The sequence below is a fragment of the Thamnophis elegans genome, chromosome 2 (assembly GCF_009769535.1).
Source record: "Thamnophis elegans isolate rThaEle1 chromosome 2, rThaEle1.pri, whole genome shotgun sequence".
Lineage (NCBI taxonomy): Eukaryota > Metazoa > Chordata > Lepidosauria > Squamata > Colubridae > Thamnophis > Thamnophis elegans.
The window spans coordinates 173,283,483-173,413,629 of NC_045542.1; the positions used below are offsets into that span (position 1 = coordinate 173,283,483).

Genomic DNA, 130,147 nt, shown 5'->3' on the forward strand with positions numbered 1-130,147 from the left:
GAGCAAAATGGACATCGCCATTGGATTTGGAGCCCATCAGTATGGTTAGGAGGGAGCACGACTTTTTAACCAGACTTATGTATATTTCCTAGTAAAATACATGGGGAATGCCATTGGGGAAAATTCCACTTAGGGTTAGGGTTAGCTCTCCATGAATTCGCAGAGCAAAATGGACATCGCCATTGGATTTGGAGCCCATCAGTATGGTTAGGAGGGAGCACGACTTTTTAACCAGACTTATGTATATTTCCTAGTAAAATACATGGGGAATGCCATTGGGGAAAATTCCACTTAGGGTTAGGGTTAGCTCTCCATGAATTCGCAGAGCAAAATGGACATCGCCATTGGATTTGGAGCCCATCAGTATGGTTAGGAGGGAGCACGACTTTTTAACCAGACTTATGTATATTTCCTAGTAAAATACATGGGGAATGCCATTGGGGAAAATTCCACTTAGGGTTAGGGTTAGCTCTCCATGAATTCGCAGAGCAAAATGGACATCGCCATTGGATTTGGAGCCCATCAGTATGGTTAGGAGGGAGCACGACTTTTTAACCAGACTTATGTATATTTCCTAGTAAAATACATGGGGAATGCCATTGGGGAAAATTCCACTTAGGGTTAGGGTTAGCTCTCCATGAATTCGCAGAGCAAAATGGACATCGCCATTGGATTTGGAGCCCATCAGTATGGTTAGGAGGGAGCACGACTTTTTAACCAGACTTATGTATATTTCCTAGTAAAATACATGGGGAATGCCATTGGGGAAAATTCCACTTAGGGTTAGGGTTAGCTCTCCATGAATTCGCAGAGCAAAATGGACATCGCCATTGGATTTGGAGCCCATCAGTATGGTTAGGAGGGAGCACGACTTTTTAACCAGACTTATGTATATTTCCTAGTAAAATACATGGGGAATGCCATTGGGGAAAATTCCACTTAGGGTTAGGGTTAGCTCTCCATGAATTCGCAGAGCAAAATGGACATCGCCATTGGATTTGGAGCCCATCAGTATGGTTAGGAGGGAGCACGACTTTTTAACCAGACTTATGTATATTTCCTAGTAAAATACATGGGAATGCCATTGGGGAAAATTCCACTTAGGGTTAGGGTTAGCTCTCCATGAATTCGCAGAGCAAAATGGACATCGCCATTGGATTTGGAGCCCATCAGTATGGTTAGGAGGGAGCACGACTTTTTAACCAGACTTATGTATATTTCCTAGTAAAATACATGGGGAATGCCATTGGGGAAAATTCCACTTAGGGTTAGGGTTAGCTCTCCATGAATTCGCAGAGCAAAATGGACATCGCCATTGGATTTGGAGCCCATCAGTATGGTTAGGAGGGAGCACGACTTTTTAACCAGACTTATGTATATTTCCTAGTAAAATACATGGGGAATGCCATTGGGGAAAATTCCACTTAGGGTTAGGGTTAGCTCTCCATGAATTCGCAGAGCAAAATGGACATCGCCATTGGATTTGGAGCCCATCAGTATGGTTAGGAGGGAGCACGACTTTTTAACCAGACTTATGTATATTTCCTAGTAAAATACATGGGGAATGCCATTGGGGAAAATTCCACTTAGGGTTAGGGTTAGCTCTCCATGAATTCGCAGAGCAAAATGGACATCGCCATTGGATTTGGAGCCCATCAGTATGGTTAGGAGGGAGCACGACTTTTTAACCAGACTTATGTATATTTCCTAGTAAAATACATGGGGAATGCCATTGGGGAAAATTCCACTTAGGGTTAGGGTTAGCTCTCCATGAATTCGCAGAGCAAAATGGACATCGCCATTGGATTTGGAGCCCATCAGTATGGTTAGGAGGGAGCACGACTTTTTAACCAGACTTATGTATATTTCCTAGTAAAATACATGGGGAATGCCATTGGGGAAAATTCCACTTAGGGTTAGGGTTAGCTCTCCATGAATTCGCAGAGCAAAATGGACATCGCCATTGGATTTGGAGCCCATCAGTATGGTTAGGAGGGAGCACGACTTTTTAACCAGACTTATGTATATTTCCTAGTAAAATACATGGGGAATGCCATTGGGGAAAATTCCACTTAGGGTTAGGGTTAGCTCTCCATGAATTCGCAGAGCAAAATGGACATCGCCATTGGATTTGGAGCCCATCAGTATGGTTAGGAGGGAGCACGACTTTTTAACCAGACTTATGTATATTTCCTAGTAAAATACATGGGGAATGCCATTGGGGAAAATTCCACTTAGGGTTAGGGTTAGCTCTCCATGAATTCGCAGAGCAAAATGGACATCGCCATTGGATTTGGAGCCCATCAGTATGGTTAGGAGGGAGCACGACTTTTTAACCAGACTTATGTATATTTCCTAGTAAAATACATGGGGAATGCCATTGGGGAAAATTCCACTTAGGGTTAGGGTTAGCTCTCCATGAATTCGCAGAGCAAAATGGACATCGCCATTGGATTTGGAGCCCATCAGTATGGTTAGGAGGGAGCACGACTTTTTAACCAGACTTATGTATATTTCCTAGTAAAATACATGGGGAATGCCATTGGGGAAAATTCCACTTAGGGTTAGGGTTAGCTCTCCATGAATTCGCAGAGCAAAATGGACATCGCCATTGGATTTGGAGCCCATCAGTATGGTTAGGAGGGAGCACGACTTTTTAACCAGACTTATGTATATTTCCTAGTAAAATACATGGGGAATGCCATTTGGGGAAAATTCCACTTAGGGTTAGGGTTAGCTCTCCATGAATTCGCAGAGCAAAATGGACATCGCCATTGGATTTGGAGCCCATCAGTATGGTTAGGAGGGAGCACGACTTTTTAACCAGACTTATGTATATTTCCTAGTAAAATACATGGGGAATGCCATTGGGGAAAATTCCACTTAGGGTTAGGGTTAGCTCTCCATGAATTCGCAGAGCAAAATGGACATCGCCATTGGATTTGGAGCCCATCAGTATGGTTAGGAGGGAGCACGACTTTTTAACCAGACTTATGTATATTTCCTAGTAAAATACATGGGGAATGCCATTGGGGAAAATTCCACTTAGGGTTAGGGTTAGCTCTCCATGAATTCGCAGAGCAAAATGGACATCGCCATTGGATTTGGAGCCCATCAGTATGGTTAGGAGGGAGCACGACTTTTTAACCAGACTTATGTATATTTCCTAGTAAAATACATGGGGAATGCATTTGGGAAAATTCCACTTAGGGTTAGGGTTAGCTCTCCATGAATTCGCAGAGCAAAATGGACATCGCCATTGGATTTGGAGCCCATCAGTATGGTTAGGAGGGAGCACGACTTTTTAACCAGACTTATGTATATTTCCTAGTAAAATACATGGGGAATGCCATTGGGGAAAATTCCACTTAGGGTTAGGGTTAGCTCTCCATGAATTCGCAGAGCAAAATGGACATCGCCATTGGATTTGGAGCCCATCAGTATGGTTAGGAGGGAGCACGACTTTTTAACCAGACTTATGTATATTTCCTAGTAAAATACATGGGGAATGCCATTGGGGAAAATTCCACTTAGGGTTAGGGTTAGCTCTCCATGAATTCGCAGAGCAAAATGGACATCGCCATTGGATTTGGAGCCCATCAGTATGGTTAGGAGGGAGCACGACTTTTTAACCAGACTTATGTATATTTCCTAGTAAAATACATGGGGAATGCCATTGGGGAAAATTCCACTTAGGGTTACGGTTAGCTCTCCATGAATTCGCAGAGCAAAATGGACATCGCCATTGGATTTGGAGCCCATCAGTATGGTTAGGAGGGAGCACGACTTTTTAGCCGGCCTTTTATACATTTCCTAGTAAAATACTTGGGAATAGCAGTAGACTTCAATAGCAGTAGACTTATATACCGCTGGTTAGGAGGGAACACAACTTTTTAAAACAGACTTATGTATATTTTCTAATAAAATACATGGGTAATGCCATTGGGGAAAATTCCATTTAGGGTTAGGGTTAGCTCTCCATGAATTCGCAGAGCAAAATGGACATCGCCATTGGATTTGGAGCCCATCAGTATGGTTAGGAGTGAGCACGACTTTTTAACCAGACTTATGTATATTTCCTAGTAAAATACATGGGAATGCCATTGGGGAAAATTCCACTTAGGGTTAGGGTTAGCTCTCCATGAATTCGCAGAGCAAAATGGACATCGCCATTGGATTTGGAGCCAATCAGTTTGGTTAGGAGGGAGCACGACTTTTTAACCAGACTTATGTATATTTCCTAGTAAAATACATGGGGAATGCCATTGGGGAAAATTCCACTTAGGGTTAGGGTTAGCTCTCCATGAATTCGCAGAGCAAAATGGACATCGCCATTGGATTTGGAGCCCATCAGTATGGTTAGGAGGGAGCACGACTTTTTAACCAGACTTATGTATATTTCCTAGTAAAATACATGGGGAATGCCATTGGGGAAAATTCCACTTAGGGTTAGGGTTAGCTCTCCATGAATTCGCAGAGCAAAATGGACATCGCCATTGGATTTGGAGCCCATCAGTATGGTTAGGAGGGAGCACGACTTTTTAACCAGACTTATGTATATTTCCTAGTAAAATACATGGGGAATGCCATTGGGGAAAATTCCACTTAGGGTTAGGGTTAGCTCTCCATGAATTCGCAGAGCAAAATGGACATCGCCATTGGATTTGGAGCCCATCAGTATGGTTAGGAGGGAGCACGACTTTTTAACCAGACTTATGTATATTTCCTAGTAAAATACATGGGGAATGCCATTGGGGAAAATTCCACTTAGGGTTAGGGTTAGCTCTCCATGAATTCGCAGAGCAAAATGGACATCGCCATTGGATTTGGAGCCCATCAGTATGGTTAGGAGGGAGCACGACTTTTTAACCAGACTTATGTATATTTCCTAGTAAAATACATGGGGAATGCCATTGGGGAAAATTCCACTTAGGGTTAGGGTTAGCTCTCCATGAATTCGCAGAGCAAAATGGACATCGCCATTGGATTTGGAGCCCATCAGTATGGTTAGGAGGGAGCACGACTTTTTAACCAGACTTATGTATATTTCCTAGTAAAATACATGGGGAATGCCATTGGGGAAAATTCCACTTAGGGTTAGGGTTAGCTCTCCATGAATTCGCAGAGCAAAATGGACATCGCCATTGGATTTGGAGCCCATCAGTATGGTTAGGAGGGAGCACGACTTTTTAACCAGACTTATGTATATTTCCTAGTAAAATACATGGGGAATGCCATTGGGGAAAATTCCACTTAGGGTTAGGGTTAGCTCTCCATGAATTCGCAGAGCAAAATGGACATCGCCATTGGATTTGGAGCCCATCAGTATGGTTAGGAGGGAGCACGACTTTTTAACCAGACTTATGTATATTTCCTAGTAAAATACATGGGGAATGCCATTGGGGAAAATTCCACTTAGGGTTAGGGTTAGCTCTCCATGAATTCGCAGAGCAAAATGGACATCGCCATTGGATTTGGAGCCCATCAGTATGGTTAGGAGGGAGCACGACTTTTTAACCAGACTTATGTATATTTCCTAGTAAAATACATGGGGAATGCCATTGGGGAAAATTCCACTTAGGGTTAGGGTTAGCTCTCCATGAATTCGCAGAGCAAAATGGACATCGCCATTGGATTTGGAGCCCATCAGTATGGTTAGGAGGGAGCACGACTTTTTAACCAGACTTATGTATATTTCCTAGTAAAATACATGGGGAATGCCATTGGGGAAAATTCCACTTAGGGTTAGGGTTAGCTCTCCATGAATTCGCAGAGCAAAATGGACATCGCCATTGGATTTGGAGCCCATCAGTATGGTTAGGAGGGAGCACGACCTTTTTAACCAGACTTATGTATATTTCCTAGTAAAATACATGGGGAATGCCATTGGGGAAAATTCCACTTAGGGTTAGGGTTAGCTCTCCATGAATTCGCAGAGCAAAATGGACATCGCCATTGGATTTGGAGCCCATCAGTATGGTTAGGAGGGAGCACGACTTTTTAACCAGACTTATGTATATTTCCTAGTAAAATACATGAGGAATGCATTGGGGAAAATTCCACTTAGGGTTAGGGTTAGCTCTCCATGAATTCGCAGAGCAAAATGGACATCGCCATTGGATTTGGAGCCCATCAGTATGGTTAGGAGGGAGCACGACTTTTTAACCAGACTTATGTATATTTCCTAGTAAAATACATGGGAATGCCTTTGGGGAAAATTCCACTTAGGGTTAGGGTTAGCTCTCCATGAATTCGCAGAGCAAAATGGACATCGCCATTGGATTTGGAGCCCATCAGTATGGTTAGGAGGGAGCACGACTTTTTAACCAGACTTATGTATATTTCCTAGTAAAATACATGGGGAATGCCTTTGGGGAAAATTCCACTTAGGGTTAGGGTTAGCTCTCCATGAATTCGCAGAGCAAAATGGACATCGCCATTGGATTTGGAGCCCATCAGTATGGTTAGGAGGGAGCACGACTTTTTAACCAGACTTATGTATATTTCCTAGTAAAATACATGGGAATGCCTTTGGGGAAAATTCCACTTAGGGTTAGGGTTAGCTCTCCATGAATTCGCAGAGCAAAATGGACATCGCCATTGGATTTGGAGCCCATCAGTATGGTTAGGAGGGAGCACGACTTTTTAACCAGACTTATGTATATTTCCTAGTAAAATACATGGGGAATGCCATTGGGGAAAATTCCACTTAGGGTTAGGGTTAGCTCTCCATGAATTCGCAGAGCAAAATGGACATCGCCATTGGATTTGGAGCCCATCAGTATGGTTAGGAGGGAGCACGACTTTTTAACCAGACTTATGTATATTTCCTAGTAAAATACATGGGGAATGCCATTGGGGAAAATTCCACTTAGGGTTAGGGTTAGCTCTCCATGAATTCGCAGAGCAAAATGGACATCGCCATTGGATTTGGAGCCCATCAGTATGGTTAGGAGGGAGCACGACTTTTTAACCAGACTTATGTATATTTCCTAGTAAAATACATGGGGAATGCCATTGGGGAAAATTCCACTTAGGGTTAGGGTTAGCTCTCCATGAATTCGCAGAGCAAAATGGACATCGCCATTGGATTTGGAGCCCATCAGTATGGTTAGGAGGGAGCACGACTTTTTAACCAGACTTATGTATATTTCCTAGTAAAATACATGGGGAATGCCATTGGGGAAAATTCCACTTAGGGTTAGGGTTAGCTCTCCATGAATTCGCAGAGCAAAATGGACATCGCCATTGGATTTGGAGCCCATCAGTATGGTTAGGAGGGAGCACGACTTTTTAACCAGACTTATGTATATTTCCTAGTAAAATACATGGGGAATGCCATTGGGGAAAATTCCACTTAGGGTTAGGGTTAGCTCTCCATGAATTCGCAGAGCAAAATGGACATCGCCATTGGATTTGGAGCCCATCAGTATGGTTAGGAGGGAGCACGACTTTTTAACCAGACTTATGTATATTTCCTAGTAAAATACATGGGGAATGCCATTGGGGAAAATTCCACTTAGGGTTAGGGTTAGCTCTCCATGAATTCGCAGAGCAAAATGGACATCGCCATTGGATTTGGAGCCCATCAGTATGGTTAGGAGGGAGCACGACTTTTTAACCAGACTTATGTATATTTCCTAGTAAAATACATGGGGAATGCCATTGGGGAAAATTCCACTTAGGGTTAGGGTTAGCTCTCCATGAATTCGCAGAGCAAAATGGACATCGCCATTGGATTTGGAGCCCATCAGTATGGTTAGGAGGGAGCACGACTTTTTAGCCGGCCTTATATATATTTCCTAGTAAAATACATGGGGAATGCCATTGGGGAAAATTCAACTTAGGGTTAGGGTTAGCTCTCCATGAATTCACAGAGCAAAATGGACATCGCCATTGGATTTGGAGCCCATCAGTATGGTTAGGAGGGAACATGACTTTTTAAACCAGACTTATGTATGTTTTCTAGTAAAATACATTCGTAATGCCATTGGGGAAAATTCAACTTAGGGTTAGGGTTAGCTCCCCATGAATTCACAGAGCAAAATGGACATCGCCATTGGATTTGGAGCCCATCAGTATGGTTAGGAGGGAGCACGACTTTTTAGCCGGCCTTATATACATTTCCTAGTAAAATACATGGGAATAGCAGTAAACTTCAATAGCAGTAGACTTATATACCGCTGGTTAGGAGGGAACACAGCTTTTTTAAACAGACTTATGTATATTTTCTAGTAAAATACATGGGAATGCCATTGGGGAAAATTCCACTTAGGGTTAGGGTTAGCTCTCCATGAATTCGCAGAGCAAAATGGACATCGCCATTGGATTTGGAGCCCATCAGTATGGTTAGGAGGGAGCACGACTTTTTAACCAGACTTATGTATATTTCCTAGTAAAATACATGGGGAATGCCATTGGGGAAAATTCCACTTAGGGTTAGGGTTAGCTCTCCATGAATTCGCAGAGCAAAACGGACATCGCCATTGGATTTGGAGCCCATCAGTATGGTTAGGAGGGAGCACGACTTTTTAACCAGACTTATGTATATTTCCTAGTAAAATACATGGGGAATGCCATTGGGGAAAATTCCACTTAGGGTTAGGGTTAGCTCTCCATGAATTCGCAGAGCAAAATGGACATCGCCATTGGATTTGGAGCCCATCAGTATGGTTAGGAGGGAGCACGACTTTTTAACCAGACTTATGTATATTTCCTAGTAAAATACATGGGGAATGCCATTGGGGAAAATTCCACTTAGGGTTAGGGTTAGCTCTCCATGAATTCGCAGAGCAAAATGGACATCGCCATTGGATTTGGAGCCCATCAGTATGGTTAGGAGGGAGCACGACTTTTTAACCAGACTTATGTATATTTCCTAGTAAAATACATGGGGAATGCCTTTGGGGAAAATTCCACTTAGGGTTAGGGTTAGCTCTCCATGAATTCGCAGAGCAAAATGGACATCGCCATTGGATTTGGAGCCCATCAGTATGGTTAGGAGGGAGCACGACTTTTTAACCAGACTTATGTATATTTCCTAGTAAAATACATGGGGAATGCCATTGGGGAAAATTCCACTTAGGGTTAGGGTTAGCTCTCCATGAATTCGCAGAGCAAAATGGACATCGCCATTGGATTTGGAGCCCATCAGTATGGTTAGGAGGGAGCACGACTTTTTAACCAGACTTATGTATATTTCCTAGTAAAATACATGGGGAATGCCATTGGGGAAAATTCCACTTAGGGTTAGGGTTAGCTCTCCATGAATTCGCAGAGCAAAATGGACATCGCCATTGGATTTGGAGCCCATCAGTATGGTTAGGAGGGAGCACGACTTTTTAGGGTTAGGGTTAGCTCTCCATGAATTCACAGAGCAAAATGGACATCGCCATTGGATTTGGAGCCCATCAGTATGGTTAGGAGGGAGCACGACTTTTTAGCCGGCCTTATATACATTTCCTAGTAAAATACATGGGGAATGCCATTGGGGAAAATTCCACTTAGGGTTAGTGTTAGCTCTCCATGAATTCGTAGAACAAAATGGACATCGCCATTGGATTTGGAGCCCATCAGTATGGTTAGGAGGGAGCACGACTTTTTAGCCGGTCTTATATACATTTTGTAGTAAAATAAATGGGGAATGCCATTGGGGAAAATTCCACTTAGGGTTAGGGTTAGCTCTCCATGAATTCGCAGAGCAAAATGGACATCGCCATTGGATTTGTAGCCCATCAGTATGGTTAGGAGGGAGCACGACTTTTTAGACTTATGTATATTTCCTAGTAAAATACATGGGGAATGCCTTTGGGGAAAATTCCACTTAGGGTTAGGGTTAGCTCTCCATGAATTCGCAGAGCAAAATGGACATCGCCATTGGATTTGGAGCCCATCAGTATGGTTAGGAGGGAGCACGACTTTTTAACCAGACTTATGTATATTTCCTAGTAAAATACATGGGGAATGCCATGGGGAAAATTCCACTTAGGGTTAGGGTTAGCTCTCCATGAATTCGCAGAGCAAAATGGACATCGCCATTGGATTTGGAGCCCATCAGTATGGTTAGGAGGGAGCACGACTTTTTAACCAGACTTATGTATATTTCCTAGTAAAATACATGGGGAATGCCTTTGGGAAAATTCCACTTAGGGTTAGGGTTAGCTCTCCATGAATTCGCAGAGCAAAATGGACATCGCCATTGGATTTGGAGCCCATCAGTATGGTTAGGAGGGAGCACGACTTTTTAACCAGACTTATGTATATTTCCTAGTAAAATACATGGGGAATGCCATTGGGGAAAATTCCACTTAGGGTTAGGGTTAGCTCTCCATGAATTCGCAGAGCAAAATGGACATCGCCATTGGATTTGGAGCCCATCAGTATGGTTAGGAGGGAGCACGACTTTTTAACCAGACTTATGTATATTTCCTAGTAAAATACATGGGGAATGCCATTGGGGAAAATTCCACTTAGGGTTAGGGTTAGCTCTCCATGAATTCGCAGAGCAAAATGGACATCGCCATTGGATTTGGAGCCCATCAGTATGGTTAGGAGGGAGCACGACTTTTTAACCAGACTTATGTATATTTCCTAGTAAAATACATGGGGAATGCCATTGGGGAAAATTCCACTTAGGGTTAGGGTTAGCTCTCCATGAATTCGCAGAGCAAAATGGACATCGCCATTGGATTTGGAGCCCATCAGTATGGTTAGGAGGGAGCACGACTTTTTAACCAGACTTATGTATATTTCCTAGTAAAATACATGGGGAATGCCATTGGGGAAAATTCCACTTAGGGTTAGGGTTAGCTCTCCATGAATTCGCAGAGCAAAATGGACATCGCCATTGGATTTGGAGCCCATCAGTATGGTTAGGAGGGAGCACGACTTTTTAACCAGACTTATGTATATTTCCTAGTAAAATACATGGGTAATGCCATTGGGGAAAATTCCACTTAGGGTTAGGGTTAGCTCTCCATGAATTCGCAGAGCAAAATGGACATCGCCATTGGATTTGGAGCCCATCAGTATGGTTAGGAGGGAGCACGACTTTTTAGCCAGACTTATATATATTTCCTAGTAAAATACATGGGTAATGCCATTGGGGAAAATTCCACTTAGGGTTAGGGTTAGCTCTCCATGAATTCGTAGAGCAAAATGGACATCGCCATTGGATTTGGAGCCCATCAGTATGGTTAGGAGGGAGCACGACTTTTTAACCAGACTTATGTATATTTCCTAGTAAAATACATGGGGAATGCCATTGGGGAAAATTCCACTTAGGGTTAGGGTTAGCTCTCCATGAATTCGCAGAGCAAAATGGACATCGCCATTGGATTTGGAGCCCATCAGTATGGTTAGGAGGGAGCACGACTTTTTAACCAGACTATGTATATTTCCTAGTAAAATACATGGGGAATGCCATTGGGGAAAATTCCACTTAGGGTTAGGGTTAGCTCTCCATGAATTCGCAGAGCAAAATGGACATCGCCATTGGATTTGGAGCCCATCAGTATGGTTAGGAGGGAGCACGACTTTTTAACCAGACTTATGTATATTTCCTAGTAAAATACATGGGAATGCCATTGGGGAAAATTCCACTTAGGGTTAGGGTTAGCTCTCCATGAATTCGCAGAGCAAAATGGACATCGCCATTGGATTTGGAGCCCATCAGTATGGTTAGGAGGGAGCACGACTTTTTAACCAGACTTATGTATATTTCCTAGTAAAATACATGGGGAATGCCATTGGGGAAAATTCCACTTAGGGTTAGGGTTAGCTCTCCATGAATTCGCAGAGCAAAATGGACATCGCCATTGGATTTGGAGCCCATCAGTATGGTTAGGAGGGAACATGACTTTTTAAACCAGACTTATCTATATTTTCTAGTAAAATACATGGGTAATGCCATTGGGGAAAATTCAACTTAGGGTTAGGGTTAGCTCCCCATGAATTCGCAGAGCAAAATGGACATCGCCATTGGATTTGGAGCCCATCAGTATGGTTAGGAGGGAGCACGACTTTTTAGCCGGCCTTATATACATTTCCTAGTAAAATACATGGGAATAGCAGTAGACTTCAATAGCAGTAGACTTATATACCGCTGGTTAGGAGGGAACACAGCTTTTTTAAACAGACTTATGTATATTTTCTAGTAAAATACATGGGAATGCCATTGGGGAAAATTCCACTTAGGGTTAGGGTTAGCTCTCCATGAATTCGCAGACAAAATGGACATCGCCATTGGATTTGGAGCCCATCTGTATGGTTAGGAGTGGGCACGACTTTTTAACCAGACTTTTGTATATTTCCTAGTAAAATAATGGGGAATGCCATTGGGGAAAATTCCACTTAGGGTTAGGGTTAGCTCTCCATGAATTCGCAGAGCAAAATGGACATCGCCATTGGATTTGGAGCCCATCAGTATGGTTAGGAGGGAGCACGACTTTTTAACCAGACTTATGTATATTTCCTAGTAAAATACATGGGGAATGCCATTGGGGAAAATTCCACTTAGGGTTAGGGTTAGCTCTCCATGAATTCGCAGAGCAAAATGGACATCGCCATTGGATTTGGAGCCCATCAGTATGGTTAGGAGGGAGCACGACTTTTTAACCAGACTTATGTATATTTCCTAGTAAAATACATGGGGAATGCCATTGGGGAAAATTCCACTTAGGGTTAGGGTTAGCTCTCCATGAATTCGCAGAGCAAAATGGACATCGCCATTGGATTTGGAGCCCATCAGTATGGTTAGGAGGGAGCACGACTTTTTAACCAGACTTATGTATATTTCCTAGTAAAATACATGGGGAATGCCATTGGGGAAAATTCCACTTAGGGTTAGGGTTAGCTCTCCATGAATTCGCAGAGCAAAATGGACATCGCCATTGGATTTGGAGCCCATCAGTATGGTTAGGAGGGAGCACGACTTTTTAACCAGACTTATGTATATTTCCTAGTAAAATACATGGGGAATGCCATTGGGGAAAATTCCACTTAGGGTTAGGGTTAGCTCTCCATGAATTCGCAGAGCAAAATGGACATCGCCATTGGATTTGGAGCCCATCAGTATGGTTAGGAGGGAGCACGACTTTTTAACCAGACTTATGTATATTTCCTAGTAAAATACATGGGGAATGCCATTGGGGAAAATTCCACTTAGGGTTAGGGTTAGCTCTCCATGAATTCGCAGAGCAAAATGGACATCGCCATTGGATTTGGAGCCCATCAGTATGGTTAGGAGGGAGCACGACTTTTTAACCAGACTTATGTATATTTCCTAGTAAAATACATGGGGAATGCCATTGGGGAAAATTCCACTTAGGGTTAGGGTTAGCTCTCCATGAATTCGCAGAGCAAAATGGACATCGCCATTGGATTTGGAGCCCATCAGTATGGTTAGGAGGGAGCACGACTTTTTAGCCGGCCTTATATACATTTCCTAGTAAAATACATGGGGAATGCCATTGGGGAAAATTCCACTTAGGGTTAGGGTTAGCTCTCCATGAATTCGCAGAGCAAAATGGACATCGCCATTGTATTTGGAGCCCATCAGTATGGTTAGGAGGGAGCACGACTTTTTAACCTGACTTATGTATATTTCCTAGTAAAATACATGGGGAATGCCATTGGGGAAAATTCCACTTAGGGTTAGGGTTAGCTCTCCATGAATTCGCAGAGCAAAATGGACATCGCCATTGGATTTGGAGCCCATCAGTATGGTTAGGAGGGAGCACGACTTTTTAACCAGACTTATGTATATTTCCTAGTAAAATACAGGGGTAATGCCATTGGGGAAAATTCCACTTAGGGTTAGGGTTAGCTCTCCATGAATTCGCAGAGCAAAATGGACATCGCCATTGGATTTGGAGCCCATCAGTATGGTTAGGAGGGAGCACGACTTTTTAACCAGACTTATGTATATTTCCTAGTAAAATACATGGGGAATGCCATTGGGGGAAAATTCCACTTAGGGTTAGGGTTAGCTCTCCATGAATTCGCAGAGCAAAATGGACATCGCCATTGGATTTGGAGCCCATCAGTATGGTTAGGAGGGAGCACGACTTTTTAACCAGACTTATGTATATTTCCTAGTAAAATACATGGGGAATGCCATTTGGGGAAAATTCCACTTAGGGTTAGGGTTAGCTCTCCATGAATTCGCAGAGCAAAATGGACATCGCCATTGGATTTGGAGCCCATCAGTATGGTTAGGAGGGAGCACGACTTTTTAACCAGACTTATGTATATTTCCTAGTAAAATACATGGGGAATGCCATTGGGGAAAATTCCACTTAGGGTTAGGGTTAGCTCTCCATGAATTCGCAGAGCAAAATGGACATCGCCATTGGATTTGGAGCCCATCAGTATGGTTAGGAGGGAGCACGACTTTTTAACCAGACTTATGTATATTTCCTAGTAAAATACATGGGGAATGCCATTGGGGAAAATTCCACTTAGGGTTAGGGTTAGCTCTCCATGAATTCGCAGAGCAAAATGGACATCGCCATTGGATTTGGAGCCCATCAGTATGGTTAGGAGGGAGCACGACTTTTTAACCAGACTTATGTATATTTCCTAGTAAAATACATGGGTAATGCCATTGGGGAAAATTCCACTTAGGGTTAGGGTTAGCTCTCCATGAATTCGCAGAGCAAAATGGACATCGCCATTGGATTTGGAGCCCATCAGTATGGTTAGGAGGGAGCACGACTTTTTAAGCCAGTCTTATGTATATTTCCTAGTAAAATACATGGGGAATGCCATTGGGGAAAATTCCACTTAGGGTTAGGGTTAGCTCTCCATGAATTCGCAGAGCAAAATGGACATCGCCATTGGATTTGGAGCCCATCAGTATGGTTAGGAGGGAGCACGACTTTTTAACCAGACTTATGTATATTTCCTAGTAAAATACATGGGGAATGCCATTGGGGAAAATTCCACTTAGGGTTAGGGTTAGCTCTCCATGAATTCGCAGAGCAAAATGGACATCGCCATTGGATTTGTAGCCCATCAGTATGGTTAGGAGGGAGCACGACTTTTTAGGGTTAGGGTTAGCTCTCCATGAATTCACAGAGCAAAATGGACATCGCCATTGGATTTGGAGCCCATCAGTATGGTTAGGAGGGAGCACGACTTTTTAGCCGGCCTTATATACATTTCGTAGTAAAATACATGGGGAATGCCATTGGGGAAAATTCCACTTAGGGTTAGGGTTAGCTCTCCATGAATTCGCAGAGCAAAATGGACATCGCCATTGGATTTGGAGCCCATCAGTATGGTTAGGAGGGAGCACGACTTTTTAGGGTTAGGGTTAGCTCTCCATGAATTCACAGAGCAAAATGGACATCGCCATTGGATTTGGAGCCCATCAGTATGGTTAGGAGGGAGCACGACTTTTTAGCCGGCCTTATATACATTTCCTAGTAAAATACATGGGGAATGCCATTGGGGAAAATTCCACTTAGGGTTAGGGTTAGCTCTCCATGAATTCGTAGAGCAAAATGGACATCGCCATTGGATTTGGAGCCCATCAGTATGGTTAGGAGGGAGCACGACTTTTTAACCAGACTTATGTATATTTCCTAGTAAAATACATGGGGAATGCCATTGGGGAAAATTCCACTTAGGGTTAGGGTTAGCTCTCCATGAATTCGCAGAGCAAAATGGACATCGCCATTGGATTTGGAGCCCATCAGTATGGTTAGGAGGGAGCACGACTTTTTAACCAGACTTATGTATATTTCCTAGTAAAATACATGGGGAATGCCATTGGGGAAAATTCCACTTAGGGTTAGGGTTAGCTCTCCATGAATTCGCAGAGCAAAATGGACATCGCCATTGGATTTGGAGCCCATCAGTATGGTTAGGAGGGAGCACGACTTTTTAACCAGACTTATGTATATTTCCTAGTAAAATACATGGGGAATGCCATTGGGGAAAATTCCACTTAGGGTTAGGTTTAGCTCTCCATGAATTTTCAGAGCAAAATGGACATCGCCATTGGATTTGGAGCCCATCAGTATGGTTAGGAGGGAGCACGACTTTTTAGCCGGTCTTATATACATTTTGTAGTAAAATAAATGGGGAATGCCATTGGGGAAAATTCCACTTAGGGTTACGGTTAGCTCTCCATGAATTCGCAGAGCAAAATGGACATCGCCATTGGATTTGGAGCCCATCAGTATGGTTAGGAGGGAGCACGACTTTTTAGGGTTAGGGTTAGCTCTACATGAATTCACAGAGCAAAATGGACATCGCCATTGGATTTGGAGCCCATCAGTATGGTTAGGAGGGAGCACGACTTTTTAGCCGGCCTTATATACATTTCCTAGTAAAATACATGGGGAATGCCATTGGTGAAAATTCCACTTAGGGTTAGGGTTAGCTCTCCATGAATTCGTAGAGCAAAATGGACATCGCCATTGGATTTGGAGCCCATCAGTATGGTTCCTCCGTGAGCTGCGCTGGCTACCTGTTGATCGTCGGGTGCACTTCAAGGTCCTACTTACCACCTATAAAGCGCTCCATGGTAGTGGATCTGGCTATCTGAGAGACCGCCTTCTGCCAATTACCTCCCTGCGTTCCATCAGATCGCACAGGGTAGGCCTCCTCCGAATTCCATCCGCTAGTCAGTGCCGACTGGCGACTACGCGGAGGAGAGCCTTCTCAGTTGCAGCTCCGACGCTATGGAACAACCTCCCCGTGGAGATCCGTACCCTCACCCCAGTCCAGGCCTTCCGCACAGCCCTCAAGATCTGGCTATCCCGTCAGGCCTGGGGATAGGATTTACTCTCACCCCGCCCGAATGTTGAGTGAATGTTGTGTTTTATGGTTAATTTTTTTTACTCACATTTTTCTTTTATGTCTTGTATTGCACTCCCTTCCCCCATTGTTGTAAGCCGCCCTGAGTCCCCTCAGGGAAAAGGGCGGCCTATAAATGTTCAATAAATCTACAAATCTACAAATCTTAGGTGGGTGCACGACTTTTTAACCAGACTTATGTATATTTCCTAGTAAAATACATGGGGAATGCCATTGGGGAAAAATCCACTTAGGGTTAGGGTTAGCTCTCCATGAATTCGCAGAGGAAAATGGACATCGCCATTGTATTTGGAGCCCATCAGTATGGTTAGGAGGGAGCACGACTTTTTAACCAGTCTTATGTATATTTCCTAGTAAAATACATGGGGAATGCCATTGGGGAAAATTCCACTTAGGGTTAGGGTTAGCTCTCCATTAATTCGCAGAGCAAAATGGACATTGCCATTGGATTTGGAGCCCATCAGTATGGTTAGGAGTGAGCACGACTTTTTAACCAGACCTGTGTATATTTCCTAGTAAAATACAGGGGTAATGCCATTGGGGAAAATTCCACTTAGGGTTAGGTTTAGCTCTCCATGAATTTTCAGAGCAAAATGGACATCGCCATTGGATTTGGAGCCCATCAGTATGGTTAGGAGGGAGCACGACTTTTTAGCCGGTCTTATATACATTTTGTAGTAAAATAAATGGGGAATGCCATTGGGGAAAATTCCACTTAGGGTTAGGGTTAGCTCTCCATGAATTCGCAGAGCAAAATGGACATCGCCATTGGATTTGGAGCCCATCAGTGTGGTTAGGAGGGAGCACGACTTTTTAGGGTTAGGGTTAGCTCTCCATGAATTCACAGAGCAAAATGGACATCGCCATTGGATTTGGAGCCCATCAGTATGGTTAGGAGGGAGCACGACTTTTTAGCCGGCCTTATATACATTTCCTAGTAAAATACATGGGGAATGCCATTGGGGAAAATTCCACTTAGGGTTAGGGTTAGCTCTCCATGAATTCGTAGAGCAAAATGGACATCGCCATTGGATTTGGAGCCCATCAGTATGGTTAGGAGGGAGCACGACTTTTTAGCCGGCCTTATATACATTTCCTAGTAAAATACATGGGGAATGCCATTGGGGAAAATTCCACTTAGGGTTAGGGTTAGCTCTCCATGAATTCGTAGAGCAAAATGGACATCGCCATTGGATTTGGAGCCCATCAGTATGGTTAGGAGTGAGCACGACTTTTTAAGCAGACTTATGAATATTTCCTAGTAAAATACATGGGGAATGCCATTGGGGAAAATTCCACTTAGGATTAGGGTTAGCTCTCCATGAATTCGCAGAGCAAAATGGACATCGCCATTGGATTTGGAGCCCATCAGTATGGTTAGGAGGGAGCACGACTTTTTAGCCGGCCTTATATACATTTCCTAGTAAAATACACGGGGAATGCCATTGGGGAAAATTCCACTTAGGGTTAGGGTTAGCTCTCCATGAATTCGCAGAGCAAAATGGACATCGCCATTGGATTTGGAGCCCATCAGTATGGTTAGGAGGGAGCAGGACTTTTTAGCCGGCCTTATATACATTTCCTAGTAAAATACATGTGTAATGCCATTGGGGAAAATTCCACTTAGGGTTAGGGTTAGCTCTCCATGAATTCGCAGAGCAAAATGGACATCGTCATTGGATTTGGAGCCCATCAGTATAAATAGGAGGGTGCACGACTTTTTAACCAGACTTATGTATATTTCCTAGTAAAATACATGGGTAATGCCATTGGGGAAAATTCCACTTAGGGTTAGGGTTAGCTCTCTATGAATTCGCAGAGCAAAATGGACATCGCCATTGGATTTGGAGCCCATCAGTATGGTTAGGAGGGAGCACGACTTTTTAGCCGGTCTTATATACATTTTGTAGTAAAATAAATGGGGAATGCCATTGGAGAAAATTCCACTTAGGGTTAGGGTTAGCTCTCCATGAATTTGCAGAGCAAAATGGACATCGCCATTGGATTTGGAGCCCATCAGTATGGTTAGGAGGGAGCACAACTTTTTAACCAGACTTATGTATATTTCCTAGTAAAATACATGGGGAATGCCATTGGGGAAAATTCCACTTAGGCTTAGGGTTAGCTCTCCATTAATTCGCAGAGCAAATTGGACATCGCCATTGGATTTGGAGCCCATCAGTATGGTTAGGAGTGAGCACGACTTTTTAGCCGGTCTTATATACATTTTGTAGTAAAATAAATGGGGAATGCCATTGGAGAAAATTCCACTTAGGGTTAGGGTTAGCTCTCCATGAATTTTCAGAGCAAAATGGACATCACCATTGGATTTGGAGCCCATCAGTATGGTTAGGAGGGAGCACAACTTTTTAACCAGACTTATGTATATTTCCTAGTAAAATACATGGGGAATGCCATTGGGGAAAATTCCACTTAGGCTTAGGGTTAGCTCTCCATTAATTCACAGAGCAAATTGGACATCGCCATTGGATTTGGAGCCCATCAGTATGGTTAGGAGTGAGCACGACTTTTTAACCAGACTTATGTATATTTCCTAGTAAAATACATGGGGAATGCCATTGGGGAAAATTCCACTTAGGGTTAGGGTTAGCTGTCCATGAATTCGCAGAGTAAAATGGACATCGCCATTGGATTTGGAGCCCATCAGTATGGTTAGGAGGGAGCACGACTTTTTAACCAGTTTTACCTCACATCTTAGCATCGCCCCCAGTTCTTCCTTCTGTTTGATAGTCATATTTATAGCTAATATTTTGGTTTTTCCTAGATTTATTTTAAATCCCGAGACTTGACCATATTGATTGATCGTGTTCAATAATACCCTACTAGATTCCTGTGGTTGTTCCAATATTATAACCAGATCATCCGCAAATGCACGGACTCTATATTCTTGCTGTCTAATTTTAATCCCTTTTAGACCGCCCAAGCCCCGTATCTTATTCAACAGTATTTCCAAAGTTATAATAAACAATAATGGGGACAGAGGACAGCCCTGTCTTGTACCTTTTTCAATTTGAAAGGAGTCTGTCAGACTTCCATTGACAATGATCTGGGCTGTTTGCTGCTGATATATTGCACCAATTGACCGTAAAAAGCCATCTCCTATCTGCATTTTTTGCAATGTCTTCAGCAGGAATTGCCAATTAACTCGATCAAAGGCTTTCTCCGCATCCAAAAATATGAATGCGGCCGGGATTTGATTGTTCTTTCCCAGGTATTCTAAAGCGTTAATAATTAATCTAACGTTGTTCTTCATTTGTCTGCCCTGTATAAAACCAGTTTGATCAGTATGTATCAATTGTTGAATTACCCCCATTAGCCTATTTGCTAATATTTTAGTAAAAATTTTATAATCTACATTGAGTAATGAAATAGGTCTATAATTTTTTGGTTGGGTAAGGTCTTGGTCTTCTTTGGGTATCAACGATATGAACGCAGTCTTCCACGAAGGGGGCACTTTCCCTCCCGATTGAATTTTATTGAATAGTTCTCTGAGGGGGTTCTACCATTTCTAACTGTAAATTTTTGTAATAAACAGCTGTTAAACCATCTGTGCCTGGTGCTTTCCCTAACTTTAATTGTTTAATTGCCTGCAAAATTTCCCCAGGGTTATAGGTTGATTCAGCTTATGCCTATGTTCTTCTCTAACTAGGGGGATTTTCTCTTTATCTAGGTATTTGTCTATATCTACGTCCTTAATTTTATCCCCTTTATACAACTCTGTAAAAAATTCCCGAAATACCTTTTGAATCTCTTCCTGTTGAAACACTTCCTTCCCTCTGTAACACAATTTGGATACATTTCGAGCTTTCCTTTTTTTTCTAATCTGATAAGCCAACCACCTACCGGGTTTATTTGCATTGCAGAAAGTATTATGTTTAGCATATAATAAACTGGTGGCTACCTGGTCAGAGATCAGCATATCAAACTGAGATTTTAATATAGCAATTGTTTCCCTAATCTTTGTATCTCCTGGATTCAATGTTAATTCTGACTCTTTCCCTTTAATTTCCTCTTCCAATTCTTTTCGTTTTTGCCCTTGTTTGTGTCTATGTATTTTGTTTATATTCATTAATACTCCTCTCATATACGCTTTGCTTGCATCCCATACATATTCCATAGATGTACCCTTATTCATATTGAGAACAAAATATTCCGATAGCAATTTTTTACAATCATTAACATACTTTTCATATCTAAATAAGTTTTCATTCAACCTCCAGGACCTTCTTGCCTGGGCTACCCTTCCCAATTCCATCCAGACTGGATTATGATCTGAAAGAACTCTCGCCATAATCTTTGTCTTCTTCACCCTGCAAAGTAAATCATTTGTAATTAGTATAAAATCAATCCTTGAAAGAGATTGATGTCTGTTGGAAAAAAAGGTAAAGTCATATTCTTCTGCATGCCTCTCGCGCCAAGCGTCTCGCAATTCAAAGTCGTCCAGCATGTCAAAAAGGGTTTGGGTAACTTAGCTCGAAATTTGGTGTTCGGGCGAGCTGTCTTCTTATCTCTTTTGGTGTCGATCACGCCATTCCAGTCACCCAATAATATACAGGACTCAAAGTCCCACTGTACTAATTTAGCATGGAGATTTCTATAAAATCCATCTTGTTGTTGATTAGGAGCATAAATTCCCAAAAGTAACGTCTTTTTCCCTTCTAAGATTAAATCTAACTATCAAACAGAAGGAAGAACTGGGGGCGATGCTAAGATGTGAGGTAGTTAAAAAAGTTAAATATCTTGGAGTAAATATTTTAATCTCAAATGGGAAATTATATAAGCATAATTATGAACCACTTTGGCATAGTATACAGTTGGAGTTGAAAAGGTGGGAAAAACTGCATTTGTCCTTGCTGGGTAGAATAGCGGCAGTAAAAATGAACATTTTACCAAAATTTTTATTTCTTTTTCAAATGTTACCAATACTTAAAAGAGATGCGAATCTTTTAGAATGGCAGAAGGGTATCAACAAATTTGTGTGGGCAGGAAAGAAGCCGAGGGTAAAGATGAAAATAATGCAAGATGCACGTGAAAGAGGAGGATTGAAATTACCTAACTTAAAATTATACTACGACGCAGTGGCATTATCTGCAATTAGTGACTGGATTCATCTAATGACAGAATTTTGAATATCGAGGGATATGACTTGTTATATGGTTGGCATGCTTACCTGTTATTTAACAAAAAAATGGATAAGAAATTTAAAAATCATATCTTAAGAAATGCTTTATTGCGGGTTTGGAAAAAATATCAACATAAATTAAATGATAAAGTGCCCATGTGGGCAATTCCTAGACATGCAATTGAAAATATGAATGTAGAACAAAAACACGATAGAACCACCTATAGACAACTTCTTATCTCAGAAAGAGGGGTGATGCAACTAAAATCTTTAGAGGTACTTAAAGAAGAGAAGGTAGTTCAAACGTGGTTTCAGTATGGTCAACTACAGGCTAGGTGGAAAACAGATCAAAAAATTGGCTTTGTAAAAGTTGAGGATAATTTGTTTAAACAAATAAGAGATCAAAGCTCAATGCATATAAAGAGGATATATAATGTACTAATACAGATGGATTCTGAAACGGAACTGATTAAGGATTGTATGATAAAATGGGCTCAGAATATCGAGGAACCAATAATGCTTGAAACATGGGAAAGAATCTGGGTAAGAAATGTGAAATTTACACAAGCACAAAACTTGAGAGAAAATTTTTATAAGATGTTTTATAGATGGCACCTAGATCCTAAAAAGCTTGCCTCTATGTATCCAAATGTTCAACCTAAATGTTGGAGATGTGGTTCTTGTGATGCTACATATTTTCATATATGTTGGACATGTCGTAATGTCAAGGCATTTTGGATAAAAATATGGTGGATCCTGCAAAACATCTTCAAAAGAAGGATAAAATTTACCCCCCAGTTGTTTTTACTGGGTATATGTATTGACTTTACAGCAGCAGAGACTAATTTGGTTCTGTATTTAATAACGGCAGCAAGACTCTTGGTGGCGCAGTATTGGAAGAAGAAAGATTTACCTACAATTCAAGAATGGACTTTGAAAGTTATGAACTTAGCCGAAATGGCCAAAATTTCAGCATATCTCAAAGAACATTCAAATGAGAGATATAAACGAGACTGGAAAAAATGGATTGATTACATAAAAAGTAAATATGGGACTAAGAAACTCCAGATAGCTTATGCTTAGTATCAGTAACAATTTAAATTGTTTAAAATTTGGGTAACAGTAAGAAGCTGAGTTCAATGTAGAGATATTTTAGACTGTGATTGTCCAAAAGTTATACCACGTATGGTCTTTGGGAAGTCGGGAGGAGGGAAGGGAGGTGGGGATTTAGGGGGAGGGGGGAGGGGGGAAATACAATATGTGTTAAATTCCATGATTGTATTTGTATACTGTGGCTTTTCAATGTTAGTGCAAAAATAGAACAAACCGAATATACTGGAAGGTAATAGAAATATACCGAAGGAAAGAGTCGAGTGAAAGAAGAAGGAGGGTGGAGAGGGTGAGAGAGAGGAGGAGAAGGGAGGGAGGGAATGGATTAGAGGGAGTGATAGGGTTAGGGTTAGAAAGAAGGGGAGGGGAAGTAGGTGTAGAGGGGTGTGTGAGAAGGAAGAATGAAAGTTGGAGGGGGTTGAAAGAGGGTGTATGGCGGGTCAAGGTGGTATATTGGGTTTGTATTGTAGAGGGCATTTTCTATATAAGTGAGGGCCGTGTTTATTACTCAATGTTATATGCCCTGATTAAGCACAGTGAATATGTGATTGTATAGAATGAAAACATAATAAAATATATATATTGGAACCGTAAAAACAGGAAAAAGAAGAATTAGGAGAAAGGGGGAGAAGAAAAATGATTAAAAGTGGGATTTTTGAGAGTCCAAGTGAAAATGGATAAACGAGGAAGAAAGAGAAAAAGAGTTGTATCAGTAGATTAAAGGAAATAGTAGTAGGATTGGTATTGTTATGCAACTAAGAAATAAAGTATAGTACATTGTTAATTGTAGAAAAAACTTGAAAGGAATGCTCTGTCAAAACGTAACTAGAGGATATATATTGTTTATAATAAAATAAACCAATAGAGAAATATGAAATGATAATTTGGTGCAATTTTTGAAGGGGCAATTGAAGATATTGTTTATGTACTAAGAAAAAAATGAGAATAAAAATGGAAACTAATGGAAGAAAATAATTTGACTGAAAGTGAAAACCAAGTGATGATGTAAAATGGATTAGGTAAATCAGAGGACAGAAAAGGGAAGATCCAGTCAACACTTTGTTTCTATAATATGGGCGGGAGTGGGGGGGAGGTGGTTAGTTATAATGTTAACTCCCTGTATTACTCGTTACAAAATATGCTTCTCTTCTGAGGCCTGTCACACTTGGAAGCTTTTTGATTTCAGGCCTGCCACATTTTCTACTGTGGGAAAATGGAAGGGAGGATTATACAGAATATAGGTGATATGTAGCCGTAACAACATTCCTTCTCAGAAAGTAAAGGTCATCTTGTCCCTGCATCTGAACAGATGCGGATGGGAGGAATCTTCCTTCGTGGCAATTACTGATTGGCCCATGTGATAGACTTCTGGGTGTTGGGGCAGGGTCTTGAACTTTAAGCATGAAAGCTTTCAGATTCAGGTTTTCCCAGAAGTGCCAATAGGACGTCTCTAATAAAATGGAACTTTGAAGAAACTCAAGCCTCGGAGTCTTTGTTTGTGAGGGATGTTACTTGGAACCCTGAGATGATTCTTTCTGTAATTCTCATTCTAGTCTCTTATGTTCTCCTGCTAACATCTTTTGGTTTTGTTTCTTTTTCTTGTTTTCCCCCCTGTATATGTTATGATGGCTAACTTTTTTGTCATCATGTGCCAAAAGCGTGCATACGCACACATATAATTCAATGCACGTGTGACACCCCCCACACAAATGTGTGCGATCCCGTGTACCCCACTGCGTAGTTGCACGCAACTTGCCCATGATTTCCCTGCCCTGGTTAGTTATAATGTTAACTCCCTGTATTACTCGTTACAAAATATGCTTCTCTTCTGAGGCCCGTCATACCTGCAAATGCACGAGTGATTCCCCGTGCATGTGTGACTCCTCACATGCATCCCGCCTTTGCACATTACTGTTGATCGATATAAATGGACTGAATTATATGAAAAGGACTTTTAACAAATAAGGAAAGTTAAAATTATATTTTATTTGTCTTCAAGAGGGCCACATCGAAAAAAAATACAATAAATTATTGGAATATCCTAAAAATTGGGAAACTATGCTCATTAGCACAAAAAAAGCAAAGTGGGATGGTTTTATATATTAACCCCAACCCTGTTCTTGAGCCAGGTTTCATGTAATGTTTTTCCTGCCCAGATGTAAAACTTTACTTTTCTCCACATTAAATTTCACTTTGTTGGAACCAACCTTGTCTCATTTGGATCAGAAAGGCACAATACGCATAAACATAAAAATCTATAGACATGGTGAGTCAGAGGTTAGAATGCCGTACTACAAGCTAATTGCTCACACCCAGGAGTTCAGTCCTGACCAACTCATGCTTGATTCAGCCTTTATTCTTTGCCAGGTCAGTTAAAATGAGGACCCAGATTGCTACGGACAATATGCTGACTTTGTAAACTGCTCAAAGACTGCTATAAAGCTTTGTGCAGTGGTATATAAGTCTAAAGTGGAATTGCTATTGCTATATACTTTATCCTGAACATGGATCCTTTTATGAGAAGTAAGATTACCATTATGAGCAAAGGTCTTTCCACATTCCATGCATTTATATGGCTTCTCTCCTGTGTGAATTCTGTTATGAGAAGTAAGAGCATTGCTGTTAGTAAACGTCTTTCCACACTCTATGCATTTAAATGGTTTGTCTTCTGAGTGGATCATCTTATGGGAAATAAGATTACCTCTTTGAGCAAAGGTCTTTCCACACTCCATGCATTTATATGGCTTTTCGCCTGTGTGAATCATCTTATGTGAAATAAGATTACATCTTCGAGCAAAGGTTTTCCCACACTCCATGCATTTAAATGGCTTTTCCCCTGTGTGGATCTTTTTGTGGATAGTAAGTCTATTGCTCAGAGTAAAGGTTTTTCCACACTCCATGCATTTATAAGGTTTTTCTCCTGTATGGGTTGTTTTGTGGTTTCTAAGTCCATTGCTATGAGTAAAGGTTTTCCCACACTCCACACATTTATATGGTTTCTTTCCTAAGTGGATCCTTTTATAGGAAATAAGATTACTACCACTTCTGAACATGTTATCATACTCTTTGAATTTGTTTTGGGTTAAACAGTGTTCGTCTACATGTAATTTATCTTTGATTAGCTTCACACTATTCCCAATATATTTTTTTCTTATTTTCTCTTGTTGGGCAAGAAATTCTTGCATCGGAGCATCAGTGGAAGATGAGCTTTTCTGATTCCAATCATTTGACTGGGTTTTCTCATGGCTTTCGAAATCCATTCGAAATCCAAACTTATCCGTTCCATCTTTAAGATTTATCACTTGGAACAATTCACAGGAATCTTGTTTCTCCTGCCCGTTATTACCTTCAAAGCAAAAGAGAAATGAAAATAATAACAAGGTTAGAGAAAAAGATCAAACTGTAGAAAGTCAAGTGAATTTCCTTCTGAATTTTTCCAAAATTCCATTAGGTTTTTTGTTTGCATGTTTACAGTGGTGGTGATTTCTATGTACGTGAGTCATGAAAGTTTTGAAAATATCTAGAAAATATCTGTTTCTTTACAATTATCTAATTATGTATGCAAATCTCACTCAGTTTTCCATGAAGGAATAATCAGGGTAACCCTCCAAGGAGGAATTATTAGAAATCGTAAAATTTATTGGTTTTTTTTAGTTTCAGTAGAGACTCGAGAACTGAAACAACAAGCATCTGTCTGTCTTGCAGGCAGAGCTCCCGCTCAGCCTGTTCCATGATCTCAGCAATGGAGCGAACTCCCTTGCTTGAAATCTCCCATTGGTTTGTAAACGCTCTTTGCACGGAGACTGGAATGGTTGAAAGGTTTCAAGAATGGCTGTCCCAAAGTCTCAGTGGCTTGTAAGGACTCTTTGGCAGGATCGGGTACAGGCTTCAGTTCAAGATCACACAAGACAAATAGTGCAAGATCTCAGGCATGATCTTGCACTACAGTATTTTTGGCCCAAGTTGAGGACTGCACAAGTTCCAGGGGCAAAGTCTTTGAAAATGAAGAGGCCTTCCCTCTGTTTCCAAAGCATTTTGGCTTTGATATCATGCAGGCCTTGGTTAGTAGAGAACAGGGGTCTAAAGTACTGTAGTAAGAGATTGCGTGAAATCCATAGCCTGAGATTTCGTACTACCGATCTCACATCTCTCTCACTAATTTAGGCCTCTGTTTTCTGCAAATGCACTGAAGCAGGCAAAGGAACCAACGTCTCTGTGGGTGGGTTCTAGCTATCGTTTCTGCCAGTTCACTCGTGTGCACCCTGGATGTGTGCTGCATGCACATTTCAATGGAAATGAACTCCCCCAAAAAGATGGCGGTTGCAACGGTGGTGACTGGGGAACTGGTTTGGAGGTCAGCCTGGATCGTTGCCGGTTCTATAACCCAGGCGGATATACCACTACCAGTTTGGCCGAACCAATAGGAACCTACCTCTGACGTCTTGCTACATTATCGCAATGGAAGTCTCAGCCAGCTGGGGTGGGGTTATAGATAGCGCAAACGTTGCAGAGCCTCTGCTATCATTTGTAGGTGTGAATGACAACTGTTGTGCTGCAACAGTCATAATTTCAAACCGTGTTTTAAGTACTTGAGGGAGGGCTAGGTCGTAACTTGGAACAGTCACTTTGTGAATTGTCGTATCTCAGGGATTTCCTGTACCCTAGGAGTCATACTGCATCAGGCCTCTGTTCATTAATTTTGTTGGGAGAATGCTCTTCACGGAAAGCATCAAAGCAAAGAGATATTGACTTTTTCCTTCCTTGGAGTAGCAGAAGGCCAGATCATTTCCTTCTCCCACCAAGAAGGCAACATCTAATTAGTGATTTTTTAATTAAAAAACTAACTATAATCTGTCTTCTTGAACTCTCTGATTAGGGACTAAAAAACTCTTACCCAGAGAGACCACATTCCTATGGTTTTCAAGCATGACTTCTGAATGCAGAGCTTTTTGGTCAGGATCCAGCTGAGACCATTCCTCCTCAGAGAAATATACAGCCACCTCCTCGAAGGACACAAGATTCTCCTGAACAAGGAAAAAAAACAGAATTGGAGGATTTGCAAGATCTGCTCATCTTCATCAATGATTTAGACAATTAGAAGGGGAACAACTGATCTATCACTCTATCATTTAGTGATCTAGTAGTCTAAGCCATTGGCTGAATGAAAGAAAAGAAAGAAGAGATAATTCCCTGTGAAAGTCTTTTGTGAAGGTCTTTGCAAAGCGGGAATGTTTGATCTCCTAATCCAGGCAGAAATCAGAGAAAAGGAAATTATAGCCTGACGTACCATAATTACATGTTCTGTGGCCATTCTCCTTGGATTCTGCTTTATCTTTTAATGTGATATGCTTATTTTTTGAACTACTGGTTATGAACAAGGCTTTTTGAAAATGGTAATGTGGCAATAGGGGTATTTAGTTATTTTTCATTAGCCTCGCACAAGAATTAAAAAAGGACAGGTCTCTAAAACAATGGATCTCTAGCAGTTACTACAACTGTGATATGTTTATTCCTATTTTTGAAGGACTTGTTAAAAAATTACTTCTAGTAAACTCATAGTTGGATGAGTACCTAGCAGAACCAGTTAATCTGTGGTCTTTAAAAAAAAAATTCCTAAACAGAATCTGAGGGCAGAAATGACAATCCATTGTATCGCAGTAATAGCCTACAGAAGAAATTAAGCTGGCTGACAACAACTTAAACCTGTTATTATGCTGTCCATGTTGCGCAGGAACACAAAAATAATCCAGTCCAAACAAGGCGGGAAATAGAAAGAGAGAGCATTCTGCACATCCACTTCACTTCACCTAAAGGAAAGAACAATACAAATCTAATAACATTTCCCTTTCTTACTTGATTTGGAGGTTCAACCGCTGTTTGAGGTCCATTGTAAAAACCAGAAAACTTCATTCTCTGTTTCTCTGTAAGGAATAAATAATTTCAAAATGCATATTTAACAAAATAAGAGGATGTATACTACAGAAGAGAAGAAGGTAAGACAGATGGGATCTCTCTGGGTAATCGGAGGCTCTTAGATTACCTCCTATGGTGTCCCAACTTTGATCTTTCCAAGGGATCCTCCTGAAAAATAGCTTCTGAGAGGGATTTGATGGGTTCTTCTCTTCCTCAGGATCCCTAATCCCCACAGTGCAGCACTTCAAAATGGAAGAAGGAAAAAAGAAGCAGAATTAATGTACATCACATGCCATTACGTGGATTCTTATATTCGGAACGCAAAGACCCCAACATTGGTGAGGTTGAGTGGGAAAACAATGGAACAATGTCCTACAAGAATTGGTAAATTGCCACATATTATGAATGTCAGAAGTTTGGGAAGGAGGGGTAAAGTGTTCAAACACATCCTCTATTCCCTTTTGACCTCCCTAAAGTCTCTTACCTGCAAGTGGACCTGCTCCTTCTGCTCCTCTGCCTGGCTCAGGAGGAAGCCTTCAGCCAGGGCCACTGCCTGGGAGCTGGTCTCTGCTCCACACTCCCGCACCCAGCTCTCCATCTCTGGGGGCAGAAGAGCCAGGAACTGCTCCAGAACCACCAGGTCCAGCATCTGGGCTTTGGTGTGCTTTTCTGGTCTCAGCCATCGCCTACAAAAGTCATGGAGTTGGCTGCAAAGTCCTCGGGGACCCTCAGCACCCCAGTGTTGCATGAAATTACAGAGCTGAACTTCTGAAGGGAGGATGGTTTCCTCCTCCAGGATCTTCTGCCCAGTCCTTGTCCAGAGCTTCCCCCGCTTCCCAGGCTGAGCAGCTGAAGGGCCTTTTCCACTTCCATCCTTGGCAAAAGTTTGTGTCTCCATCCTTTCTCTGTCCTGCAACTCCAGATGGGTCCAAGGACTCTGGTGGGTCTCCAGATGCCTTTTCCTTCACGGGACCATTTCTGGTGTCGCAGGACGGATCCCGGCAAGTTATTCCGCTCTTTTTTTTCTCCCCAAGAGAAAATTTTAGGCTTGCAAAGATTTCAAATGGCTTTGAGTTTCTGTATCCAGGATAGAAAGAAAATAAAAAAACCCAAGAATTAGAAAGTGGAATTCAGCCACTGAAGAACCTTCACCCAACCTGCCCGGAGCCCCAAGCGGCTCATCCCAGCACAGGTCCGAGGTCCCTCCGAGAAGGGCCGCCCCGCTTCTCTCCCTCTCCGGAGGCAGGATTGGGCCCTCGGGGAGCCTGGTGCGAATCTTACCTCCTCCTCTTACCCTTTGGAATGAACTCCCCGCAGAGATTCGGACCCTCACCTCTCTCCAGGCATTCCGGAAAGCCGTCAAAACCTGGCTGTGCCGGCAGGCCTGGGGGTGATGAGTTCCCCTCCCCTCTCGACTTGTATGGCTGTATGATTCTTGTTTATTTTAATTACGTGTATCGTGTTTTATGTTCCCTTTTTCCCACTTTTGAGTTTCATTTCATTTCATTTCCTTTATTTGTATGCTGCCCTTTTCCCTGGGGGGGACTCAGGGCGGCTCACAATTCAAAAAGGGAGGGGGGGAAAGACAAACAGTATTCCAATATGGAAACAATACAACAACAACATATTAAAAGAGAGCACAACAGTCACACAATTCGGGTGGGGTTGGAATCTTAACCCCAGGCCCTCCTGAGTCCCTCCCGGAGAAGGGCGGCATACAAATAAACTAAACCTGAATCTAAATCTGAATCCTCGCCCGGCTTCTCTCCTCTCCTGCTGGGCAATGCCGACCCTTCTTTCCCCACACTCGGGCTCTTTCCCGGATCCCCGCCGCCTCCCTGGGATCCCCGCTTCCCCCTGGAGGGAGAGGGCGGCTGGGGAGCATGGGACCCGGGTTGAAGCCGGAGGAGGGTTGGGCGCAGGTCTCTCCCTCCGCCGCCTCCCTTTGCCGGAAAGAGCCCCTAACTCACCCGGGGCACGTCTGGATCTCTCCCGCAGCCTCTCCACCTCTTACGGAGTCACAGGGGTTAAGGAGAGCGAGTGCGATATCCCAGAGCGGTAAGCGCTTATGATGTCACTTCCTTCGCAGCCTCCTCTACAAAGGCCCCCCGTGACTTTCCCCTTCCAAGCGGGCCAATAGGGAGGCGCCTGATGTTTTCTCCTCTTGACAGCAGGCGCCCCCTAGTGGATTTTGCGTAAATTTACAGGATTCCCTGCAAAGCGCGGGAAAAGAGTAGAGCATCATTCTGAGGTAAGGGCAGGGATGGTCGTCATGGGAATAGGAGGAAAGGTCCCTCTCAGTGCCTCCCTGCCCAAGAAAAGCTTTGTGGTGTCCATATACGGCACTATCTCCATCTCCCTCTCCTTCCTGTCTAGAAACCGTATGTGGAAATGGGGAAAAAGATATCTCTGGATATTTAAACTCGCTTCCCTCAAGAACAGCCGCCCTGAAGGATGGGCAGAGATTGGCCTCAAAAGGGTCCAAATCCTGTCAGCAGCAGCCAGGTGGTCAGAAGATGAGGACCAAGAGGCTCTCCAGGAAGCATACAGTAGCTTGTGTCTTATGGTTGTTGAGAACTTTGGTCGTAAGTGGAGGAAGATGGGACACAGGCAGGGAAGCCACAATCAGGAAAATGATTGTTTTTTTTTAAATTCATTTCTTTATTTGAATACATACAGTTGCCCTTCTCAAACTATTCCCTCAACCTCACAATGAAAGGGCGGCCAAAAGGGGCAAAGAAAAAGGGCCCTCCAGGCTCTTCTGATAAACACTCCGGGTGATCCATCTTCTGTACCCACGGAAAGACTGTGAAGAAAAATAAAAACCAGTTCCACAACGGAGGAAAAGCTGAAACCAATGGATATTCCCTAAATTGTACCTCATAATGAGGCTCCTTAATTGAGGGTAAATGGTGTTTCATCCCTGAATGAAGAAATAGTAAAATTACAAAACTAAGAAAGGAAGATCATGAAAAATGGAATATAAAGCTAAACTATGATGAGGAAAGAAATTTTTTACATAGGGATTGAAGAGGAAATTCACTACAAGAAACGTGACTAGGAAGCTTAAGCCCTTTAGAGAATTTAACATAGATATATCATTAAACCATAAATAAAGAGGAAAATAAAATAAAATAGCAAAATAAGAAAAGCTCAAGACTCCATTGGTATGAAAAGATTCAATTTGAGTCGACAATGACACACAAAGCGATTAGGTACAGTGAGCAAAGCAAAGTATTTAAAACGATGGAAACATGGTTAAAATCAATTTTAAACAATGGTGGTAAAGCATTTTTCCCCTCGTTTGATACAGAATCTTTAGTAAGCCGTATTTGGGGGTGGGAACCAGCAAGAGCTGAAATATGTACACACACACCCAAGGCCATCCAAACAATTTATTGTTAATAAAGTAATTTTTAATGCAACAAAGAGAATTTTATGCCTGTTTAGATCATAACCACACCAGGTACTTACTTTTGTTTAAATTAGTTTTATACTTTTCCCTAGTCCCTGGCACACCATTAAAAAGGCAGAAATAGGGCCCTAAAGTTTGAAAAATATCTTTTGCCCCTGCATTTTTTCTGCTTCTGTTTGTTCTGGTCTTTGAAAGATGAATTGTTCACTCTGAAGCTTTTTGCACACTCTACACTGACATCTGTCATTATTCCATCACATCATAACCGGTCTTTAACCTAAAAAGTTTCCCTGCTTCTGCATTCATACCGGTTGACGCAGATCTTAATTTGATAATGGACGCAAGTTGGATTGAGGTCCTTGGTGCCTTCTGAGGTTGCTTAGTGCACTAATGATGGTTTGGGTAATGAAATGTCTGCAACAAAACAATTGAGCTCAGAGAAGACCAAGGATCCCTTGTTTCAACTGTGAGTTACACATTTTCTCCTTTATTGACAGGTTTTTGGTATCTTCTCAAGAGAAAGTTCCTATTTGCATGTTTCATCAGGAAGGACTGAAAGTTTTTTGAAGTAGTTCTTAATTTCACGTTATTTTGACCCCATTGTTTTTCAAAGGTCTTCCTGATCATTTGCAATGTTAGCACACAAGTGATTTTCATTCTGATTCAGATCAAATTAACAGTTGGTGTCAGCCTTTCCACAAACTCCTCATTGCAATTCAGAACTCCGAGACAAAAATCCATCAAAGTAAGATTTTATTAGAGAAATCATATTGGCACATATGGGGAAAACCTGAATCTGAAATCCCACGTTTCCCCCCACCCACACTAACTCACCCTGTCCAGTGACATTCACATCACATGGCCCAATCAATCCCATCTCAGCTGCCACCAAATTTTGGTCACTCCCCTCCAGGTACCAGCAGCCTGTCCTTGATCTCATGTGAAATAATCTTATGACTATACTCCCATCGCTACTTTTCTGTTCCCGTTGCGGCAGCCCTGTAAAGTCTGAAGAATGATGGATCTAGGGCTGACAGTTGAGCCCCCTGCTCAAGCAGGAGATCCTATGTCATTTCAGTCAAGTGACTGTCCAGTCTCTTCTTAAAAACATCCAGTGATGAAGCATCCACAATGTCTGAAGGCAAGCTGTTCCACTGGTTGTCCTCACTGTAAGGAATATTCTTGTTAATTCCAGGTTGCTTCTCTCCTTCATTAGTTGATATCTGCTGTTACTTGTACTGCAGTCTGGTGCTTTGGAAAATGAATTGATGTCCTCCACTTTGTGGCAGCCTCTCAAGTACTGGAATACCACTATCTTGTCACTCCTAATCCTTTTCTCTAGACTAGCCAAACCAAAATCCTGCAACATTTTCATTTGTTTTAATCTTCAGGCCTTTTAATTAGCTTAGCTGATCTTCTTTGCAAAGGCTAAACATCTTTTTTGTAATGTGATAACCAAAACTGGATGCAGTATTCCAAGCGTGCTCTTACTAAGACTTTATAAACGGTACTAATACTTCATTTGATTTTATGTCTCTGCTTATACAAACCAAGGATTGTACTAGTTTTTTTTAGCTGCTGCCACACACAGGTGACTCATGTTTAACAGATCATCCATTCGGACTCCCCAGGTCCCTCTCACATTACCCTTTTTAGCCAGGTTTCATGTATTCTGTTTTTACTGCCCAGATATAAAATCTTACTTTTCTCCACATTAAATTTCCTATTGTTGGATTCAACCTTGCCTCATTTGGATCAGAAAAGCCCAATATGAGTAAACATAAAAATCTATAGATATGGTGGATTAGAGATTAAAATACAGTACTACAAGCAGCTCATAATTGATTCAGCCTATGAGAGGACCTAGATTTCTTGGGACGATATGCTGATTTTGTAAACTGCTCAAAGACTGCTATAAAGCTTTTTGGAGTAGTAGATAAGTTTGTAGTGGAATTGCTATTGCTAGATACTTTCTCCCGAGTGTGGGTTCTTTTATGATAAGTAAGACTACCATTCTGAGCATAGGTCTTTCCACATTCCATGCATTTATATGGCTTCTCTCCTGTGTGAATTCTGCTATGAGAAGTAAGAGCATTACTCTGAGCAAAGGTTTTTCCACACTCCATGCATTTATATGGTTTCTGTTCTGCGTGGATCCTTTTATGGGAAGAAAGATAACTACATTGAGCAAAGGTCTTGCCACACTCCATGCATTTATATGGCTTTTCACCTGTGTGGATCATCTTATGGGAAATAAGATTAGATTTTTGAACAAAGGTCTTGCCACACTCCATGCATTTATATGGCTTTTCCCCTGTGTGGATCCTTTTGTGTTTAGTAAGTCTATTACACACAGTAAAGGATTTTCCACACTCCATGCATTTATATGGTTTCTCTCCTGTGTGGATTCTTTTGTGGTTTCTAAGCCCACTGTTACGAGCAAAGGTTTTTCCACACTCCATGCATTTATATTGTTTCTCTCCTGAGTGGATCCTTTTATGGGAAATAAGATTACTACCACTTTTGAACATGTTATCGTGCTCTTTGCATTTGTTTTGGGTCAAATAGTGTTCATCTACATGTAATTTATCTTTGATTATATTCCCAACATTTGTTTTCCTTATTTTCTCTTGTTGGGCAAGAAAGTCTTGCATCGGAGCATCAGTGGAAGATGAGCTTGCCTGATTCCAATTATTTGACTGGATTCTCTCATGGCTTTCAAATTCCATTTCAAATCCTAACTTCTCAGTTCCATCTTTAGCCTTTTTCACTTGGAACAGTTCACAGGAATCTTGATTCTCCTGCCCATTATTACCTTCAAAGCAAAAGAGAAATGAAAATGTTAACGAAGTTAGAGAAAAAGATCAAAATGTAGAAAGTCAAGTTAATTTACTTCTGAATTTTTCCAAAATTCCATTATGTTGCATTTTGCATGACTATAGCGCTGTGATATTGACATGATGATTTCTATATTCGTGAGTCATGAAAGGTTTGGAAATAACTAAAAAATATATCTTTCTTTACATCTATATATCTATCTATCTCTCTATCTATCTACATGCACGCACGCACGCACGCACGCATGAAAATCTTAGTCAGTTTTGAGTATAATCAGGGGAAACAACCAAGTAGAAATTGGGAGAAATCTCAAGATTTATTGGGGTGTGCTAATTTCAGTAGAGACCTGTGAGAACTGAAACAATTTTTGAAGCAAGCTCCTTCTCTGGGGTACCTTGGAGCAGCTGCTCCATGGTATTTGTCTTGCAGGCAGGGCCCCCTCTCGGCCCATTCCTTGATCTATTAAAATACCACCAGTATGCGGACGATACACAGTTGTATCTGTCCGCCCCGTGCCAACTCAATGAAGCGATGGATGTGACGAGTCAGGGCCTTGAGGCTGTTAGAGACTGGATGGGGGTTAACAAGCTTGTGCTCAATCCGGATAAGACCGAGTGGCTGCTGTGCTTCCCTCCCACTAATTGGCCAAGTGTTCCATCCCTCAGGCTGGGGGGTCAAATACTACGCCCCTCAGACAGGGTCCGCAACTTGGGAGTCCTCCTGGACCCACAGCTGACTTTTGAACACCATTTGTCAGCTGTGACCAGGGGGGGCATTTGCCCAGGTTCGCCTGGTGCACCAGTTGCGTCCCTACCTGAACCGGGAGGCTCTCACAACAGTCACTCGTGCCCTTGTGACCTCTAGGCTGGAGTACTGCAATGTGCTCTACATGGGGCTGCCCTTGAAGAGTATTCGGTGACTGCAGCTAGTCCAGAATGCGGCCGCACGAGCGATCGTGGGTGCACCTCGTTTCACCCACATAACACCTATCCTCCGCGAGCTGCACTGGCTACCTGTTGATCTCCGGGTACGCTTCAAGGTGCTAGTTGTCACCTACAAAGCCCTTCATGGTATTGGATCTGGGTACTTGAGAGACCGCCTACTGCCAATTACCTCCACTCGACCAATCAGATCCCACAGATTAGGCCTCCTCCGAGTTCCATCAGCCAGTCAATGTCGACTGGCAACCACGCGGAGGAGAGCCTTCTCTGTGGCAGCTCCGACCCTATGGAACGAACTCCCCGTGGAGATTCGTACCCTCACCACCCTCCAGACCTTCCGCATAGCCCTTAAAACCTGGTTGTCCCGACAGGCCTGGGGCTAAAGACCTTAACCCTATCCGAATAGTATGAATGTTGTGCTTTTAACGATGTATTGTCCTATATGTAACTTGGTTTGTCCTCCCCTCCCCCTGAACTGTGAGCCGCCCTGAGTCCCCCCAGGGAAAAGGGCGGCATACAAATAAAGTATCTTATCTTATCTCAGCAATGAGACTTTGCAGCGAAATCCCTTGCTTGAAGCCTCCCATTGGCTTTTAAATGCTCTTTGTGCGGAAACTGGAAAGGTTGGAAGGTTTCAAGAATGGCTATTTCGCTATCCCAAAGTCTTATCAGCTTGTAAGGGCTCTTTGACCAGATCTGGTACAGGTTTCAGTTGATAGAAAACGGAGGCCTAAACTACTTTAGTACGAGATCAAACAAGACGAAAAGTGCAAGATCTCAGGTTACTGATCACACGTGATTTCGCACTGCAGTATTTTTGGCCTGTGTTCTTTACGAACTGATGCCTGCACAAAATTCAGGGGCAGTTTTTGAAAATTAAGAAGACTTCCCTCTGTTTGCAAAGCATTTTGACTTGGATATCGTGCAAGCCTTGGTTAGCAGAGAACAGAGGCTTAAAATAATGTAGTACAAGGTCACGTGACATCACTAGTGTGAGATTTCATACTACTGATCTCACATATCTCTCACTATTTTAGGCCTCTGTTTTCTGCGAATTCACCAAAGTAGGCAAAGGAACCGACGTCTTGCTATATCATCACAATGTAAGTCTCAGTGGGCTGGGGTGGGGGTATAGATGGAGCGAATGCTGCAGCGCCTCTTCTGTTGTTTGTAAGTGTGAATGACAGCTGTTGTGCTGCAACATTTATATTTTCAGGACCGGGTCTTAAGTAATTACTTATGAATGGTCGTAACTTTGGGATTACCTGTACCCTGGAATTCTCTGAGCCATACTACATCAGGCCTCTGTTCATGAATTTGATTGGGAAAATGCTCTTCACGGAAAACATGTAAGCAAAGACATATTGACTCTTTCTTTCCTTGGAGTACGAGAAGGCCAGATCCTTTCCTTCACCCTCCGAGGATACAATATCTAATTAGTGACTTTTTAAATAAAAAACTAACTATAATCTGTCGTCTTGAACTCTTTGATTGGGGACAAGAAAACTCTTACCCAGAAGAGAGACCATGTTCCTATGGTTTTCAAGCATGACTTCTGAATGCAGCGCTTTTTGGTCAGGATCCAGCTGAGACCATTCCTCCTCAGAGAAATACACAGCCACCTCCTCGAAGGACACAAGACTCTCCTGAACAAAGGAAAAAGAACAGAATTGGAGATTCGCAAGATCTGTTCATCTTCATCAACCACTTAGACAAGAGGATAGAAGGGGAACTCATCAAATTTGCACACAAGACCAAATTGTCAGGAATAAGAACACTCCAGAAGATAAGCTCGAGATATAGAACGATCGACAGATTGGGCGCCATCTAACAATATGAAAATCAACGGTGAGAAATGTAAGGTCCTTTATTTAGGAAAGAAAAACTAAATGCACAGTCATAGAATAGTTGATACTTAGTTCAACAGTAGAAAGTGCAAAAGGAATCTTGGGAGTCCATTACAGAGTCTCTTAAACAAGAGTCAGCAGTATGCTACAGTTGCCCCCCACCCCCCAAACCCCAATCCAATCATAGGCTGCATTAAGACAAGGATAGAATCAACATCACATCGAGTATTGCTACCACTTTATAAACCCTCGGTAATGGTTGCGGGAACTGTGTATGTCTAGTTTAATGAAAAGAAGAACTATGGGTGACAAGGTAGCAATATTGCAAGATATAAGGGGCTGCCACAAAGAAGAGAAAATCAAAGAGGGATTCTCCAATGCACTTGAAGGCAGAACAAGAAGCAATGAATGGAAACTAATCAAGGACAGAACCAACCTACAAATAAAAACAAATGTCCTGAGAGTAAGAACAATTAATCAGTGGAATGACTTGCCTCCAGAAGTTGTGGATGCTCCATCACTGGAGGGATTTGAGAAGAAATTGGACAGCTATTTATCTAAAATGTTATAGGCAGGGCTTCATGTCTGTGCAGGGGGTTGGACGAGAAGACCTCCAAGATCTCTACCAACTCTGTTATTCCGCTCCATTGTTCCCAAATTTGAAAAGCAGAGATATGCACTAAGTAAAATGGCTGGAATATGGTAGAAATGGTAGAAATATTTGGGGCAAGTGTTATCAAGTTGCTTGATTCTGTAGAATTTACAGTGCCTTTCATAAAGTAATCCCACTTGTGGATCAACTGATGTATCGCTCTATCTATCATGTATTAATGTAGTAGTCTAAGACAATGGATGAATGAGAGAAAAGAAAGAAGAGAAAATTCTTTGCAAATGCCATTTCTCAGCCTTTGCAAAGCGGGAATATTTGATCTCCTAATCCAGGAACAAATCAGAGGATTGGAAATTATTTTATAGCCCAACGTATCGCTATGACATGCTCAATTGGCCATTCGCCTTGGATTTTAAAATTCTGCTTTATTTTTTAATATGATTTGCTTTTTTTTTTTTTGAACGACTGGTCATGAACAAGGCTTTTTAAAAATAGCAATGTGAGTATTTACTTATTTTTTAATTAATCTTGCACAATTCCAAGTCAAAGTATTAGAAAAAAGAACAGGTCACCTGCAGTTACTGCCATTATGATATATTTATTCCTATTTCTTGAAGGACTTGTTAAAAAATTAACATTGTGTCGCAGTAGTAGTGTACAGAGGAAGTTAAGTTGGCCGACAGCAACTTGAACCTGCTATTATGCTGTCCATGTAGCGTAGCGCAGGAACACAAAAATAATCCAGTCCAAACAAGGGGGGAAATAGAAGGAGAGATAATTCTGCAAACTCGCTTTACGTCCCGAAGGAAAGAGCAATACAAATCTAATAACTTTTCTCTTTCTTACTTGATTTGGAGATTCAACCACTGTTTGAACTCCATCGTAAAAACCAGAAATCTTCATTCTTTGCTTCTCTGTAAGGAATAAATAATTTCAAAATTCATATTTAACAAAATAAGAGGAGGTATTCTACAGAAGAGCAGAAGGTAAGACAGATGATAGCTCTCTGGGTAATCGAAGGATCTTCAATTACCTCCTAAGGTGATTTGACTTGGGTCTTTCCAAGGGATCCCACTGAAAAATAGCTTCTGAGGGGGGTTGGATGCATTCTTCTTTCCCTCAGAATCTCTGATCTCCACAGTGCAGCACTTCAAATAGGAGGAAGTAAGGAAGAAACAGAATTAATGTACATCACACAACATAAAGTGGATTCTTATATTCAGAACTCAACCTCAAAGCCCTCAATATCCATAAGTGTGGTTGAGTAAGAAAACAATGTCCTACAAGAATTGGTTGGACATCACCACATATTATGAATGTCAGAAGTTTGGGAAGGAGGGGTGAAGTATTCAAACACATAAAGTCTCTCACCTGCAACTCGGCCTGCTCCTTCTGCTCCTCCGCTTGGCTCAAAAGGAAGCCTTCGGCCAGGGCCACCGCCTGGGAGCTGGTCTCTGCTCCACACTCCCGCAACCAACCCTCCATCTCTTGGGGCAGAAGGAACAGGAGCTGCTCCAGAACCACCAAGTCCAGCATCTGGGCTTTGGTGTGCTTTTCTGGTCTCAGCCATCGCCTACAAAAGTCATGGATTCGGCTGCAAAGTCCTCGGGGACCCTCAGGCCCCCAGTATTGGATGAAATTTTGGGGCGGAACTTCTGAAGGGAGGTTGGTTTCCTCCTCCAGGATCTTCTGCCCAGTGCTTGTCCAGAGCTTCCAAACCTTCCCAGGCTGAGCAGCTGAAGGGCCTTTTCCGCTTCCCTCCTTGGCAAAAGGTTGTGTCTCCATCCTTTCTCTGTCCTGCAGAGCAACTCCAGATGGGTCCAAGGACTCCGGTGCGTCTCCAGATGCCTTTTCCTTCACGGGACAATTTCTGGTGTCCCAGGAAGGATCCCTGCAAGTTATTCCGCTCTTTTTTTTCCCCCAAGAGAAAATTTTGGCTTGCAAAGACTTCAAATGGCTTTGAGTTTCTGTACCTGAGATGGAAAGAAAAAGAAAAGCCAAGGATTAGAAAGTGGAATTCAGCCACTTTAGAACCTTCGCCCAACCTGCCCGGACCCCCATGCGGCTCATCCCAGCTCAGAGCCGAGGTCCACCCCCCCCCACCCCCCAGAAGGGCCTGGAAGAAGGCAGCTGGGTAGGCCTCCGGAGACAGGATCGGGCCCTCGGGGAGCCTGGTGCGAATTCTGCCCCCTCCTTGCCCGGCTGCTCTCCTCTCCTGCTGGGCCTCTGCAAGGCGGGCCTTCCCCTCCTGCCACTCGGGCTCTTCCCCGAACACCGGTAAGGGAAGGGAATCCCGCCGCCTTCCTGGGATCCCCGCTCTCCCTTCCAGGGAGAGGCCGGCTGGGGAGCATGGGACCCGGGGCTGAAGCCGGAGGAGGGCCGGGCGCGAGTCTCTCCCTCCTCCGCCTCCCTTTGCACGGGAAGAGCCCCCAACTCACCCGGGCCACGTCTGGATCTCCCCCCGCCAGACTCCCCCGCATCATGCGGAGCCCCAGGGATTAAGGCCAGCGAGTGCACGGTCCTAGAGAGGCAGGGCTCAATTATGTCACTTCCTTCCCTACAAAGGCAGCCGTGACGTTCGCCCTCCAGTGGACCAAAGGGGAGTTGCCTTCTCTAGGCGGAGGGCGCCCCCTGGTGGCTTTGGCGCAAACTGGCAGGATTGTAGAAAGGGCGGGAAAGAGGAGCGCGTCTGAGGGGAAGAGAGAGGGCGGGGATGATGGGCTTGGGAGTAGGAGGAAAGGCCCCTCTCAATGTCTCCCTGCCCGACAAAGGCTTTGACGCCTCCAGAGGCGGCCCTTTCTCCATCTTCCTCTCATTCCTTCCAGGAACCCTCTGTGGGGATGGAGAAAAAAAAATATCTCTGGGGGATTTGAGCTAGCCTCCCTCAGGAACAGCAGCCCTGAAGACTAGGGAGAGATTTGAGGAGGCCTCAAAAGGGACCAGATCCTGTCAGAAACAGCAGGGTGGTCAGAAAAGGAGGACTACTAGGAGGCTCTTTAGGAAACACAGTTTATGTCTTGCGATTGCTGAGAACTCCGGCCCCATGGCAGGCAGGAGTAGCCTGGGAGGGCAGCCAAAAGCAATAGCAATAGCAGTTAGACTTATATACCGCTTCATAGGGCTTTCAGCCCTCTCTAAGCGGTTTACAGAGAGTCAGCATATTTGCCCCCAACAACAATCCGGGTCCTCATTTTACCCACCTCAGAAGGATGGAAGGCTGAGTCAACCTTGAGCCGGTGAGATTTGAACCGCCGAACTGCCGAACTAGCAGTCAGCTGAAATAGCCTGCAGTGCTGCATTTAACCACTGCGCCAGTTCTGTCAGGAGGACGAAGAGCCCCCAAGAGTCACTTGTGCCAATTGCTGCGAGTGGTGTGCCGAAAGTAAAAACCAGAACTCGCCCATATGTTTTGGAAGGAGATAAAAATAAACCCTGCAGTATCTTGCAGCGTCGTGTAAACCCCAGTACGGGAAATAGCAGCTGTGCCTTCCCTTTTCTAAAACATGCCAGGATGTGATCGGAATAAGACCTGGGTTGACCTGCTACTGAAATGCCTCCTGGTTCTCTCTCCCAAAGGGAGGGTGGCTATTCGCTACATTTCGCCACCTTCTGTAGTCCAAGGAGCAGCAGGGTGAGTCCTGCTTTTCGCTCTCGACATGCTTGCTCCTCACTTGCAGCAACTGGGACTGATGCGTGTCGCACTGGCTGGCCTGAGGAGAAGGGGCTGCAGCCAGTACATTGTTCCGAGGCCCATTGAGCTCAAGGGGGGGCCCATGACGGGGAATTTTTTATTAAAAATTTACATAACCAAATTTTTAAATATATATACTTTATACCCATGATGGCAAACCTATGGCACATGAGTATATGTGCCCACATGACTGTACCGCGCATGTCTGTGTGCCTCCCGCTGGTCAGCTGATTTTTGGATCTCTGCCATGCATGCGGGAGACAGGTGCATATGTGCAAGGGGGTGTGCCCCCCGTTCTCTATTTTTTGTCCCAGGAGGCTTCAGGGAGGCCTGCTAGGGCCAAACCTGGCACATGTGCTAGGGGCGGGAGGAGTGGGGGACGCACATGCATGGGGGGTTGTGCATGCATGCGCATGGGATGGGGTGAATTGTATTATGGGTCTGGGCAGGCAGGTGCTCTGTCACATGCACACTTACGGTAGGTGAGGACAAAAAGGTTAGCTATTTATATTTTGTGTGTGTCACAGCTCCTTCACTTAATAACCAAGAAAGAAACCACTCAACTCCATTTTGCAGAATTAAGTGTACTTTTACTGATTATAAGTAATGAGAAGCTAAGCAAAGCTGGAACTGAGTAAAAAGGCGCGAAAGCATTAGATATCAATACAGGATTCATCCCCTTCCCCTTGGTACCCCAGTCCATAGTCCAATCGTATATAACCACAGCTGTCAGGTGGGAGACATCTTCAAAAAGCATCATCAGGTGGGTATGCCGGACAGTTGGCCTTGGCGGGAAACTCCCCTCCTTCCACATGCGCAAACGAATGGTGAGAACAACTTCCAATTAACAGTCCTCCTGTACAGATTATTTCCCTCACCCAAATACCATGCCCTCCCTCTGCGTTTCAATGGCAGCCGAAAAGCAAGCAGCAAAACAGAGGCTGACAGTGTATATAGCAAAACTGCATTGTATGACATAGCCTTTATTAATCTGAAACTCAGTGAAGTTATTTATGTAATTTATTGAATTTTAATTTCATTACTTATTACCGTATTTTTCAGAGTATAAAACGCACCTTTTTTCCTCAAAAAAGAGGCTGAAAATCTGGGTGCGTCTTAAACACAAAATACAGCATTTCTTGCCTCCCAAAACTCCGCTCCCTTCACCAAAATGGCCGTGCATACACTTATGGAGGCTTCCAGAGACCTCCTTGGGGCTGGGGAAGGTAGAAAAGAGCAAAAAAGGGTCCATTTTTTGCTCCCCCAGCCCCCAGTAGCACTCTATAAGTCTCCATAAGGCTATGCATGCAATTTTTTTGACAAAAAATGGGCCCGTTTTTTGTTCAGTTTTGCTACCCCCCGAGCACTCTGCAAGCCCCCCCCCCCCCCAGGCTATTCATGCTTTTTTGGGGAAGAAAAAAATGGGCCCATTTTTGTAAAAAATGGGTTGTTTGGGGGAGGTTTGCAGAGTGCAAATTTTTTTTTCCTTTCCGAAAGCTCTTTGATTGATGAGAATTACATTGATCAAGTGCTGTGCCAGCAGAAACACCTACCTACTTTTTTCTCTATCTCTATTTCTCTCTCTATCCCTCTACCTACAGTACCTACCTACTCTGTCTCTCTCCCTACCTACCTACTGTATTTCTCTTTCCCTTTATATACCTACCAACCTAACTACTTTCTCTCTCTCTCCCCATGTACTGATTTCTCTATTTCTCTCTCTATGTATATCCCTCTACCTACCAACCTACCTACTCTCTCTCCATACCTATCTACTGTTTTTCTCTCTATTTCTCTCTCTCTATCCCTCTACCTACCTACTACCCACCCTCTCTATCTCTCTCTATTTCTCTCTATCTATCCCTTTATCTACCTACCTAACTACTCTCTCTCTCCCTACCTACCTCTATTTCTCTTTCTCTCCCTCTCTATCCATCAATCTACCTACATACTTTTTTTAAAAAAAGTGCTTCTTCAAAACCTTGGTGCATCTTATACTCCAGTGCATCTTATACTCTGAAAAATACGGTAATTTAAGTTGGCAAATTCAATTTCATTTCATTTATGAATATATTTTATGTTTTATTTCAGTTTATGAATGGTTATGAAATGTCATCTCAAAAATCTGGAGCTCAAAAATGGAAGGAAAAATAGAAACGTGTGTCCATGTGTAGGTGAGGGGCCGCATATTAGTCTTGTTCCAGCACTTAATAATCCTCTTGACAATCCTGGGCACTGGCAGTAGGCAGAGGCAGGGAACCGGCCACTCAGTATACAGCAGCCACTGCAAGCACATTTCAGGCAGCTGCTGCAAACACACTTTGGGAGAGAGTCAGGAAGTGTTTCAAAAGCAGGGCAAGCCGTGTCTTATTCAGATCACATCCCAACATGTTTAGGGAGAAGGCGCAGCTGCTATTGTCCTGGATGTGATCTTTATAACACCTAGTATTGAAACACTTCACAAAAAGGGGGCAACAAACACAAAGGGCAACCGGACTTGTGGCACTTCTTTATTCAGGCGCTGCTGCTGACTTGGAAGGAGAGGCTTTTACACTTGCACAATGTGTCACTCAAGAGGTCTCGTGGCGAGGCAGGTGAGCCACTTAGTTTCTCACCCGGTCTTTGGTTCAGCCCAGCCTAGCCTAGCCCTCCATTCAGCAGCTAATGATAAGGGGCTCACTCGCCTTTCCACGAAGAATCTCAGGAGATGCAGCATGCAAATCAAAGCATAGTGCTGTGAGGCCGGGTGCCCTTTCAGTTTGTTCCCCCCACCTCTCTCTCTCTCTCTCTCCCCTCTCCCTTCCTGGGAACTGCAGGGGAGGGGAAGGGCAATCAAGGAGACGCTGTGCCAAGACACTCCCAGGAAAAGGATGAAACGGGCCCACTACCAGAGCCCAGGCGCTGTTGTGGACTGGATCGCATGCTTCCTCCAAACCCGTGTTTCTGCTGGTGTTGCTGCCGTGAGGTGAGGCAAGAGGTGGCACAGGGATGATGCCTTGCCGCGATCCCTGCGCTCTCAACCCCACTATCCAACCTCGTCCTCCAGCTCCACTGCACGCTCACATGTAAAGACAGATGGTGGGATAGATTAGGTCCTCACTGAGACACCTCTGCCTCCATTTGCTGCTTGGAGGGACTTGGCTGCACGGGCTACAGGTACTTCTGAACACCATTGGCCCCTGCACATGCAGCCACCTGTGCTGGCCAACACTCACCCACCCACTGATGAACTAGGGCTGAACTACAGCTTGATTTGCAGATAGGGTTTATGTTGCAAGCACTATGAAAAATCACGCTATGGCTTATTTTTGGAATAGGTCTTATTTTGGGGAAAACGCGGTAGTAAGCTGTTGTGGCCCAGCAGGAGCCGTTGGAGCTGCCACCAGACTCCGACAGTGAGGGGCCCTATGAGTCGGCCCTGGAGGATGTGGAGGACCCTGGACAGGGTTCCGATTCCGAGCAGGGCGCAGAGAGACTGGTTGGCCACTAGGTGGCGCCTAAGCCTTGGATCAGTGGGGAGGAGACAAGGGAGAGTGGTCCAGAAACCAACATTGAGTTGTTCCAGGATGCACGCCGTCAAAGAGCTACTCGTCAAGAACAACTACATAATTACAGGAGGTATAATTGCGCTCAGCTGATGGCCATTAGGCTCCTCTTCAGACTATAAAAGAGACTGCTTGTGCCACGCCCTTCTTGCAGAAGTCAACGCTTGGACTAAAGAGAAACTAACTTGGCAGGCTGGATTGCTGCCAGAATTTGTTTGAATTGCTGCCAAGGTCTTTATCTGTTTGTTTACTTGGCTTTCAGCCACCGAGAGTTTGGTCTTGTTATTAAAGGACATTCTCATTAAGCATGTCTCGGCTTTCGTTACTGGATGGAGGAGGGGATCAGAACAGTAAGCACACCATTAATTTTCTTTTAAGTTACCTTTATCCTTTTTTCTAGCCCCTAGCACACCATAAAAGGATAAATATAAGGCCCTAACGCTAGAAAAATATATTTTACCCATGCATTTTCTCAGCTTCTGTTCATTCTGACCCCTTGTTTGAAAGACAAATTGTTCAACCTGAAGCTTTTTGCACAAAATCTACATTGACATTTCTCATTATTCCATCACAACAGGTCTTGGACCAACCGAAAAAGGTTCCGTTTCTGCATTCGTACTGGTTGACTCAGATCTTAATTTGACACAGCAGATACAAGTTGGATTGAGGGGTCCTTGGTACCCTCTGAAGTTGATAGGTGCACTGATGATGTTCCTGAGTTTTGGGTAATGAAAGGTCGGCAACCAAAAAAATCTAGCTCAGAGAGCACCAAGGACCCCTCATTTCAACTATGAGTGACACATTTTCTCCTTTATTGGCAGGTTGATTATTTTTTGTATCTTCCTATCTGAGAAAATTCCCATTCCCATTTCTGGGTGTTTCATCAGAAAGGACTGAAGTAGTTTTCTGAAGCAATTCTTAATTTCACGTTAGTTGGACCCCTATGATTTTTTGATTGATCATTTGCAATGTTAGCACACTGGAGAGGTTTTCATTCCGAACTTCTGGAGTATCTCTAATTTGGGACAAGGAAGGAAAGGAGGGAGGGAGGGAGGAAGGTATTACTATTGTAACTTCAAATGCTTACGTAATAAATAAATTATTGCAAAATCAAGGACTGAGTTGGCCAGTAGGCTGGCTATTTAAGGAAACTTAATATGCATCCATATGTCCCCACCGCTGCTTTCCCTTAATAAAACTACTTGCTTCAACAATCCATGTTTGGACAAAGGTCAGAAGAGATGCAAAGGTATCCATATTTCCAGAACACTAGAACTATTAAAACAGCACTTTTTTCACATAATTGTGTGAAGTTACCATTGCAGTGAAAAAATGATATCTGCAAAATGAGTAAACAGTGTGAACAGGCAGCTGTGAAGGCTGTGAAACAAAATCCTAGGATGCCTTACCAGAAGTATCACCATCAAGAAAAAGAAGGTCCTAACTCGCTACATAGGGCTTTAGTCAGTCCCCAATTTGAATACGGTGTCCAGTCCTGCAGACATCACTTTAATTGTATTGATAAGATTGTGTAGGTTCACAGATGGGCAACATGAAGAAGGTAAGATCACCACAAAATTAGAAGAAAGAGCCCATCAGTTCAATTTTCTAATTCAGCTGTCAACCCTGAAGTGAATCTGGCCAAAGCAATCTTGGAGGCTTCAGGGTTGCCACACAAATGGTGGGAGGGGTAAAATAGTTAGATGGAGTTTTGTAGCCAAAACAGTAAAGTTTTCCTGTGGGAACCAAGGGCATTCATACAGGTGGATGGGCAGAGGAGGAGCAAGTAATTAAGAAACTGGGCAGGACCTGGATTGAACAGTGAAAGGGAAACTTGATTTTAACCAGGAAAAAGCCATGGGAAAATTCAGAGTCGGTTTTCACCAGTTATGCCAATATAAAGTGTCCAATAATCTGTTCTTTGAGGTACCTACCTGCCTTGGAGTTCTGTTTTCAATGAGTGCATTCCTTGGAACACTGACATTTGCATCACTTTATAACCCAATTATCCTTATCGTTGTGTTTCTCATTTATTACTTGCATTAAATAATATGAAGCAGGGTGGAAAGGCAGATCTATAGACATGGTGGGTCAGAAGTTAGAATGCAGTACTACAAACTAATTACCCACAGCCAGGAGTTTGATCTGACCATGGTTGATTCAACCTTTAATCTTTTTCAAGTCAGTAAAATGAGGACCCAGATTGCTGGGGACAATATGCTGACTTTGTAAACTGCTCAAAGACTGCTATAAAGCTTTGTGAAGTGGTGTATAAGTCTAAAGTAGAATTGCTATTGCTAGATACTTTCTCCCGAGTGTGAATCCTTTTATGAGTAGTAAGATAATAATTCTGAGCAAAGTTCTTTCCACATTCCATGCATTTATATGGCTTCTCTCCTGTGTGGATTCTGTTATGAGAAGTAAGAGCATTGCTCTTAGTAAAAGTCTTTCCACACTTCATGCATTTAAATGGTTTCTCTTCTGAGTGGATCTTTTTATGGGAAGCAAGATAACTGCATTGAGCAAAGGTCTTTCCACACTCCATGCACTTAAATGTTTTCCCTTCTGAGTGGACCTTTTTATGGGAAGCAAGATTACGTCTTTGAGCAAAGGTCTTTCCACACTCCATGCATTTACATGGCTTCTCCTCTGTGTGGATCATCTTATGGGTAATAAGTTTATATCTATGAGCAAAGGTCTTTCCACACTCCATGCATTTAAATGGCTTCTCTCCTGTGTGGATCATCTTATGGGAAGTAAGTTTACCTTTTTGAGCAAATGTTTTTCCACACTCCATGCATTTAAATGGTTTCTCTTCTAAGTGGATCTTTTTATGGGCAGTAAGATTACTTCTTTGAGCAAAAGTCTTTCCACACTCCATGCATTTAAATGACTTCTCTCCTGTGTGGATCATCTTATGGGAAATAAGATTACCTCTTTGAGCAAAGGTCTTTCCACACTCCATGCATTTAAATGGCTTTTCTCCTGTGTGGATCTTTTTGTGGATAGTAAGTCTACTTCTCAGAACAAAGGTCTTTCCACACTCCATGCATTTACATGGCTTCTCCTCTGTGTGGATCATCTTATGGGTAATAAGTTTATATCTCTGAGCAAAGGTCTTTCCACACTCCATGCATTTAAATGGCTTCTCTCCTGTGTGGATCATCTTATGGGAAGTAAGTTTACCTCTTTGAACAAATGTTTTTCCACACTCCATGCATTTAAATGGTTTCTCTTCTGAGTGGATCTTTTTATGGGCAGTAAGATTACCTCTTTGAGCAAAAGTCTTTCCACACTCCATGCATTTAAATGGCTTCTCTCCTGTGTGGATCATCTTATGGGAAGTAAGATTACCTCTTTGAGCAAAGGTCTTTCCACACTCCATGCATTTAAATGGCTTTTCCCCTGTGTGGATCTTTTTGTGGATAGTAAGTCTACTTCTCAGAACAAAGGTTTTTCCACACTCCATGCATTTATATGGTTTCTCTCCTGTGTGGATCATTTTGTGATTTCTAAGTCCATTGCTATGAATAAAGGTTTTCCCACACTCCATGCATTTATATGGTTTCTCTCCTGCTGCTTGGAGGGACTGGGTTGCCTGGGCTTCTGAACACTGTTTCCCCCCAGTATGAATATTTTCATGGGAAGTAAGTTGCCTAGTTGTTCTAAAATGTTTTCCAGATTCCAAACATTTATAAGGATCCTTTTTTGTGTGAATCATTTTTTGAGATCTAAGGAAGTTATTTCCAATGGAAAGAATAAATGTCTCATTGCAATTTTGTCTGTTGTGTCTTATAGCATCTTCTCCTTTGTTTTGAGTTAAATAGTGTTCGTTTACATGTAATTTATCTTTGATTAGCTTCTCACTTTTGGCAATATATTTTTTCCTTATTTTTTCTTGTTGTGCATCGGTGGAAGATGAGCTTTCCTGATTCCAATTATATGACTGGTTTCTCTCATGGCTTTCTAATTCCATTTGAATTCCAAATTTCTCTTTTTCATCCTTAGCATTGATCCCTTGGAACAGTTCAGAGGAATCTTGATTCTCCTCCCCATTATTACCTTCAAAGGAAAAGAGAAATGAAAATGATAACAAGGTCAAACTATAGAAAGTCAACAAATTTTCTTCTGAATTTTTCCAAAATTCCATCATGTTGTATTTGGATGCCTACGCTGCTGTGATATAGACATGATGATTTCTTAAATTCATGAGTCATGAAAACATTGAACATATTAAGAAAATATCTCTTTCTTTACAATTATCTATATATATTCAAATCCCACTCAAAGTCAGTTTTGAGTTAAGGAATAATCAAGAAGATCATCCTAGAAGGAATTTAGAGAAAATTTAAGATTTGTTGGGGTGGGGTAATTTCAGCAGAGAGCTATAAGAACTGAAACTTTGGGGCAAAATCCTTTGCTTGAAGCCTCCCATTGGCTTGTAAACGCTCTTCATGCTGAGACTGAAAAGATTGGGAGGCTTAAAGATAGGCAATTTCACCGCCCCAAAGTCTCATCAGATTGCAAGGGCTCTTCGGCCAGATTTGATATAGGCCTCAGTTAGCAGGGAACAGGCCTAATGTACTATAGTGCAAGATCACATGAGATCAGTACTGTGAGATTTTGAGCTACTGATCTCACATGATCTCTCACTACTTTAGCCCTATATTTTCTGCAAATGCAGCAAACAGGCAAAGGAACTGATGGCTTGCTAAATTGTTGCAGGGTAATTCTCGGCAAGGTGGGGTGGGGTAATAAGTAGGATGTATGTTTCAGTGTCTCTGCTGTCATTTGTAATTGTGCACGGCCATAGTGCTGCAACATTCATAGTTTTGGCAGTGGTTCTAACATATTGGGGGTTACTGGCAATGTTCGCTTTAAGCTGCGCAGCCGCGCACATAACAAGAAAACACCGTGCATAAGTTTCAAACTGCAGAGTGCTATGGGGCTTTGTCGGTTCCTGGGAAAACGTTATTCGCTGGTTGTAGCCTGCGTTTCTCTGCACATCCGGGGTTTCTCAGGCATTGCATTGTCTGAAGCCCCGTTCTGGGCTCGGCAGTCTTTCTGCGATCCCTTTGCTTCAGGGAGAGAGGGAACCAGCGTGGAATTGGACTGCCTGAGCCAAAGGGGTCCACGGAATCTTGAGACTTGATTTTTGAGCAGTACCAATCCATTCCACTCTTTCCTTTCCCTTTCAGTCCTTCTTCTATCTTCCTTTCCTTTCCCTTTTCTTTTTCCTTTCTTTTCCCTTCCTTCTTTTCCATTTCCTTTCCTTTCTCTTTTCCTTTCCTTATTTCCTTTTCCCTTTTTTCTTTTCCCTTCCCCTCCCTTTTTCATCCTTTCCTTTCTTCTTTCCCATTTTCTTTCCTTTTTCCTTTCCTTTCTCTTTTCCTTTCCTTTCCCTTTCCTTTCTCTTACCTTTTCTTATTTCCTTTATCCTTTTCCCTTCCCTTTCCCTCCCTTCTTCATCCTTTCCTTTCTTCTTTCCCATTTCCTTTCCCTTTTCCTTTCCTCTTTTCCATTTCCTTTCCTTTCTCTTTTCCTTTCCTTTCTTCTTTCCCATTTCTTTTCCTTTTTCCTTTCCTTTCCTTATTTCCTTTTCCCTTTCCCTCCCTTTTTCATCCTTTCCTTTCTTCTTTCCCATTTCCTTTTCTTTTTCCTTTCCTTCTTTTCCATTTCCTTTCCTTTCTCTTTTCCTTTCCTTTCTTCTTTCCCATTTCTTTTCCTTTTTCCTTTCCTTCTTTTCAATTTCCTTTCCTTTTCTTCTTTCCCATTTCCTTTCCCTCTCCCTCCCCTTCCTTCCTTCCTTCCTTCCTGGGGGTCTGAGGGAGAGGGAGGGGACCCTTTTCCTCCTTGCCCCCCCCCCAACATCTGCTATGATGGCAATTATGGCTAAAAAAAAATTCAGGTGCTCAGACATGAAAATGTTCTGCTCAAACACTATACTTTTCCGCACACATTGAAAAAAAATTAGAGGGAACATTGGTTACTGGATGCTTCTGTCCCTAACCTTTTCTAGATATATAATATTTACCTTTCAAAGCAGATTGAGGTGTGTGAGAGAAGGAGAGAGCAAATCGGTGGGGTTTGTGTTTGTCTGCCTACAGACAATCTCAACGGGGTTTATATAATTCGAAATCTGTGTTTTAAATAAAAGTAGGAAATGCAGATTAATATTGCTGGAAGTAGTCACAAAAGGTCATTTCATGGGTTAAATTCATCACAAATGGATTTACATAAAGTTATACGGTGCATTCAGAGAAATTGTATTGTATTGTAAATGCAACGTTAATGGCTTTTAGAGCAGTTCTCCTTCCCAAATCTGGGGCTTTCAGTTACCGTCTTAATTGGTGCAGTTCTCAGTCTGGTTTATTGTGTGGTCATCTGAAACATATGATCAGGAGTTATTTGGAAGGAAATCCTGTTTGTTTAATTCTTTTGTTAATGGCCTATTTTAAGGAACCTAAAGCTGCTGTATGGAGTTAGGCAAGAGGCAAGAAAGTTTGCGCACTTTTTCCCTTCAGGGAGCGGGGGGGGGGTGTCTTATTAAATAAATAGATGCCTTTGAGCAAGAATGGCTTAGGAAGGACAAAGGTAAAATGGACCGCTAAATCGGCCATGCCCACCGAGTCACACGACCACCTGGCCAGGCCCATTCAGCCGGTCATTAGGCAGATCACACTATAGTTTGAGGGACCATGAACTGGCCACCGGTTTAAAAAGTCTGAGGACCCGTGATGTAAGCAAAGAGACATTGCTTTCCTTCCTTGGAATATGAGAAGGCCAGATCCTTCCCTTCTCTCTGCCAGGAGACGATATTTGATCAGTGATTTTTAATTAAAAAAAACAACACTAACTGTAATCTGTCTTCTTGAACTCTCTGATTGGGGACTAGAAAACTCTACCCAGAGAGACCACGTTCCTATGATTTTCAAGCATGACTTCAGAATGGAGTACTTTTTGGTCAGGATCCAGCCGAGACCATTCCTCCTCAGAGAAATACACAGCCACCTCCTCGAAGGAGACAAGACTCTCCTGAACACAGAAAAAAGAAGAGAACATGAGGATTCACAAGATCTGTTCATCTTCATCAATGATTTAGACAAGGAGATAGAAAGAAACTCAGCACATTTGCAGACAAGAACCAATTGACAGGAATACCAACAATCCATAAGGTAAGCTTGAGATATAGAAGGGTCGACAGATTGGGCCCCATCTAACAAAATGAGAATCAATGGTGAGAAATGTAAGGTTCTTTATTTAGGAAACAAAACTAAATGCACAGGCATAGAATAGGTGATACCTGGCTCAACAGTAGAAAGTGCAAGAGGGATCTTGGAATCCTAGTGGACAATCACTTAAACATGAGTCAGCAGTAGGCTACACTTGCCAAAAAAAAAAACACCCCAAAGCATATAAAGAACAGTTGCTGGAATTGTGTATCCCCAGTTTAATGAAAAAAAGAACTAGGAATGCAACGATAGTAGTGTTGCAATATCTAAGAGGCTAGCACAAAGAAGGGGAGGCCAACTTATTATCCAAAGCAACTAAAGGTTGGACAAAAAACAATGGATGGAAATTAATCAAGGACAGAACTAACCTACAACTAAAGAGAAATTTCCTGGCAGTGACAACAATTAGTCAGTGGAATGACTGACTGATTAATTAAAAACATTTCCTAAACAGAATCTGAGGTAGAAATGACAATCCATTGTAGTAATAGTCTACAGAGGAAGTTAAGCTGGTGGACAACTTGAACCTGCTATTATGCTGTCCGTGTCACACAGGAATACAAAATAATCCAGGAAGAACAGGGGGGGGGGGGGGCGGGAATAGAAGGAGAGAGAATTCTGCACACCCGCTTCACTTCCTGAAGGAAAGAACAATACAAATCTAAAAACTTTTCTCTTTCTTACTTGATTTGGAGTTCAACCGCTGTTTGAGCTCCATCGTAAAAAGCAGAAAACTTCATTCTCTGTTTCTCTGTAATGACAATATAATATCAAAATGCATATTTAACAATATAAGAGGAGGTATACTACAGAAGAGGAGGAGACAAATGGGATCTTTCTGGGTGATTGGTGGCTCTTTGATTACCTCCTGCAGTGTCCAGACTTTGATCTTCCCAAAGGATCCCATTGAAAAATAGCTTCTGAGGGGGATTTGATGGGTTCTTCTTTCCCTCGGGATCTCTGATCTCCACAGTGCAGCACTTCAAATAGGGGAAAGGGAAAAAGCAGCAGAATTAACATACACCACACAACATAAAGTGCATTCTTATATTAGGAACGCAACCTCAAAGCCCCCCCAAATCCATCAGTGATGTTGAGTGAGAAACAATGGAACCATCTCCTACAAGAATTTGTGGGACATCATCATGTATCATGAATGTCAGAGAAGTTTGGGAAGGAGGGGTGAAGTATTCAACATATTTTTATTCCTTTTTCACCTCCCTAAAGTCTCTCACCTGCAACTGGACCTGCTCCTTCTGCTCCTCCGCCTGGCTCAGGAGGAAGCCTTCAGCCAGGGCCCACCGCCTGAGAGCTGGTCTCTGCTCCACACTCCCGCACCCAGCCCTCCATCTCTGGGGGAAGGATAGCCAGGAGCTGCTCCAGAACCACCAGGTCCAGCATCTGGCTTTGGTGTGCTTTTCTGGTCTCAGCCATCGCCTGCAAAAGTCATGGAGTCGGTTGCAAAGACCTCGGGGACCCTCAGCTTCCTGGATTGGATGAAATTCTGAGACTGATCTTCTGGAGGGTGGATGGTTTCCTCCTCCAGGATCTTCTGCCCAGTCCTTCTCCAGGGCTTCCCCCCCTTCCCAGGCTGAGCAGCTGAAGAGCCTTTTCCGCTTCCCTCCTTGGCAAAAGTTTGTGTCTCCATCCTTTCTCTGTCCTGCAGAGCAACTCCAGATGGGTCCAAGGACTCTGGTGGGTCTCCAGATGCCTTTTCCTTCACGGGACCATTTCTGGTGTCCCAGGACGGATCCCTGCAAGTTATTCCGCTCTTTTTTTCCTCCCACAAGAGAAACTTTTGCCGTGCAAAGACCACAAATGGATTCCAGTTTCTGTATCTGAGATGGAAAGAAAAAGAAAAGCCAAGAATTAGAAAGTGGAATTCAACCACTGAACAACCTTCACCCAACCTGCCCGGAGCCCCAAGAGGCTCATCCCAGCGTAGGGCCGAGGTCCCGCGAGTAGGGCAGGGAAGGGGGCAGCTGAAGAGGCCGCAGCGCTTCTCTCCCCCTCCAGAGACTGGAACGGACCCCCGGGGAGCCTGGTTCGAATCCTGCCTCCTCCTCGCCCGGCTTCTCTCCTCTCCTGCTGGGCCTCCGCAATGCCGACCCTCCTCTCCCCCCACTCGGGCTCTTCCCCGGACACCGGTAAGGAAGGGGTCCATTCCGCCTTCCTGGGGATCCCCGCTGCCCCCTGCAGGGAGAGGGAGGCTGGGGACCATGGGACCCGGGGTTGAACCTGGAGGAAGGCCAGGCGCGAGTCTCCCCGTCCTCCACCTCCCTTTGCCAGGGAAGAGCTCCCAACTCACCCCGTGCACGTCTGGAACTGCCCCGCCAGACTCTCCCGCAGCCGCTCCGACCCCTTCGGAGCCTCAGGGGTTAAGGAGAGCGAGGGCTGCGTCCTAGAGAGGCAAGCCACTATGCTGTCATTTCCTTCCCAGCCTCCTCTGGAACGTCAGCTGTGACGTTCGCCCTCCACTGGTCCAATAGGGAATCGCCTGATGTTCCCTTGTCCTTGCAGAGGGCGCCCCCTGGTGGGCAAAGTGCCAGGATTCAAGAAAGGGCGGGAAAGAGAAGCGCTCTGAGGGGGAGAGGGCAGGGATGATGGGCTTGGGAGTAGGGAAAAAAAATGCCCTTCTCAATGTCTCCCTGCCCGACAAAGGCGTCTTCAGAGGTGGCAGCTTCTCCCTCTCCTTGTCCAGAAACCGTCTGTGGAGATCGAGAAAAATCTCTGGATGATTTGAACTCAAGTCCCTCAGGAATAGCCGCCATGAAGGTTGGGCAGAGATTGGAGGAGGCCTCAAACTGGGCCAAATCCTGTCAGAAACATCCGGGCGGTCAGGAGAACCAGGAGGCTCTCTGGGAAACGCAGCTTGTGTCTTGTGGTTGTGAGAACTCTGGCCCTTGTCAAGCAGGAGCAGTCCAGCAGGGTGACCTAGAGCAGGGCTGTCAGGAGGACGAAGAGCCCGCAAGAGTCACTTGTGCCAATTGCTGCAAGAGGTGTGTCGAAAGCGAAAAACAGAACTCACCCCGTCGTCCGTATGCTTTGGAAGGAGATAAAAATAATCCTGCAGTATCTTGCCGCCACTGTCCATAATAGCAGCTGTGCCTTCCCTATTCCAAAACATGCCAGGATGTGATCTGAATAAGACCCGGCTTGACCGGCTATTGAAACGCCTTCTGGATCTTTCCCAAAGGGAGGGTAGCTGTTCTCTACGTTTCGCCACCTTCTGCAGTACAAGGTGCCGCAGGTGAGTCCTGCTTTTCGCTCTCGACATGCTCGCTGCTCACTTGCAGCAACTGGGACTGCAGTGGGTAGCACTGGCAGCAGGCAGAGGCACAGGACCGGCCACTCCATATCCAGCAGCCACTGCAAGCATATAGCAATAGCAGTTAGACTTATATACCGCTTCATAGGGCTTTCAGCCCTCTCTAAGCGGTTTACAGAGTCAGCATATTGCCCCCAACAACAATCCGGGTCCTCATTTCACCCACCTCGGAAGGATGGAAGGCTGAGTCAACCTTGAGCCGGTGAGATTTGAACCGCTGAACTGCAGATAACAGTCAGCTGAAGTGGCCTGCAGTACTGCACCCTAACCACTGCGCCACCTCGGCTCTTACAGTCAGCTGCTGCAAACACAGTTTGGGAAAGAATCAGGAGGGGTTTCAATAGCAGGGCAAGCCGTGCCTTATTCGCATCACATCCTGGCATGTTTAGGAAGAAGCCGCAGCTGCTATTGTCTGTGAGGTGATCTGAATAACACCCAATTTGACGGTATTGAAACACTTCCCAAAAAGGGGCAAGTGAACTTGCAGCACTTTTTTTATTCAGCAGGCGTTTGCTGCTGACTTGGAAGGCTTTGACATTTGCACAATGTGTCTCCCGAGAGGTCTTGTGGACAGGCAGATGAGCCCCTTGTCCTTAGCTCTCACCGCACTCTTTCTCCACTGCTCCAGCTAGTCTAGCCCTCCATCCAGCAGCTGATGATGAGGGGCTCACTCGCCTCTCCACGAAGAATCTCAGGAGACACAGCATGGAAATCAGAACATAGTGCTGTGAGGCCAGTTCGGTTTGTTCCACCCTCCTCTCTCTCCCCCCCCCCTTCCCTCCCTGGGAACTGTGCAGGGGGAGAGGAAGGGCCATCAAGGGGACGCTGTGCCAAAACACTCCCGGGGGGAAAGGACGAAATGGGCCCACTACCAGAGCCCAGGCACTGCTGCTGACTTGGAATGAGTGGCATTTACATTTATTTATTTAGTTTGTCAAACACATATGAGATAACAGGTATAAGTATAAACATGGACATGAACACAGGAAATGGGGACAATATGACAAGGACAGTAGCCATGCTGTTGTGCTTATGCAACCCCCCTACAGCTCTTAGGAAAGGGGTGAGGTCCACGCTAGACAGTTTAAGATTAAAGTTACGGTGAAGTTATGTCTCCTGAGAGGTCTCATGGAAAAGTAGGAGAGCCGTGCATCCTTAGCTGCACAGCGTCATCCCAATCTTTCTCCTCTGCTTCAGCCCAGGGTAGCCCTCCATCTCCCTCCAAGGGAGGAAGCGAGGTTCAAAGGGATGGGAGAGTTGGGAAAAATCTGCAAGAAACAGACCTTTGCTTCTGCGCCGGGTTCTCAAAACAGCAACTGCTCTCCTTTCCCACCTTCCCCTTGCTTCTGAGGTGAGGAATGAAAAGACCCAATGTTCCCAGTCGCTGTTCCCCCACTGTCTTTGCTTGCGGAGTGTGTGCAGTGGAGCTGGAGAACCAGGTTGGATGACGGGGGCTGAGTGGACGGTGGCCATGGCATGGCGCCACCCCTGCTTGACTACACCTTGCGGTGGCGGCGACACCACCAACAGATGAAGACAGGTGCAGGGGTTGGTGGAGACATGTGAACTGGCCCACTGGACATACCATGCAGCCACCTGCCCCCCCCATCACAACTGCAGGCAAGAAAAGGTAGACCTAGTGAGCAGCCAGCCATGCAGCGCATCCGGCAGACTGGATCACATGCCTCCTCCAAACATGTGCTTCTGCTGGTGTCAGTACACAGATGGGCAACATGAGGAAGATAGTTGAATTTTTTAATTCAGCTGTCAACCCTGAAGTGAATCTGGCCCAATTCATCTCGGAGGCTTCAGGGCTGCCACATCAATGGTGGGAGGGTGGGAAATAGTAAGATGGGGTTTTGTAGCCAAAACAATACTGTGGGAACCAAGGGCATTCACACAGGTCGATGGGCAGAGGAGGAGCAAGTAACCAGGAAACTGGGTAGGACCTGGATTGGACAGCATGACCAGTGACTTGTGGGGGAAAGGGAAACTTACTTTTAACAGGTGAAAGCTGTGGGAAAACTCAGAGTCGACTTTCATCAGTTGTGCCAATATAAAGTATCCAATAAACTGTCATTTGAGGAACTTGCCTGCCTCGGAGTTCTGTTTTCAATGGGTGCATTCCTTGGAATGCTGACATCAGCATCACTATAACCCCATTCTCCTTAAGGTTTTGTTTCCATTTATTATTTGCATTGCATATATGAAGCAGGGTGGAAAGGCAGGTTTTGACAATATAAAGCAAATATAAAGCAAAAGAAAAGCTGAAACAATAGTAAGAGATTTGAGACTAATTAATTTCTGACTGCAACTCTGGAGTTTCTTGCAATGATTGGGGATTTCCACTACTTAAATATTGGCAACCACACATTACTTTTCAGGGCAAATGATAACCTTAATCTCCACTGATGCTCATGTTTGCTTTAAAACCTACTTAGCCAAAAAGCACAAGAAAGAATTGAGGATTCAGAATCAGATTCAAGCTGGAATGGAACTTGGAGCTCTTCTAGTCCAGCCAACTCTCAAGCAGGAGATTCTATGTCATTGCAGCCAAGTGACTGTCAGTCTCTTCTTAAAAACATCCAGTGATGAAGCAACCACAATGTCTGAAGGCCACTTCTTTTCCACTGGTTAATTGTCGTCACCGTAAGGAGATTCTTGTTAATTCCAGGTTGCTTCTTTCCTTGGACTAGGTCGCATGCATTGTTTTTTTGTCCTACCCGCTGATACTTTGGAAAATAAATCAACCTCCTGCACTTAGTGGCAGCCTCCCAAATACTGGAATACCTGCTATCATATCACTCCAAATCCTTTCTTTTCTCTAGACTAGCCAAACCCAAATCCTGCAACAGTTCTCATAATATGTTAGTCTGCAGGCCTTTAATCATTTTAGTTGCTCATTTTGCACTTTGTCTAAGGGTAAATGTATTTTTTGTAGTATCATGACCAAACTGGATGCGGTATTCCAAGTGTGGTCTTACGAAGGCTTTATAAAACTATATAAAATCATGTGGATTTTGATTCTATGCATGTTTATACAACCCAGGATTATAGGGATTTTGGCTGCTGCCGCACACAGGTGACTCATGTTTAAGTGACTATCTGTTCGACTCCAAGGTCCCCTCTCACAGTTACTGTTTTTGAGCCAGGTTTCATCTAATCTATTTTCCTGCCAGGGTGAAAAACCTACTTCTCTCTCTACATTAAATTTCACATTGTTGGATTCAATCTTGTCTCATTTGGATCAGAAAGGCACAATAGGCATACACATAAAATCAATAAACATAGTGGGTCAGAGGCTAGAATGCAGCACTACAAGGTAATCGCCCACAACCAGGAGTCGATTCTGACCAGCTCATGGTTGATTCATCCTTTCATCCTTTTGAGGTCAGTCAAATGAGGACCCAGATTGCTGGGGTGGGTATGCTGACTTTGTAAACTGCTCAGACAGAGATGTATGGCAGTGCTGTGGATTGGTATATAAATTCTAAGTGGAATTGGTATTGTTATATATTTTCTCCCGAGTGTGGATCCTTTTATGAGCAGTAAGATTACCATTCTGAGCAAACTCTTTCCACATTCCATGCATTTAAAGGTTTCTCTTCTGAGTGGACTTTTTATGGGAAGCAAGATAACTGCGTAGAGCAAAGGTCTTTCCACACTCCCATGCATTTATACGGCTTCTCCCCTGTGTGGATCGTTTTAGTGGAATAAGATTACCTCTTCGAAGAAATGTCTTTCCGCACTCCATGCATTTATATGGTTTCTCCCTGTGTGGATCTTTTTATGGGAAGCAAGATAACTGCTCTGAGCAAAGGACTTTCCACACTCCATGCATTTAAATGGTTTCTCTTCTGAATGGATCTTTTTATGGGAAGCAAGATAACTGCTCTGAGCAAAGGTCTTTCCACACTCCATGCATTTATATGGTTTCTCCCCTGTATGGATCATCTTATGAGAAGTAAGAGCACTGCTCTTAGTAAATGTCTTTCCACACTCCATGCATTTAAATGGTTTTTCTTCCGAGTGGATCTTTGTATGGGAAGCAAGATAACTGCGTTGAGCAAAGGACTTTCCACACTCCATACATTTATATGGTTTTTCCCCTGTGTGGATCATTGTGTGGGAAATAAGATAACCTCTTCTAGGAAAGGTCTTTCCACACTCCATGCACTTATACGGCTTCTCCCCTGTGTGGATCATCTTATGGGAAATAAGATTACCTATTTGAGCAAAGGTCTTTCCACACTCCATGCATTTATATGGCTTCTCCCCTGTGTGGATCTTTTTATGGGAAGCAAGATAACTCCGTTGAGCAAAGGTCTTTCCACACTCCATACATTTAAATGGTTTCTGTCCTGTGTGGATTGTTTTGTGTTTCCTAAGTCCATTGTTATGAATAAAGGTTTTCCCACACTCCATGCATTTATACGGCTTCTCCCTTGTGTGGATCATCTTATGGGAAATAAGATTATCTCTTTGAGCAAACGTCTTTCCACACTCAAGGCATTTAAATGGCTTTTCTCCTGTGTGGATCTTTTTATGGGAAGCAAGATAATTGCGTTGAGCAAAGGTCTTTCCACACTCCATGCATTTAAATGGCTTCTCTCCTGTGTGGATCGTTTTGTGGTTTCTAAGTCCATTGCTATGAATAAAGGTTTTCCCACCCTCCATGAATTTAAAGGGTTTCTCTCCTGCAGTTTGGAGGGGCTGGGCTGCGGGGGCTACAGGGGCTTCTGAACACCTTTTCTCCCCAGTGTGAATCCTTTCATGGAAACTAAGTTGCCTGCTTGTTCTAAAACGTTTTCCAGATTCCAAACATTTATAAGGTGTCTCTTTTGTGTCAATCACTTTTTGAGATGTAAGGAAGTTATTTCCAAGAGATTGAATGAATGTCCCATTGTAATTTTGTCCGTTGTGTCTTATTGCATCTTCCCTTTTGTTTTGGACTAAATTGTGTTCATTTACACTTTTCACACTTTTTCCAATATAATTTTTCCTTATTTTCTTGTTGGGCAAAGAAGTCTTCCATCGGAGGATCAGTGGAAGATGAGCTTTCCTGATTCCAATTATTTGACTGGTTTCTCTCATGGCTTTTGAATTCCATTCGAATTCCAAACTTCTCTTTTTCATCCTTAGCATTGATCCCTTGGAACAGTTCACAGGACTCTTGATTCTCCTCCCCATTATTACCTTCAAAAGAAAAGAGAAGTGAAAATGATAAGAAGATTAGAGAAACAGATCAAACTGTAGAAAGTCAACAAATATTCTTCTGATTTTTTCCAAAGTTCCATTATGTTGTATTTTGCATGCTTACAGTGGTTTGCTATAGACATGATTTCTATATTCATGAGTCATGAAAGCTTTGAAAATACCTAGAAAATATATTTCTTTACAATGATCTATATCAGAGATGGTATTCAGCAAGTTCTGACCAGTTCTGGAGAACCGGTAGCAGAAATTTTGAGTAGTTTGGACAACCAGTAAATAACACCTCTGACTGATCCCACTACCATCTATTCTCTGCCTCCCGAATCCCAGCTGATCGGGAGGAAATGGGGATTTTACAGTAACCTTCCCCTGGAGTGGGAAGGGAATGGAGATTTTACAGTATCCTTCCCTTTCCACGCCCATCGAATTGGTAGTAAAAATTTTTGAATCCCACAACTGATCTATATTTATATGCAAAGAGCCTTGGCCTATCCTCCATGTAGATGCAGTTTTATTGAGAACTACACGTTGAGTGTAGTTGGTCAGTTACGAATCCATCTGGTGGTGATCCAGGCAAAAGTCTTTGAAAATGAAGAGGCCTTCCCTCTGGTTGCCCCAGATCTTGTGCAGGCCTCGGTTAGCAGAGAACAGAGGCCTTATGTACTATAGTGCGAAATCACACGAGATCAGTTGTGCAAGATTTCTCACTACTTGAGCCATATGTTTTCTGCAAATGTACCAAAGCAGACATAGTCACAGGTTAAGTCTTGGCGGGGAGCGGGGAGGGGAATAGGTAGGGCAAAGGATAGTGTCTCTGCTGTCATTTGTAAATGTGGACAGCCGTAGTGCTGCAACATGCGTAATTTTAGGACTGGGTCTAAAGTATTGAGGGGTGTAAATCATAACTTCTAATAGTCGCTAAGTGAACTGTCGTAACTCGGGGATTACTTAAACCGTAGGATGCTCTGAATCACATTTCATGAGGCCTTTGTTCTTCAATTGGATTGGGAGAATGCTCTTCCATGGCCTGAGCAAGAAAGTTTGTTTCTCACAAAATTTTGGAGATTTCAGAGAACAATTGAGAACACATTCCTCTCACATGACCTCCAGGGGAAACATAAAAGAACACCCCACAATGTGGAATAGGTTTTCTCTCTTTTTTTAATTGAATAACCTCATTTATTCAATGTTTGAATAAACATTGGACATAGAGCAACCTTTCTGGCTTTGTCATTTCCATACATATTTTAACATAACAACAAATGCAGTTTCTACTTGTCGTAAATAGCTACTTTAATCTTATTAACATATCCCTTATCCTCCTTATTTACATATTATCTACATATTATCCAGTTCCAATTTTACAATCCTCAAAATATTCTGTTCCGACTCCTTTTCCTCATTTCCAACCATTGATACATTTTGTTTCAAATTTCATAATATTCTCTATTTTTGATTTCTAGTGTTAGTCTGTCCATTTCTGCACAGACCAAAATTTTATTACTTTTTCAGTGGGGGCATTTGTTTTTCCAATTTTGCACATATGCCAATCTTGCTGCGGTTATCACATGCAGCATTAAATATATCGCTCCTTTACTATATTTTTCTTTTGTTATTCCTAATTGGAATAGTTCTGGTTTTAAATCTATCTTTTGATCTAACATCTCTTCCAACCATGTCTTTATCTGATGACAAAATTCCTTGTCTTTTGTACATAATCACCACATATGAAAAAAGATTCTAAAGCCGAGTTACATTTCCAAACCCTGCAGAGATTGATTTTATTCATTTTTCCTAACCTCGGGGGGGGGGGGGGCACAAGGCACCAAAACGCATAGAACATTTTGTGCAGGTGTTCTTTATACGAGGTGGCTAGTATTAATTTCTATTTTCTATTTCTCTCCTAAATCTTGCCATTTATCCAGTTCAATGTTATAACCAAAGTAATTGGCCCACGTTACCATAGTTTCCATCACTTGTTCGTGGAATATTTTTTCTCAATGGTTAGAGATAAGAGGTAGACATTAGATGAAGAAAGAACATTGTTATGTATAAATTAAGTATGAACATTGTTTATGTATGCTAATATAATCAATAGGATTACAAATAAGCTAACATAATTACAAATATGGTTAGAATCATTCTGTCATACTACAACTATTGCTATCAAATATATGTTACTATTTATTTCTTTATTCTCTTTTGTAAAATGGTATAGCCAGACAATACACAGTATTCAAAATGTTTATATGTAAATTAAAAAACTTGTCTCAAAAAAAGCACACCCATTCTTTTCAGCCTCCTTCAAATTGAAATGGAAAAATACAGATAAGAAATGGCATAGAAAGGATCTAAATAAAAGCTAACTATAATCTGTCTTCTTGAACTCTCTGACTGGGGACTAGAAAACTCTTACCCAGAGAGACCACGTTCCTAGGATTTTCAAGCATGACTTCCGAATGCAGCGCTTTCTGGTCAGATCCAGCTGGGTACGTTCCTCGTCAGAGAAACACACAGCCACCTCCTCGAAGGACACACAGACTCTCCTGAACACAGAAAAAAGAACAGAATATAGGATTCGTAAGCTCTGTTCATCTTCATCAATGATTTAAACAGGAGGATAGAAGGGGAACTCATCAAATTTTCAGACAAAACTAAATTGACAGAAATACCAACACTTCAGAAGATAAGCTCAAGAGATAGAAGGATCCACAGATTGGGCCCCATATAACAAAATGAAAATCAAGGGTGAGAAATGGAAGATGCTACATTTAGGATAGAAAAACTAAATGCACGGGCATAAAATAGGTGACACCTGCTCAACAGTAGAAAGTGCAATGGAGATCTTGGAGCCCTAGTGGACAGTTGCTTAAATGTGACCCAGCAGTGTGATTCAGTTGCCAAAAAAATGCAACCATAGGCTTTGTTAAGAGAGGGATAGACTCAAGATCACATGAAGTGTTAGTATCACTTTATAATGCCTTGGTAAGACAGCACATAGCATCCAGTATTGGTTGTATGTTGTAAAAAAGATCTTGAGACTCTAGAAAGAGTACAGAGAAGAGCAACCAAAATGATAGGGTCCTGGAGGCTAAAACATAAATAATAGTTGCTGGAATTGTGTATGCGTATTTAATGAAAAAAAGAACTAGGAATGACATGATAGCAGTGTTGTCATATATAAGGGGCTGCCACAAAGAAGAGGAGGCCAACCTATTCTCCAAAGCACCTGAAGGCTGGACAGGAAGCAGTGGATGGAAACTAATCAAGGACAGAACTAATCAAGGACAGAACTAACCTATAATTAAAGAGAAATTTCCTGACAATGAGAACAATTAAATCAGTGGAATGACTTGCCTCCAGAAGTTGTGGATGCTCCAACACTGGAGGGGTTTGAGAAGAAATTGGACAGCCATTTATCTGAAATGTCATAGGGCTTCCTGTCTGAGTAGAGGGTTGGCCTAGAAGACCTCCAAGATCTTTACCAACTCTGTTATTCTGCTCCATTGGTCCCAAATTCCCAAAGTGAAGATATGCCCCAATTGTCATCTTCCCTGATCTTTATGCCACCTGGGTTCGGGTCGTGTGGGGCTCAGGACCCTGGACAGCACCCCAAAATTGGGTAGCTGGTGAAATATTTTAATTGAGATTCAGGTTAATGTCAGGGTTCCAAAGAGGATTCAAAAGTATCAAGTCAGGCAAAGTATTGCTCAGTTCCAATTTATTAAGAGACCAATGTTGGCACATCTGGGAAACTCCGAATCTGAAGGCTTCCCAGTTTTCCCACCCTGTTGTCTTGCCCCCACACCCACAAGTCCATCACATGGCCCAATTGTCCACTGCCATGCTGGCAGCTTCCACCCATCCAGTTCCGGTCAGGTGCAGAGATGCAGAGACAAAGGGTGACCTTGGCTTTCTAGAAAGAATGTTGTTATGGCTACATACCATCTAACTCCGTACAATCCCCCCTCCCATTTTCCCACAAGAGAAATGTATAGTAGAATAATAGAAAGTGTGGCGGGCCTAAGATCCACCAGAAAATATGGCTGCAGGCCTGACACTAAGTTAAATGGCTGTGCTTCACACAAGTCCTAATTTTACATAAGAAAATGGGCAAATATGAAAATTGCTTTAACTGAAGAAATATTTGCGGCAAATTTTATCAAACGTGGCAATGTATTTAGTTATTCATTAGCCTTAAACAATTCCAAGTGGAATTCCAACAATTACAAAAATAATGGGTCTCTAGCAGATACTAACATAGCGATATGTTTATTCTTACGTCTTGAAGGACTTTTAAAAATTACTTCTTGTAAACTCATAGTTGGATGAGTACCTAGCAGAAAAGTAAACCTGTGGTCTTTAAAAAACATTTCCTAAACAGATCTGAGGGTAGAAAGGATAACCTCTGTGTCCTACTAATAGTCTACAGGGGAAGTTAAGCTGGCGGACCTGAACTTGAACCTGCTATTATGCTATCCATGTCACGCAGGAACAAAAATAATAGACAGAACAAGGAGGGAAAATAGAAGGAGAGAGAACTCTGCACACCCACTTCACTTCCGAAGGAAAGGAGAATACAAATCTAATAACTTTTCCCTTTCTTACTTGATTTGGAGGTTCAACCGCTTTGAGCTCCATCATGAAAACCAGAAATCTGCATTCTTTGTTTCTCTGTAAGGATAAATAATTTAAAAATGCATATTTAACAAAAGAAGAGGAGGTATACTACAGAAGAGAAGAAAGTAAAACAGATGGGATCTCTCTGGGTAATTGGAGGATCTTTGATTACCTCCTGAGGTGTCCCGACTTGGGTCTTCCCAAGGGATCCCACTGAAAAATAGCTTCTGAGGGGGATTTGATGGATTCTTCTTTCCCTCAGGATCGCTGATCTCTGCATTGCCGCACTTCAAATAGGAGGGAAAGACAAAAGAAGCAGAATTAATGTACATCACGAAATAAAGTGGATTCATATCTGGAACACAACCTCAAAGCCCTAATATTCATCAGTGAGTGAGAAAACAATGGAGCAATGTCCTACAAGAATTGATGGGACATCACTATATATTATTATTGCAGCGACGTCTGGTAGGAAGGGCGAAGTATTCAAAAACATTCTTTATTACCTTCTGAGCTCCCTAAAGTCTCTCACCTGCTCCTTCTCCTCTTCTGCTTGGCTCAAGAGGAAGCCTTCAGCCAGAGCCACCGCCTGGGAGCTGGTCTCTGCTCCACACTCCCGCACCCAGCCCTCCATCTCTGGGGGAAGAAGGACCAGGAGCTGCTCCAGAACCACCAGGTCCAGCATCTGGGTTTTGGTGTGCTTTTCCGGTCTCAGCCATCGCCTACAAAAGTCATGGAGTCGGTTGCAAAGACCTCGGGACCCTCAGCTTCCTGGTATTGGATGAAATTCCGCGGCTGAACTTCGGGAGGGAGGATGGTTTCCTCCTCCAGGATCTTCTGCCCAGTCCTTGTCCAGAGCTCCCCTCCCTTCCCAGGCTGAGCAGCCGAAGGGCCTTTTCCGCTTCCCTCCTTGGCAAAAGGTTGTGTCTCCATCCTTTCTCTGTCCTGCAGAGCAACTCCAGATGGCTCCAAGGACTCTGGTGGGTCTCCAGATGCCTTTTCCTTCACGGGACCATTTCTGGGGCCCCAGGATGGATCCCTGCAAGTTATTGCTCTTTTTTTTCCCTCCCAAGAGAAATTTTGGCTTGCAAAGATTTCAGGTTTCTGTATCTGAGATGGAAGGAAAATAAAAGCCAAGAATTAGAAAGTGGAATTCAGCCACTGAACAACCTTCACCCAAGCGGGTCATCCCAGCGCAGGGACTCGGGCCACCTCCAGCAGGGCCGGGAGGAAGCAACTGGAGAGGCCAACTCTCCCCCTCGGGAGACAGGATCGGGCCCTCGGGGAGCCTGGTGCGAATCCTGCCTCCTCCTCGCCCGGCTTCTCTCTCTCCTGCTGGGCCTCCGCAAGGCCGACCCTCCGCTGCCCCACCTTGGGCTCTTCCCCGGACAGGGGGCGGGAAGGGAACCCCCGGGTCCCCGCAGCCTCCCTGACATCGTCGCTTCCCCCTGCATGGAGAGGCCGGCTGGGGAGCATGGGACTCGGGGTTGAAGCCGGAGGAGGGGGGCGTGGGTCTCTCCCTCCTGTGCCTCCCTTTGCCCGGGAAGAGCCCCTAACTCACCTGGGCCACGTCTGGATCTCCCCCCGTTAGAGTCTCCCGCAGGCTCTCAGCCTCCTGCAGAGCCACAGGGGTTAAGGAGAGCGAGTGCGGCGTCCTAGAGCGGCAATCTTATGATGTCACTTCCTTCGCAGCCCTCTCAGGAAAGGCAGCCGTAACTTCCGCCCTTCTGTAGCCCAATTGGGAAGCGCCTGATGTTCCCTTCTCTTGGCAGAAGGCGCCCCCTAGTGGATTTTGCCTAAATTTACAGCATTTCCTGCAAAGCGCGGGAAAGAGGAGCGCATCTGAGGGAAGGGCAGGGATGGTGGGGATGGTAGTAGGAGGAAAGGGCCCTCTCAATGCCTCCCTGCCCAAGAAAAGTTCTGTGGTTTCCAGAGGCGGCACTTTCTCCATCTTCCTCTCCTTCCTGTCCAGAACCGTCTGTGGAGATGGAGAAAAATCTCCCTGGAGGATTTGCACTCGCTACCATCAAGAACAGCAGCCCTGAAGGCTGGGCAGAGATTGGAGGAGGCTTCAAAAGGGGCCAAATCCTGTCAGAAAGAGCCGGGCGTTCACAAGAGGAGGAGCCTCTGTTGGAAACCCAGCTTGTGTCTTGTGGTTGTTGCGAACTTTGGTCATAAGTGGAGGAAGATGGGACACAGGCAGGGAAGCCACAATCAGGAAAATTGAGATTTTTATTTATTTCAGTATCTAAGGAGATTCTCAGTCATTCAGGTCATGGTTGTCCCCAAAGGTGCTTTTTTGAGACAACTGGACTTTTTGGTTTTTCTTTAAAGATGTTTCACTTCTCCTCCAAGAAGCTTCTTCAGTTCTGACCGGATGGTGGGGAATGAAATTTATTTCAGTATATACAGCAGCCCTCCTCAAATTCTTAGGTCTGGTGCCTACGAATAATTGGAAACACCGAGTGGCAGCTTCCAACAATAAGAATAATTGAATTATTATGAATTGATCTTTTTCTAAAACATATGAAGACTAAAACATATGAAGAACGGTTACAGGAACTGGACACTGAGAAGGACCTGGGGAGACATCACAGCAGTGTTTCAGTATTTGTGGGGCTGCCACAGAGAGGAGGGGATCAAGATATCTTCCAAAGCACTTGAAGGCCAGACCAGGAATAATGAATGGAAATTGACCAAGGAGAGATTCAACCTAATAATAAGGAGGAACCTTTTGACAGTGAGATCAATCAACCAATGAAACAGCTTTCCTTCGGAAGTTGTGGTGGTCATCACTTGAGATTTCAAGAAGAGATTGAACTGCCATTTGTCAGAAATGGTATAGGCTGTTCTGCTTGAATGTGTGTGGGGGGGGGGTGTTGGACTAGATGACCTATAAGGTCCCTTCCAACTCTGTTAATCTGTGTGTGTGTGTATTTTCAGTTCCGACATGGAGAAAAAGTTGTAACTGGTGGATGTTTCAGAAATTTTACTTCAAAACAAGGCTCATTGGTGGAGAAAGGGAGAGTAAATGGTGACACATCTATGACGCGGAGAAAAGCTAGAATTTCCAAATGAAGAAAGGAAAAAGGTGAAAATTGGATATAAAGCTCAATATGAGGGTAAAGAAAAAAGCATGTTTTACTTAGGAACTGAATAAGGAATAATGTCATGGTATGAGAAGGAAATTTAAGATCCTTGGGGAATTTAAGGCAACTGGGGGATACCTTTAGATCAGTAGTGTCAAAACTGGAGGCCTGCAGGCTGGATGTGTCATATGCAGGCCACGGCCACCCCAGCTCCGCAAGGGCAAAAAAGGTCATAATGCGTCAGGTGACATCACTGTGATGCAGCAAGTTTGCCATCTGTGCTTTAGATCATTAATAAACAAAAACAGGACACACAAATTTTGTTACTGTTAAAAAGATAAACTGCTCTTAAGAGATTTGTCTGCATTAGGGTGTTACGCAAGAGAAAAAGAAGTTTAGCTACAATTACCAAAACACAGAATTTAGATGAAGGAAAAGTAGTGGTTAAAAATCAATTTTAAAAGAGTTGGAGTTAACTTTTTTGTGTTTTCAACCCACTTATTATTCTTCAGTTTAACCCAGAATCAGCCATAAAGCAGTTTTTGAATTGAGCTTCAAATGGGGATTTCCGCCCTCTCCAAAATCTTTCCATACATTTTTGTTAAATAATTTTTCATGCAAGCAGAATTTTATACATGTTTAGCAAATAAACGCACCATTGATATTTAATTAATTCTATTAAATAAAATGTTGGCTTTTCCTTAACCATTGTCATATCATGGGAAGGGGGAAAAAGGGGCTCTAAATGCTTGAAATATTGTCCGTGCATTTGGGGTTATTTTCCTGGCTCTTTTTGTGAAACAGAAGTTATTCACCCTGAACTTTTTTATGCATACATACATACACTCAATGGTGAGCTGCAATTCTTTTAACAATGTGTTCTACATGGGGCTGCCCTTGAAGAGCATCCGGCGACTTCAGCTAGTCCAGAACGCGGCCGTGCGAGTGATTGTGGGTGCACCTCGGTTCGCTCACATAACACCTATCCTCCGCGAGCTGCGCTGGCTACCTGTTGATCTCCGGGTGCGCTTCAAGGTGCTACTTGTCACTCATAAAGCCCTCCATGGTAGTGGATCTGCGTACTTGAGAGACCACCTCCTGCCAATTACCTCCCTGCGACCAATTAGATCGCATAGATTAGGCCTCCTCCGAGTTCCATCTGCCAGTCAGTGCCGACTGGCAACCACACGGAGGAGAGCCTTTTCAGTAGTAGCTCCGACCCTTTGGAACGATCTCCCCGTGGAGATTCGTACCCTCACCACCGTCCAGACCTTCCGCGCAGCCCTTAAGACCTGGCTAGCCCGTCAGGCCTGGGGATAAAGATAATCTGTCCCCACCCGAATGATGAATGAATGTTGCTTACTATTTTATTTATGTATTGTTTGCGTCTATTGTCTGTACCCCCCTTCCTTATTTTATGTAAGCCGCCCTGAGTCCCCTCAGGGAAAAGGGGCCTATAAATTCTAATAAAATCCTAAAAAAAAAATCCTAAACAACCGGTTCTCTACCCTAATGACGGGCTGGGTGGGAGTGGCTGGATGGTGGTCCTGTGACTAAGTGGGCATGGCCAAATCAATGTCACTCACAGCAAGATGGGGTGGTGTAGGGGCCAAAGTGGCAGTTGTCAGAGCTTTAGTGCAGCAACAGCAGCGTTGATTCTCCGATACCTCATCTGTTGGGGTCTTGCTGCCCGACAGTCATGGTTTTTAAAAAGGTTTTTGAACAGGAAATGATGGGCAGCTACTTCCAGCCTTTGTTGGTGCAACTGGGCACATGACCCCCCCAAGACACTGGCCTGCAGCTGCTGCCTCTTTTTCCGCGCAACAAGCCTGCAGCCGCCTCCTATTTTCCATGCAAGAAGTCTCCAAGCTGCCGGTCTTTTTCAGCACAGGAAGCCTGTAGGCGCTGCTTTTTGATGGCACGAAGAGGCTGCAACAGCAGCCTCTGCCAGCTGGAACCGAGTCGGGAGCGATGGTTGGAGGCTTCTCACACTGGCAAAGACAGGCAGCTGGAGGCTTCTCGTGCCGGCAAAGAGGTGGCAGCTGGAGGCTTCTTGAGCAGGCAAAGACCGGCAGCTGCAGGATTCTCACGCCAGCAAAAACTGGCAGCTACAGGATTCTTGTGCCATCATAGAGGTGGTGACTGAAGGATTCTTGGTGAAAAGGGACACAGCTGTCAGGGTTCCAAGTAACACTCCTAATGAAAGAAGACTCCGAGGCTTGAGATTCCTCAAAGTTCCATTTTATTAGAGATGTCATACTGGCACATCTGGGAAAACCCGAATCTGAAAGTTTCCAGGTTTTCCCACCCAAAAGAAAGTTCAAGTCCCTGCCCAGCACCCACATGTCCATCCCATGGCCCAATCAGGTGCCATCCAAAACAGCAGATGCCACCCAGTCATCTCATCACAGCTGCTGGGCCAGATGACCTTGACTTTCTGAGAAATAATGCCTCCTGCCGATTACCTCCCAAAGACCCATTAGATCCCACAGATTAGGCCTCCTCCGAATTCCATCTGCCAGCCAATGCCGGCTGTCAACCACCGGAGGAGGGCCTTCTCTGTGGCTGCTCCGGCCCTCTGGAACGATCTCCCCGTGGAGATTCGGACCCTCTCCACCCTTCAGGCTTTCCGTAAAGCCGTTAAGACCTGGCTGTTCCAGCAGGCCTGGGGCTGTTGAGTTCCATCCCCACTCGAATTGGCGCGCTTGTTGAGACCTTTTTAAATTGTTTGTATGTTTGTTCTGTTGCCTCCCTTTTGTATTGTCCCCCCCTCCCTTGGTTTTGTTAGCCGCCTGAGTCTCTTGGGAATAGGGCGGCATACAAGTTGAATAAAACCTAAACTTTCTGAGAAATAATGTTATTATGGCTATATATCAGCCACACTCAGTATAATCCCCCCTCCCATTTTCCCACAGTAGAAAATGTGGCAGGCCTTAAGTCCAAAAGGTAAAAGATGGCTTCCAGGTCTGACAACATCAAGGCTTGGCTGCCTTTCAGGCCCTGCTCTGTGCTGTCAACTGCTCGACCTCTGCTGTGCCTTGGGTCCTGCATGCAGCCCGCAACAAGGGGACATGCGTTTGAGGTTGACGTGTTGCACGGGGGTGGTGAGTGTGAGGGTGATGATCCGGGGTGAGTGGGGGCATGTGGGTGGCAGGCCCTGGGAAAGGCCAGAGCCAGGGACTGGTGCATCCCCCAAAGTGAGGGGAAGGGGCGGCATGCAGGGGAAGCCCCTAAGAAGGCCAGAGCCAAGGACTGGCACGTCCCCCAACTTGAGACGAAGGATGAGCGGACAGCATGCAGGCAGAGACCTCAGGGAAGGCCAGAGCTAGGGACTGGTGCATCCCCCGACCCGAGGCGTGGGCAGGTGACATGTGAGTGAAAGGATGGCAAGCCAGGCCCGAAAGGTGGCTGAGCCTCGCTGTGTCCACCCCAAGGCAGCCCTTCGGCTGTGCGCCTTACCTTCACAGGCAGCTGTGGTGAACAGAGTGGGTGAGGTGCGGAGATCAGCTGGGCCAAATGGTCTGGGCAAGAGAGCAAAGGAGCCAGAGTAGCTGGGCGCAGGCATGACTCTAGCCACCAGCCAAGGTGGGGGAGGCGAGATAGGGTGGGACGGAGCCAGCCAGTGGTGGGATTTTCCGGTTCACCGAACTGCGCAGAATCTTAATAACTGATATGCCCAAACCAGTGCAAACCAGTAGCAGCCCACCTCTCCATACACTCTTCATCTCTGGGATGTATCACATCCTGAAAGGCCTTTGAAGTGTTCTATTCATACAGGTTGACTGAGATCTCATTTCTTCACCATGGATGCAATAAATTGGATTATTTTTGGTGGGGTATCTTCATATTCTAGGGGGATTCCAGTTGTCATTTCTGAGTAGTTTTTGTTTATTGTCCGATTATTTTATTTTAGTCTCAACGGATTTCCAAAGAACTTTCTTCTTCCTTCATTGTTTGCAATGCCAGCACAATGGAGTCATTTTCATTCACATTCTCCTGAATATCCCTAACTTGAGATGAAATAAAGAAAGAAAAAGGAGATAAATGTAAACTTAAGAAAAAAAAATCTCTTATTGATATGAAATATGTTAGCGGTTAAGACGACAATACATTTAAAATTCACTATTCATAATTAAAAGAACATGTGCCCATCATTTTAGTTTCACTTGCTAAATCCATCTCTCTGGGGCTGCCAGTTGTGCAGATCAAACTCCGAAAAATCTTTCTTTACAAGTTAAGTGAGGCTAGTTGTCAATTTACAACCATAACAGAGCCAGTAATTTCCACTGTAAGTCATGACAGTCAAGGCACTCACACAACCAACCCAATTGTACTCTTTTTGTAGTGGCCATTAAGCAAATCTAGCAGTTTCAAAAAGGAACGCCACCATTTGATAATGAAACATCTGCAAGAAAAAAACCAAGCTCAGGGAGCACCAAGGAACCATACACTAGAATTATTAAGCAAGGCAATGCATTCCTACTGTAGCTTTTGCATCCCTCGTGTGACCACAAGATGTGTAATCTCCCATCATTACCATGAATGCTGCAGTCAGCTCATCCTGATGCAAAATATAACATCAACCACATCATGTGATTGTAGGGATATGTGCCACCACTGGCATATACATGGGGTGGGTCATAAATAGCTTTTGGGGGTTGCACAATAACTTTGAACATTCTTTAAGTGAATGGTCATAAGATGAGGACTACCTATATATGTAAATAGGAAATGCACAAATGTAGCAAACTAAATGTAGAATTTACATGAGTTCTCACCCAAATGGATCTGTCTTTTACAAATTAGATCATTCCTCCTGAAGCTCTTTCTATGCGCCACACTTTTATATAGTTTCTCTTCTGTGGACCCTTTTATGGGAAGTAAGTTCACTGCTAGTAGTAAAGCTCTTTCCACACTCCATACACTTATATGGCTTCTCCCCTGTGTGGATCCTTTTATGAGAAGTAAGATTACTACTAATGGTAAAGCTCTTTCCACACTCCATACATTTATATGGCTTCTCTCCAGTGTGGATTCTTTTGTGGGAAATAAGATCACTACTAATGGTAAAGCTTTTCCACACTCCATACATTTATATGGCTTCTCTCCAGTGTGGATCCTTTTATGGGAAGTAAGAACACTACTAGTGGTAAAGCTCTTTCCACATTCCATACATTTATAAGGCTTCTCCCCTGTGTGGATCCTTTTGTGGGAAGTAAGATCACTACTAGTGGTAAAGCTCTTTCCACATTCCATACATTTATAAGGCTTCTCCCCTGTGTGGATCCTTTTATGGGAAGTAGGGAACCGCTATGAGTGAAGTTCTTTCCACACTCCACACATTTGTACGGCTTCTCCCCCGTGTGGATCCTTTTATGTCTCATAAGGGATGAGTTTTCACTGAAGTTCTTTCCACATTGTCTGCAGTTATATGGTTTCTCTCCTGTGTGGATCCTTTTAGGGAAGTAAGGTGACTGCTAACAGTAAAACCCATTCCACACACCAAGCACTTATATGGTTTCTCCCCTGTATGGGTCCTGTTATGGTAAGTAAGGGAACCACTATGACTGAAGCTCTTTCCACACTCTCTGCATTTATACGGCTTCTCTCCTCTGTGCATCCTTTCATGGGAATTAAGGTTACCCTGTTGGGTGAAACCCTTCCCACATTCTCTACATTTATATGGCTTCTCCCCTGTGTGGATCCTTTTATGTCTCATAAGGGATACATTGTCATACAAGCCCTTTCCACATTCCATGCATTGATATGGCTTTTCCCCCGTGTGGATTCGTTTATGGGAAGTAAGTTGACTACTCTGAGTAAAAGTCTTTCCACAGTCCAAACATTTATAAGGTTTTTCCCCTGCATGGATCCTGTTGTGGTAAGTAAGGGAAACACTGTGGCTGTAGCTCTTCCCACACTCTCTGCATTTGTATGGCTTCTCCCCTGTATGAATCCTTTTATGGGAAGTAAGATTACTGCTTTGAGTAAAAGATTTTCCACACTCCATGCATTTATATGGCTTCTCTCCTGCATGGATCTTCTCATGTTTCATAAGGGATGCATTTTCACAGAAGCTCTTCCCACACTCTTTGCACTTATATGGCCTCTCCTGTGGATCCTTTTATGGGTAATAAGTTGACTGCTATGAGTAAAGGTCTTATCACACTCCTTGCATTTATATGGTTTCTCTCCTGTGTGGGTCCTTTTATGAGGAGTAAGTTGACTGCTATGAGTAAAAGTCTTCCCACATTCCAGGCATTTATAAAGCTTCTCTCCCGTATGGATCCTTTTATGAAATGTAAGGGAACAGCTGTCACTGAAACCATTTCCACACTCCATACACTTACATCGTTTCTTCCCTGTGTGGACCCTTTTATGAAATAAGATGACTGCTAACAAAACTCTTTCCACACTCCTTGCATGTATGAGATTTCTCTCCTGTGTGAATCCTTTTATGGGAAGTAAGTTGACTGTTATTGGTAAAGCCCTTCCCATATTCCAGACATTTGTTTGGCTTTTCCCCTGTATGAATCCTTTTATGTCTCACAAAGAATGCGTTTTCACAGAAGCTTTTTCCACACTCCATGCATTTATATGGCATCTCCCCTGTGTGGATCCTTTATGGATAGTAAGATTTCTATGTTGACCGAATACCTTTCCACACTCCATGCATTTGTATGGTTTCTCTTCTGTGGGTGTTTTTATGAGATGTAAGGGAGCCATTTCCATAAGAAAAAGTGAAAGTCCAATTGTCGTTTTTTCCATGGTCTCTGGATACATGATCTCCTTTGGTTTGGGTTGGATAATGTTGATTTACATCAAATTTATCTTGGATTAGCTTCTTCCCAATGTAGCTTTTCTTTATTTTTCCTTGTTGGGCAACAAAGTCTTGTATGGGAACCACAATGGAAGATGTACTTTCTTGATTCTTATCATCTGACTGGTTTCTCTCCTGTCTTTCTTTTTTCATTTGAATTGGAAATGTTCTGTCTCCAGCACTGATCACTTGAAACAGTTCACAGGAATCTTTATTCTCCTGCCCATTATTACCTTCAGAAGAAAAGAGAAATGAAATGAGTATTGGCAGGTATTTTTACGCATATAAATAACACCTGGCATATACCAGATGGGTGGAAGATGCCAATAGTTGTCCCCATGTATAAAAAAAGGAAACAAAAAGGATCCTATTAATTAAATGCACATTAGCCTGATTGACATTGAAATAAATATATATGCTAGGTTCCTTTTGAACAGAATTGAAATCTGGGTAGAGGAAAACAATATCCTCACAGAAGAACAAGCAGGTTTTAGTCAAAGCCATACATTGATAACTGCTTTTTCTTGAACCATCTAATTGCCAAATATGCCTATAAGAGGAGTCCCGTTTGCTGCTTTTATTGACCTTACAGCAGCATTTGACATAGTAAACAGAGAAATACTATGGAGTAAACTGACATCTCTTAAAATACAACCTAGGCAGCTGTCTTTGATTAAAGCCCTTTACACAAGTGCCTGTTTGAGGGTGCGGTATGGGGTTTAATGGGGCTCTGACTAACAGGATTCAAACAAATAAAGGGGTATGGCAAGGGTGTATCCTGGCCCCATTATTATTTAGTTTATATATCAATGACTTGCCAGGGTTAATGACGCATCCCATGGTATACATACTGAGGATCCTAAATACTTACTGTAACAGCTTGCTTTATGCTGATGATACGATTCTATTATCATATTCACAAGTAGGATTACATAGGCTATTAAGAAGATTCAGCGGTTATTGCCAGGATAACTCCCTAATCATTAGTAAATCTAAATAAAAAACAATGGTGTTTGGAAAACATCATCAGAGACATAGGTGGCAATTAGACGGTGAACCAACTGAACAGGTTAACACCTTTGTATATTTAGGTGTAACTTTTTCCAAGACTGGATCTTGGACTTGCTATCAACAGAGTACACTTAGAGCAAAAGCCCATTTGAATTTACTGCTTATACTAAAGAACCATAGTTAGCCAGGGTCCCAAGCCCCATTAATTAAAGTATATAAAGCTAAGTTTATCCCTATGCCAGTGATGACTAACCTTTTCGGCATCACGTGCCGAAACGGGAGTGTGCGCATCCTTTTCGGCACCGAGCACCAAAGAGCCGAGGTGGCGCAGTGGTTAGGGTGCAGTACTGCAGGCCACTTCAGCTGACTGTCATCTGCAGTTCAGCGGTTCTAATCTCACGGCTGACTCAGCCTTCCATCCTTCCGAGGTGGGTGAAATGAGGACCCAGACTGTGGGGGTGATATGCTGACTCTGTAAACCGCTTAGAGAGGGCTGAAAGCCCTATGAAGCGGTATATAAGTCTAACTGCTATTGCTATTGCTAAGTGTGCATGAGCGCAAAGCGCATGTGGGAAACCCCAGAGGCCCTCTGCGAAAACAGCCGCTCCCGCTCCCCCCCCCCCGGAGGCCCTTCGGAGGCCAGAAGCGGTGAGCCCAGTAGGTCTGTTTTTCGCCCTCCCCAGGCTCCAGAGGCTTTCTAGGAGCCTGAGGAAGGTGAAAAATGGCCCAACACGCAAACCGGAAGTTCAGGAACGGACTTCAGGTTGCCCATTGGGCCGTTTTTCTCCCTCCAGAGGCTCTGGAGGGCGAAAAACAACCCAACGAGCAAATTGCACATTGTATTATTGGTGTGAGTACGTGGGAATGCACGGACATGATTTTGGCACATGAGGACAAAAAGGTTAGCCATCACTGATCTAAGCCCAAAAACTGAAATGTGATGGATTGAGCATCTCATCATAGCAAGCAGTTTATTTCTCACTGGTATATTGAAATAGAAATGAAAAAAAAATTAACAGCTGCATCAAAGCAGAGAGCCACTGGCCACCTTTCTTCCACAGAGCAGGAGAAGGCCAGATCTTTCTCTCTCTCTCTCCCAGGCCAGGAAATAACATCTGCATGGGGATTTTTAATTAAAAAAAATTGCTGATGGCATTTACCTATATAATGTCTTCCGAAATTCTGATTTAAGAGTAGCAAACTCTTACCCAGCGAGGCCATTCCTATGATTCTCCAGCATGACTTCGAATGCAGTGCTTTTTGGTCTACATCCAGCTGAGACCACTCCTCTTTGGAGAAATACACAGCCACCTCCTCAAAGGATACAAGATGTTCCTGAACAATGAAATGAAGAAAATAGGCCCAGCCGAATTCGTACAGTATGTTCTCAGATTTAAATAATCCCAAACAAAGATATGAATTAATTTCAATGTTTATTTGGTTGTATTTCAAACTTTAGGTGAGAAAATTAAAGAATTAAAGAAAGATTGATTTTGTAGGACTTTATTTACTTATTGTGGAATTTATTTGCTACCAATCAGCAAAAAATAAATACAGTGTTGCAGGATAATGCTGCGACTGCGAGCAGTTCGATTCTCATCGGCTCAAGATTGACTCAGCCTTCCATCCTTCTGAGGTCAGTAAAATGAGGATCTGATTGTTGGGGGCAATATGCTGACTCTAAACCGCTTAGAGAGAGCTGTAAAGTACTATGAAACAGCATATAGCTCTAAGTCAGTAGTGAAATTCAAATTTTTAAACTACCAGTTCTGTGGGCGTGAGTTGGTGGGCAGTGGTGTGGTGGGTGTGGCTTGGTGGGCGTGGCAGGGGAAGGATACTGCAAAATCTCCATTCCCACCTCACTCTGGGGCCAGCCAGAGTTGCATTTGCCAGTTCTCCAAACTACTCAAATTTTCCACTACTGATTCTCCGAACTACTCAAAATTTCCACTACGGTTCTCCAGAGCCTATCAGAACCTGCTGGATTTCACCCCTGGTCTAACTGCTATTACTGCTCTGGCTATAAAAACATTAAAAAACATTTTTAAAAATGTTAATGATTTTATCTTATCTCCTTTGCCATTTTATATTTAACACAAGAGGAGAAGAAGGGAGCCAATACATGAAGGGCGGGGAGTGAGGTTTAGCTTTAATTAGTCAACCACCTCCAGTGTGAAACTCCCCCACTGGGACTCCAAATTGTCTGGCAGAGACAGATCTGAAGCCTCTTATGAAAGGGAGCAAATCTCATTTCAGGCTGTAAGAAGGACTTCAATGCCATTCAGTGAAAGGAACATGGGTTTTCTTTTGGATTGCTTGATCTATGTCTGTCTGCCCATCCCTCCCTCCTGATCTCTTTCCCTCCCTCTCGATCTCTTTCCCTCCCTCCCTCCATCAATCATAAAAAAACCTCTCAGCAATTGGAGAGAATCAACGGGAGATGGGCCTTGGAATCTCCTGTCCTGTCTATGCAGAAGGAATTGTTGGAGGAGATTCTTTCTAGCATTCTAGCAAAAGGCTTATGATGACCCAAAAGGAACAATCCTGTCCATTCTCAAAACAAGTAAAAGTTCTGGGAGAGACAGCTAGGGATTTGGGTGGATGACATCAATATCTAGAGAAATACTGTCTCTGCTTCTACCCAGAATATAAGGAACCAATCGCACAGTAGGACAAGCCATTGGCTGAACTGGAAAAAAAGAGGTTGACTTTGAATGTACTGTAGGTAGGTAGGTAGGTAGGTAGGTAGGTAGATAAAGATAGGTAGGTAGGTAGGTACATATCTATGTATTTATGTATGTATATTTCTCTTTCTTACTTGATTTGGAGATTCAACCTCTGTTTCAGCTCCACCATAAAGGCCAGAAAAATCCATCCTTCGTTTCCCTGTAAGGGATACAGAATTTTAAAATACTTTATTAAGGGAAAAGGAATAATATAATACATAGAGAAGATGAGACAGCTGGGATCTCTCTGGGGGAGGACCTTCAATTACCTCCTGAAGTGTCCTGACTTGGATCTTCTAGAGGGATCCTTCTGAAAAACAGCTCCTGAGGGGAATTTGACAGAGTCCTCCTTCCCTCAGGATCTCTGATCCCCATAATGAAGGGCTTGAAATAGGAGGAATGAGAAAAGAAGACAAATTAATGAACACACAACATGAAGTGGATTCTTGTTCTCTGAAGCCTTCCCAGTGTCCGTCATTGAAAGTGAGTAAGAAAACAACAGCTGTCTCAAATCTATCTTATATAAGGAATAATGGAAGACTGTCCCACATGAATTACTAAGACACCTTCACATATTATGAAAGGTAAAGAACCCTGGTAGAGAAGGGTGAAGAAATCCAGCACATTCTTTATTCCCTTCAAACCACTTCTGGACTCCTAAGTCGAAGTTCTCCCACCTGCAACTCGACCTGCTCCTTCTGCTCTTCTGCCTGGCTCAGGAGGAGGCCTTCTGCCAGGGCCACCGCCTGGGAGCTGGTCTCTACTCCACACTCCCGCATCCAGCTCTCCATCTGCAAGGGCAGAAGGTCAAGAGCTGCTCCAGAACCACCAGGTCCAGCATCTGGGCTTTGGTGTGCTTTTTTCGTCTCAGCCATCGCCTACAAAACTCATGGAGACGACTGCAAAGTCCCCGAGGACCCTCAGTTTCCTGGTACTGGAGGCTCCTGAAAGAGCAGGGATGAACTTCTGAACGGATGATGGTTTCCTCCTCCAGGATCTTCTCCCCAGCTCTTGCCCACATTTCCCCACAGCTCCCACGCTGAATGGCAGAAGAAGGGCCTTTTCCAGTCCCTTGACTTGCTAAAGGTTGTGTCTCCATTCTATCTCTGTCTTGTAACAAAAGTCCAAATAGGTCCAAAGAATCTTGGATCTCCAAATGCCTTTTCATTCATAGACCGTTCCTACAGTGCAGATGCTTATTCAGCACTCTTTGCCCAAATGTTGGATGACTTCCACTTTGTGCATCTGCGATGAGAAAGAAAATAAATTCCAAGAATTAGAAAACGGAGACGTTAACCATTGAAGAACACTCATCATCCCCATGGAAAGAAATATTTTTCTGATGTAGGATTGAAGTGGTTTCAAACAAATGTGTGTGTGTGTGTGTGTGTGTGTGTGTTGCAAAACATGGGGCTGTTCATCAAGGACTCTCAAGACCCAATGAGTATATTTCCATTTCTATTCTCAAATGCCAGGAAACGATCCTGGTTGAGGATACCTCATTTCTGACACAACAGTCAAATTCACACAACCTGCCCGGAGCCCCAAGCGGACCATCCCAGCGTAAGACCAAGGTGCCCACCCCAGCAGGGCCGGGAAGGAGGCAGCTGGAGAGGCCGCCCCATCTCCCCCTCTGGCTGGGGAGCATGGGAGGAGGGCCGGGCATGGGTCTCTCTCTCTCTCTCCTCCCCTCCCTTTGCACGGAAAGAGCCGCTCCCTCACCCAGGGTACGTCTGGCTCTCCTATCGCAGCCTCTCCGCCTTCTGCGGAGCTCAGAGGTTAAGGGCAGCGAGTGCGGCGTCCTAGAGCGGCACGTGTTTGTGATGCAAGCGTCCATTCTCTTGGCAGAGGAGCCCCCTGGAGGCATATGCGCAAAGTGCCGGGATTCCAAAAAAGGGCGGGAAAGAGGAGACGCCTGAGGTGAAGGAGAAGGCGTCGATGATGGACATGGGAGTAGGAGAAAGGTCCCTCTCAATGGTTCCTTGCCCAAAAAAAGGCTTCTACGTCTCCAGAGGTCGCTTTCTTGCGATCCCCGATTCTTCTTCTGCTGCTCTGGAGTTCTACTTCCCCCTGCATGGAGAGGGCGGCTGGGAAGCATGGGACCTAAGACTGAATATGGAGGAGGGCTTCCTAGAACAGCAAACAATGTGAATCCCCTCCTGGCTTCCTCTGCTGCAAAGCCAGTCATAATCCGCCCTCCAGCAGTGAAATGCCCGGTTTTCCCGCCTCTTGGTAGAGGGTACACCTTGGAGGAATCTGTGCACAACACCTTCCCTAAAAGAGCGGGAAAGGACCACTTCTTTGCAGATGTGGAGGAGAGGGATTAGGGGCACGGGAATAGGAGGAAAGGACTCTCTGAATGGTCGTCTATCTGAGAAAGATGGTAGTCTCTCCTGAAAGGAAGAAAAAATTTCTGTCAGCAAAAGGGACATTTCTATCGGTTTTTACTTATTCAATATATGTTACTGCCCTTTCAACATTCGTGGCTCTGGGTGTCAAAGAAGGATTGGAAGCAGCAAGTGGTAGCTTGTGACATCGGAAATAATGCGGAAGAAAAAGAAATAAAAAAAAAACCTGTTCTCCCAAAATGGAAAATGTCAAACTGGTGGATCTTCCAGAATTTTACCTTACAAGGAGGCACATTGGTGGAAAAATGAAGAAGGGAAAATGGCGTCTCATCTGTGACTGGAGAAAATTTAGAATTGTAAAATAAAGGAAAATGGCAGAAAAAGAATATAAATTTCAGATACCATGAGGGAAAAAAACCATTTTTTAAATATAGGGATTAATAGGAAATCCATCTCAGGAAATATGACTGGGAAGACCATTTGAAGAAATTAAGGCCACTAGAATGTTTACATTATGAATAAAAAGAAAAGGTACAAATTTTTCTGTTAGGCAGAAAGAACCGAAAACTCCAGTGATTTGAAGAGATTCCTCTGCATCTGGAAGTAAGAAGGCAAGCAAAAACGAGGGTTAGTAAAACAAAGAATTTAAAATGAAGGGTAAAAGTGGTTAAGAAGCTCCATTTAAAAAGAATGGATTTAATTTCTTCATTCATTTTTAGCTATCCAGGTTCTTTATAACAATCTGCTTTCCACTTCTCTAATTAAAAAAGGACACCAAAATGGAAATAGTAACTTTTTCTTTAGTTTGCCCCAGAACCATCCAAGAGCAACATTTGAATAAAGAGCTTCAAACCAGCAGGAACCTCTGAAACCCTGAAATTTGTCTCCTACTCCTTCCAAAAATTTCATGTGTAATTGATAGGATTTTTCTTATCATACACAATCCAAACATATGGCACACTAGCTGGATACCCGTGTTTTGCTACAATCGGGCTTGACACTTTAAAGCTTGAAAATTAATGTAGAATGTGTAGCTCTTTAGCATCAGAGCATGTTAATATAAGACAACTGGCAGTTGAAACAGAGTTCTTTTCAGGTGGGGAGGGGGGAGTAGAATGTAAACTCCCAGCCCACAGGCCGGATGAGTCACACACTGGCCACGCCCATATAAGGCAACTGGCAGTTGGAACAGAGTTCATTTCAGGTAGGGAGGGGGAATAGAATGTCTAACATCATGTGTTAATTAATACTTTATAAGAAATACTGATGCTCGGATAGTCACATCAGACCTAGAAGCCAAGAGGAACATATGTGCCGAATTTCAAGTTTGTAGTCTTTACAGTTCTGGAGATTTCATAATGAGTGAGTGGTATTTGGCTTTTATATATACAAGATAGACAGCATTTCTTTTTTCCATAAAAGCTGCTTTATTGTACAAATGTAAACTGTTTTAGTGTACAAAGTTAAAATCCTACTTCGTACTTACTGGATGCTAATTAATACAGCCAAAAAGAATTTAATACATGCCTGGAAAGTAACCATGTCATTGATGTTTAATTGACTTTATTGACATCAAATGTAGACATCTTAGTCCACATACAAAGGAAATAAGGCCCTAATGTTTGAAAATGTTTTTGTATATGTATTTTGGGGGCTTCTCGTCATTCTGACACCTTTGTAAAAGAATTCTTCATCCTGAAGCCCTTCACACTCTGTATTTATACATATGTGACAATATTCCCATATCATGAGAGACTTTTGACTGAAAAAGATTCCATACTTCTGCATTCATATTGGTTGCCTTAGGTTTCAATTCTACACTGTGGATGCGTATTGGATTTTTTTTAGGTGTCTTCACATCCCAGAGGAGGTTCCATTCTCATTCCTGTCTATTTGTTCAGGAGGAGCTGAAACAGCTTTTTGTAATAATGTTTCTTGATTTCATGTTCTTTTGGTCCTCAGTGATTTCCAAAGGTGCCCCTTGCTTGATCATTTGCAATGTCAGCACACTGGGGTCGCTTTCATTCTCATTCCACTGAGTATCCCTAACTTGGGATGAGACAGAAAACACAGAGAAAGTTATGCAAAATTTAAAGCACAAATCCTTAGTTGTCACTTTTAATTTCATAATTGTTCAGTTGGAAAATGCAAAATCACATTCCATCTGTATATCAACAGAATTTGAATTCCCTTTGAATTATAGCATTGCTTCAGTTCCCAGAATCTCAGCTGCAACATTTCTAATATTTTCTGAGAGAAGGCTGAGACCGCCTACTGCCACATACCTCCCAATGGCCGGTGAGATCCCACAGAGTGGAGCTCCTTCAGATGCCGTCAGCCAGACAATGCCGGCTGGCGGCTCCCCGGAGGAGGGCCTTCTCTGTGGCTGCTCCGACCCTTTGGAATGAGCTACCCCCAGAGATCCGGACCTTGCCCACTCTCATGGCCTTCCGAAAAGCTGTTAAAACCTGGCTATTCCGGCAGGCCTGGGGCTGTTGACCTCACTGTTGAGGTCCAGCCCCGATCAGATTGGGTGCATGTGTGATGTTTTTAAATTGTTTTTCCTTTATTTTTTTATTAATTCCTTTTCTTTTTACTTTGTAAGCCGCCCGGAGTCCTTCGGGATTGGGCGGCCTATAAATTTACTAAACAAAAATAAATAAATAAATAAATAAGTGTAGAGTCCCCTGATAAACTGTAAACATATTAAGGAATGAAAAAAAAGAGGGGAAAAACAAATGACTAAGGAAAAGAAGCAAAATTTAAACTATGAGAAATGATAGTGGATCCCTCCCAAGATCATCATTAGATGGGAAGAACAAACAACTGGGGAGCAGGAAACTCATTTATACAAAAAAGCCCACAATAAAACCATTTTCATAAAATTACATTGACTAGATCTGAAAAGATTAAAATGCCCATTTTCTTGTATTTTTATTTCCAGTTGGAAACCAGGATGTATAAACTTAAGGGAAAAATGAATGGCTATGTAAGAGTAGCTACCTTAAAACAGCACATCCTCATTGCTTTTGTTTTATTTGTAAATTCATCTCCCTGGGGTTACGGGTTATGGTGGTCAGACTCAAAACTCTAGAGCTTCAGTATACAAAGGAAATATATAGGTAAAAAGTAAAGGTTCCCATTGCACATATGTGCTAGTCGTTCTCAATTCTAGGGGTCGGCACTCATCTCCATTTTAAAGCCGAAGAGCCAGTGCTTCAAAGAAGTCTCCATGGTTATGTGGCCAGCATGACTAAGCTCTGAAGGCGCACGGAACACTGTTACCTTCCAGTGGTGGGTTTGTGCCGGTTTTATTACCGGTTCGCTCGTGTGCTCGCTCTCTCATGCATGACGCTTCTACGTCTGCACAGAAGTGTGTGGGCGGAGCCTCCCGCCACCAACACTACCGCTTCGATCAAACCAGGAGGAATCCACCTCTGTTAAGGTGGTTCCTATTTTTCTACTTGCATGCTTTCGAACTGCTAGGTTGGCAGAGGCTGAGAGCTCACTCCATTACATGCACTAGGGATTCAAACCACTAAACTGCCAACCTGATTGAAAAGCTCAGCGTCTTAGCCACTGAGCCACCGCGTCCCTCATACATTGAATTTACCAATTAATTCTGGAATTTACGATGGTTCTCACCCAAATGGATCTGTGTATGAGAAATTAGGTCATTGGTCATCCTGAAGCTCTTTCCATGTTCCCACATACTCGTATGGCTTTTCTCCTGTGTGAATCCTTTTATGAGAATTAAGATTACCCCTCTGAGTAAAGCCTTTTCCACACTCCAGGCATTTATATGGCTTCTCCCCTGTGTGAGTTCTTTTATGGGAATTAAGATGACTGCTATTAGTAAAGCCCTTTCCACACTCTGGCATTTATATGGCTTTTCCCCTGTGTGAGTTCTTTTATGGGAATTAAGATGACTGCTATTAGTAAAGCCCTTTCCACACTCCGTGCATATATTGGCCTCTCTCCTGTGTGAATCCTTGTATGTCTCATAAGCGAAGCTTTTTGACAGAAGCCCTTTCCACAGTCTACACATTCATATGGCTTCTCCCCTGTGTGGATTCGTTTATGAACAGTAAGCGATCCACTTTCACAGAAGCTCTTTCCACACTCCATACATGTATACGGCTTCTCTCCTGAGTGGATCCTTTTATGAACAGTAAGAGACCCGCTTTCACAGAAGCTCTTTCCACATTCCAGACATTTATAAGGTTTCTCTCCTGTATGGGTCCTTTTATGGGAAGTAAGAGTACTGTGGTAGCTGAAGCCCTTTCCACACTCCATGCATTTATATGGCTTCTCTCCTGCATGGATCCTTTTGTGGGAATTAAAATGACTGCTGAATAAAGGTCTTTCCGCACTCCATGCATTTATATGGCTTATCCTCTGAATGGATCCAATTATGGGAAATAAGATCACTGCTGTTAGTAAACGCCCTTCCACACACTCTGCATTATATGGCTTCTCCCCCGTGTGAATCCTTTTATGACAAGTAAGATTACTGCTTTGATAAAGGTTTTTCCACATTCCATGCATTTATATGGTCTTTTCCCTGCATGGATCATTTTATGGAAAGTAAAAGAACTATTTTGACTGAAGACTTTTCCACACTCCACACATTTATACGGTTTTTCTCCTGTGTGGATCCTTTTATGTCTCATAAGGGATGAATTTTCACAGAACGCCTTCCCACACTCTGAACATTTGTATGGCTTCTCCCCCAGGTGGATCTTTTTATGGGAAGTAAGGTGGCTGCTATTTGTAAAGCACTTTCCACACTCCATGCATTTATATGGCTTCTCCCCTGTTGGATCCTTTTATGGGAAGTAAGGTGACTGCTCTGAATAAAGGTCTTTCCACACTCCACACATTTATACGGCTTCTCCCCTGTGTGGATTCTTTTATGGGAAGTAAAGTAACTCCTTCGACTGAAGCTGTTTCCACACTCCATACATTTATATGGCTTTTTTGGTGTGGATCATTTTAGGAGCGGTAAGGGATCCAGTTCCATGAGAAGGAATGAAAGTACAATTGTAATTTTTCCATTGTCTGTACATATATAATCATTTCCTTTTGTTTTGGTTGGATAATGTTCGTTTACATCTAATTTACCACTGAAAGGTCTTGTACTTTCCCCAAAATCTTTGTTCTTTATCTTTCCACATTCAGCAAGAAAGTCTTGCATTGGAGCAGCAATGGAAGATGAACTTTCCTCTTTCCAATCATTTGAGTGGCTTCTCTCATAGCTTTCGAGTTTCATCTGCACTGCAGGTTTCTCTGTTCTGTCTCCAGAGGTGTTCATTAGGAATGGTTCCCCAGAATCCTCACTTTCCTTCCCATTATTACCTTCAAATGAAAAGAGAAATGAAAATGATAGCAAAGTTAGGGAAAAGATCAAACTGTGGGAAGTGTAAAATTTCCTTATGGAACTCTACCAAATTCCACTATTTCAATATCTTGAACTTCTTCATATTTGCACAGACACAGATAGATATAATTTCTATATTTACGACTCAAAAAAAATTGAAAACCTAAAGCAGCCTGAAAAGATCTATAGCATCCTTTTTATTGATAATTATTAATACATATTCAAATCTAATCCATAATCAACTTGAATTAAGAATCATGAGAAATATCCAGGAAATCAAACTTTTATTACAATCACTGACCAGGATAAAGGTGAGATACAACCAATTAGTAATTTCTTTAAAATGCTAAAATATAAAATATGTATATAAAACAAAATACTGGATTAACATATTTTGCGGAGTATAAGACGTACCGGAGTATAGACGCATCAAGATTTTGAAGTGGGCAAATTTTTTAAAAAGTTTTGCAACTCTTCAGACCTCCCGTTTTCATGAAAACGCCCCGTTTTTTGTCAAAAAAAGGCATTGCGTAGCCTTTAGGAGGGCTTTGTAGAGTGCTCCCTCGAGGCGGGCAAAAACGAGCAAAAAACAGCACATTTTTAGCAAAAAAAGGCCTGTTTTTTTGTCAAAAAAAGGGACATGCATAGCTTTAGGAGGCTTATTAGAATGCTCCTGGGGGCTGGGATAGGGCAGAAACGAGCAAAAAATGGCCCATTTTTCGCTTATTTTGCCCTCCCCCGCCCCCAGGAGCACTCTAAAGGCTTCCTAAAGGCTAGCACAGCCATTTTTGCAAAGGGGGGCGGGGTTTTGGGAGGCCAAAAATACTGTATTCAGTGTATAAGACGCACCCAGATTTCACCTCTTTTGACCGAAAAAGGGCGTCCAAAAAATACAGTAATATTAAATTATTAATTTAAATTATCTAGTAATTATTGATTATGATTATACCATAAAAGGGCATAGAAGGTAAACTTATCAAATTTGCAGACAATACCAAACTAGGAGGAAAGCCAACACTGGTAGAAGATAGGCTCAAAAGTCAAAAAGATCTATTCTAGACAAACATGAAACACTAGTCCCTCTTCCAATGAAATGCAATTAAGTGGCGAGAAAAAGGTTTTACACTTAGCCAAAAAAACCCAAATGTACATGTATAGAATAAGTGGCACATGAATTGGACAATAGCAATTGTGAGAAGGAATTAGGATTCCTAGGGGTAAAGGTAAATGCAAAGGTCCCCCTCGCACATATGTGCTAGTCACTCTAGGGGGTTGTGCTCAACTGTTTCAAAGCCGAAGAGCCAGTGCTGTCCGAAGATGTCTCCATGGTCATGTGGCCGGCATGACTAACACCAAAGGTGCATAGAACGCTGTTACCCTTCCCATCAAAAGTGTTCCTATTTTTCTACTTGCATTTTTACCGGCTTTTGAACTGCTAGGTTGGCAGAAACTGGGACAAGTAACAGGGGCTCACTCCGTTATGCAGCACTAGGGATTCGAACCACAAACTGCCAACCTTTCTGATTGATAAGCTCAGCGTCTTAGCCTCTGAGCCACCACATCCCTATATTCCTAAGTGACCACCACTTAAATATGAACCAGCAGTATATGAGAAACAGTGTGTTGAAGCTGCCAAAAAAGCCAACACAATCCTGGGCTGCATCAACACAGCTATAGCATCAAGATCATATGAAGTACTAGTACTGCTATGGATTGCTTTAGTAAGACCATACTTTGACTATGCATCCAATTGTGGTCCCCACGATATGAAAAAAGATGTTGATACTCTAGAAAGAGTGCAGGGAAAAGCAACAAGAATTATTAGGGAGTTAGAGGCTAAAATGTATGATGAATTTAAAATTCAGCAGATGAGAAGCATCAAAGCAAAGAGCCATTGACCTCTTTCCTTCCTCGAGCAAAAGAAGGCCAGATCGCTTCTTATCCTTCCCAGAGGACATATACGATGAGAAAAAGCTGATGTCATCTAACTACAGAATGTTCCCAAATTCTCTGATTATGGAGTACCAAATCCTTACCAGAGGGTCATGTTCCTATAATTTTCCAGCAAAACTTCCCAATGCAACGTTTTTTGGTGAGCATCCAGCTGAGACCACTCCTCCTCTGAGAAATACACAGCCACCTCCTCGAAGGACAGAGGACCCTTCCTGAACAACAAAAAGAAGAACAAAACAATCCCATGAGGATTTGTAAGATATGACCCATTGTCTATAATGTAAGAGCCGAGGTGGCGCAGTGGTTAAATGCAGCACTGCAGGCTACTTCAGCTGACTGCAGTTCTGCAGTTCGGCTGTTCAAATCTTACCAGCTCAGGGTTGACTCAGCCTTCCATCCTTCTGAGGTGGGTAAAATAAGGACCCGGATTGTTGTTGGGGGCAATATGCTGACTCTGTAAACCGCTTAGAGAGGCTGAAAGCCCTATGAAGCGGTATATAAGTCTAACTGCTATTACTATTGCTACAATACCCGAAGGAAAGCTAAGGGCTAAATTAAATGTTTGTGCTTGGTCGAATTCCAGTTTAGGTGAGCCTTTAAGACACCGAGTGCTGAAAAGGGAGCACTTCTTGTGTGCGCACTGCTTCATATATGCACGTTTCACATACACCTGCACACATGCTTTGCATATACATGCACACTCCACTGAGCCGCAACTAAGAAGAGGAGCTGCCCAGGGGGCATGCACGCGCCATAAAATGAACTTCCGGTTTTCTGGTGCGCACAAGTGCGCCAGCAGCAAGTCTTCCAGTTACTAGCTGGCGCACATGCTCACGCTGCAAAACGGAAGACCGGCTTTTCTGGTTTCTGCCACTGCCGCAGGCACACCAGTTGATCGTCGTGTGCGCATGCACGCCAGAAACCCAAAAGAGGAACAGGCGATGCTGTGCATGCCAGCCGACATGACTTCCACGTGCCACTTTGGGCATGCGTGCCATAGGTTCACCACCATGGGTCTAAAGCCTTTGACTAAAGAAATATTAGTCAGGTTTTATCACTTGATTGATCCTAATAAAAGGAGAATATTGTAGCTCAAGTTGAAATAGCAATAGCAATAGCAGTTAGACTTATATACCGCTTCATAGGGCTTCAGCACTCTCTAAGCTGTTTACAGAGTCAGCATATCGCCCCCACAGTCTGGGGTCTCATTTCACCACCTCGGAAGGATGGAAGGCTGAGTCAACCTTGAGCTGGTGAGATTAGAACCACTGAACTGCAGATACAGTCAGCTGAAGTGGCCTCAGTACTGCACCCTAAACCACTGCGCCACCTCGGCTTTTATAAATGAGGGATTCTTGGTGCTCTCTGAGCTTGGTTGTTTTCCTAAACTACTATAAGTAACATCATCAGTGCTGGTGAAGATGTTACTAGTTTGATAATGAAATACCTGCAGAAAACCACCAATGATCCCTCACTGATTTATTCTGCAAGACGTTCAGTGAACGGAACCTCAGTTTCCTTCTTGACTGATCAATCTGTCTATCTGCCAGCCTTATTGTTGTTAGTTGCGAAGTCGTGTCCTGCCTGCCTAATTATCTATTTATCTATGTGTCTCCATCCATCATCCACCCATCCATCCAGCGATCAATCAAGCAATCATCCATACTCTTGTCAGAATCTGGATAAAATCAACTTGCAGAGGGCCCCCCTCAGAAACACAAGTTCTTCCTGACTTTGCAGAAGGAAATTGGGGAAATTCTTTCCAGAATTCCAGGAAACGGCTGGCTTACGGTGTCCCCGAAAGGATCAGTTCTGTCCATGTTCATCATCTTCATGAAAATGCTGGAAGATCTGGCATCCAAGTCATGGCGCAAATCAGTGGATTACGAATTACTTTGCAAGTCTTACTAGCCACCTTCATTGGATTTTAACAGTCTGCATCATCATTTAATCAATGGCTCATATTAAAAAATCCTCATAAGAATCTCAAGAGTTGAAATAACGGAACAAAGCATCTCAAATGCAGACTTTAGAAGAAGCGAACGTGGCTGAATCCCTGAAGATTGAATCTTGAAGAATTCAATACTTGAATCTTCTATTCCCTTATCTGTTTTGCTCAGGAAAAAACAATATCCAAGTCAACAGGCATGGGGGGGGGGGGGAATGGGAGAGATTGTTATGTACCCTAGACTGACTTTCCCAAAGGAAAGACAGAATACAAATCTTAATAAATCTCCTGCTCTTACATGAGTTTCAGCTGCTTCATCCACTGTTTCAGCACTACCATAAAGGCCATGCGTCATTCCACGTTTCACTGTGAGGAAGACAGAATTTTAAGATGCATAATTGAAGGAATAAGGAGAAGTATTCTATAGGACAAAGAAAATAAGAAAGAAAATTTCTCTGGCGAATGGGACAGAGGTGGTATTCACCAGGTTCTGACCAGTTCTGGAGAACTGGTAGCGGAAATTTCAAGTAGTTCTGAGAACTGGTAAATACCACCTCTGACTGGCCCCGTCCCCATCTATTCACTGCCTCCCGAGTCCCAGCTGATCGGGAGGGAATGGGGATTTGCAGTAACCTTCCCCTGCCATGCCCATCATGCCACACCCACAGAAACTGGTAGTAAAAAAAATTGAGTTCCACCACTGGAACGGGAGGACCTTGGTTTACCTTCTGAGGTGTCCTGACTTGGATCTTCCTGAAGGATCCTCCCGGAGAACAGCTCCTGAAAGGGAGTGGATGGATTCCTCCTTCCGTCAGGATCTCTGATCTCCATATTGAAGGACTTAAGAGGCAGGAGGGGAAAAAAGAATTACTGGATATAAAAAAAACATGAAGTACATTCTTTTTCTCCAAACATAACTTCAAAGCCCTAAATGACATCAATGGTGCTGAAATTATGCCAAATATAACTTCCAAAATGGATAAGGGCTATAAAGCATTGTAAAGTGGTATTAAGTCTAAGTGCTATTGCTATAATGGAACAATATCTATAAAAATAATGAAACAAATCCATGTATTATGAAAGGCAAGAAAATTGTGGTAGGGAAGGTTGAAAAAATTCAAACACATACCATATTTTTTGGAGTATAAGATGCACCAGAGTTTAAGATTTTGAAGAGGCAAATTAAAAAAAAAAGTTTTGCATTCGGCAGACCTCACAAAAACGAGACCATTTTTTTTGTCAAAAAAAGGGCATGGATAGCCTTTAGGAGGCTTATAGTGTGCTGCTGGGGGGCAAAAACAAGCAAAAAACAGCCCATGTTTTGTTCATTTTTGGCCTCCCAGACTCCAGGAGCACTCTGGAAGCCTCCTAAGGTATGCATGGCCATTTTTGCAAGGGGACAGGGTCTCGGGAAGCCAAAATGCTGTATTCATGTATAAGACACACCCAGATTTTCACCCTCTTTTCTGAGGGCAAAAGGTATGTCTCATACTCCAAAAAATACGGTACTTTAGTCTCTTCAAAACCCTTTCTGCCCTGCCTAGATGAAGGTCTCTCACCTGCAACTCGACCTGTTCCTTCTGCTCCTCTGCCTGGCTCAGGAGGAAGCCTTCAGCCAGGGCCACCGCTTGGGAGCTGGTCTCTGCTCCACACTCCCTCACCCAGTCCTCCATCTGCAGGGGCAAAAGGACCAGGAGCTGCTCCAGAACTACCAGGTCCAGCATCTGGGCTTTGGTGTGTTTTTCTGGTCTCAGCCATCGCCTACAAAGTCCTGGAGTCGGTTGCAAAGTCCTCGGGGACCCTCAGCCTCCAAGTATCGGATGAAATTCCTGGGCTGAACTTCTGAAGGGAGGATGGTTTCCTCCTCCAGGATCTTCTGCCCAGTTCTGTCCAGATCTCCCCACAATTCCCAGGCTGAACAGCCAAAGGGCCTTTTCCAGTTCCCTGACTTGCTAAAAGTTTTGTCTCCATTCTTTCTCTGCCCTGGAACCCAACTCCAAATGGGTCCATAGGATCTTGTGGATCTCCAAATGCTTTTTCATTCATAGGACCGATCCTGTATCCATCGGAATGACAGCAGAAAGCTTTTCCGCTCTTTTCCCCACCAAGAGATAATTTCATATGGCAAGAAGTTCACTTTGTTGTATCTGAGATGGGAAAGAAAATTAATTCCAAGAATTAGAAGGTGTAGATTAACTATTGCATAACACCCGTCCAAATGGAGTGAAATATTTTTTCTGATCTGGTGTAGGTTTGGTGACTTTGAAGTTTTGTGTGTGTGTGTGTGTGAGAGAGAGAGAGAGAGAGAGGGAGGGAGGGAGGGAGGGAGAGAGAGAGAGAGAGAGAGAGAGAGAGAGAGAGAGAGAGAGAGAGAGAGAGAGAATTTCTTCTGCTGTGTGTGCAGGTCTCTCTGTATTGCAAAATATACGATTAATTTCCATCAAGCACTTGGATTGCCTAATAAATCCACTTTCTTACTTCTAGTTTCTTTTTTTAAACTTAGATATATATATTTTCCTCCAGGTCAGGTTCACACAACCTGCCAAACCCCCCAAAGGTGAACAAACCATGAAAGATCAGCCCCCCCCCCCCCCGCCCCAATGAAATGTCAGGAAATGGAACCTGGTTGAGGATGTCCCCTTTCCATGTTCAGAGCGTCCTTTGGGGAGCCGCGTCTCCTTCTGACACGCAGGCAGATTCACACAACCTGGCTGGAGCACCAAGCGGGTCATCCAAGCGCAGGGCCGGGAAGGAGGCAGCTGGAGAAGCCGCCCCGCTTCTCTCCCCCTCCAGAGACAGGATCGGGCTCTCGGGGAGCCTGGTGCGAATCCTGCCTCCTCCTCGCCCGGCTTCTCTCCTCTCCCGCTGGGTCTCCGCAAGGCCGACCCTCCTCTCCCCGCACTCGGGCTCTTTCCCGGACACGGGGCGGGAAGGGGAGCCAAGGTGGCGCAGTGGTTAAATGCAGCACTGCAGGCTACTGCTAGATCAGCAGGTCAGCGGTTCAAATCTCACCGGCTCAGGGTTGACTCAGCCTTCCATCCTTCCGAGGTGGGTAAAATGAGGACCCAGATTGTTGGGGGCAATATGCTGACTCTCTGTAAACCGCTTAGAGAGGCCTGAAAGCCCTATGAAGCGGTATATAAGGTCTACTGCTATTGCTATTGCTATAACCCCGGATCCCCGCAACCTTCCTGGGATCCCAGGTTCTTCTGCTGCTGCTGCTGCTGCAGAACTCCGCTTCCCGCCCTGCAGGGAGAGGGCGGCTGGGGAGCATGGGACCCGGGGTTGCAGCCGGAGGAGGGCAGGCGCGGGTCTCTCCCTCCTCCGCCTCCCTTTGCACGGGGAGACCTTCCCTCACCCGGGGCACGTCTGGATCTCCCCCCGGCAGACTCTCCCGCAGCCTCTCCGCCTCCTGCGGAGCCCCAGGGGTTAAGGAAAATGAGTGCGGAGTCCTAGAACGGCAAGCGTTTGTGATGTCACTTCCTCCCCTGCAAAGCCAGCCTTGACGTTCGCCCTCCAGAGGACCAATGAGGAAGCGCCGGGAGTTCCCTTCTCTTGGCAGAGGCCGCCCCCTGGTGGATGTGCCGCAAAGTGCAAGGATTGTAGAAAGGGCGGGAAAGAGGAGCGCGTCTGAGGGGAAGGGAGGGGGCGGGGATGATGGGCTTGGGAGTAGTAGGAGGAAAGGGATATCTCATTGGTAGCCTGTCTGAGAAAGGTTGCAACGTCTCCTGAGGGAGGAAAGATTTTCGGATTAGGAAAATATGAGATTTCTATCGTTTTTTTTATTTCTTTAGTTCGATATATACAGTTGTCCTCAAATTCTCGGCTCTGGGTACTTAAGAATAATTGGCAGAACCAAATGGTTGCCTGAAACAAGGAAAATAATGCGGGCCGGGGGCGGGGGGGCGGATATCAAAAGAAAATCCATTCCAAAATGAAGAAAAAACTGAGACTTGTGGATGTCCCATAAACTTTACCTCAAAAAGAGGCTCCCCGAGGGCCAATCCCTGTGGGGGAGAAGAAAAAGATGCAATTACAAAATGAAGACAGGAAAAGGCAAATAGTGGAAATGGAATTTAAAGCTCAAATATCCTGAAAGGGGGGAAAATCTGTTTTATGTAGGGTTCAGGCAGAGAATACATTTTTCAATTTTGATGGAAATAGGTTCCCTGCTTCTGCATAAAGGTTACCCTTGCACATATGTATGTGCTAGTTGTTCCGGACTCTAGGGGCAGTGCTCATCTCCGTTTCAAAGCCAAAAGCCAGCGCTGTTCGAAGATGTCTCCATGGTCATATGGCCGGCATGACTAAATGCCGAAGGTGCACGGAACACTGTTACCTTACCACCAAAGTGGTTCCTATTTTTCTACTTGAATTTTTACATGTTTTCGAACTGCTAGGTTGGCAGAAGCTGGGACAAGTAACAAGAGCTCACTCAGTTATGCGGCGCTAGGGATTCGAACTGCTGACCTTTCTGATCGACGAGCTCAGTGTCTTAGCCTCTAGGGGCTGCTTATTTTTTGGCACCTTTATATCTCAGAAGACGTTTGCCTTCTCATTACTGTTTGATCAGGAGGAATTGAAGTAGTTTTCTGAAACATTTTTTTCTTACTTTCATGTTATTTTGCTCCCCAGTGACTTCTTGCTTGATCTTTTGCAATGGAGTTGCTTTCATTTTCATTCCACTGAGTATCCCTGACTTTTGACAAGAGGGAGAAAGGAAGAGAGGGAGGGTGAGAGGGAGGAAAAATTCAAACATTGGTATCTTTTACTAATTCTATCGTGTGTGCATATGAGAGAGAAAGAGACCTTCAAGGTACATCAAATTAGGAAATCAAAGACATGCATACTAATACTTTTATTACAAGGTTATAGTAACAGAATCTTGCCAGACTAGATGTGCTATCCCCTCTTTATTGTCATGAGGACCAAGGAGGGTTTTGTCTCAGATTATTTCTCAGGTTACCATTCTGGCCCAGACTAAGGTTTCTTTTATCTCACTGTTGTGGCTACAGCTCTTCATCTTGCTCAAGATTATTCCTTCTCATTACTGTGTGTGTCACTGGTGGGCAATGGGGAATTTACTAGTAGCTGAAAATAAAACGCTTTTTCTTCATCTTTGCATTAATGTCCCCATCCCCTCTCCTTCCCTGCTGGCCCGCCAAGCCAGAAAGATTGGGGACCTCTGCCTTATAGGGTGCCCCGAAGCTGATATACCAGCAAAAGGTTATTTATCTGTTACATTTACACGCCACCCATCTCAATATTCAAAGCAGTTTACAATGCAATAATAATGGAAATATATAAACAATTAAAAATATAATTAAAATTACAAGAATTAAATACAGAGTAAATATTAAAGGCTTGAGTGGGGCTGAAGTAGTGCCTTCTCTCTATCACGGCACCAACTGCCTCAGCCAAAAGTGTCTCCATCATGTCCCCGGAGGAAACAGCTGAGCAGGTTTTAAGACTCTTTAAAAGATGTTCCAGAGGGTGGAGGGGCATGAAAGAAAAGTCTCCTGTATAGTTAAAGTTCAAATTCTCCCTCCCCCCAATTGTCGAAAGCAGTTTCCGGATATTGTGGGAAAGTCTTTTGGCTCTGGTAAACACCTGCCGAAATATCCTTGGTTCTCACGTCGACATCTTGATGTCTGGCCCCATGTTCTATCTCGCCCTTCCCTCTACCTGTAGTTTGTTGGCAAGCTGAGACTCAATAATAGTTGCAACCGCAAGACACCTTTTGAAGCTTGACAGTCTCCTTTTTCCCATCCCAGCCTGTCATCCTCACCCAAGGCTCCCTCCCTCAGAAAAGACTGAGCAATGCCAAGCATAACATAGCTGATGCCCCTCAAACTCAGAAGCATTCACCCATTTGTGTGGCTTGAGAAAACCCACAAGTGAACTGACGCCACCACCACTGCCACTACTACTATGCTTGCAGTGTTCCCATCTTCCGCGTCCAGTTTGACTCCTTGCTGTCACCAATATCTTCTTCCTTAGCAGTCCTCTGAATGGCACCAGTCTGGATGCTATGAAGCAAGTGGGAAAGATAGGAAAGGGTGGGGGGCGGCATGCTGTGTTTCCAAGAAATTTCGTTTTTTCTGATTGTGGCTTCCCTGCCTGTGTCCTGCCAGCCCTATCTTCCTCCATTTCAGGCCGGAGTTTGCAACAACCACAAACATACACAAGCTTTGTTTCCAAGAGAGGCTTCAGGTCCTCCTCTTCTGCCATTTCTGACAGGATTTGGCCCCTTTTGAGGCTTCCTCCAATCTCTGCGGAGCCTTCAGGGTAGCTGTTATTGTGGGAAGATAGTTCGGATCCCCCAGAGAGATTTTTCTCCATCTTCACAGATGTTCCTGAACACGAAGGAGAGGAAGACGGAGACGCTGCAACCACTGGAGATGCTGCCGCCTTTCTCAGACAGGGAATATAGCAATAGCAGTAGACTTATATACCGCTTCATAGGGCTTTCAGCCCTCTCTAAGCGGTTTACAGAGAGTCAGCATATTGCCCCCAACAATCTGGGTCCTCATTTTACCCACCTCGGAAGGATGGAAGGCTGAGTCAACCCTGAGCCGGTGAGATTTGAACCGCTGAACTGCTGATCTAGCAGTAGCCTGCAGTGCTGCATTTAACCACTGCGCCACCTCGGCTCCGGAATCATTGTGAGTGGCCTTTCTTCTACTCCCATGCCCATCATCCCTGCCCTCCCCTCACGCCAAGATGCGCTTTCCTCCCCCCCACCCCCTCCATTCAGTCCCCTTTCCAGCTCTTTGCAGGGTCTCCTGCCATTGCAAAGAAAATCCACCAGGGGACACCCTCTGCAAGTAGAAAGGACCACCGAGGGCTTCCCCATTGGGCCACAGGAAGGCGAAAGTCAAGGTTGGTTTTCCAGAGGAGGCTGCGAGGGGGGGAGTGACGTCACAAACGCTTGCCGCTCTAGGACCGTGCACTCGCTCTCCTTAACCCCTGGGGCTCCGCAGGAGGCGGAGAGGCTGCGGGAGAGGCTGGCGGGGGGAGATCCAGACGTGCCCCGGGTGAGAAGGGGGAGGTTCTTTACGGGCAAAGGGAGGCGGAGGAGTGGGAGACCCCCCGGTCCGGCTTCAACTCCGGATCCCATGCTCCCCAGCCGCCTTGTCCATGCAAGGTGAAGCGGTGGTTCAGAGCATCCGAAGAAGAAGAACCGGGGATCCCAGGAAGGCGGCGGGGATCCGGGGGTCCCTTCCCGCTCCGTGTCCGTGGAAGAGCCCGAGTGGGGGGGAGGGTCGGCCTTGCGAAGCCCCAGCAGGAGAGGAGAGAAGCCGGGCGAGGAGGAGGCAGGATTCGCACCAGGCTCCCCGAGGTCCCGATCCTCCTCCACAGCCTGTCTCCGGAGGGGGAGAGAAGCGGGGCGGCCTCTCCAGCTGCCTCCTACCCGTCCCTGCCCTTTGGGGCTCCGGGCAGGTTGTGTGAACCCTGAAAAGGGGGCATCTTCAGCCAGGGACATTTCCTGGCATTTTATTACATGTGACTCGGACTTTCATGGTTTGTTCACCTTTTTGGGGGGTGGGGGTGGTGGATGAGTTGGCAGGTTGTATGAACCCCGCTTGGAGATAAATAGCAGTAGCAATAGCAATAGCAGTTAGACTTATATACCGCTTCATAGGGCTTTCAGCCCTCTCTAAGCGGTTTACAGAGTCAGCATATCGCCCCCACAGTCTGGGTCCTCATTTCACCCACCTCGGAAGGATGGGAGGCTGAGTCAACCTTGAGCCGGTGAGATTTGAACCGCCAAACTGCAGATAACAGTCAGCTGAAGTGGACTGCAGTACTGCACCCTAACCACTGCGCCACCTCGGCTCTTATAAATATAGATCTAGGTTTCTTGTACAAGTCCTTTCTTGTAAGGCAAAATAATACACCGCGCTCGCACAAATACCCACATACATGCACGAAACAGGACCTATCTACTTAGTGCCACTGCAGTCCTATAACAGTTTACAAAAATACTTTCTTCCACTGGGATGACTGTTGTTCAGTTGCTAAATTCTCCACTTTCTAATTCTTGGGATTGATTTTCATTTGCATCTCAGGTACAGAAACTGGAAGCTTGTTGGATTTAGTCGCGGGTAGAATGATCTCTTTGGAGGAAAAGAGCTGAATGGCCGCCTGCGATCATTCCGGTGACTGTAGGATCGGTCCTATAATCGAAAAGTCAGTTGGAGATCCACAACATCCCTTGGACCCTATTGGAGCAATGTTAGAGGACAGAGAAAGGATAGAGACACATCCTTTGGAAAACAAGAGAACTGGAAAAGGTTCTTCAGCTGTTCCGCCTGGGAAGTGTGGAAAGCTCTGGACAAGAACTGGGCAGATAATCCTGGAGGAGGAAACCACCCTCCATTCAGAAGTTCAGCCCTGGAACTTCACGAGCATCCAATACCAGGAGGCTGAAGGTCCCCGAGGACTTTGCAGCCGACTCCACAATGTATATAGGCGATGGCTGAAACCAGAAAAGCACACCAAGGCACAGATGTTGGACCTGATTGTTCTGGAGCGGTTCCTGGCTCTTCTGCCCACAGAGATGGAATGCTGGGTGCGGGAGTGTGGAGCTGGGACCAGCTCCCAGGCGGTGGCCCTGGCAGAAGGCCTCCTCCTAAGCCAGGCAGAGGAGCAGAAGGAGCAGGGAGAACTGCAGGTGAGCAAACTTTGTTTTGGACTCCAGAAGGGATTAAAGAATGCGTTTGAATTCTTCACCCCTCCCTCACAGACGTCTCTGGCATTCAGACTACTTGGAGATATTTATATATAAACCATTTTTTTAAAGAAAGAAAAAAGTATGTTAAAAAAAACCTAACACATATGTAAACATATTGTCCTCCCTAGTTGAATGCTGATAAATCTATTACAACAATATTGATATTTTACTAATTCTTGTAGGACGTTGTTACAATCATTTCTCCCTCAGTGTCATTGATGGATATTGGGAGCTTTGCTATTGTGTTCGTAGAACAAGAATCCATGTTTGATGTCAGTTAATTCTTCTTTTCTCCTTTCCCCTATTTCAAGTCCTTCCCTGTGGAGATCAGAGATCCCGAGGGAAGGAGTAATCCATCAAATCCCCACCAGGAGCTGCTTTCTAGGAGGAACCATCAGGAAGACCCAAGTCAAGTTACCTCAAAAGGTAATGAAGGTCTCCCATTCCCCAAGAGATCCCTGCTATCTTATCTTCCTTTTGTCTTCTGTAGAATACCTACTCCTATTTTGTTAATTGTGCATTTTAATATCTGTCTTCCTCACAGAGAAACATAGAATGAAATTTTCTGATCTTTATGGTGGAGCTGAAACAGTGGTTGAACCTCCAACTGAAGTAAGAGCAGAAAAATAGTTCATTAAATTTGTATTCTCCCTTTCCTTTAGGAAGTCATACTGGTGTATACAGCACTGTCTCCTTCCATTATTCCCTCTTGTTTTTACTTGTTCTTGAGCAAAGAAGATTCAAGTTGACACCATAAGCTTTTTGCTGAAATGCAAGGAAAAATTCACACACCCCACACACCAGTGGTGGGTTTCAAAAATTGTTCGAACCTACTCTCTGGGTGTGGCCTCCTTTGTGGGAGTGGCTTGCCGCCTATGTGACCGGATGGGAGTGCCTTGCTGCCCATGTGACCGGATATGAAGATGCTGACGACACTTGTCAGAACCACCTTAAATTACCTTACACACAGCACTGGCATGCACAAGAATACGATGTAAACTTGTTTTTTAAAAGGGATCTTTGGTTTGCGTTAAAACAACTTCAACACACGCAATGTTCTGATTGCACCACAAATGCAGTAGTCATCCTTACCTTTCACAGAGGCACTGAGTTTTATAAATATGAGCATGATAGTGTAGAATAATCATAACCAAGGACCAGTGGTGGGTTTCAAACAATTTTGGAACCTCTTCTGTAGGTGTGGCCTGCTTTCCGGGTCCACTGGTGGAACCTCTTCTAACCGGTTCGGTAGATTTGACAAACCAGTTCTACCGAATAGGTGCGAACTGGTAGGAACCCAACTCTACCACACACCCCAGATTCCTTCTGGAAACGCAGGAAGGATTGGAGTCAGTGGTAGATAAGGTTTCCAAGGCCCATCTGCAAGTCTCTCCGGAATCTCAAAATCTTTGATGAGATATGGATGAATGGGTAGTTACAGCGATTGATCGATAGATAGATGATATAGATAGCTCCAGAAGGAAAGTGGTGTAATTAAATTGATAAAACCTGCCCAAAATATTTTTTCAGTCACTGCCTTTTGGCTCTGTCCTCTTTCCCAACCCTACTTTAGAATCCTACCAAGCACATAGTGCTGTGCTGGCGAACCTATGGCAGATCCCTCTCTGAGGGCACATGAGCTGTCGCCTCAGCTCAGCTCCATCATGCATGTGCGCACGCCTCCTATCAGCCAGCTGGTTTTTGGATCTCTGCTGCACATGCGCAGGGAGTAGAGCGCATGTGAGAGATGTGCGTGCATGCACGGGGTGGGGGTTGCATGTGTATGTATGGGGGTCGCATGCACGTGAGCAGGGTGGCACATGTGTAGGGGTTGGAGTGCATGCGAGAATTGCACATGCATGTGCAGGGGGCATGTGGGGGCCATGCGCATGCAGAGGGCGGGGCGCACAGGGGAGTCGCACGGTCATTGTATTATGGGTGCTTTCGGCACATGACAATAAAAAGGTTAGCCATCACTGACATACTGCATATTTTTGTTTTGGGAACTTGTGAACAATGGGGCAGATGCTGCATATTCTCCTGGACATGTTCCGTTTTCCCCTCTGTTCAGGAAGATCTTGTGTCCTTTGAGGAGGTGGCTGTGTATTTCTCGAAGGAGGAGTGGTCTCAGTTGGATCCTGACCAAAAAATGCTCCATTCGGAAGTCATGTTGGAAAATCATAGGAACGTGGCCTCTTTGGGTAAGAAAATGCCAGCAATTTTATCAGAATAAAAACAATACAAATTTTGAAGAGGAAATAAAGATAGAGTAATGCGATTAATGTATAAGGAAAAAGGTATGATAAAATTAAAAAAATAATAAGAACACCTCTGGGTAAGTCTTCTCCCCAATAGCAATAGCAATAGCAATAGCAATAGCAGTAGACTTATATACCGCTGTAGACTTATATACCGCTTCATAGGCCTTTCAGGCCTCTCTAAGTGGTTTACAGAGAGTCAGCATATTGCCCCCAACAATCTGGGTCCTCATTTTACCCACCTCGGAAGGATGGAAGGCTGAGTCAACCCTGAGCCGGTGAGATTTGAACCGCTGACCTGCTGATCTAGCAGTAGCCTGCAGTGCTGCATTTAACCACTGCGCCACCTTGGCTCTCAATATAGTGTTTGGGAAGACATTCTGTAGTTGGATGCCATCAGCTACTGCTTTATTGAGTCCCCTTCGGGGGAAAAGGGCGGCATATAAATATAATAATAAAATCAATCAATTTTTCTGATTTTATTTTAAAAAATCAGAATAAAAACAATGCAAATACTGAAGCAGAAATAAAGAAGATAAAGTAATGTAAAGAAAAAAAAAACAAGAAAGAAGGGAAAAGGGAAAAAAACATGAAAAAGTAATAAAGAAGTGGCTTCCAACCATCGTAATAGCAGTTATAAATGCAATTATATTATAGCTTTTGTCGCTTAAGGTTACATCATCGTTTCCTTTCCAAAAATTATCCTTTGTTGTACTCTTTATACCCATAAATCACAAACTGAGGGTTTTTTTTTCTTTTTCAGCAAAAAGCCCATCAGGGAGTTTCAGTCACTAATAAATGTAAATATTATCCTTTCCCAGATCAAAGAACTCGATTTAGCCATCTCTGTTAATTCTGTCATCTTCAGTCATTCCTCCATTGTAGTTTTTTCAGAGTCCTTCCATCTTTATGAATATAATAGCATTGCTAGTTATCAAAGTTAACACTCTTCCGTTTTCTAGCTGTCAGTGTATTAGTACCAACAGAAAATGTTCTAATTTCAGTTCAATGTTGATCTTTAAAATTCTCTACATCAATCCAAAATTTTCTAGCTTTCCAGATTACTACATAAAGTAAATTTCACTTCTTTCAACCACATATTTTCCCATTGTTACATTTATATATTATGACAAAATCTCTTTGCCCATTTTATCATACATTTTAATCTGTATATAGGTTTTAGTGATTACATATTCATCCTTTCTTCACAATTATGATTCAAATTCTCTCTCATGTTGTACTTTTATATACCTTGATTTTTTCTGATGATAATATTTTGCCCTCCCCAGCCCCCAGGAACACTTTGCAGGCCTCCCAAACCTTCGCACGTGAAGGGGGTGGGGTTTCAGGAAGCCAAAAATGCTTAATTGAGTGTATAAGACACACCCAGATTTTCTCCCTCTTTTTTAGGAGGAAAAGGTGCGTCATATACTTTGAAAAATACAGTACCTTATGTTTACATGATTCTTCCTTAATTCAAAGCTGACTAGATGAAACATGTATGGATAATTATAAACAAACATATTATAATATATTGGAATCTGCCAAAATATCATTAGGAAATTCATAGGACTTCTACAGGTTGATCTTTTCCCCTAACTTAGCATTTTCATTTCTCTCTTCCTTTGAAGGTAATAATGGGCAAGAAAACAAAGATACCGAGGAACCATTTCAAGTATTCAGTGTTGGGGAAGAAATGCAGAAATCTGAAATTCAAGTGGAAATAGAAAGTCATGAAAGAACCCAGACAAATAATTGGAATCTGGAAAGCTCATCTTCCATTGATGCTCAGATGCAAGACTTTCTTGTCCCACAAGGAAAAATAAAGAAAAAATATACTGGGAAAAATGTAAACCTATTGAAAGACAAGTTAGATGTAAATGAACACAATCCAACAGAAATCAAAAGAGAAGGTTATATATCCAGAGACAATGGAAACAATTACAATTGGACTTTCACCCTTCCTCATGAAAATGGGCCCCTTACATCTTGTAAAAAGACCCATACAGAAGAGAAGCGATATAAGTGCTTGGAATGTGGAAAGAGCTTCAAAAGAAGCAGTCAGGTTATGTCCCATAACTGGATCCACACTGGGGAAAAGCCATATAAGTGCATGGAATGTGGAAAAAGTTTCAGTGAGAGCCGTTCCCTTACATCTCATAAATGGATCCATACAGGGGAGAAGCCATATAAATGCAGACAGTGTGGAAAGGGGTTTGGTGAAAATGCATCCCTCGTGAAACATAAAAGGATCCACACAGGGGAGAAGCCATATAAATGTGCGGAGTGTGGAAAGAGCTTTATTCAGAGCAGTCATCTTTCTTCTCATAAAAGGATCCACACAGGGGAGAAGCCATACAAATGTAGAGAGTGCGGAAAGGGCTTTACCAATAGCAGTCATCTTACTTCTCATAAAAGGATTCACACAGGAGAGAAGCCATATGAATGCACAGAGTGCGGAAAGAACTTTACAAACAGCAGTCAACTTATTTCCCACAACTGGATCCACACAGGGGAGAAGCCATATAAATGTTTGGAGTGTGGAAAGAGCTTTACTAATAGAAGTCAACATACTTCTCATAAAAAGATCCACACAGGAGAGAAGCCATATAAATGTGTGAAGTGTGGAAAATCTTTTACTAATAGCAGTCAACTAACTTCCCATAACTGGATCCACACAGGGGAGAAGCCATATAAATGTCTTGAATGTGGAAAAGGCTTCTGTCGAAGGAGTTCCTTTACTTCTCATAAAAGGATCCATACAGGGGAGAAGCCTTACACCTGCAGAGAGTGTGGAAAGGGCTTTACTAACAGCAGTCATCTTACTTCCCATAAAAGGATCCATACAGGGGAGAAGCCGTATAAATGCATGGAGTGTGGAAAAAGCTTCTGTGAAAATGGGTCCCTTATGAGACATAAAAGGATCCATACAGGGGAAAAGCCATATAAATGCATAGAATGCGGAAAGGGTTTCTGTGAAAATGGGTCCCTTATGAGACATAAACGGATCCACACAGGAGAGAAGCCGTATAAATGCATAGAGTGTGGAAAGGGTTTCTGTGAAAATGGGTCCCTTATGAGGCATAAAAGGATCCACACAGGAGAAAAACCATATAAATGTCTGGAGTGTGAAAAGGGCTTCAGCCAACAGAGTAAACTTATTTCCCACAAAAGGATCCACACAGGGGAGAAGCCGTATAAGTGTCTGGAGTGTGGCAAGATTTTTATTCAGAGTAGTCACCTTGCTTCCCATAAAAGGATCCACACAGGGGAGAAACCATATAAATGTAGAGAGTGTGGAAAGAGCTTTATTCATAGTGGTTCTCTCACATTCCATAGAAGGATCCATTTGGGGGAGAAGCCATATAAATGTGGAGAGTGTGGAAAAGGTTTTTGTGAAAATGCATCCCTTATGAAACACAAAAGGATCCACACAGGGGAGAAGCCATTTAAATGTATGGACTGCGGAAAGGGCTTCTGTGAAAATGGTTCCCTATTGAGACATAAAAGGATTCACACAGGAGAGAAACCATATAAATGCAGAGACTGTGGAAAGAGCTTCCGTCATAGTGGTTCCCTTACTTTCCATAAAAGGATCCACACTGGGGAGAAACCATATAAATGTTTTGAATGTGGAAAGAGCTTCAGGCGGAGCAATGACCTAATTTGCCATACACAGATCCATTTGAAAGAGAATCTATGTAAATTTCAGAGTTAGTGTTAAAGCCACGACATTCCTCTACTTATAAACTTTTGAGTTACAAACTTTTAGTGATACAAACAAACCTGCAACTCCAAGATGGCTAGAGAAGGCAGGAAAGGGTTCGTTTGTGGTGCATTGCGTATGTATGTGGTGTGCTTTAAAGTAATCCTTTCCTGCCTCTTTGATTGCTTACTGTTCATTGTTTAGTAGTTTGGTGACTGGTGTGACCTGTAAGTACTGAATGTGTGAAATTAAACTTGAATGATAATGGAAAAGGGGGTAATGCAAACTGCTCCAATCCATGACAATCCAACCAAGATAAAGATGCTGAAGAAAATAGAGTAGGGGAAGAAGATAAGGATTGTGGGATGTTCTTGTGTGAATGATACTGTAATGATCTTTAAGAACACAGTAAAGATCATGGAACATGGAAACGGTTCATGTGCCTATGCAATCCACGGTAACCAAAAGGAGTGGAGCGAAGATAGCATCAGTGATGTGTGTCTCTGAGCTTAATACTGATCCAGGAGAAGGCTAAGAGCTTATTTCATGACTTGCAAACAGGAGGTTGGTGAAAGTTATAGCAATAGCAATAGCAGTTAGACTTATATACCGCTTCATAGGGCTTTCAGCCCTCTCTAAGCTGTTTACAGAGTCAGCATATCGCCCCCACAGTCTGGGTCCTCATTTCACCCACCTCGGAAGGATAGAAGGCTGAGTCAACCTTGAGCCGGTGAGATTTGAACCGCTGAACTGCAGATAACTGCAGAGCTGAAGTGGCCTGCAGTACTGCACCCTAACCACTGTGCCACCTCGGCTCACCTTTTTACTGAAAACAGGTTTGTTGCAAGAAACACATTTTAAGGCTTATGCATAATGTGAAAGTGAGTGGTGAGATGGCAAGTGTGGATGAGAATGCAGCCAAGGAATTCCCAAAAGCCTTCAATGATATTGAGGAAAACTGTTATTTGCCTCAGCAAATGTTCAGTGTGGATGAAATGGGGCTTTTATTAGAAAAAAAAGTACCAGGCAAAACTTATACTGCGCAGTAGTTAGTGTAGTACTGCAGGCTACATCTGCTGATTGCCGTCTGCCTGCAGTTTGGCAGTTCAAATCCCATCAGGCTCAAGGTTGACTCAGCCTTCCATCCTTCCGAGGTGAGTAAAATGGGGACCCAAATTGTTGGGGGCAATATGCTGACCCTGTAAATCGCTTAGAGAGGGCTGTAAAGCACTGTGAAGCTGTATATAAGTGCTATTGCTATATCAGCAAAGGAGATGATGCAAAGCTGCAAAAGATGCCAATTGAGCAACACTGCTGGTGATCTAAAATTGCTGCTAGTCTATCATGTTGAGAACCTGTGAAGTCTCAAGAAAACCTCACATTGTTGTGTGGGAAGCTAAAAAGAAACCTTCGGTCATCCTCATCTTGGAAGAGTTGTTTTTCCATCATTCCATCCTAAAAATATAGAGATAATGGCCATGAGAAAAACATTGCCTTCAAGATTCTCATTTTGGATAATGTCTTGGCTCATCCACCTCACTTGGACAACTTCCATCTGAACATGAAGGTTGGATCTCTGCCTCCAAATGTAAATTTTTTCCTACCACTGGATTGTGGGTTATAGTAACTTTCAAAAATAATATTTTCTGTGTGTTCAACGTGTGCCAGTTTTGGATGTCCTATGACAGCTACAACGTTATGGAGAATATTGATGCAGCCTTGCCATGTCTGTGAATATGAATGGGATGTGGAAATGTCTTTGCCTTCGGTTTGTTCATGACTTTCAAGGTTTGAAGTGGTGGACAGGAAGTCACACACATTGTCAGCAACTTGACTGCTTTCACCCAGGAGCTTCATCTTGAATTGTTAGCTATGCATATGGAAGAACTCTTCAACAGTGGCCTCATGGAGTTGTAAAATCAGTGAAAGCAAGAGACCTTGCTTTGGAGATTCCAGACCAAGTTGATGGCAGAGGGATTCAGCTTGATCAAGCAAACACTGTCATTGTTTGAAATGCAGGACTGTTTTGAGCATTTCACCAAGATCTCTGTAGCTATCCAATGGTGCAATAGTGTGCTCTAGTATCTATGAGGAAAATAGAAAGGATGAAGGCTATCACCAAAAATTCACTGGACCATTTCTTCAAGCAGGTGGAGAAATGTGCCATTTCAACTCTGAAGGATGAGCTTATATTGTTGTAATGTTTAACCACAATCCTACTGCTTATGTAAGGTAAGAACTGGAATGTACATGTTTTTTTTATGTTTGGATTTATAAACAGACTTAAGAACAGCTTGGAAGATAACCATAAATAGAGGAATATCTATGCATTTTCTATTGACATATGCTAAACTAGGAAAGGAAGGTATTTTTGAATCTGATCTTCACAGACCCAGAAAGATGAATTTACCAGCGAAAATGAAAACAATGGGCACCTGCTGTTTTACTTATGAATACAGATTATCTTGAATTTATGACCGCAATTGAACCCAAGATCTTAGTTGCTGATTGAGACATTTGTTAAGTGATTTTACCCCATTTTATGACTGTTTTTTCCACAGTTGTTAAGTGAATTGATGCAGTTGTTAAGTTAGGAACACTTGTTAAGTGAATCTGGCTTCCCATTGACTTTGCTTGTCAGAAGGTTCAGTTCAGTTCAGTTTATTGTATTTGTATGCTGCCCTTTCCCCCCGAAGGGGGACTCAGGGCGGCTCACAACTCGAACCAGGGAAGGGGGATACAGACAAAAATTTAAAAAACAAACATAACAATATATAATTTAAAACTCACAACAGTCATACCTTTCGAGACGGGGGCAACAGCTCTTTAGCCCCAGGTCTGTTGGAACAGCCAGGTTTTGAGGGCTTTGCGGAAGGCCTGGAGGGTGGTGAGGGTTCGGATCTCCACGGGGAGTTCGTTCCAGAGGGTCGGAGCAGCCACAGAGAAGGCTCTCCTCCGGGTAGTTGCCAGTCGACACTGGCCGGCGGATGGAATTCGGAGGAGGCCTAATCTGTGGGATCTAATCGGTCTAATGGAGGTAATTGGCAGCAGGCGGTCTCTCAAGTACCCAGGTCCAATACCATGAAGGGCTTTATAAGTGACGACTAGGTTGCAATAGGGGATCATATGACCCCCAAAATACTGCAACTGTCATATATATGAGTCTTTGCCAAGCATCTGAACATTGATCACATAACCACGAGGATGCTACAGCAAAATGGCCATAAGGTTTTGTGATCTGAAGGTTGTCAGTGCTATTGCACATTGTGAGGAAAACAAATTCTTATGAGAGTTGGTCTTGTTAGCAAAATGAAACAGAAAGCTGGTTCTCAATAAATCTCATCAACATTTCAATGGCACCATAACTGAGATGTTTCTTTCGTTAAGACAATATTTATTGAAGAAAGTAACAATAGAATGAAGAATTAACTTGAAGTTTGTCAATTATGAATATTTATGCTTATATCTATTGTGCATATGTATGTCTCTATCATTTTCTCATCCCTTCTGAAATTTATAAACATGAGTGCATCCTTTTGCCTTTTGGGTGTGCCACTATTTTCTGGAAGGAATTTCTCCGTTGTGCATTATTGATGATAATTACTGCAGTGAGCTTTGATTATTTGCTTTGGGTCCCGTGTATTAATTTCAGGACATCAATAACTGATTTCCCGCCTTAAAATTATGTTTATTGCAGGGTCTCATTGGAGGTCACTTCCAAGAAAATGGTTACTTTATGTATCCTAGATTGAGAGCCATGCAATTTTATGCAGATGTTGCCTTTATTGTGTTTTTACAAGTGAATGTCCTTGTTCCTTTCCAAGGCTCACTGCAGTGTTTACTGTTGTTTGTTCTTCCCACTTAATCCTGGTTCTAAGAGGAATGCAAATAGGCAGTCATCTAACAGGTGCTGCCTCCCCAGGCAATAGAATAGAATAGAATAATAGAGTTGGAAGGGCTCTTGGAGGCCTTCTAGTCCAACCCTGCTTAAGAAGGAGCTACATCTCCCTGATGCAGCTGTTCAAGACAAAGCTTTACTATGTTTATTCCACTATTTCTTCCAGTAGAGCAGGAATTTGCAGTCAGAGATTCATTCAATCCTCTATCTATCCCCACTGTAGCTATATCTTTTCTTCGTTTGCAAGAGTAACGAGGGTATCTTGTTACAATCTGCTTTTTCCACCCTCATTTTTGGTTGATGGTGATGATGTTATGCATTCAGTTGTGTCTGTTGGTGATTCTATGGGCCAGAGGTCTTCACATTTTCCAATCTTGCCCTTTTTTTGAGTTGATCTACGCTCTGGCTGATATCAGTTTTGATGGTGATCAGCCACCATATTCTTTGGTGGCCTGGCTTTCTTTTACTGCTAACTCTTCCACACATAACTGCTTTCTCCAGTGAACTGCCCCGCCTGTTATGAGCAAAATAAGTGGGGGAAAGAGCAAGGAGCTGAGTGGGGGAGTAGGGAAGGATCAGGGTGGGGTGTATGGGAAATATGTGGGATTGGGAAGATGTGTGGGTGAGTGTGAGAGACACCATGTGAGTCAGGGTGCACAAGGGTACACAAGATGGCTGATTTAGTGAGAATATGCAAGGGTGTTTGCGGCACTACATGGTGTGGTGTGGGTGTGTGTAGGGATATGCAAGAAAAAAATATTCAGAGAGGATAAAAGTGCACAAATGGCACCACACTGAGGGTATGCTGGGTGGCATACCTACTCATGAGTTGCCTGTGACTCACAACTTCCTGCTGGATTCTCCACTATTTTGGTTCAGGACCATCAGATTCAGTTAACAATGGCAATCAGGACTGTTGTTTCTAAAAGATGCAGTAATGCCTTGTGACCACATCGCTTAAAGATGAAAATTTTGGTACCAATTGCTATCATAGATGGAGGATTACCTATAATAAATATAGTATATAATACCTTTGTTATTATTTCAGATAGCTCTTATTGAACTTTTTGCTGATTAATGTGGAGAGAAATATTTAGAAGTAGGGAATAAGGTGAAGTATGGAGTGTAGTGTTTAGCTGTATTTTAAAAGTGATAAGTCATTAGTATTGGTCAAGAGCCAAGGTGGCGCAGTGGTTAAATGCAGCACTGCAGCTACTGCTAGATCAGCAGGTCAGCGGTTCAAATCTCACCGGCTCAGGGTTGACTCAGCCTTCCATCCTTCCGAGGTGGGTAAAATGAGGACCCAGATTGTTGGGGGCAATATGCTGACTCTCTGTAAACCGCTTAGAGAGGCCTGAAAGGCCTATGAAGCGGTATATAAGTCTACTGCTATTGGTTATGCATGTTGGGGACTAGAAGAAGGAAATTTGTTTTTCTATCTTTTCTGAAGTTTTAATTTTTTAAACATATTTCTGTACAATATACTTCGTATGATATAATCTTCAATAAAATTACTGGGTAAAAAGCTAATAATAAAGCCTAAAATTCTGTATGACACAAATACACAGAGGACCCGTCAATTCACTACCGCAGCAATCCTAATACCAGTTTAGAAAAAGAAGGATTATCTTCTTTCACAGAACATTGCTGAATACTATTTTCTGGCTCTTTCTTCCCTGTATCTAAGCAGGAATATTTTTCTAGAAACTTTCTTAAAAAATACTTCCTTAGAAACTGATCAAGGAGTGATTCAACCTAGAAGGAATTTCCTGACAGTGAGAACAATCAACCAATGGAACAGCCTGCCTTCAATAGTTGTGGGAGCATCATCACTGGAAGCTTTCAAGAAGAGACCGAACTGCCATTTATCAGTTTGCTTCAGGTTGCCTTAAATTCAATAATGGTCTTAAAATTTCCAACTCTTATTTCTCCTATGAGGTGAATTCCCTACTATTAAGCAAAAGAGAGTCTTTCCGCCCTCATGGTATTTGAGCTTTATATTATTCCATCATTTTGCAATTACACTTTTTCTCCGGTCACAGAGGAGACGCCATTTTTCCCCTCTTCATTTCTCCACCAAGGAGAAATTTTACCTTATGAGGTGAAATTTCTGCAACAATCGCCAGTTTTGAGTTCTTTCTTTAATTTGGAACTGGTTTTCCTTCCATATTTTTTATCTTCAGCATTAATTTCCTTTGTCACAATTGCCACTCGGTCTTTTCAGTTATTCTTAGGCAGCCAGAGCTGAGAATTGGGAAAGGGCAGCTGTGTATATTGAACTAAAGAAATGAAAACCTACAAAAATCTCCATTTTCCTGACAGGAAAATGTTGCCTCCCTCAGGAGGCGCCGCTACTTTTCTCTGACAGACAACCAACGAGAAGTCCCTTTGCTGCTACTCTCACGCCCATCATCCCTTCCCTCCCCTTCCCATCCTTCCCGCCTTTGCAAGGTCCCCTGTCACATTGTGCAAAATCCACTCCAACCTTGGCCACTTTAAGACTTGTGGACTTCAACTCCCAGAATTCCTCAACCAACTGGCTGAGGAATTCTGGGAGTTGAAGTCCACAAGTCTTAAAGTGGCCAAGGTTGGAGACCCCTGCACTAAGGGACGCCCTCTGCAAACGGAAGGTAACGCTGCCCCGTTGGGCCACTGGAGGGCGAATTTTGGTTGGCTTTTCAGAGGAGGTGTGACATCACAAACGCTTACCGCTCTAGGACTCCGCACTCGCTCTCCTTAACCCTTGGGGCTCCGAAGGAAACCGAAAGGATGCGGGAGATTCTGGCGGGGGGAGATCCAGATGTGTCCCGGGTGAGGAGGGGGCGCTTTCCGGGCAAAGGGAGGCGGAGGAGGGAGAAACCCGCGCCCGGCCCTCCTCCGGCTGCAACTCCGGGACCCATACTCCCCAGCCGCCCTATCCCTGTAGGGGGAAGCGGGGATCCCTTCCAGCCCCGTGTCCGGGGAAGAGCCCGAGTGGGGGTAGGGGAGGGTCATCCTGCAGGAGTGGAGAGAAGCCGGGCGAGGAGGACGCAGAATTCGCACCAGGCTCCCCGAGGGCCCGATCCTTCGCAGCCCGGCTTGTCCCCCGGAGGGGGAGAGAATCGGGGTGGCCTGTTCAGCCGCCTTCTTCCCGGCCCTTCTCGGGGGTGGATTGGGGGGTGGACCTCGGTTCTGCGCTGGGATGACCCGCTTGGGGCTCCGGGCAGGTTGTGTGAAGGTTGTTCAGTGGCTGAATTCCATTTTCCAACCCTTGGCTTTTCTTTTTCTTTTCATCTCAGATACAGAAACTCAAAGCCATTTGAAGTCTTTGCAAGGCAAAATTTTCTCTTGGGGGAAAAAAAAAAGAGCAGAAGAACTTGCAGGGATCCGTCCTGCGGCACCAGAAATGGTCCCGTGAAGGAAAAGGCATCTGGAGACCCACCAGAGTCCTTGGACCCATCTGGAGTTGCTCTGCAGGACAGAGAAAGGATGGAGACACAACCTTTTGCTAAGGAGGGAAGCAGAAAAGGCCCTTCGGCTGCTCAGCCTGGGAAGGTGGGGAAGCCCTGGAGAAGGACTGGGCAGAAGATCCTGGAGGAGGAAACCATCCTCCCTTCAGAAGTTCAGCCCTGGAACGTCATCCAATACCAGGAGGCTGAAGGTCCCCGAGGACTTTGCAGCCGACTCCATGACTTTTGCAGGCGATGGCTGAGACCAGAAAAGCACACCAAAGCCCAGATGCTGGACCTGGTTGTTCTGGAGCAGCTCCTGGCTCTTCTGCCCCCAGAGATGGAGAGCTGGGTGCGGGAGTGTGGAGCAGAGACCAGCTCCCAGGCGGTGGCCCTGGCAGAAGGCTTCCTCCTAAGCCAGGCAGAGGAGAAGAAGGAGCAGGTCGAGTTGCAGGTGAGACACTTTAATCAAGGGAGCTCAAAAGGGAATAAAGAATGTGGTTGAATACTTCCCCCCTCCTTCCCAAACGTCTCTGACATTCATAATATGTGGTGATATCCCACCAATTCTTGTAAGACATTGTTCTGTTGTTTTCTCACTAAATCACACTGATGGATATTTGGGACTTTGAGGTTGTGTTCCAGATATAGGAATCCACTTTATGTCATGTGATGTACATTAATTCTGCTTCTTTTTTCCTTCCTTCTATTTGTAGTGTTGCACTGTGGAGATCAGAGATCCTGAGGGAAAGAAGAATCCATCAAATCCCCCTCAGGAGCTATTTTTCAGGAGGATCCCTTGGGAAGATCAAAGTCAGGGCAACTCAGGAGGTAATCAAAGATCCTCCGATTACCCAGAGAGATCCCATCTGTTTTTACTTTCTTCTCTTCTGTAGAATACCTCTTATTTGGTTAAATATGCATTTTGAAATTATTTATTCCTTACAGAGAAAGAAAGAATGACGTTTTCTGGTTTTTATGATGGAGCTCAAACAGTGGTTGAACCTCCAAATCAAGTAAGAAAGGGAAAAATTGTTAGATTTGTATTCTCCCTTTTCTTCAGGAAGTGAAGCGGGTGTGCAGAGTGCTCTCTCCTTCTATTTCCCACCCTTGTTTGGACTGGATTATTTTTGTGTTCCTGAGCGACATAAACACTATAATAGCAGGTTCAAGTTGCTATCCTCCAGCTTAACTTCCTCTGTAGACTATAACTAATATAGAGCCGAGGTGGCGCAGTGGTTAAATGCAGCACTGCAGGCTACTTCAGCTGACTGCAGTTCTGCAGTTCGGCTGTTCAAATCTCACTGGCTCAGGGTTGACTCAGCCTTCCATCCTTCCAAGGTGGGTAAAATGAGGACCTGGATTGTTGGGGGCAATATGCTGACTCTGTAAACCGCTTAGAGAGGACCAAGCTAACTGCCTGAATATTCCCATCCTGCCCCTGGGAGTCAAAGCGCTGAAGCACAAGCAACGTGGGAAACCTCGGCTGGGTTCTTCGATAGAAATGCAAAGATTTCTCTGCGGACTACCAAAATTTTCTCATGGACCACTGGTGGTCCACAGTCCACAGACCACCAGTTGGTGACCACTGGTCTGAATCATTGATGAACAGATCTTGTGAATCCTCCTGATCTCTTCTTTTTTGTGTGTTCAGGAGAGTCTTGTGTCCTTCAAGGAGGTGGCTGTGTATTTCTCTGAGGAGGAATGGTCTCAACTGGATTCTGACCAAAAAGTACTCCATTCTGAAGTCATGCTTGAAAACCATAGGAACGTGGTCTCTCTGGGTAAGAGTTTTCTAGTCCCCAATCAGACAGTTCAAGACAACAGATTAGAGTTAGTTTTTTATTTTTTTAAAAAGCCACTAATCCAATATCATTTCCTGTGAGGGAGGAGGAAAGGATCTGGCCTTCCTGTACTCCAAGGAAGGAAACAAGTCAATGTCTCCTTGTTTAGATTCTTTCTATGCCATTTCTTACCTGTATTTTTCCATTTCTGTTTGAACTTATCTGTGGAGGCTGAAAAGAATGGAGCGTACGTTTATGTGTCTCTGGAGGTCCTGTGAGAGGGATGTGTTGTAATTTGTCGTCTTAAACTCCCAAAATTGTGTGAGAAGAAAATTTTCATGCTTAGGCCATGGAAGAGCATTCTTTAAAACCAATTGAAGAACGAAGGCCTCATGCAATGTGACTCAGAGTATCCTAGGGTATAGGTAATCCCCGAGTTATGACAATTCACTTAGCTACCAGTCGAAGTTATGGTTTACACCCTCCCAATACTTTAGACCCAGTTCCGAAATTACAAATGTTGCAGCACTAAGGCCGTCCACACTTACGAATGACAGCAGAGGCACTGCAACAACATTCGCCCTACCCATACCCCCACCCCACCCTGCCGGGACCTACCTTCCAACAATGTATAACCCTCAGTTTCTTTGCCTGCTTTGATGCATTTGCAGAAAACTTAGGGGTAAAGTAGTGAGAGATCACGTGAGATCAGTAGTATGAAATCTCGCACTACTGATTTTGTGTGATTTTGACTATATTATGTTAGGCCTGTGTTCTCTGCTAACCGAGGCCTATATGAGATCCAGGACAAAAGGCTTTGCAAACAGAGGAAAGGCCTCTTTGTTTTCAAAGACTTTTGCCCGGATTTCATGCAGTTCTTAGAGAACACAGGCCTAAAGTACTATAGTGTAAGATCAGTAGCATGAGATCTTGCACTATTGATCTTGCATGATCTCGCACTAAAGTAGTTTAAGTTCTCTGCTAACTCAGGCCAGTACCAAATCTGGCCGAAGGGCCCTTGCAAGCCAATGAGACTTTGAGGAAGTGAAATAGCCAACCTTGAAGCCACCCAGCTTCTCCATTCTTGGCACAAAGAGCCAATAGGAGACTTCAAGGAAAGGATTTGGCCCCAAAATCTTATCACTGGGATCAAGGAACGATCCAAGAGGGGGGTCTGGCCCACCAGACGCATGCCACAGAGAAGCTGCTCCAAGGTACAGAGGTGAAGGAGCTTGTTTCAGAATTGTTTCAGTTCTCATATTGTTGAAATTAACGCACCCCAATAAATCTTAAGTTTTCTCCTAATTTCTTTTTAGATGTTTCCCCTGATTATTCCATAACTCAAAACTCACTCAAAGTGAGATTTGGATATATATAGATAATATATATATAGATAAAAGAGATATTTTTTAGATTTTCAAAGCTTTCCTGACTCATGAATATAGTAATCATCGTATGTATATCACACCACGGTAGGCATGCAAAAGACAATTTAATGGCATTTCGGAAAAATTCAGAAGGAAATTTGCTGACTTTCTACAATTTAATCTTTTTCTCTAATCTTGTTATCATCTTCATTTCTCTTTTCCATTGAAGCTAATAATGGGCAGAAGAATCAAGATTCCTGTGAACTGTTCCAAGTGATCAATGGTAAAGATGGAACAGAGAAATTTGGTATTCGAATGGAATTAGAAAGCTATGAGAGAAACCAGTCAAATAATTGGAATCAGGAAAGATCATCTTCCACTGATGCTCTGATGCAAGACTTTCTTGCCCAACAAGAGAAAATAAGGAAAAAATATATTGGGAAAAGTGTGAAGCTAATTAAAGCTAAATTACATGTAAGCGAAAACTATTTAACCCAAAACAAAGGAGAAGATGCTATAAGACAGAAAGGAAAAAATTACAACAGGACATTCATTCATTCTCTTGGAAAAAACTTCCTTACATCTCAAAAAGTGATTCACACAAAAAAGGAATCTGGAAAACATTTTAGAACAAGCAGGCAACTTACTTCCCAAGAAAGGATTCACACTGGGGAAAACCTATACAAATGCAGACAGTATAGTAATGGATTCAGAAGATGCAGTAATCTTATTTCCCATAAAAGGATCCACTCAGGAAAGAAACCTTATAAATGCATGGAGTGTGGAAAGACCTTTCCTCAACACAGTTATCTTGCTTTCCATAAAAAGATCCACTCAGGAGAGAAACCATATAAATGCATGGAGTGTGGGAAAAGCTTTACTCATAGCAGTGTACTTAGAAGCCACAAAACAATCCACAAAGGAGAGAAACCATATAAATGCATGGAGTGTGGAAAGACCTTTGCTCTGAGCAGTAGACTTACTTTCCACAAAAATATCCACACAGGGGATAAGCCATTTAAATGCATGGAATGTGGAAATACTTTTGCTCAAAGCCGTTATCTTTCTTCCCATGAAAAGATCCACACAAGGGAGAAGCCATATAAATGCATGGAGTGTGGTAAAACATTTACTTGTAGCCGTGGACTTACTATCCACAAAAAGAGACACATGGGAGAGAAACCATATAAATGCATGCAGTGTGGGAAAGCCTTTACTTTTAACAATGGACTTACTATCCACAAACGGATCCACACAGGAGAAAAACCATATAAATGCACAGAGTGTGGAAAGACATTTGCTCAGAGCAGTGGACTTAGTTGTCACAAAAAGATCCACATAGGAGAAAAGCCATTTAAATGCATGGAGTGTGGAAAGACATTTGCTCAAAGAGGTCATCTTATTTCCCATAAGGTGATACACACAGGGGAGAAGCCATTTAAATGTATGGACTGCGGAAAGGGCTTCTGTGAAAATGGTTCCCTATTGAAACATAAAAGGATTCACACAGGAGAGAAGCCGTATAAATGCAGAGACTGTGGAAAGAGCTTCCGTCATAGTGGTTCCCTTACTTTCCATAAAAGGATCCACACTGGGGAGAAACCATATAAATGTTTTGAATGTGGAAAGAGCTTCAGGCGGAGCAATGACCTAATTTGCTGTGAGAGTGGGCTTGCATTGATGATACAAGCATTCTCACAATCCGGTGGTCCAAATCACGAATTCTGATTCCTAGGCTGCTTTGGCAATGAGACACACACGCACACTCTGCAGACTGGGTGAAAATGGCGTCTTCTGGCTAAACCAGAACACTTTTTATTAGGAAAGTTCAAAGAAAGCTAGTCAGCAGTTTATACAAAACAAAGCATCTCACAGTATGTTACAAATCACTTCTTGATACACATTCTGGCAGAAAGGCAGGGAGGAGGTATGGAATTGTACAGAGAGCTACATTAGGCATATGGGAATGACTGATTTGTTACACGAGGCGGCAAAAGGATGCAAGGCTAATTCTGTGTGTTTATATCTCAGATAATAGAGGCCTCTCATCTCTGTGTGTATCCGTGTATAGACACCCGAAATGAATTCGGCTTCCTTATCTAAAAGCTTTCCCAGGACTGTTCTTTCCATATGGCTTTTGGCAAATGTTCACTGGGATACTTTTGATCCAGATAGATATTGATCCAGATATTCTATCCTATCCTATTGATCCCAGCTAATTTCACCCAGCCAATTATGGGATAATTTCCCACATCTCCTCCTTTTTTATTTTTTAAATGGAAGCAGATGCCATGGGTTGTTTCTTTCTCACGAATCCCCCTTCCATTGGATATCCAGGGATTATTAATTCTGATGTATTGACACTTATTAATAATGTGTGATGCTTCTGGATAGCAGCGTCCGCAATACTCTGCATAGTGGATCTCAATAATGGTATTATGCATGGCAACATAGTTAATCCCAAAAATATCATCCCAATAAAAAATAAACCTTGCTTCCAATTGTTAAAAATACCTCCAAGCCAACCATCAGTGTCCAATATGCCTTTCCAAGTTTGTACAGGAACATGTGCAGTTTGTATCATAGTTCGAGTTATTTTTTCTATCACAATTCCAGAATCATCAATTTGTATACAACAATTACTAAGATTAAATTTACCACACACTCCGCCTTCGGCAGCGAGCAAATAGTCTAAGGCTAAACGATTTTGCATAATATAAGTTCTTGACAATACACTTTCTTTTGCAAGCTTAGTTAATGCCAATGCAGTTTCATTTGTAATTATTTCTAATACAGCTTGTAATCTAATAATGCGATTTATCATATATATCGGCGTTCTATATCCCCACGATCCGTCTTGTGCCCACGTCGCAGGATCATAATATGCAATAATTCTCTCAGGGGGCCACTCATCATCCTTCCAGTTACCTATTTTTATCCCTTTAGCAAGATCTATTGTACGTTTACGTCTTTCAAGAGTATCATATACAGGGACTCCCAATTTTTGTTTTTTCTCTATAGGCATTAGGAAGAATGAAGGCTGAATCGCCCCTAAGATGCATGACCCATACCAACCCGTGGGTAACATATTATAGGCAAAATTACCACATATCCAATATAACCCATCAGGTGAATTCCACACAATAGTATCATTTTCAGGGTCTGAAAGTCCTCGTAACTTAGTTACTTCCAGCAATGAGTTTTCAGGTTTGGTCATATTAGTTTGTGAAACCCAAGTGTTATTTTCCCACTCATTAGAACATTTTAAAAATCCCATAGGTTTATTTCTTTTAGTCTGATTATTTTTATTTCTGGTATAACATATGTGACCTATTATATGAGAGGTAACTTGCCAGGTTTCATTGAAGTTGTTATTAAAGGTGAAGTTCCCTTTCCATTGTGCTATTTCAGTATAGTTTGCTTCTTGTACATGCCATGGCCAGCGATCTCCCATAGTGGTTCCTCCACATACAAAACAATTTTTTAACATAAGTTCTGTAGCAACTTCTTGAGCCAAATTAATAAACATATTTTTTGCTTTTGGAGGTGTAGGTAGATCGTTAAGTTTAGCAATCTCCTGCTCATAACTCCAAAAAAACTTTACAGGTTGATTTGTCAATTTTGTTGCTTCAGTCTTTACAATGATGTATCCATAAGGATCCTTTCCTGCTTTATCTATACCAATACCATAATGATAGTATCGGGTGCCTAAAGTACCTGCTACCTGTGCAGTAAGGCAGAGTGGTGTGCAGTGATGGGATTGACAATCAGTAGTGACTGGAGTAACATTGTATTCCATTTGGTGTATAGCACTGATTGTATTGTGTATTATTATGTGTGCATGGTGGTATTAAAGTTCCATTGCATTCAGGTTTCATAGTATAATATATTAAGGTCATGGAAATTGTTTTGCCTTGTTTGGTTTTTTGTAAACAGGCTGTGCAAATGTCCTCTTTTATCTCTCTTTTTGTAAGGTGGCGAGAGCTGTCTCCTCCTATCTCTTGTTGATAACTCAATAGTGTTAAGAACCACTCACTAACCGGGGGAAATTTTATACTTGCTCTTGAGGTTACTTCTGTTTTTATTATTTTATTAGGTAACCCTTTTTGGTATTGTGTGCATTGATACCAACCTATAGAATTCTCTGTAATTTTTACTCTAATGTGTGATAAACAGCCGTTCTCTTTCGGGTGTGAAATACCTCTCACATTTTGGATTGCCTTTTTGAATTTTGCAGGCAAAATTTGCCATGTAATTAAACATGCTGCAGCTGGATTTTTCAAATAACAAGTTAAGGTAACTTGTGTATTGGCTTCTCCGTATGTATTGTGAGGGTAGATGCATATCCCTTGAGAATTGCAGTTTTCCCCATTGGAGTATGGAATGATCGCTCTTTTTGAGTGGTTGTGTGTGAAAGGAATTTCTTGAATATCCTCCACTATTCCCTTCTTATTTTTGCGTCCATATTCACATGCCTCCCATATGATTAAAAGCACAATTCCCATCCCCAACATCATTAGCAAAAGGTGCAACAGAAAATGCTTACAAGACATCGGAAGAGCCCAAAAATCCCAAAATCCCATTTCCTGTCCAGGCGAAGGTCCTCTGAAAAATGGGCATCGGGGCTGACGTACTCTGGGAACATATGACCGGCCAATGACCTGTTCCGGACGGATTTTCATCTTGAGTATCAAAAGAGGGGTCAAGAGATCTTACGTGATAGTTGTTAACCCAATGACTGTCAGGGGCCTGTTGCACAGTAAGGGTAATGCGAAGGCAAGTAGTAGTGTAGAAAGGATTTGTGTAATCAAAATATTCTTCAAAAAGCTGTTCAATTATCACAATGTCGCACTGGAGTTTGCAGTCAGCTCACAGGAGAAGCAATGGAAACACCAACAGGCTTCGCAGGGAGCAATGTTAGTCGTCTGTGGCTTGAAACAAAAGGGATAGGCTTGCTTCGGGATCCTTGTTATCATCTGTCTTCACTGGTCTCTCATGAAACGGTCGTATGCATCTTCCAGGAACCCACAACACTCTGTCCGGGAGTTGCACAGCAGCGTATCCACGTCCCCAAGTAACGAGCTCCACGGGGCCCTTCCACTGAGGGTCTGGCAATTGTCTGTAATAAACAAGAGGGCGGGGAGAAACTACGCTACGCTGAAAATGTCTTTCCCCGGCTGTGGAAGCTATGGGTGAGCCTGTAAGATTTAAAAAATTCTGTGTGTATAAGGCTTTGCTCAAACGGTTTTGGATTTCAGGCAGCCCTATCTTAAAGGGGCCTTGCTGTTTGTCAAGCATCATTTTTAGTGTTAAATTTGCTCTTTCCACAATTCCTTGTCCTTGGGAATTGTATGGGATGCCAAATTTATGGACAATTTTCCATTGATCACAAAAGGTAGCGAATGCAGCGCTACTGTATGCGGGTCCATTATCTGTTTTAATCTCCAGGGGGCTCTTGCCTGCTACAGGTTGAGCACTGCTGGATAATCGCTACAGCCTCAGTTTTTGAAATTCCAAACGTCTTCACTAAGGCTTTTGCATTTTGATGAAAATACTCATGGCTTTCCCATGGAGTTGCAAATCCAATAAAACTTTCCCTAGCGGCTTTGTCCGCATAATCATTTCCCTCTGTTAGCATTCCAGGGAGTGACTGGTGACTCCTAATATGAGCCACAAAATATTGAAATTTTCTATCCATTATTAATTGCTGTAACTGTAAAAACATATCTAACAATTGCTTATCTAGGGCTGGTGAAAGATAGGCATCAAACAAGTTATTAATCACTTGGTAAACATACAATGAATCCACAATTAAATTAAATGTTTGGTCTTTTAATTTCTCAAATGCTAATATGGATGCAGCCAACTCAGAACGCTGTGCTGAACTCTGAGGGTGCGTGTGGTAAGTTATCCACTGTCCTGAGATTTGATACACACATGCACCCCTGTTCTTAGTTCCGTCAGCAAAAACTGTAACTGCATTTTTAATTGGCAGTTTACTTTGTAAGGAAGTCAATTGTAAATGTTGTAGATTCAGTAACAAAAACCTATAATCTGTGGGATAGTGGTATTTAATTGTCCCTAAATAGTCACTTAAGGCCAATTGAAGTGCGTCTGATACCTTACTGTTGGCTCACTATAATTTAATACAGGAATTGTAAATGCAAATAATACTCTGTTCTTTTTATGTAAAGGTATTGAGAAGAAGGCATCTTTTAAATCAATAACTGTTAAAGCATAATTTTGAGGAATTACGTTAGGGTTGGGTAACCCGCACTGCAGGGGCCCCATGGGACAAATCACTTCATTTATTTTTCTTAAATCTTGAAGCATTCTCCACTTCCCTGATTTTTTCTTAATTAAAAATACAGGAGTATTATAAGGGCTATTTGACAATTCTATTTTTTTATCTAATAACAACTGTTGCACAATTTCTTTTAAGGCTTCTAACTTGACAATGGGGAGGGGCCACTGTTCAATCCAAATTGGGTCATTGTTTTTTAATGTTAGTTTCATTAAAGGGTCCATTTCATTTATTCTTAATACAAAACATTCATTACCATCAGTTCAAAAAGCTATACGTAAGCCAATGAGCTCTATTTTCTCACTGTCTCTCTCCCTCTAGGTCTGAAAGCAGTTACGCACACGCTTCTCTGTCTCCCCCCCTCTCCTGTTTCCTTCCAAGGAAAGGCTCAGGGGGAAAAAAGGGGGGGGGGATGGCTGGGCTAACCTCTCACAAACTCTCCTTTGTTCTCACTCTGCTTTCTCTCAACAAGCTTCTCTCTCCCCCCCTTCTCCTGTTTCCCTCCAAGGAATGACTCAGGGGGGAAGGGGGGGGGGTGAAATTCACGCACGCAATCACTTTAAGTTAGCCCAGGGCTGAACAATTCTACAAACGGCTATCCTGCTCTTTAAAACATGCTTTCTCTCAACAAATTTGGAAATGATATCACAAGAGCATACACACATAAACAATCTTTGCAACTTGCTGTTTCTTTATATGAAAGAAATCAAGGTACGTGCATACCAACTTTTACCATTTAACATATATTAACACTGCAATCAAACTGCTTGTGTAAGTTAATTTCACATGCAAAATCCTTAGTCATGCATTCTTCAAACAGCGAGGAATTTCAGAGAGCAGTTTAAATCCTAACTAATCTTCTCACCCTCACGGCTTCAAGCCAAAAGCCCATTTACAAACTTCAAACATCAATTCAATTCAATTCTCCTCTTTCTCTTTTCCTCTATTCACTTCCTTTTTTCCCTCTACCTCTCTCTCACTCTTTTTTCACTCTTTCTCTACCTTACTCCAAAGTTAGGGTTGCCCCAAACTGAGACAACAAATCTCTCCCCCACAAATTAACATGCAGTTTTAAAATAACCGGTCGGATACGTGCCTTAATCACAGAACCTGGAATAGACACCTAAGAATTTTTTTTAACAGACATTACATCAAAGTAATCAAGTCCAATTACCTAGGTCTTCCCATTCAGTCAGGCTTTACCTCATTACTTACTAAATTTCTTACTTTTCTTTTAAAAGACAACTATTACAGCTGCAACAATTTTCATCTGATGGTGGCCAGAAAGTCAGCAAATTTGTTACAAAATTGAACACTTTAAAATCCCTGTCTTTTGGATTGAAAACATCTTATCTACAATTACCTTGAGGGTGCACAAAAACTTAGGCACACATTCATACACGCACAAAAACATTTTTTCTCCATTCCAATTCAGATCTGACACGGGCTTTTGTAATTAGAGCTGCAAAGAGTGCAGGTTTCTGAGAAATGAAACATCTGTGAAAAAGTTTCAGGTGCTCAGACAGAAAAGCGTGCTTAAAGCAATCAGAAGAAAAATTAGATGAGTAAGTAAGAAAGGGAGTAACAAGAACTCCTTGAGACAAGAAATGAAATAGAGGTAGCCGGAATCACCGGAAGAAATAGGAAGAGCCAGGCAGATTCACTTGCCAAGAGATTGAAATGAGAAGGAAAATAAAAGACAGCCTTTTGTGTGGGGCTGGCCGAATGCCCCAAAATTAATCTCCCGATTGTGAAACAGACAGAAGCGTAACGTTGAGAAGCTTCAAAGGCATATATACAAGGGAAAAGAAAGCCTTGGATTCAGAGTGAGAGTGTGAATTTAGCAAAGAGGTTTTCAAATATAGCGGGGGGGTGTCTGTTCCCCCCATCACGGCTTGTTCATGAGTTTTTAAACATTCCGTGATGATCTGCCAAGTGGAAAGTATTTTTGCTGCTGAGTACCATTCATTTGGCAATAAAACATAATTTTCAGACAAACTCTGCAATAAACCTTGCACATATGGAGACAAATCTTTTAAAACACTAGATGGCAAGGGAGTGAACACAGGGTTTTGTCCTGTAAAATCAACAGGAAAAGCAGCCATTAATTTTAGGTCCTCCAGTTTCACGTCCTCCCCACTTCTCTTTTTTTGCATTCCTGCAGTGAGGGGACCGAGTGAGTACTCAGTACTTTTTAAAACTGGATAAATATTAGATTTTTCTGCCTGAGGAACTTGTTTGATCTCTGTTTCCTTAATTTCCTCTGCAATTTCTGTTGTTACTTTTTCATATTTAGGAGGGATATCAGATTTTTCTGGGGTGTTGGATTTTTCTTCTTGAGGAGTTTGCTTTAAAATCTCCTCTTTGCTTTCCCTTTTCTCTCCCCCTATAGCCTTTGTTGTTATTTCCTCATACTTGGAAGGGGCAGTGGGGTTTAAAGATGCTAATTCATCTGCCTGCTTTTTGGAAAGCGTGAATGTGTCTCCGTTATCCTTTAATATAATTTTGTGAGCTCCAACTATTTGTCTAATTTCCTTAAGGTGAGCGATCTGCTCTTTTTCCTTAAGGCGAACCACCTGTTCTTTAGATAAATCTGTCCCCATACTTACGGATTGGCCTGGGTAAGAGATGGGGGTGTTGGGCACGCGATGAGTCCGTTCGACCTGTCCGGGCCTCCTGCGTCGCACCTCGACTGATTCCTGGCGTTGTGAAATGGATCACGTCGGGGTCACCACTTGCGAGAGTGGGCTTGCATTGATGATACAAGCATTCTCACAATCCGGTGGTCCAAATCACGAATTCTGATTCCTAGGCTGCTTTGGCAATGAGACACACACGCACACTCTGCAGACTGGGTGAAAATGGCGTCTTCTGGCTAAACCAGAACACTTTTTATTAGGAAAGTTCAAAGAAAGCTAGTCAGCAGTTTATACAAAACAAAGCATCTCACAGTATGTTACAAATCACTTCTTGATACACATTCTGGCAGAAAGGCAGGGAGGAGGTATGGAATTGTACAGAGAGCTACATTAGGCATATGGGAATGACTGATTTGTTACACGAGGCGGCAAAAGGATGCAAGGCTAATTCTGTGTGTTTATATCTCAGATAATAGAGGCCTCTCATCTCTGTGTGTATCCGTGTATAGACACCCGAAATGAATTCGGCTTCCTTATCTAAAAGCTTTCCCAGGACTGTTCTTTCCATATGGCTTTTGGCAAATGTTCACTGGGATACTTTTGATCCAGATAGATATTGATCCAGATATTCTATCCTATCCTATTGATCCCAGCTAATTTCACCCAGCCAATTATGGGATAATTTCCCACAATTTGCCATACACAGATCCATTTGAAAGAGAATCTATGTAAATTTCAGAGTTAGTGTTAAAGCCACGACATTCCTCTACTTATAAACTTTTGAGTTACAAACTTTTAGTGATACAAACAAGCCTGCAACTCCAACCTGGGTTACAGATGGCCATAGAAGGTGGGAAAGGGTTCGTTTGTGGTGCATTGCATATGTATGTGGTGTGCTTTAAAGTAATCCTTTCCTGCCTTTGATTGCTTACTATTCATTGTTTAGTAGTTTGGTGATGTGTGTGACCTGTAAGTACTGAATGTGTGAAATTAAACTTGAATGATAATGGAAAAGGGAGTAATGTAAACTGCTCCATCATTTTGCAATTCCACTTTTTCTCCGGTCACAGAGGAGACGCCATTTTCCCCTCTTCATTTCTCCACCAAGGAGAAATTTTACCTTATGAGGTGAAATTTCTGCAACAATCACCAGTTTGGGTTTTTTCTTTAATTTGGAACTGGTTTTCCTTCCATATTTTTTATCTTCAGCATTAATTTCCTTTGTCACAATTGCCACTCGGTCTTTTCAGTTATTCTTAGGCAGCCAGAGCTGAGAATTGGGAAAGCGCAGCTGTGTATATTGAACTAAAGAAATGAAAACCTACAAAAATCTCCATTTTCCTGACAGGAAAATGTTGCCTCCCTCAGGAGGCGCCGCTACTTTTCTCTGACAGACAACCAATGAGAAGTCCCTTTGCTGCTACTCTCACGCCCATCATCCCTTCCCTCCCCTTCCCATCCTTCCCACCTTTGCAAGGTCCCCTGCCACATTGTGCAAAATCCACTCCAACTTGGCCACTTTAAGACTTGTGGACTTCAACTCCCAGAATTCCTCAATCAGCTGGCTGAGGAATTCTGGGAGTTGAAGTCCACAAGTCTTAAAGTGGCCAAGGTTGGAGACCCCTGCACTAAAGGACGCCCTCTGCAAACGGAAGGTAACGCTGCCCCGTTGGGCCACTGGAGGGCGAATTTTGGTTGGCTTTTCAGAGGAGGTGTGACATCACAAATGCTTACCGCTCTAGGACTCCGCACTCGCTCTCCTTAACCCTTGGGGCTTCGAAGGAAACCGAAAGGATGCGGGAGATTCTGGCGGGGGGAGATCCAGATGTGTCCTGGGTGAGGAGGGGGCGCTTTCCGGGCAAAGAGAGGCGGAGGAGGGAGAAACCCGCGCCCGGCCCTCCTCCGGCTGCAACCCCGGGACCCATACTCCCCAGCCGCCCCCAACAAAAGAAGACTTCAAGGCTGGACGTTCCTCAAAGTTCCATTTTAATAGAGATGTCATATTGGCACATCTGGGAAAACCCGAATCTGAAAGCTTCCAATTTTCCCCACCCAAAAGAAAGTCCAAGTCCCTGCCCAGCACTCACATATCCATCACATGGTCCAATTAAAGCACCATCCCAACTTGAAGTGTCTCCCAGTCACGCCTCTCCAGGTGCAGGGCAAGATGTCCTTGACTCTCTGAAAAAGGCATGTTTTTAAGACTATATATCACTCTTGCTCTGTACAATCCCCCTTCCCAGTTTCCCACAGCACTAAATGTGCCAGGCCTGAAGGCCAAACACAAAAGATTGCTTCCAGGACTGACATATTGTGCCTTTTTGATCCAAATGAGATAACATTGAATCCAACAAAATGAAATTTAATGTGGAGAAAAGTAAGGTTTTACACCTGGGCAGGAAAAAAAATGATTATATGAAACCTGGCTCAGAAACAGCAAGTGAGAGGGAGCCTGGGAGTCCGAATGGATGATCACTTAAACTTGAGTTACTTGTGTGTGGCAGCAGCCCAAAAAGCTAATGTCAACGGGAAAAGAACTATGGATTTTGAATTGGGCGGGGAAAACCTCGGGACCTTCCGAGTTGGGTTTTCACCAGCTGTGCCAATATGACTTGCCTAATAAATCTATACTTTGAGGAAACCTCAGGCCCCGGAGTTTTGATTGTGTTCGGTCTGTTACTTGGAACCCTGATATTAACTCGACTCTTCAAATAAAAAGCAACAAATTCCTCATGCACGTGGGGTCGCTGTCCAGGGTCCTGAGCTCCAGCCACTTACCCGGTATACTGGGCAGAGGGAAGACTCAGGAAAGATCCAGAGGAAGACAGAGGAAAAATCAACTGAAAAATCATCATTGGAGCTGCGGGAACCAGCGGGCTCTGCAGAGACAGCTCTGGGACCCCTTGATGGCTGAACTAGCAGCCGCAGAGGCAGCAGAGGTTGAACGCCAACTGGGTGCCCGGCCCAAAGAGCATGTCCCCTGGCCATTAACTCAACAGTTCCACTGATGTGGGGATGTCTCTGGCGATGGCTTTGTGGTCCCAATGCACCAGGAACCAGAGAAGTGGCCATCCTCCCAGGAGCTTTACCAGGCTGAGGAGGAATTAGCCGGGTATCCAATGCTTCAGAAGCACCAGATTGCCTCAGCGCAGGCAGAGGGCACTACCATCTTCGAGTGGAGAGCTGCAAGGCCCATAGACCTCAGCAAATCCTGGGAATGGGGAACCCAGCCACTATTGAGAAGCCAAACCTTGGAGGGACTGCCAGAAAGATTCGGCCAGCTAGGCATCATCAGCCTGGGCCAGCACAACCAAACTAGCCAGGCCATCATGGTTCTGCCCTAATTGACATTCACCTTCCCCATCCAGGGGAACATGACTACCCAGAACGGAGCTTCCCCTTTGTTTCTCAGCGTAGAGCGAATCATACAAAAGCCTCCCTCGGTGGGTCCAATCTACCGGGTTCAGCTCAAGCTGTCACAGCTGTCAGCCTACCACTGGACCCCCTGGGCAAGTCTAGCCCTGGGCTGCCACAAGGGGTCTTCATCCTGCCAAAGCTAGTCAGTCCACCTCGCCAGCCACCCCTTAGGCTACCGCCAGCAGACCCAGATTCCCCCTGGCTGGGCATTCTACCCTGAACAAGGGTGGGTCCAATGTCAATGGATGCCGGCAGCCGCCCCACAGCCAACCCTAGCTCCACCGCTGGCCGCACTGTCAGCTGCCCCACTGCATTTCAAGGCTACTTGCCCATGCTGAGGTTTGCACAGCAGCAGCAAAATACTGCAGGATTTATTTTTATCTCCCTTCCAAAACATATGGACCTGTTTTTCGCTTTCAACGCAACAGCATCTGGGATGAGCAACTCATGGGGGCTCTTCGTTGTCTGGACATCACTGCTCTTGGCTGCCCTGCTGGGCTGCTCCTGTTTGATTCAGAGCAAGTCGGCCCATATTTACAACCTATGGAGCTCTCCCCTGCCACCGGTCTGCAAGGGCCCCTTCCCAAGCAGTTGCAGTGTGACCATGCCATCTTGCCTGCCGCCGTGTTCAGGCTGCTGAGCGCTGTCCTGCGCATCACTTGGGTGCTGCAATTATCTTTTCTTTGTTGCATTAAAAATTACTAATATACTAAAGTGTTTGGACAGCCTGAGGGTGGCATTTCGGTTCTTACTGGATCCAAGCTGTTTTTTCAAATATTGCTTATTAAACGTTCTTTGTGAAATTGGGGGGGGGGGGTGGAGAAATAGATATATAAAGATAAATAAAAGGTTAGCTCCATTCTTTTTAAATGGATTTTAACCACTTTTCCATCGTTTTAAATTCTTTGTTTTGCTCACTGTAGCTAATCCCTTTGTGTGTCATTGTAGACTCCAAATGTGGTCGAATATTTTCATTTTCCCTTTTTATTTATGGCCACATGATATATCTCTGCCTTAAATTCTCCAAAGGGCTTAAGCTTCCTAGTCACATCTCTTGAAT

At 43.4% G+C, this 130,147-nt stretch overlaps 3 protein-coding genes, 1 long non-coding RNA gene and 1 pseudogene across 5 annotated transcripts; all 5 read right to left on the reverse strand.

Annotated features, from left to right (window-relative positions):
- Window positions 1–25,046: 25,046 nt before the first annotated feature.
- LOC116502603 (zinc finger protein 208-like) lies at window positions 25,047–54,490 on the reverse strand. The gene is made up of 16 exons (XM_032208476.1): window positions 54,348–54,490; window positions 53,978–54,092; window positions 53,797–53,863; window positions 52,786–52,915; window positions 48,106–49,942; window positions 41,083–41,165; window positions 40,016–40,617; window positions 39,678–39,792; window positions 39,491–39,558; window positions 37,701–37,833; window positions 34,248–35,223; window positions 29,478–29,955; window positions 29,121–29,235; window positions 28,934–29,001; window positions 27,975–28,104; window positions 25,047–26,426 (listed from the first exon to the last, which is right to left on the reverse strand). The coding sequence occupies exons 4-16, from the start codon at window positions 52,817–52,819 to the stop codon at window positions 25,474–25,476; spliced, it is 5,592 nt and encodes a 1,863-aa protein (XP_032064367.1). The 5' UTR covers window positions 52,820–52,915; window positions 53,797–53,863; window positions 53,978–54,092; window positions 54,348–54,490; the 3' UTR covers window positions 25,047–25,473.
- Window positions 54,491–59,474: 4,984 nt separating this feature from the next.
- On the reverse strand, window positions 59,475–75,761 carry LOC116503448 (zinc finger protein 91-like). Its single transcript, XM_032209859.1, is given in 7 exon segments — window positions 59,475–60,211; window positions 60,214–61,140; window positions 74,224–74,436; window positions 74,439–74,663; window positions 74,666–74,824; window positions 74,827–75,477; window positions 75,480–75,761. Coding segments are annotated over 7 exon segments (2,580 nt in total). The 5' UTR covers window positions 75,706–75,761; the 3' UTR covers window positions 59,475–60,032.
- A 2,647-nt stretch (window positions 75,762–78,408) lies between these two features.
- LOC116503468 lies at window positions 78,409–80,260 on the reverse strand. The gene is made up of 3 exons (XR_004254710.1): window positions 80,190–80,260; window positions 80,013–80,080; window positions 78,409–78,529 (listed from the first exon to the last, which is right to left on the reverse strand). It is a non-coding gene; the product is annotated as an uncharacterized LOC116503468 (long non-coding RNA).
- Window positions 80,261–83,696: 3,436 nt separating this feature from the next.
- LOC116503451 lies at window positions 83,697–87,671 on the reverse strand (annotated as a pseudogene).
- A 1,807-nt stretch (window positions 87,672–89,478) lies between these two features.
- On the reverse strand, window positions 89,479–94,975 carry LOC116503435 (zinc finger protein 263-like). Of its 2 annotated transcripts, none has more exons than XM_032209842.1 (5): window positions 94,908–94,975; window positions 93,109–93,696; window positions 92,275–92,389; window positions 91,848–91,915; window positions 89,479–89,812 (listed from the first exon to the last, which is right to left on the reverse strand). In XM_032209842.1, the coding sequence occupies exons 2-5, from the start codon at window positions 93,271–93,273 to the stop codon at window positions 89,681–89,683; spliced, it is 480 nt and encodes a 159-aa protein (XP_032065733.1). In that variant the 5' UTR covers window positions 93,274–93,696; window positions 94,908–94,975; the 3' UTR covers window positions 89,479–89,680. The 2 variants fall into 2 exon arrangements, with proteins under 2 accessions (XP_032065733.1, XP_032065734.1); XM_032209843.1 differs by lacking the exon at window positions 94,908–94,975 and adding an exon at window positions 94,562–94,595.
- Window positions 94,976–130,147: the final 35,172 nt, after the last annotated feature.

Excerpts from the sequence above, each read along its gene's own strand:
- LOC116502603 (XM_032208476.1), bottom strand. The coding sequence starts at position 52,819 with ATGCTTGAAAATCATAGGAACGTGGTCTCTCTGG. Across the intron at positions 41,166-48,105 it reads GTCTTTGAGCAGTTTACAAA|GACCGTGCACTCGCTGGCCT; the intron begins GTCAGCATATTG and ends CTGCCTCTCTAG. Across the intron at positions 39,559-39,677 it reads AAGTCAAATCACCTTAGGAG|AGAAGCAAAGAATGAAGATT; the intron begins GTAATTGAAGAT and ends TATTCCTTACAG.
- LOC116503435 (XM_032209842.1), bottom strand. The coding sequence starts at position 93,273 with ATGCTGGACCTGGTAGTTCTGGAGCAGCTCCTGGTCCTTTTGCCCCTG. Across the intron at positions 92,390-93,108 it reads AGGAACAGGTCGAGTTGCAG|TCCTTCAATATGGAGATCAG; the intron begins GTGAGAGACCTT and ends CTGCCTCTTAAG. Across the intron at positions 89,813-91,847 it reads ATGAAGCAGCTGAAACTCAT|AAGGGTCCTCTGTCCTTCGA; the intron begins GTAAGAGCAGGA and ends TTGTTGTTCAGG.